The sequence below is a fragment of the Oncorhynchus clarkii genome, chromosome 31 (assembly GCF_045791955.1).
Source record: "Oncorhynchus clarkii lewisi isolate Uvic-CL-2024 chromosome 31, UVic_Ocla_1.0, whole genome shotgun sequence".
Classification (NCBI taxonomy): domain Eukaryota; kingdom Metazoa; phylum Chordata; class Actinopteri; order Salmoniformes; family Salmonidae; genus Oncorhynchus; species Oncorhynchus clarkii.
The window spans coordinates 22,493,918-22,598,917 of record NC_092177.1 but is presented as its reverse complement, the minus strand read 5'-3'; the positions used below and the strand labels follow the sequence as shown (position 1 = coordinate 22,598,917).

Sequence of the window (105,000 nt, the reverse complement as noted above, 5' to 3'; positions counted from 1 at the left end):
TAGACAGATATTTCCCTCAGATTACACAGACCCACAACTAATTAAAAAAATAAATTCAATTGTTTTAAACTCCCATATTTCCCTTTTGTACTTTAACTATTTGCACAGCGTTACAACACTGTATATATACTGTAGATGTATTATGACATTTGAAATATCTCTATCTTGACATTTGTGAGTGCAATATTTACTGTTCAAATTGTATTGTTTATTTCACTTCTGTTTATCAATTTCACTTGCTTTGGCAATGTAAACATGTGTTTTCCATGCCAATAAAGCCCCTTGAATTGAATTGAGAGAAAGAGAGAGAGAGATTGAGAGATTTGTTTTATATTTTTTTAAGAGACCTTGCAAGTGAAGCTAGTGAGCTAGCGATACAGAGCACCACCCTCTCCTGCTGTTGTGAGACCATAGACATGTTGTTCTGTGAGCCGGCTGACAACAGGGACCAGCCAGGGTCAACTGTAAACCTCCACAGAGACAGAGAAAGGTCAGGCCCCACCCCTCTGGGTCCACCTAGTTTTCTTCCAAAGTGTATGGTGTTTCCCGTCTCTAATTCCCTCATCATGGCATGGAGCGTGGCGCGTGGAGCGTGGAGCGTGGAGCGTGGAGCGTGGAGCGGTCCACACATCAACACCCACAACTACACCTGAATCTTGTGTTTAAACCGTTTGTGCTCTTGCGCTACTTACAGTATATGTCTGAATCTAGAAATATATTCTTATAGGTTTTGGGGTAGAAACACAATATTGTGTTTGTATTGGGGGAATATCCTTGCCTTGTAAACAGTTCAACAGGGCTAGTTTGTTTTTAGCTATTAATAAATACAAGAATAACCGGATAAAGATTATTCTGAGGATGCAGAATTGAATCCAGAGTATTCTGCTGTCTGATAATCCTTATATGGCAGCTTTATGGCAGGGGAAACGTTTCCCAGCACGATAGTCTAACATGGAATGCTCTCCGTTGAATAAATATCCTGTTTCTCTCTACCATTGGGTAACATTCATTATTTTGGATAAAATGTTATATATTTAGCCATGTTCAGAAGAACATAATTGGTTTAGAGTTAGTTTTTTGTTGGTGTATCTGAATAGTTTTTTTGCAGAACATTCTGCTCACTTATATACTAATGATGTGTGATATTTCACCAAGAAACAAATACTTCCCAATAGCTTGTTTTAAGGTGATGTGTTGACAAACTTCCATATCAGAAAGTTTGTAACGTCATAATTCAGCTTTTTTAAATGTAATTTTTACAGTTTACACAAGGACCTTCCAGCCTATTGAATCCTCCAAGGTGAGTTCAGGCTGAAGAGAGATGAAGGCAGGTTAACACTAAAGTCCCCAGCCTCTTCAGAGCAGATTACATCCCTTCATGATCCTATTTTACAGCTCAGGTAAGATCTACTCCATAGCATCACCAACCCCAAAAGCCTTTACAGACAAAGGTCTCCATAGAAACCACAACACAATAATACTGCTGGTTCAGGCTTCATTAAATACACCTTAAAACATTTTACTTTCCATTTTTTAAGCATGATTGTGTGATGAGAGCAAGAAGGAAAACAACAGGTCAAAAGCATTATCTATACAGAGTTTTACTTTCCCTTTTACATTGTCACTGTCGTTTATCGACGTTTCTTCAGCAGTCTTTGCGGCCGGACGGTCAGTGTTAAAAGTATTTCTGTAATGAGTTGGATGAGTTGTGCTTGAGGGGTTTTCACCACAGAGATCGATGGGGTTTCATTCTATTTGAAGCTCTGAGGACTCCAGTGCTCTTCAGAGATGACACAGGGCTGGAATGTTGCCCCCGGGTAATCAATACCATGACCTATTACTAATATAATTTTGAAGGGTGTTTGGGGGTAAGTATCCTTGCAGTGTACAATGTTATTGTAGATGTTAGCTAATCAAATTGATTTCTTCAATATCAGGGGAAATAAAAGCTCCCCACACGTCATGCACAATAAGAGAATACCATGTTCACCACAAACAGGGGTTCATGTTTTTGAATGCTTTCTAGACACATTTGTTTAAGGTTCACCCATTGTTATAGCCCAATATTGATTGTTTTTGCCAAGTATTACCCATCCGTGGCCTCCTGTATGAGAGGAAATCTCTCAGGATTTGTTATTGAAATAGGATGGTCCTACAAAATGTAGTTGTGTCCCCTGGGTCATGTACAGTACAGTGACTGAAGACTGGAGGTCTTGCGCATTTTGAATGATGCATGTTCGTCCAATCTTACTCTACACTTTGAGAGTATGTGGTGGAGTAGAAGCTGATACAAGCACTCCAGACAGGAGTGCACCTCTCCTGGTGCCCTCCAGACATCAGGGCTCTTAAAGGACTGTAACAACCTCTCCTGGTGCACTCCAGTCATGTCCTCAAGGCTCATAAATGACTGTCTCAACCTCTCCTGGTGCACTCCAGATATGTCCTCAAGGCTCATAAATGACTGTCTCAACCTCTCCTGGTGCCCTCCAGACATGTCAGGGGTCATAAACGACTGTAACAGCCTCTCCTGGTGCCCTCCAGACATGTCCTCAAGGCTCATAAATGACTGTGTCAACCTCTCCTGGTGCCCTCCAGACATGTCAGGGGTCATAAAGGTCTGTAACAGCCTCTCCTGGTGCCCTCCAGACATGTCAGGCGTCATAAAGGTCTGTAACAGCCTCTCCTGGTGCCCTCCAGACATGTCAGGGGTCATAAAGGACTGTCTCAACCTCTCCTGGTGCACTCCAGACATCAGGGCTCTTAAAGGACTGTAACAACCTCTCCTGGTGCACTCCAGTCATGTCCTCAGGGCTCATAAATGACTGTCTCAACCTCTCCTGGTGCACTCCAGATATGTCCTCAAGGCTCATAAATGACTGTCTCAACCTCTCCTGGTGCCCTCCAGACATGTCAGGGGTCATAAACGACTGTAACAGCCTCTCCTGGTGCCCTCCAGACATGTCCTCAAGGCTCATAAATGACTGTGTCAACCTCTCCTGGTGCCCTCCAGACATGTCAGGGGTCATAAAGGTCTGTAACAGCCTCTCCTGGTGCCCTCCAGACATGTCAGGCGTCATAAAGGTCTGTAACAGCCTCTCCTGGTGCCCTCCATACATGTCAGGGGTCATAAAGGACTGTAACAACCTCTCCTGGTGCCCTCCAGACATGTCAGGGGTCATAAAGGTCTGTAACAGCCTCTCCTGGTGCCCTCCAGACATGGCAGGGGTCATAAAGATCTGTAACAGCCTCTCCTGGTGCCCTCCAGACATGTCAGGGGTCATAAAGGTCTGTAACAGCCTCTCCTGGTGCCGTCCAGACATGTCAGGGGTCATAAAGGACTGTAACAACCTCGCCTGGTGCACTCCAGACATGTCAGGGGTCATAAAGGACTGTAACAGCCTCTCCTGGTGCCCTCCAGACATGTCAGGGGTCATAAAGGACTGTAACAACCTCTCCTGGTGCCCTCCAGACATGTCAGGGGTCATAAAGGACTGTAACAACCTCTCCTGGTGCCCTCCATACATGTCAGGGGTCATAAAGGACTGTAACAGCCTCTCCTGGTGCACTCCAGACATGTCAGGGGTCATAAAGGACTGTAACAGCCTCTCCTGGTGCCCTCCAGACATGTCAGGGGTCATAAAGGACTGTAACAACCTCTCCTGGTGCCCTCCAGACATGTCAGGCGTCATAAAGGTCTGTAACAGCCTCTCCTGGTGCCCTCCAGACATGTCAGGGGTCATAAAGGACTGTAACAACCTCTCCTGGTGCCCTCCAGACATGTCAGGGGTCATAAAGGACTGTAACAACCTCTCCTGGTGCCCTCCATACATGTCAGGGGTCATAAAGGACTGTAACAGCCTCTCCTGGTGCACTCCAGACATGTCAGGGGTCATAAAGGACTGTAACAGCCTCTCCTGGTGCCCTCCATACATGTCAGGGGTCATAAAGGACTGTCTCAACCTCTCCTGGTGCCCTCCATACATGTCAGGGGTCATAAAGGACTGTAACAGTCTCTCCTGGTGCCCTCCATACATGTCAGGGGTCATCAAGGACTGTAACAACCTCTCCTGGTGCTCTCCATACATGTCAGGGGTCATAAAGGACTGTAACAGCCTCTCCTGGTGCCCTCCAGACATGTCAGGGGTCATAAAGGACTGTAACAACCTCTCCTGGTGCCCTCCAGACATGTCAGGGGTCATAAAGGACTGTAACAACCTCTCCTGGTGCCCTCCATACATGTCAGGGGTCATAAAGGACTGTAACAGCCTCTCCTGGTGCCCTCCATACATGTCAGGGGTCATAAAGGACTGTAACAACCTCTCCTGGTGCCCTCCAGACATGTCAGGGGTCATAAAGGACTGTAACAGCCTCTCCTGGTGCCCTCCAGACATGTCAGGGGTCATAAAGGACTGTAACAGCCTCTCCTGGTACCCTCCAGACACAATACCAAGGGCTCACAAAGGACTGAGCTGAATAAACTGACATACTTCACGGCAGAGGCTTTTAACGATGCAGCCTGAGGCTTGACTCCAATGGGCTCTCATGCAGCCTGCTCTTCTTGTTGTAAATCATCACAGACATTACACAAGTTGTGTATAGTTAATAAAAACAAACAACAACATGTTTTTATGATATAGTAGATAGTGAATTCTATTTGGCTGACTTTCTCAAGTGCTTAAAGGTCCAGTGCAGCTGTTTTATCTAAATATCAAATCAGTTCTGGGTAACAGTTAAGTACCTTACTGTGATTGTTTTCAATTAAAATGGTAAACAATATGCCAGGCAGGCCAAAACTCCATCCCACCAAAGTATGTTGAAATTTCAGGCAGTCTTTTCAAACATTCAAACATTCCAACATAGTGTGAAAATATATATAAAACAAAGGAAAATCACATTTTGGACTGCATTGGGCCTTTAATAATGTTGTGGCATAAGGTTAATGACAGTGAACCCGTGTAATGTACATTAACCTGGTTTTACCACTCGTGATGCATGTGCAACCCATTGGTCCCCCCAGAAATAGTCTGTTTGTGCAACCCTCAGGAGTCACACACACACACACACACACACACACACACACACACACACACATACAAAAGCATGCGCACACATACGCCAGGCCAAACTCCTAGGAAGTAAATTAGCAGCTAGCCAGTCCGTGTGTGTGTTTCCCACAGCCACAGCTGTCCTACTGTGAGTAGAGGACTTTGCCTCTTGCCCCGGTGGACCACTTGCTGTGTGTGTTGTGGCAGGCAGGAAAAACCAAAGGTGCCTTCTCCCATATGCTGCCTGCCTGTCACCATTAGTCACTGAGCGGAAATCGGCTCATTTGCATCCGTTGAAGCAGACCAGTAGACCAGATATTATTTATTTGATACTGTCCACAGCCATAATGTACCTCATTCATTATCTCAATACATAGGAGAATAGTTTGAGAATGTTAAATCTGTATTTAATGTACTGATACTAATTGAATTAGTCAGATTGAGTAGCCCCTGAATGGTCTGATAGGGGGAATTTGGTATAAAAAGTTGAACTAGGTAGGAAATCGCACTGTGGTTTAATTAAAACTTTGTTGAGATTCCGGAAGCTAAGTCCATCTGACATTTTGAGCTGGTACAATGGATTACCTTTCAGTGAAAAGAATCAGACATTAGTGTGTGTGTTGATCTAGCACAAGCGCCACCCCCCACCTCCAGAACCCAGATCCACCCCCCAGTTCCCAGCACAACCCCCCAGCTTCAGCCCCATCCACCCAGCATCCCCTCTCCCCCGTATGGCTCAGCGGAAAAGGTTTGACTATATGACAGTCTTGCTGCTTTTGCAGGACCCTGATATCACCAGCTCCTTGGGCAAGGGAATGAGTCATACTCTAATGACTGAACTTTGTCAAATACCAGGGCTAGTTTCCCCCAGCCAAAGCCAATGGATGCCTTGTTCACGTCAAGATAATTCCCAGGGCAGTGGGTGTCAGGTGTACGTGATTGAAAGGCATATTTCCAAAAGGGGGAAGTTAATAGACCTGTTGCTTTCTCCAGATGAATTACAGACTTTCCTTTTAAAGAATGAGTCTTCTCGGTATGTCTCCTGAACACCTCAGAAAATCTTATCTTTCAGTTTAACATCAGTTTCTACTCCCTCCATGTTTTTTTGTTCTTAGTCAAGCTCTTGTAGTCATGGCAACAGCTCAAACCGTCACCGGTGAAAACAGTATGATGCAAAACCCTAATTTCTCAAATTCAGGGTTATCTCAGAGTGTGTTGTGTCGCGTAGAGCTGATAAACATGTACTTTTATAAAGTCAATGGGAGAGCAGAAAGAAAATACAAAAATAAACAAACCAATCTTGTAACCTGGTTCAGGAGAATTTCCTTGACAATAACCATTGAGGTGATTCATAGGCCCCTGATTGGTTGTGATTTTAGGACGCTTTTATTTCTACTCTATATAAATGTGATGTACTAAAATGCCCATGAGGCGAAGGGGTTAGTCATAATGCATGCACACAAACTACACTTTCATAATGTAACTTAGTCTCCCTTGGCCTACTTCTGAAACGCTACAACATGTTCCCATTGTGTTTCATTCAGGGGAGTAGGCCCATCGTATTTCATTCAGGGGGAGTAGGCCCATCGTGTTTCATTCAGGGGGAGTAGGCCCATCGTGTTTCATTCAGGGGGAGTAGGCCCATCGTATTTAATTCAGGGGGAGTAGGCCCATCGTGTTTCATTCAGGGGGAGTAGGCCCATCGTGTTTCATTCAGGGGGAGTAGGCCCATCGTGTTTCATTCAGGGGGAGTAGGCCCATCGTGTTTCATTCAGGGGGAGTAGGCCCATCGTGTTTCATTCAGGGGGAGTAGGCCCATCGTATTTCATTCAGGGGGAGTAGGCCCATCGTGTTTCATTCAGGGGGAGTAGGCCCATCGTATTTCATTCAGGGGAGTAGGCCCATCGTGTTTCATTCAGGGGGAGTAGGCCCATCGTGTTTCATTCAGGGGAGTAGGCCCATCGTGTTTCATTCAGGGGGAGTAGGCCCATCGTGTTTCATTCAGGGTGAGTAGGCCCATCATGTTTCATTCAGGGGGAGTAGGCCCATGGAACCAACCTAGACATATTTAGGGAGGTATAATGAAAGGCAGACGTGGTCGAAGGCGTGAAAAGTGACATAATCTTTACTACATTGATTGATTATACCCAAGTCATTAGCTGTTGCCCAATAACTTCCACTGAGGCGTGACAGAGGATAAAGTCTATCTCAGTCTAGGGATTGGGAGGAATGGAAACTGTTGGACGATTATTGGTCAGCAGGTCCGAACATCACCAAAAAAGGAGGTTGCTGTCCGGTCCAGTGTCAGGGAGTTAGCTGTGTTGTGCTGAACACCATGTTATGTGATTGGACCGATATGGGGAGAGTGAGTTTACAGAGTCTCTAAAGAATGTGAGGGATGAGCAGAAGAGGCGAGCTGAGGTCAGATGCCTCTGATGAAGTCAAGCAGTTGATTTCAATCACCTAAGAGAATTCAGTCAGTTTCTATATTTTTTCTTCCTGTAAACTGATGCGTATATAGAGCGGGGTACAAAATTATTGGCACCCTTGATAAAGATGAGCAATAATGACTGTATAAAATAAATAACACAAATACTGAGCTATATTGTATGCTGAAAGAAATGGGGAAATTATATTATTTTATACTAATACAATTGCATCAGAGAAAGAGATTTGGCCAGGTCGCAGTTGCAAATGAGAACTTGTTCTCAACTAGCCTACCTGGTTAAATAAAGGTGAAATAAAATAAATAAAAACAAGTAATATTGTTTTGCCTCAAAATGTTAAGGGTGAAAATGATTGACATCCCTAAAGATTCTTATCAATAAAGTAGTCAACAGTTTAGTATTTGGTCAGAAATTCCTAACACACATTGACTACATCAAGCTTGTGACCTGTTGGATGCATTTGGAGTTTGTTTTGGTTGTGTTTCAGATTATGTTGTGCCCAATAGAAATTCATGGTAAATAATGTATTGTGTCATTTTGGAGTCACTTTAATTGTAAGAATAGATTATGTTTCTAAATACTTCTACATGTATATGCTACCATTAATTGTGAATAATGATGAGTGACAACGTTACAGACACACAAAAATCATACCCCCAAGACATGCTAACCCTCTCTGTTATTGGTAATGGTGAAAGGTTAGCATGTCTTGGGGGCGTGACCTTGACCTTCCGAAACTTTCTCACTCAGAGAGAGAAAAAGAGAGAAAAAGTGAGAAACAGAGAAGGAAAACGTTCTGAAAAATAGGCTGATTTAACTTCTTGGTGACAGGGGGCAGTATTTTCACGTCTGGATGAAATGCATGTCCAAATTCAACTGCCTGCTACTCATCCCCAGAAGATAAGATATGCATATTATTAGATTTGGATCGAAAACACTCTGAAGTTTCTAAAACTGTTTGAATCATGTCTGTGAGTATAACAGAACTTATTTAGCAGGCGAAACCCCGAGGACAAACCATTCAGTTCTTGCAGTTCCTATCGCTTCCACTGGATGTCAGCAGTCTTTAGAAACTGGTTGAGGTTTTTCCTTTGTGTAATGAAGAAGTATGGCCATCTTGAACGAGGGTCACTTGATGTGTACTGTTAGATAGAGGCCCGAAAGCTAGCTACAGTTTGTTTTCCTCCTGTATTGAACACAGATCATCCCGTCTTCAATTTTATTGATTATTTATGTTAAAAATACCTAAAGTTGTATTACGAAAGTTGAAATGTTTTGCAAAGTTTACAGGTAACTTTTGAGATATTTTGTAGTCACTTTGCGCAAGACGCTAGCGTCCCACATATCCCAGAGAGGTTCTTAACTAAACAACAAAATAAAAAATAATTTTCTCAGTGACAGAAAGATGACTCACTTCGTGACCTTGGGACTATAAAATTATATCTGAAATCTGGGTAAAAAATGTGTTGCTCATTAGGTGGTCCTTCACATGTGAGAAACATTTTTAAAGTCAATTTACGAAAAATAAATGATACTTCTGAAAGTTTTAACTTGGTGCTATAAGGTTCTATCTGCAATCCAATCACAGAATGCTGGGTTGTCAATCCAAAATAATTGTGTGTAAGCGTACTTATTGTACTAAAAACGATACATTTTCCAGATAGAATCTTATAGGTTCTGGTCCTCCTTTTCATTTACTAGACTACCTCACCATGCTCCTGGTGAGATGAAAACAACTATGGCAACCTACGCAGCAATGACCTGGCTGAAATCAGATCCATTTACTCAAGACCCACGCTGACAAGTGAAATGACAATGACATCAAATGTGTTACCAAAGTTATTCACACCTTCTGTTAGTGCAGCACCGAATTAACAATACGTAGTTAGACACATAACTCTATCTTAAGTGTCTATTCTGTCTGAATTCAAACAAAATGAAACAAATATCAGAAATGTGAAATTTGAAGTAATTCTTATGCTTCATCTGACCATCCTTGGGATATAAAAGTGTCACTCTGTGTATGGCTTGTAGAATGATGATTCATGACCTTGAATGATGGGATCATTTAACTGAAAAGGAATTGCAGGTATGAAGGAGAAATAAATAGAGATCCCAGACCTGGACACTCATTATTAGCTGAGTGTTTTTGCATCGCTAAAGACCGTGCATTTCAGAGAATGCTTTTAAGGGTTTTTCCAGAGACCATTTGCTAATTAAGGGTTATGATGCTCCGCGTTAGAAACAATTAATGGTTTAATTTCCCCTGAAGCGGGTTGTCGATTCTGAGTCATACTCAATTCTGAGTCATACAACATCATATGAGGACAAATTGTGTCGATAAAACAACATTTTTGTGGGGGGTTTTGGATAATAGAGAGAGTAGCTGTATCGTGAAGTTCTCAGTGTTTGGTGAGTGTTTTGACAGATAAAGCCTGGTTCCTCTTGATCTAAATCAGACATACTATTGTGGTTGGAATGGGAGTTGTGTCATCCTTCTTTTAGGGTGCAAAAAGCATTCACCTGACGATACAAGAATGTTCCCAGAACACATTTTGTCTGTACTTTAAAAGGTTCCCAGAACATTTAATTAGATTGTGGGAACAGTGTGGATATATCAACAGCGATAGGTTCCCAAAACACTGAAACTGCCCGGTTGTGCTGACATTCAGATAATGTTTGAATAAGTGTGCACAAAACTTTCCTATAATGTTGTAAGAATGTTGACACAACACCTTGTGTCCTCGGCGTACACATCACGGACAAACTGAATTGGTCCACCCACACGCAGCAGCGCCTCTTCAACCTCAGGAGGCTGAAGAAATTCGGCTTTTCACCAAAAGAACTTCTACAGATGCACAATCGAGAGCATCCTGTCTGGCAGTATCACCGCCTGGTACGGCAGCTGCTCCGCCCACAACCGTAAGGCTCTCCAGAGGGTAGTGAGGTCTGCACAACGCATCACTGAGGGAAAACTACCTGTCCTCCAGGACACCTACACCACCCGATGTCACAGGAAGGCCATAAAGATCATCAAGGACAACAACCACCTGAGCCACTGCCTGTTCACCCCGCTATCATCCAGAAGGCGAGGTCAGTACAGGTGCATGAAAGCAGGGACCGAGAGAATGAAAAACAGCTTCTATCTCAAGGCCATCAGACTGTTAAACAGCCACCACTAACATTGAGCAGCTGCTGCCAACATACTGACTCAACTCCAGCCACTTTAATAATGGAAATTGATGTAAAAATGTATCACTGGCCACTTTAAACAATGCCACTTAATATAATGTTTACATACCCTACATTACTCATCTCATATGTATCTCATATGCAAAAATCGCTGAAGTTGGAGACTTTTATCTCCCTCACCAACTTCAAACATCTGCTATCTGAGCAACTAACCGATCGCTGCAGCTGTACATAGTCTATTGGTAAATAGCCCACCCATTTTCACCTACCTCATCCCCATACTGTTTTTATTTATTTATTTTTCTGCTCTTTTGCACACCAACATCTCTACCTGTACATAACCATCTGATCATTTATCACTCCAGTGTTAATCTGCATAATTGTAAGTATTCGCCTACCTTCTCATGCCTTTTGCACACAATGTATATATAGACTCCCCTTTTTTCTACTGTGTTATTGACTTGTTAATTGTTTACTCCATGTGTAACTCTGTGTTGTCTGTTCACACTGCTATGCCTTATCTTGGCCAGGTCGCAGTTGCAAATGAGAACTTGTTCTCAACTAGCCTACATGGTTAAATAAAGGTTAAATAAAAAAATAAAAATAAAATGTATATACTGTACTCTGCATCTTGCCATCTTTATGTAATACATGTATCACTAGCCACTTTAAACTATGCCACTTTATGTTTATATACCGTACATTACTCATCTCATATGTATGTACTGGTTAGATTACTCGTTGGTTATTACTGCGTTGTCGGAACTAGAAGCACAAACATTTCGCTACACTCTCATTAACATCTGCTAACCATGTGTATGTGACAAATAAAATTTGATTTGATTTGATTAACATGTAATACAGTTATGGTAGTTGTCTGGGATGTTGAAAGAATATTCTTATAATATTCACATAGGTTGCACAGAACATGTGCCACAATTTACAAATAAGTCAGTTTTGATGACTTTCATAGCATATTTATTTCATAATATTCCATTGATGTTCATGCAATATACATTTTACTTTGGCTCGGAGGTCCTCAAAACATTTAGAAAACGTTATATTTAAGTTTTACCGAATATTACCACAACATTAACAGCGTGCAAAATTGTAGCCCCTTAAAGCAGATTGGAAAACATTGCCATTAAATCTGGAGGGAAACATAATGGTAATTAACATTTGAAGGTGACATAGAGCAGTGTTTCCCAACCCTGGCCCTTCTTTTGTTGACTTATGTAACCGTAAAAGCCTTGGTTTCATGCATGTTAACATTAGAAGCCTCCTCCCTAAGTTTGTTTTATTCACTGCTTTAGCACACTCCGCCAACCCTGATGTCCTAGCCATGTCTGAATCCTGGCTTAGGAAGGCCACCAAAAATTCTGAAATGTCCAATCTACTGCAGAGATGCAGAGTTCTGTCATGCTATCCAGGTCTATGCCCAAACAGTTCGAGCTTCTACTTTAATGATATATCTCTTCAGAAATAAGTTCCTCACTGTTGCCACTTGTTATGGACTCCCCTCAGCTCACAGCTGTGCCCTGGACACCATATGTGAATTGATTGCCCCCTCCCCATCTATTGTCAGAGTTTGTACTGCTAGGTGACCTAAATTGGGATATGCTTAACACCCAGCCATCCTACAATCTAAACCAGATGCCCTCAATCTCACACAAATTATCAAAGAATCTACCAGGTACAACCTCAAATCTGTAAACATGGGCACCCTTATAGATATCATCCTGACCAACTTACCCTCTAAATACACCTCTGCTGTTTTCAACCAGGATCTCAGCGATCACTGACATGGTGGGGTTGGACACGTGCAGAAAATGGATCAGACAAGGCATCAATGGTTTCAGATAAACTAAATACTATACTGATAAAACAAGGAAACAGGAGGATCACAGTAATACTTAAAAAAAAACATTAGGCCTAGAACTTACTCAGGTCACACACACACACACACACACACACACACACACACACACACACACACACACACACACACACACACACACACACACACACACACACACACACACACACACACACACACACACACACACACACACACACACACACACACACACACACACACACACACACACACACAGAGAGAGAGAGAGAGAAACAAAGACAAGAACAGAAAGCACACCTCTTTTAAAAGGGAAATCATAATGAATTGATAAGCAACACCTGAGTAACAAAGAAAGTCTCTAGGGCGGTCTCCGTCGCCCTCTGGTGCCCGGAGGAACCATGACAGTGGGAGTCCCATACCAGAGTGGGAAGTTGTTTGCAGGGAATCTGTTGGTGCCATCAGCGGTCTTCCTTACTGGCGGCTCCCACTTCATATTTGTGGAAACATGTCACCTCCTCAGCCTGGTGTCCATGTCGTTGCTACAGTTCACAAACCAACACCGCATCTACATTGTGCCAGAGGTTAAGTTGCAGATTAAATACACACCAAAATATGTTACAGATACTATAAAAATGTCACATCACTCAGACAGTTAGTGAATACAAAGCATGCAGCACAGCCAACAATCAATCAATCAAATGCATTTTACAAAGCACTTTTTACATCAAAATAATAACCACAGTGGTTAAAGAGGGTGCATCAGTCCAACACCTCAAGAGCAATTGTCTATTGGCTTTTCATAGCTGAGCATTCATAGGTCGAGACAGGAGGTCCGGGAGAGAGGGAGAGAGTCGAAACACCTAGTCCGGGACAAGGTAGCATGTCCGTTGAAACCGGTAAAAATATCAGTGGAAATACAATTGAACGGAATTTGCTGTTAAATGGCCTGCTTCTTCTCCATTTCCATTAGACAGGCAGACCAATTCAGATATTCTTTTCACTAATTGGTCTTTTCACCAATCAGATAAGCTATGAAAAAGATATGATGTGAAAAGATCTGATGTGATTGGTCAAAAGATTTGTTAGTTGAAACACAGCCTTAGACTTAAGGTGTTTTCACACTTTGTCCCATTCAGACAATTTTTGTGAACTAAGTGCGGTTCTCTTAATTTCTTGTTCAGTGTGAACACGCCAAAGGAACTCAGACCCCTCAAAGCGCCCCGAATTGAACTGAGACCATGTCGAGAGGTGGTCTGAGTTCGGTTCGCTATAATTCCGCATCCGGTTCCCTTTTTAGGGAAATGTGAACACAAAGCTCCCCAGGTACACATGTCATTATTCCCGCACCACACACTAGAATACTGCAACACTGTTTCCCCTGACATAACCCCTCACATTGTTACCACCATAGAGAATATGAATGTGCAGGTTCATGGGGAAAAAAGTGCTGTTTTTTCTAATTTGATTTTGTCAAGAAAGCACAGAAATTCCAAAATATGTGACACACAATGTTAAGATTATTTATTTGCAATATTTGACTTATAGGTTAAGAGAGCTTCATAGGCTGTTTATTGGGTTGTGGAGTTTAAATAGTGTGAGAATCACAACATAGGGTACAAAATCAAGATCATTGCAACCCGGGATCCCTGGGACGTCCCAACTCTGACGTTACCCGATTGAAGTTGACATTTAAAATGGTTAAGGCTAAGGTTAGGTTAGGCTAAGGTTAGGTTAGGCTAAGGTTAGGGTTAAGGTTACAGTTAAGGTTAAGGTTAGGATATGGATGTCCCAAGGATCTCGAGTATGGCACTCACCACAAAGTCAATGCTAGCTCTTAAATGGGCAGTAGCATACATTGAGTGTACAATCTTCAATTACAGCATTATTTAATCTGCAGTATTCTTATGCTATTTATTCTATTAATGTAACGGTTTTCTTTAGGCAAAGTTTGTTTGTTTAATAAAGAAAAACTATACATGAATAAACTACAAAATAATGAAATGTGAAAACCTAAACAGTCCTATCTGGTGCAAACACAGAGACAGGAACAATCACCCACAAAACCCAACACCAAACAGGCTACCTAAATATGGTTCCCAATCAGAGACAATGACTAACACCTGCCTCAGATTGAGAACCATATCAGGCCAAACATAGAAATAGACAAACCAGACACACAACATAGAATGCCCACCCAGCTCACGTCCTGACCAACACTAAAACAAGGAAAACACACACGAACGATGGTCAGAACGTGACAATTACCAATCATATTTACATGTTAATATTATCTTCTATTATGGTCATTTTCTGAAAATCAAATGCAAAAATAATAATGAATCCTGTCTAGCACCTTTAACTAAATGCAGTCTATTAGCTTCCCAAATGTAAAGGTATAACTAGCTAATAACGCATTCTGGTGGAATGGCTTGTCCTACACTTTGTAAAACCCCAGAGTGCATTGAGTGAATGTTGGAAAAAGATCTTGGTTTCTTTCTAAAGATAGCAATATGAATGCAAAGAGGACTCAAACCAAAAGAATAGGTGAAGTGACAAAAGAGTTCAGTCCTCATTCAAATTCAAAGGAGAGGGCAGTTTAATACAAAGATAACTGAGTTCTTTACTTTTTTTGAGCCCAGAGTTGGTTATTTTAAAGAGGACTGAGATTGGTTATTTTAAAGAGGACTGAGATTGGTTATTTTAAAGAGGACTGAGATTGGTTATTCTAAAGAGGACTGAGATTCGTTATTTTAAAGAGGATTGAGATAGGTTATTCTAAATAGAACTGAGATTCGTTATTTTAAAGAGGACTGAGATTCGTTATTTTAAAGAGGACTGAGATTGGTTATTTTAAAGAGGATTGAGATTGGTTATTTTAAAGAGCACTGAGATTCGTTATTTTAAAGAGGACTGAGATTGGTTATTTTAAAGAGGATTGAGATTGGTTATTTTAAAGAGCACTGAGATTGGTTATTTTAAAGAGGGCTGAGATTGGTTATTTTAAAGAGGACTGAGATTGGTTATTTTAAAGAGGACTGAGATTGGTTATTTTAAAGAGGACTGAGATTGGTTATTTTAAAGAGGACTGAGATTGGTTATTTTAAAGAGGACTGAGATTGGTTATTTTAAAGAGGACTGAGATTGGTTATTTTAAAGAGGACTGAGATTGGTTATTTTAAAGAGGATTGAGATTGGTTATTTTAAAGAGGACTGAGATTGGATATTTTAAAGAGGACTGAGATTGGTTATTCTAAAGAGGACTGAGATTGGTTATTTTAAAGAGGACTGAGATTGGTTATTTTAAAGAGGATTGAGATTGGTTATTTTAAAGGGCACTGAGATTGGTTATTTTAAAGAGGACTGAGATTGGTTATTTTAAAGAGGACTGAGATTGGTTATTTTAAAGAGGACTGAGATTGGTTATTTTAAAGAGGACTGAGATTGGTTATTTTAAAGAGGACTGAGATTGGTTATTTTAAAGAGGACTGAGATTGGTTATTTTAAAGAGGATTGAGATTGGTTATTCTAAAGAGGACTGAGATTCGTTATTTTAAAGAGGACTGAGATTGGTTATTTTAAAGAGGATTGAGATTGGTTATTTTAAAGAGCACTGAGATTGGTTATTTTAAAGAGGACTGAGATTGGTTATTTTAAAGAGGACTGAGATTGGTTATTTTAAAGAGGACTGAGATTGGTTATTTTAAAGAGGAATGAGATTGTTTATTTTAAAGAGGACTGAGATTGGTTATTTTAAAGAGGATTGAGATTCATTATTCTAAAGAGGACTGAGATTCGTTATTTTAAAGAGGACTGAGATTGGTTATTTTAAAGAGGACTGAGATTCGTTATTTTAAAGAGGACTGAGATTTGTTATTTTAAAGAGGACTGAGATTCGTTATTTTAAAGAGGACTGTATGTGCATTCGGAAAGTATTCAGACGGCTTTACTTCTTCCACATTTTGTTATGTTACAGCCTTGTTCTAAAATAGATTTTTTTTTAATTCCTTATCAATCTGCACACAATACCCCACAATGACAAAGCATATTGTCAACATATTAAGTGTAAAAACCGAGGGTGATTGACCGTCATCTTGAACTTCTTCCATTTTCTAATAATTGCGCCAACAGTTGTTGCCTTCTCACCAAGCTGCTTTCCTATTGTCCTACAATTCTATCCCTGATGTCCTTACACAGCTCCCTGGTCTTGGCCATTGTGGAGAGGTTGGAGTCTGTTTGATTGAGGGTGTGGACAGGTGTCTTTTATACAGGTAACGAGTTCAAACAGGTGCAGTTAATACAGGTAATGAGTGGAGAACAGGAGGGCTTCTTAAAGAAAAACTAACCGGTCTGTGAGAGCCGGAATTCTTACTGGTTGGTAGGTGATCAAATAATTATGTCATGCAATAAAATGCAAATTAATTACTTAAAAATCATACAATGAGATTTTATGGATTTTTGTTTTAGATTCTGTCTCTCACAGTTGAAGTGTACCTATGATTAAAATGACAGACCTCTACATGCTTTGTAAGTAGGAAAACCTGCAAAATCGTCAGTGTATCAAATACTTGTTCTCCCCACTGTATATCCCTTTCCCCTGCTGCCTGCACCTAAGCGGTTTTGGAAAGATGTACTGACTGAATGTAGCTCACAGACATTATAACCAAATAAGGGCTTGACAAGTCAACAGAATGCCAGTTGGAGGGTATTTATCTTGGTTTATTTCTTGACCGTGTGTATTTTACTGTGTTATCTCCACGAGGAACACATGGGCACAAAGCTTGACTCCTCATTGATCCAGTCACAGTGATGTCAGTATACAGATTAAGACTCCTGCAGACTGATGGATCTACTTACAGTGCACTCACCGCTGATTACATTTGGCAGTAGTTCATTTGAAGCATCTGCGTCTCGGTTCACCCTCCTCTGCACCTTCCTCCACAGTGTTTGATAATGACTGAACTGAACAAATACACAAATAAATCCTGAACAGAATGTCCTTGTAAAACAGACTTATTGTATCGGCCACTTCGGCTACAAGAGTTGTCTTTTTTATTCCTGGATAGGTATAATATACGACCACAGATGCAGGATCTCAATTTGAGCCAGTTTGCTACAGCAGGAATATAATCCTGCACAAACAGGAAATGTGCATTATTATGTGAATTATAATTAATGGACATTTTTTGTAGGGGTTGATTCATTTTTTTTAGGGGAAATCAATCGTGACATTTTAAAGCGGAAATTACAAACTTTAGAAGCCTTTTTAAACCTTAACTACACTACAAGTTAGCATTACCTGCAGTGCAGGAACATTCTCAGCAACAAGAGAGCGATCAAATTAAGATCCTACATCTGTACCATTAAATACTTGACGACTGCAATTGTCACAGTGTTATTAATGGGCAAAAAAACTTTGAAAGCTCCTGAGACACTGACTATCTCACTACTGTAGACTTGCCTGTGTTGGATGAATGTAAATGACTTTTCCAGGAAGAAATGTGATGATACCTGGAAAGTCGGAACATGGGCGTGCTCATAAAATCAATTTTTAATTCTTATTCGAGAAGGGGGTGTCTGCTACTTGGCTTCTTCCACTTAATGGAGCTGACCAAGCAGAAGAGTTGTTCTCCATGCCTTATGGAGACAGGAGTTGATCTCCATGCCTTATGGAGAGAGGAGTTGATCTCCATGCCTTATGGAGAGAGGAGTTGATCTCCATGCTTTATCGAGAGTGAGGACATGACTGTAATAGAACCAGGAATGATCTGATCTGAGAAGCTTATCTGTAATGATAGGGAGGGACCCTCTATCCTTTTTACCACCACAAGGCTGTCATCTACTTCCCTCTCCTCTATCCTTCTGTCTCTCCCCTCCTCTGCAGCTTTCACATTCACACCCAGGCTAACAGCATGCCAGCTGAGCAGCCCTCTGGCCCTGAGAGACTGGCTGTCGGACATACTTCTCTTCTTGGAGGCTGAGGCGAGTATAGCTGGAAGGAGGTTTGGGCAGGATTGTGCCTCAGATGTGCCCTGTAGAAGAGTCTGGGGGGGCAGGGAGTGAAAACTGCCTCTCCCCAGAGGACGGTGGAGGACAGCAGGAGAGGGCAGCCACACAGTGGCCCCATACTGGCACAGGAACAGCATCAGAGGGCAGCCAGACAGTGACCCCACACTAGCACAGGAACAGCATGAGAAGGCAGCCAGACAGTGACCCCACACTGGCACAGGAATAGCATGAGAGGGCAACCAGACAGTGACCCCACACTGGCACAGGAACAGCATGAGAAGGCAGCCAGACAGTAACACCACACTGGCACAGGAACAGCATGAGAGGGCAGCCAGACAGTGACCCCACACTGGCACAGGAACAGCATGAGAGGGCAGCCAGACAGTGACCCCACACTGGCACTGGAACAGCATGAGAAGGCAGCCAGACAGTGACCCCACACTGGCACAGGAACAGCATGAGAGGGCAGCCACACAGTGGCCCCATACTGGCACAGGAACAGCATGAGAGGGCAGCCAGACAGTGACCCCACACTGGCACAGGAACAGCATGAGAGGGCAGCCAGACAGTGACCCCATACTGGCACAGGAACAGCATGAGAGGGCAGCCAGACAGTGACCCCACACTGGCACAGGAACAGCATGAGAGGGCAGCCAGACAGTGACCCCACACTGGCACAGGAACAGCATGAGAGGGCAGCCAGACAGTGGCCCCATCCTGGCACAGGAACAGCATGAGAGGGCAGCCAGACAGTGACCCCACACTGGCACAGGAACAGCATGAGAGGGCAGCTAGACAGTGACCCCACACTGGCACAGGTACAGCATGAGAGGGCAGCCAGACAGTGACCCCACACTGGCACAGGAACAGCATGAGAGGGCAGCCAGACAGTGACCGCACACTGGCACAGGAACAGGAACACTTGTTCATCTGCCGACTCATAATGAGGGGGATCAACAACCATCGGCAACAGCACAGGCATTGATCACAGATATCTACCAACCAATGAATCTGGTCAGAATACCCCTCAAAGAGACTCAACATGGTGTACAAGTAATGGAGCACAGAAAGATGTTAGCACACTCAGCCTATTGAGGCATCCGCATACATGTGTTTGGTTTGTTCTTAGCAGATTGAAGCGACCCTCTGTGCTCTCATACCCCCTAAAGACCTTGACAAACGAGAAAAAAGCGGCATTATTACTGTTGTTTGTCCCTCTTGAGCCACTGTAGAAACAACGTTGCCAGAAACACTTGCTCAAAATAGTCTGAATTAATCTACGACAAATCCAGAAATGTGTCATTCATTTTGACGTTTTTTGTGGAGGAGGTCTTAGTCATGCAATGCTCCATACAGCTAAGATGTCTGGTGTAGTATTTCTCTAGAGAAAACATTTGCATTAAAACTAGTCATCTCTCATAAACACTTCATGTTCTTTCTCCTATTAAGTGTGGTACTGTTGACCAATCACTGAAGAAGGGGCATAGACTTCGGCTATCCATCCTGGACTTCAAGAAACAATGGTGTGCACGAACAACCCAAAAGAAAACCTGCCGAAGACCAAATCGAACAAAAACACCATGATATGTTAATGTAAGCTTAATACTTCAGTGTTGACAGGGGTGGGTTTAGTTGATAATGAGGGTGTGTACTGCCAATGACAGCTCATGAAGCACAGTTGAATGCTGAGTAGACTACCTCCTTTGGTGAGATTATCACGCAGACAACAGGGAGGGTGACAGGACGACAGTGGGGCTCATTTGGTGCCTTGGTGGATGGTAGCTCTTCTAACCTCGGTAGACTCAACCTGTAGACAACTGAAATAATATCCATCTGTAAGTTATTATGGCAAATGTCTGCTCACTTAAAGATTGACTACCTTTTATAAAGCAATGAATCCCTTTGAAAACGGCTTATGTGGCATCGATACAAGTCAGAAACAGTTATTTTAGTGTCAAAATGAATTGACTACAAAGTGTAAATAGTATTATGTTGGTCATAAAGTCAGTCTGGTCTAAAACGAAGTTTGGAACATCTGTGAGTCACAACGGGTAAATGAAAGTTGGGTTTTGAATTTGACGACGAACATAGGGTGAACAGCTGCGGTGATTGGTCGCTATCCAATAGCAGACAGACCTGCCCAGCAGCTTTGTTTAGATAAGAAAACAAGTGGCACATTTTTTCACTTGAGAAATACCTGCACCAAACACCTCAAAATGAATGACAGATTTCTTGAGTTATCAAAATGAATGACAGATTTATTGAGTTATCAAAATGAATGACAGATTTATTGAGTTATCACATTTCTTGAGTGAAATAGGCTTCCGCGTCTACAGTGTCACATGGGGGACAAACATCATTAACCAAACGTGGAATCGGCCAGGAGACACACCTCCAAGACTGAAATAAAAAATGTGTAATAAGCAACGGAAAAATCATGCCAATCGGCGTGCTCAGTGTCTCTTTAATGTTTCCCCTGCTGTGAGAGAAATTAGTGAGAACACAGTGAAGGTGCTGCTAGGTGGTGGGCCCAGTGCAACATGTACTCAGACCATACATAGTATCCCTAAACCATATCTTATGGAAATACATTTCATTGTCACCCATGTCTATGATATTTGGCAAACTACAAAAAAAATAATTCCTTATCTTCTTACCTGAAAGTTTCTTGGAACCAGGGCTCACTACAAAATGGTGGTTCTGAGTGTCAGTGTGAATCACGGTGCTTTGATTTAAATTTTACAGTCTGGGCCATGCCCAATCACATGCTTTTGTTCCCTTAAACACCACAGAATAGCTGATTTCTCTTGTCCATCGATTCTGTAGTAGTAATAAGGGAAAAGGAACCAGCTGTTTTGTTGTCAGACTAAAGACTGAGTCTCACCTCAATCTCACCTCAGCTCATGTTACACAGCCCCGAACAGACCCAGGAGAGGGAGGGTCAGATCAGGGTCGTATTCATTACAGCACACCGTAGGTTAACTTTTCGCAATGGGAAACAAAAACGAGAGTTTCTTATTGGAAAAGGACAGTTAGTCACTTCCTGTTTAAGTGTATTTCTTCTGTTTGGTGCCTAATTAATATGATCCAGAACAGAGCTCTGTGGACAGAACAGCTCATGACCACTAATCAATTTAAATTACAATTACACTTCATTAAAGGGCTAAGCCCCACAGCACCTGTAGGGGAAAATCAATGGTGAATCCTCAGTCCTAGCCACTCTGCTGGCACAGACACATTAGTCCAGTCTCCCTAATCAGCACAAAGAACCTTCCTATGGGTCCTCCTTAAAGAGAAGAGGGGAGGAGAGGGGGTCCATTGTCGGCCAGGAGTCAGAAGAGACTGATGTCCAAAACACCACAACAATGAGGAGAGGAGAGGAGAGGAGAGGAGAAATAGCCTCACTGCTGCTGTTGCTGGTGTCATTGAGAAGTGAAATGCCTGGAAGACAGAAATAGGGGTATAGACAGACAGTGCCAAAAGATGAGAAGGATAAAATGCTCATTGACAGCAAACGTACAATCCTGGTTCCTCTATCTGAACTGACTTGATGAAATATAGAAATGATCCTACACGGAGAGTTAGGATCTTGAAAACCAATGCACTACTGGAAGATAATTGCTTTGCTTCATACATATATGTTCTCAATGGAAAATCAAGCATAAGGATGACTGTGAATTATAGAATTGTTGGGTTAAATTGTGTGTAAAATTTGGGTCTGGGTGTCCATGCAAACATCTGCTGGAAAGAATGGGATCTATCCATTTTGTGACAATGGGGAGACATTCATTCCTTCTAATGAACCAAGGTCCACTATCATTCTTCAGATAAGACAGTGTGATGAGACTGCCTCAATACCCTATTTATCTGAACTATATTATTTGCCCTAGGAAACCATTTCCCCCAACGTGTTTCAGACACAATACATAATTCCGTATGCCCACATCTTTGACCATGGCATTTGTCAGTTTCATCTATATTTCTCAATAGAATGCAATAGACCCTTCTGGAATACTGTCCTTGTTCATTTCAGGATTTTACCTTTAAAATTGTTTTTTATTTAATATTGTTGCATGGGGAAATTAAGTAAACAAATGCACTTAGACAATTATCTACTGCCTCTTGTATCTCTCTTTCCATTGTTTTTACCTACATCAGACTCCACATTTCAACATAGCCGACTCAATGATATTTACTCAAGATCCTCATGGCTATGCTGCTCTCCGGTGGTGAAAAGGGATAACTGCATAATAATGATTGTACATTCTACAGTATGTTTATTTATTTATTTTATTTAACCTTTATTTAACTAGGCAAGTCAGTTTAGAAAAAAATATTATTTTACAGTGACGGCCTACCCCGGCCAAACCCTCCACTAACCCAGACGACACTGGGCCAATTGTGCGCCGCCCTATGTGCAGTATGTTGGTAGAACTGTTTGAAGCACCTTTACACAATTTATATATTTGGCTGAAGGACATATAATGTAGTGGTGCTTATCTAGGCTCTTCTCTTTTTTCATATATCATTAAACTTGAATATGCGGTTATATAAAGGGACAAAAGTAAAGTGTCTTTAAAGCCACATTTTATTAGTAAAGCATATACAACATGTATAAAGCTTTAGAGGGTATACACAGATACAGCAAGGCTCTGATTGAACAAGGAGAGGATTTATTTAAATACTGTCATAAAGTGTTATCAGCATTGACGTTAATTGTGTTTCTTAAGTCAGTATAGCAATTAGTCAGAGGTGGAAAAAGTACTCAAATATCATACTGTAGTAAACGTATAGATACCTTAATATAAAACAACTCAAGTAAAAGTGAAAGTAACCCAGTAAAATACTACCTGAGTAAAAGTCTAAAAGTATCCGATTTTAAATGTACTTAAGTACAGTGGTGTGAAAAGTACTCAATTGTCATTCTTTAGTAAAAGTAAGTGCTATACATCAAATTCCTTATATTTGGCAAACCAGACGGCAACATTTCCTTTTTTATTACTGTTTTTGACAGCCAAGGGCACCCTCCAACACTCAGACATCATTTACAAAAGGAAGCATGTGTTTAGTGAGTCCACCAGATCAGAGACAGTAGGGATGACCAGGGACGTTCTCTTGATAAGTGTGTGATTTGGAACTTTTTCCTGTACTGCTAAGCATTCAAATTGTAGCTAGTACTTTTGGGTGTCAGGCAAAATGTTTGGAGTAAAAAGGATATAATTTTCTTTAGGAATGTAGTGAAGCAAAAATAAGAGTTGTCAAAAATATAAATAGCAAAGTAAAGTACAGATACCCCAAACAACTACTTAAGTAGTATTTTAAAGTATTTTTACTTAAGTACTTTACACCACTGCAATTAATAGACCTCATTAAAAACAATTAATCACTGGTAAACTAATACAGTCTATTAAAATACAATAATAACTAGTGATAAAAGCATGTGGCAGTTTAAAGGCCCAGTGCAGTCCAGTGGCGTAGCCATAAATTTGTTGATGGGTGGGCCTGCAGACATTTGGGTCCCCCCCAAATAATGTCTAGATATATAGCTGACCTCATGCTATTCTACACATTTTGCCATGAGGCTGAGATAAAATGTAGCATTTTTAAAGCTAATTAAATAAACAATATAGGTGTGTTGCCTGTGATAAAGGCACTGGATTATGAGCTGTCTTGTTTGCTAAATGAACACATGAGGTAGGCAGTGGCAGTGGCATTCAGACCCCTTCCCCATTTCAACATTTTTACGTTACAGCCATCTTCCAAAATTGATTATTTTTTTTATCTTCAGCAAACTCCACACAATACCTCATAATGACAAAGCGAAAACTGCTTTATTTTTTATTTTTGCAAATGTATTAAAAATTTAAAAAACAGAAATACCTTATTTATATAAGTATTCAGACCCTTTGCTATGAGAGTTGAAATTGAGCTCAGGTGCATCCTGTTTCCATTGATCATCCTTGACATGTTTCTACATTGGAGTCCACCTGTGGTAAATTCAATTGATTGGACATAATTTGGAAAGGCACACCTGTCTATATTAGGTTGACAGCTGACAGTGCATGTCAGAGAAAAAGCCAAGCCATGAGGTCGAAGGAATTGTCCCTATAGCTCTGAGACAGGATTGTGTCGAGGCACAAATCTGGTAACGGGTACCAAAAAAATCAGGCAGCATTGAATGTCCCCAAGAACACAGTGGCCTCCATAATTAATTCAATGGAAGAAGTTTGGAACCACCAAGACTCTTCCTAGAGCTGGCCACCCGCCCAAACTGAGCAATCGGGGGAGAAGGGCCTTGGTCAGGGAGGTGACTAAGAACCAGATGGACACTGACAGAGATCCAGAGTTCCTCTGTGGAGATGGAGCAGAACAATAAGTATCCTCAGAGAGAACAGAACACTAGGTTACATGATGTGGAAATACAGATTTGTCTTCCACTTGATTTGTTTCATGGTATTTTCCTATTGTCTATCTTCCATTCAACATTTATCTACACTGAACAAAGATATAAACACAACATGCAGCCGTTTTACTGAGTTACAGTTCATATAAGGAAAGCGTTGCATTGAAATGAATTCATTAGACCCTAATCTATGGATTTCACATGACTGGGAATACAGATAGGCATCTGTTGGTCACAGATACTGTAATGTTCAGGCACGACAGTGCAGGAAGACCAATCATTGTTTACGACAACACCAACCTAATACGACACCTCATGGTGGATAAATAGTACAACAGTCAATACAGTGCATCAGCAGCAACGCAACAAGCAGCCAGCTGCCAACAAGCACACGGAAAGGGCTAAATCAAACAACCAATGCAGGAATTGTGGAGGTAAATACCCACATTATGGAGACTGTAGCGTGAGAGAAAAGGATTGCAAAGCTTGTGGGAAACAAAATCCCTTTGCAAAGCAGTGCAGCTCAAAGCCAAAGCAGGAGCAACACACGGATACCAGAGCCAATGCTAAAGACAGATCACGCCAGAGAGTCAACCAAGTAGATGCAACACATAGTGGAGGTGGGAGGCCAAACTCATCAAGCAGTGATGATGCCTAGGTGTTTGTAGTTAAGTGACAGTGTTAAACAGCCACAGACACGTTCAGCTAAATGGTGTCAGAGTAGCAGTTCTGATAGACTACAGTAGAGTAGCAGTTCTGATAGACTACAGTAGAGTAGCAGTTCTGATAGACTACAGTAGAGTAGCAGTTCTGATAGACTACAGTAGAGTAGCAGTTCTGATAGACTACAGTAGAGTAGCAGTTCTGATAGACTACAGTAGAGTAGCAGCAATGATAGACTACAGTAGAGTAGCAGCAATGATAGACTACAGTAGAGTAGCAGCAATGATAGACTACAGTAGAAGTGCTGATAGACTAGAGTAGAACCTCTGATAGAGTAGAGTAGAAATTCTGATAGAGGGGAGTAGCAGATCTGATAGAGTAGAGTAGAGTGGAAGCTCTGACAGAGTAGAGAACTAGAGTAGCAGTTCTGATATAGTAGAGTAGAGTAGAAGTTCTGATACACTAGTGTCGAAGTTCTGATGGAGTGGAGTAGAAGTTCTGATAGAGTAGAGTGGCAGATCTGATAGACCAGAGTAGAGTAGAAGTTCTGATACACTAGTGTCGAAGTTCTGATACAGTAGAGTGGAAGATCTGATAGAGTAGCAGTTCTGATAGACTAGAGCGTAGTAGCAGTTCTGATAGACTAGAGTAGATTAGCAGCTATGATAGACTAGATTAGCAGTTCTGATAGAGTAGAGTAGAAGATCTGATAGAGTAGAGTAGAGTAGCAGTTCTGATAGACTGGAGTAGAGTAGAGGATCTGATAGACTAGAGCGTAGTAGCAGTTCTGATAGACTAGAGTAGAGTAGCAGTTCTGATAGACTAGATTAGCAGTTCTGATAGACTAGAGTAGAGTAGCAGCTCTGATAGACTAGAGCGTAGTAGCAGTTCTGATAGACTAGAGTAGAGTAGCAGTTCTGATAGACTAGATTAGCAGCTCAGATAGACTGGAGTAGAGTAGAGGATCTGATAGAAGAGAGTAGAGTAGCAGTTCTGATAAACTAGAGTAGCAGTTAGATAGACTAGAGTAGAGTAGCCATTCTGATAGACTAGAGTAGAGTAGCAGCTCTGATAGACTTGAGTAGAGTAGAGGTTCTGATAGACTAGACTAGAGTAGAAGTTCTGATAGACTAGACTAGCAGCTCTGATAAACTAGAGTAGCAGTTCTGATATGGTAGAGTAGAAGTTCTGATAGAGTAGAGTAGAAGATCTGATAGAGTATAGTAGAGTAGAAGCTATGATAGACTAGAGTAGAGAAGAAGTTCTGATACACTGCAGTAGCGTAACAGTTCTGATAGAGTAGAGTAGAAGTTCTGATAGAGTAGAGTAGCAGTTCTGATAGACTAGAGTAGAGTAACAGTTCTGATAGACTAGAGTAGAAGTTCTGATAGAGTAGCGTAACAGTTCTGATAGACTAGAGTAGAGTAACAGTTCTGATAGACTAGAGTAGAAGTTCTGATAGAGTAGAGTAGAAGATCTTATAGAGTAGAGTAGAAGCTATGATAGACTAGAGTAGAGTTGCAGTTCTGTTTGAGTACAGTAACAGTTCTGATAGACTAGAGTAGAAGTTCTGATAGAGTAGAGTAACAGTTCTGATAGACTAGAGTAGAAGTTCTGATAGAGTAGAGTAGAAGATCTTATAGAGTAGAGTAGAGTAACAGTTCTGATAGACTAGCGTAGAAGTTCCGATAGAGTAGAGTAACAGTTCTGATAGACTAGAGTAGAAGTTCTGATAGAGTAGAAGATCGTATAGAGTAGAGTAGAAGCTATGATAGACTAGAGTAGAGTAACAGTTCTGATAGACTAGAGTAGAATATCTTATAGAGTAGAGTAGAAGCTCTGATAGAGTAGAGTAGAGGAACAGTTCTGATAGACTAGAGTAGAATATCTTATAGAGTAGAGTAGAAGCTCTGATAGACTAGAGTAGAGGAACAGTTCTGATAGACTAGAGTAGAAGTTCTGATAGAGTAGAGTAGAATATCTTATAGAGTAGAGTAGAAGCTATGATAGACTAGAGTAGAGTAGCAGTTCTGATAGACTAGAGTAGAGTAGCAGTTCTGATAGACTAGAGTAGAGTAGCAGTTCTGATAGACTAGAGTGGAGTAGCAGATCTGATAGACTAGAGTTGAGTAACAGTTCTGATACTCTAGGCAAAACCATATGTGAGGCAGGAATACAAGTTGTTCCATGGAGACAGTACCTCAACACTTTCCTCCGTGAGTACCGTTCCAAACCACACAGAGCCACAGAAACATCAACCGCTGAACTGATGTTTCAATCCGACAGAGAGACAAAGGCAAAGATGAAGGCTCACTCAGACACGCCACGCCCAATAGTCTCACTCCAGGTGATATCATGCTACAATGCCAACTCAAGCACAACAAACTCACACCACCCTGCAACACAGAGCAAGCACTACACTGTGTCAAAGGTCAAAGGCTCAAAGGAACCGGCCATGAGGAATGGACACTGCATCACAAGTAACTCCTCATTCTTCCAGAAGCTCAACCCAGAGATACACGACTCCTCATCTAAGTATGATGATGATGATGACACTGTTGGTGTCACACCACCACTACAAACGTACCCCACTAGGTGTAACAGACAGCCTCCATCATACCTCTGTGAGTAATCTCACAGACTACAAAAAAAGACTTCCAAACAAGAGACGGTTGTCTTTAAGACGACTGTATACTCACCTGAGACAAAACAATGCTTAATGCTTGCGTTAGAGTGAATTGTTCATTTACTGTGATTACATGCAAAGAGTAAAAGTCGAGTTGAATACTCGGAAATGTTAACAGTTGAAATGCATTGACGGTGATTGAAGTACAACCATAGAGTAGAGTAAGGATTTCACATTGTTTAGGTATTCCGGATCATAGACACATAGAAAGATGATAGAACCGCCGTCTGCACGTACATCTGACTCACTGTGGACACAACAGAAAATACATTTAAAGTGACATTTTACAAATGGCAGTGAGCAAACTAAGTTAGTTTAACTTTTGGTTATCCATTTTGGTAACACTTTTCAATTATGTTGTAGTTAACATGAACTAAATCATTCACAAAGCAGTATCCTTGTTTATTAAAGGCAATAATACATTGTTTATTAGAGCAGTTATTCATGTTAGTAAAGTGGCAATTCTTGAATGGCGCTGGTATTTGAGCATGGCATTTTGGGAAAAATGTATTTCATTTTTGTAACGGATTTCCTCCTCTTCGTCTGAGGAGGAGTAAGGATCGGACCAAAGAGTAGCGTGGTTAGTGTTCATGATGATTTTTAATAAAACTCAGAACACTAAACAGAAAATAACAACGTGAATATGCAAAACCGCACCGTGTGGCCAAAACACTCACACTGAAACAAACACGCACAAACCAAAAGTGAAACCCAGGCTACCTACGTATGATTCTCAATCAGAGACAACTAACGACACCTGCCTCTGATTGAGAACCATACTAGGCCGAACACAAAAACCAACATAGAAAAACAAACATAGACTGCCCACCCCAACTCACGCCCTGACCATACTAAAACAAAGAATAAAATAACAGAACTATTGTCAATTTTTCTAGATCGTTTTTTAATCTAAATCAACAAACCTGTCCTGAGTCAGAGTAGTGTTGAACGGTAATGCAAAAATGACTTGCATCAAATGTTGAAGGAGGCAAGGAGTAAATCAGTTGCATATCAGACCACCTAACAATCAGAAATAACGAGCAGAGACTGGCTTACTTAAATACATTTACTGACAGAGTATATAAATATAGGGACATTCAGAAAGGCACTTCATTAAACATGATATTATATCATTTCAGAGGCACTTGAAAGTACAGGAGAACATTTACAATTTCCAGTAATAAATATTTCCCATCTGATGATCTCGTATGATCTCGACATTCATCGTCTCTATATTCTACATGCAAATATAACAGTTTTACAACTACAATAAACTAAAGCAGACGGTAACACTCTTCCCCAGCACTGATTACTGAATCTAGCATAACTTTAGTCAAATGTAGCCATAAATATATACTGCTATGGCTAAAGGACCATAAGAACATAAATACAAAAGAAACATACAGCATTAAGGTATCAAAACCCCTGAAAGCACAAAGGAGGTTTGATTAAAAATGTTAATACAATTTTGCGTTTAGACTGATATGACCAAATCTTTCTGATATAAACTGAAACTTTCTCATTTACTGAAAACTTCTTGCATTGCCTAAACTGTCTGGAGTGAAGGATTCTGGGAGTGTCTCTGAGCAGCAGTCTGGAAGGCTGTAAGTGTAATAGATCAATAGAGGTGTTTTTCTACCTAAAAATGTACTTTCTACTGTTAATAAACTCCTTACATTCCAGAAAGCTAAGACAACACATTTATCAATCATTACTTCACCACAAGTTGCAAATGAAAAACAATCATGTATAATTTATAACTGACACATTCTCATACCGCATTCAAAACAGATAACACCCTCTTACTCTATAACCATTCATCTTGTTGACACCAGCTCTACTTTTGCTGTGGCAACAAAGGATCGAAAATGTCAACAAAAGTAACATTCCCTCTGTTTAAACAAGAAACAAACATGGAGGGAAAAATGGGTGCTAAATCATGGTGCCACAGCCAGAGGACTGAACATTGCTTAAAAAAAGAGTCCTAAAACTTGACAATGCATTCTGTCTTAGATGAGATTGTAACAGAAAGTTCATTTTGGTTCACAGTCTGACAAGATCAAGATTAAGATTACCTACAGTGGGGAGAACAAGTATTTGAAACACTGCCAATTTTGCAGGTTTTCCTACTTACAAAGCATGTAGAGGTCTGTCATTTTTATCATAGGTACACTTCAGCTGTGAGAGACAGAATCTAAAACAAAAATCCAGAAAATCTCATTGTATGATTTTTAAGTAATTAATTTGCATTTTATTGCATGACATAAGTGTTTGATCACCTACCAACCAGTAAGAATTCCGGCTCTCACAGACCTGTTAGTTTTTCTTTAAGAAGCCCTCCTGTTCTCCACTCATTACCTGTATTAAGTGCACCTGTTTGAACTCGTTACCTGTATAAAAGACACCTGTCAAGAAACTCAATCAAACAGACTCCAACCTCTCCACAATGGCCAAGACCAGAGAGCTGTGTAAGGACATCAGGGATAAAATTGTAGACCTGCACAAGGCTGGGATGGGCTATAGGACAATAGGCAAGCAGCTTGGTGAGAAGGCAACAACTGTTGGCGCAATTATTAGAAAATGGAAGAGTTCAAGATGACGGTCAATCACCCTCGGTCTGGGGCTCCATAGAAGATCTCACCTCGTGGGGCATCAATGATCATGAGGAAGGTGAGGGATCAGCCCAGAACTACACGGCAGGACCTGGTCAATGACCTGAAGAGAGCTGGGACCACAGTCTCAAAGAAAACCATTAGTAACACACTACGCCGTCATGGATTAAAATCCTGCAGCGCACGCAAGGTCCCCCTGCTCAAGCCAGCGCATGTCCAGGCCCGTCTGAAGTTTGCCAATGACCATCTGGATGATCCAGAGGAGGAATGGGAGAAGGTCGTATGGTATGATGAGACAAAAATAGAGATTTTTGGTCTAAACTCTACTCGCCGTGTTTGGAGGAAGAAGAAGGATGACTACAACCCCAAGAACACCATCCCAACCGTGAAGCATGGAGGTGGAAACATCATTCTTTGGGGATGCTTTTCTGCAAAGGGGACAGGACGACTGCACCGTATTGAGGGGAGGATGGATGGGGCCATGTATCGCAAGATCTTGGCCAACAACCTCCTTCCCTCAGTAAGAGCATTGAAGATGGGTCTTGGCTGGGTCTTCCAGCATGACAACGACCCGAAACACACAGCCAGGGCAACTAAGGAGTGGCTCCGTCAGAAGCATCTCAAGGTCCTGGAGTGGCCTAGCCAGTCTCCAGACCTGAACCCAATAGAAAATCTTTGGAGGGAGCTGAAAGTCCTTATTGCCCAGCGACAGCCCCGAAACCTGAAGGATCTGGAGAAGGTCTGTATGGAGGACTGGGCCAAAATCCCTGCTGCAGTGTGTGCAAACCTGGTCAAGAACTACAGGAAACGTGAGATCTCTGTAATTGCAAACAAAGGATTCTGTACCAAATATATAGTTCTGCTTTTCTGATGTATCAAATACGTATGTCATGCAATAAAATGCTAATTAATTACTTAAAAATCATACAATGTGATTTTCTGAATGTTTGTTTTAGATTCCATCTCTCACAGTTGAAGTGTACCTATGATAAAAATTACAGACCTCTACATGCTTTGTAAGTAGGAAAACCTGCAAAATCGTCAGTGTATCAAATACTTGTTCTCCCCACTGTAGCGATACTGTAAACATGACATTCAACTTTCAGATCAAAGAATTCTAATCGTGCAATATGCACAGCTTTTTGGATACATTTACATATGTTTCCGTTAGGCACAATAACAATATTGGTTGTGATTTGTCTGAGATAGATATTGTATATATGTTTATGTTGTGTATAAAGATATGTTTCTGTAGTGCCTTCGGAAAGAATTCAGATCCCTTGACTTTGTCCACATTTTCTTACGTTACGGCCTCATTCTAAAATGTATTATATCGTTTTTTAATGACCCCAAAAAATGATTTTTTGAAATGTTTGCAAATTTATGACAAATAAAACATTAAAAAATCACATTTACCTAAGTATTCAGACCCTTTACTCAGAACTTTGTTGAAGCACCTTTGGCAGCGATTACAGCAGTCTTTTGGGGTATGACGCCACAAGCTTGGCACACCTATATAAAAATTTAACCAGGATTCTTCTCTGCAGGTCCTCTCAAGCTCTGTCAGGTTGGATTGGGAGAGTTGCTGCACAGCTATTTTCAGGTCTCTCCAGAGATGTTAGATCGGGTTCAAGTCCGGGCACAGCCTGGGCAACTCAAGGACATTCAGAGACTCCATTCCTGCATTGTCTTGGCTGTGTGCTTAGGGTTGTTGTCTTGTTGGAAGATTAACCTTTGCCCCAGTCTGAGGTCCTGAATGCTCTGGAGCAGGTTTTCATCAAGGATATCTCTGTACATAGCTCCATTCATCTTTGCCTCGGTCCTGACTAGTCTCCCAGTCCCTGCCGCTGAGAAACATCCCCACAGCATGATGCTACCACCACCATGCTTCACCTTAGGGATGGATGGTGCCAGGTTTCCTCCAGATGTGACACTTGGCATTCAGGCCAAAGTGTTCAATCGTGGTTTCATCAGACCAGAGAATATTTTTAGGTGCCTTTTGGCAAACTCCAAGCGGGCTGTCATGTGCCATTTTCCTGAGGAGTGGCTTCCGTCTGGCCACTCTACCATAAAGGCCTGATTGGTGGAGGGCTGCCGAGATGGTTGTCCTTCTGGAAGTTTCTCCCATCTCCACAGAGGAACTCTAGAGCTCTGTCAGAGTGACCATCAGGTTCTTGATCACCTCCCTGACCAAGGCCCTTCTCCCCCAATTGCTCAGTTTGGCCAGGTGGCCAGCTCTAGGAAGAGTTTTGGTGGTTCTAAACTTCTTCCATTTAAGAATGATGGAGGCCACTGTGTTCTTGGGGACATTCAATGCTGCAGAAATGTTTTGGTACCCTTCACCAGCTCTGTGCATCAACACAATCCTGTATCGGAGCTCTACGGACAATTCCTCTACGGACCTCTTGGCTTGGTTTTTGCTCTGACATACACTGTCAACTGTGGGACCTTATATAGACAGGTGTGCGTGCGCCTTTCCAAATCAATGGATCAATATATGGAAGCAGGATGCACCTGAGTTCAATTTCGAGTCTCATAGCAAAGGGTCTGAATACTTATGTAAATAAGGTATATCTGTTTAATAATTTTAATACATTTGCTAGAATTTCTAAAAAACAGTTTTTGCTTTGTCATTATGGTGTATTGTGTGTAGATTGCTGAGGATTTGTATTTATGTAATCCATTTTAGAATAAGGCTGTAATGTAACAAAATGTGGTTAAAGTTAAGGGGTCTGAATACGTTCCGAAGGCACTGTACAATCTTTAAAGCTCTTGTTAACAGGACGTGTCACAGTCACCATTCTGAGATGAGAGGCTCTGTGCATAGAGGACGGCATCGCTGATGGTGAAAAACACTCTTTCCTTTTCTCCCATACCCTTCTCTGGGTAGTAACCACCTCTGTTCAGTGAGTCCAGTACTGAGGTATTACACTGGGCCAGGAACACCTGTACCCCATTCTCCTTATAATCCTTATACACCTCCTTCAACGCATTGACCCCTGCTGTGTCCAGGAACAGCACCGGGCTGCAGTCTATCACCACAGAGTGGAAGTTGACTTGATTTGGTAGGAAGACTTTGGTGGTCAACTCTTTCTCTTTACCCTTAGTCCCGCCCTCCCCTCCTGTCATCATGGCTACTTCTTCTTGCTTTCTCCTATGTTTCTCCAGCTTCCTGCGCCGGGCCTTCTCCTTGACGGGATCCAGGCCCAGGCAGCGGTACAGGGCCTTCTTGAACAGGCTCTGGTTGGCGTAGTAGATGGGCGCCTCGTAGCGGAAGATGGCCACTCCAGGCTGGGACTGCAGGCCATTGTAGGAGGCCAGGTCCTGATAAAGCTCCCGATGGCCAGCCCGGCCCAGCTCCAAGGCCTGGGCTCTCTGGGTGCGCCCCAACACACAGAAGGCTGAGACCATAACCCCCACCAGCAGGCCTAGCTCGGTGTTTATCAACGCTGAGGTTGCCATGGTCACCAGCCAGATGGCGGTGTCCAAGCGGTTCACACGCCACATCCGCGGAACGTCTGTGAACTTAAGCAATGCTCCCCGGAGATTCACCAAGATGATCACTGCTAGCACACACCTGGAGAAGATATGGAAACACAGCAAGTCAATAAAGTCATCATCAAATCAGGTGGAACATTATTTTCTGGCAAACATTTTCAATACAAGCAAACTATGTGTGGTGGAGGTTTAGATCTCATGAGATGAACATATATAGTAAAGCTAAGTGTTACACAGAGAATAGCATGATCTTACCTCTGCAGAGAGTAGAAGAGGGGGGAAATGACCAGCAGCACCAGCAGCAGCACCAGGGCTGTGACCAGGCCAGACATCTGAGTCTGGCAGCCTGTAGACTCCTTCACCAGGGTCTTGGTCAGGGCAGCGCTGGTGGTGAAGCAGCGAAAGAAGGAGGGCAGGATGTTACAGAAGCCTATGGCGTACATCTCCTGGTTGGGATCCACCACGTAGCCGTGCTTCTTGGCAAACATCTCAGACAGGGAGACGGTGATGGCAAAGCCCACAATGGCTATGGAGAAGGCATCTACCGCCACGTTGGGGATCAGCGACCAGGACGGGAGCTGGGGGGGCAGGAAACCCGTGGGGATGGCGCCGGCCACTTTCGAGCCGTACTCCTGCTCGAAGTGGCCGAAGTGGGAGGCCAGAGTGGCAGCGATGACAACAAACAGCTCGAAGGGGATGGGGGCTTTGAGCTTGGCCTTGAAGCGGTCGTTGAGTTCTTTGGTGGGGACCAGCACCGCCAGGCACACCATGCTGGTGACCAGGTCACAGAGGTTGGTCTGGCCCAGGTTCTGGAAAAGGCTGACCCAGGTCTTGACGAGGGAACCCCAGCCCTGGGCGCGGGGCAGCTCCAGTCCCAGGAGGTACTTGACCTGGGAGGTCAAGATGGTGAGAGAGGCCCCCGTGGCGAAGCCGCTCAGGAGGGAGTCTGACAGGTACACAGATACAAAGCCCACCTGCAGGAGGCCCATCAACACCTAAAACCACAGAGTGAAAACAGAGAGGGAGTAACGGCTCTAGAAAAACAGAGAGGGAGTAACGGCTCTAGAAAAACAGAGAGGGAGTAACGGCTCTAGAAAAACAGAGAGGGAGTAACGGCTCTAGAAAAACAGAGAAGGAGTAATGGCTCTAGAAAAACAGAGGGGGAGTAACGGCTATAGAGAAACAGAGCGGGAGTAACGGCTCTAGAAAATCTGAGTGGGAGTAACGGCTCTAGAAAAACTGAGAGGGAGTAACGGCTCTAGAAAAACTGAGAGGGAGTAACGGCTCTAGAAAAACAGTAAAAGTCATACTTGTCAGGGCCAATGACAATCAACCTGTTATAACATGAATTAATTATTTTTGTAATTGATTTTCAACACGAGACATTACACCATTCCCTCTCTACACACATTTACCTGGTAGACCCCTGCTGTAAATGTGACTGTGGTCCCCACCATGATGGCATAGCAGCTCCTATCACAGACCGGCCCTCCTGTGCTGTTCCCCATGCCCAGTCCCAGGGTAGCGTTGTTCCTGATACTCTCTGTGATGTACCCTGCCAGTGCCAACTCCCTGTCCACCACCTGGCCCACCAGCAGGCACAGCACCCCAAAGATGCCCACAGATATGTGGCGTGAGGTGCCCAGCAGGGTGTAGATGATGCTGGAGAAGAAGGAGGTGTAGAGGCCATAGATAGGGTCCTGGCCTGCCAGCAGAGAATAGGCAATGGACTGGGGCACCAGCAGAATGCCCACTATCAACCCTGACATGACGTCACCCAGGATCCAGTCTTTGAGCTGGTAGCGTGGCAGCCATTTTAGGATGGGGACGAACCCTAGAACCTGGGCTTTGGCTCGCTCTGAGCTGCATGTGCACTGCTTTTTCAGTTGGTGAGAAACGGCTGTCCTCCAGTTTTCCTCCTCCTTCTCCCTTCTCTCCAGCACGAATGGGACGTGTGGGCCGCTCTCTGCTCCCTCATCTGCTGAGGCACAGCAGTACTCTTGAGCCATCATAGCAGGCCCCTTCACTTTACACTGAAAAAAAGAGAGTTAAAAAAGTCAGTCATTGGGAGCGGCGGTACTAATCTAACATATGGAGAAAAAAATTAGGTGTTCATATCATAAATGTTTTATTTATTTTTTGGCACAAAACTACCTCCATACTTCTATTTGTTTGTATGAGTTACCTCCAGACCAATCCCGTGACACTTGTGGGGGTCGTAGAGCAAAACGTTAAACACCATCGTTTTCGTGACATTCTAACCTTTCCATAGTGGGGTTAGTTTGTAGCTCAAATAGGTTGGACCCTACAGACAGAAGTTGGCACATCAGCATCACCGACTTCAGATGAGTCCCATGACACTTGTAGGGGTCATAGAGCAAACAGTGAATACCTTCGTATTCGAGAGTCTCCCCTTTCATAATAGTTTTGTAGGCCAAACTGTTCAGAAACTACAAATATTTTGAGAGAAGACCGATTTTTGGATGTCTCATGGTCAGACAAATACCGCTGTAGCTCCGCCACCTTCCACCGCAGATGCGGAAGGCCGACATAGGCGGATGTGGTGGACTGAGACACAGCCTAGTTTAAGGTGATATCTCTAGCTTAAACTGACAGATTTTGATCTTTTTTTTGTGTTACTTAGATTAGACTCTTAAGATTAAAGATGGCAACTGTTAACCAAACTGTTATTTAATCCTAATGTAAAATAGTGGGTGCTTTGTTTGCCCTGTTTCACACATATACAAGTGCGTAACATGTAAAAGTGTGTGGTGTGAAATGAAAATGTGTTTTTTGCATATCCCACTGCCCCTGACACACCTTCAGAGAGTGGGGTCATGGCATGGACCAGCCATTATTGACGGCAACCCTGGAGCAATTAGGGTTAAGTGCCTTGCTCAAGGGCAGATCGACAGATTTTTCACCTAGTAGGCTCTGTGATTTGAACTAGCAACCTTTTGATTACTGGCCCAACGTTCTAACCCAGGGATCATCACTAGATTCAGCCACGGACCGATTATTTGTTGAGTGGATGGTCGAGGGGCCAGAACATAATCACAAACCAAATAAAACAACCAGCCCGCCGGTTGGGGAACCCTGCTATAACCGCTAGGCTATCGACCGCCCACCGCTAGGCTACCTGACGATATGATTCAGTTGGGGAACCCTGCTCTAACCGCTAGGCTATCGGCCGCCCACCGCTAGGCTACCTGACGATATGATTCAGTTGGGGAATCCTGCTCTAACCGCTAGGCTATCGGCCGCCCACCGCTAGGCTACCTGACGATATGATTCAGTTGGGGAACCCTGCTCTAACCGCTAGGCTATCGGCCGCCAACTTCTAGGCTACCTGACGATATGATTCAGTTGGGGAATCCTGCTCTAACCGCTAGGCTATCGGCCGCCCACCGCTAGGCTACCTGACGATATGATTCAGTTGGGGAACCCTGCTCTAACCGCTAGGCTATCGGCCGCCCACCGCTAGGCTACCTGACGATATGATTCAGTTGGGGAACCCTGCTCTAACCGCTAGGCTATCGGCCGCCCACCGCTAGGCTACCTGACGATATGATTCAGTTGGGGAATCCTGCTCTAACCGCTAGGCTATCGGCCGCCCACCGCTAGGCTACCTGACGATATGATTCAGTTGGGGAACCCTGCTCTAACCGCTAGGCTATCGGCCGCCCACCGCTAGGCTACCTGACGATATGATTCAGTTGGGGAACCCTGCTCTAACCGCTAGGCTATCGGCCGCCCACCGCTAGGCTACCTGCCGATATGATTCAGTTGGGGAACCCTGCTCTAACCGCTAGGCTATCGGCCGCCCACCGCTAGGCTACCTGCCGATATGATTCAGTTGGGGAACCCTGCTCTAACCGCTAGGCTATCGGCCGCCAACTTCTAGGCTACCTAATCAGTCGCTGACATCATGTCACCAAGCTTGACAGTTATAATCAACTGACTCCAACAATCAATAACTACAGAGAAAACAGAAAGGGCCAATATGTTTGGCGAAACAGGGTTATTGACAACTCATTTACTTACCAGTGTTCTCAATATACTCTTGACATGTCATATCCAGAAAATGGAACAAGTTACTTGTGTAATAACTCTGTAAGTACAATACAGTGTAACAAGTATTCTAAGTATTCATTGTTACCCTACTATACTTTGAGTGTTAATGATGTAGGTTTAGTTGCATTACATTGCACAGTAACAGGAACGTTATAACATAAGTTATAATTTGTCTTTCACAACCTAAAATCTCTCTGGTGTGTGCCTTTTTGTGTCAAAGGCAATGGTTGGGTGTGGGAGTGTTTGCCATAACAATTTGGAAAATGATTGACTGTGCAAATATTGGAGTTCCACTTCCTGGAGATGAAATAGCAACGAGGATGTTAGGCTGTAGCCATAAAGACATACTAGCGGTGCTCGGGTTAGCTGTTTGTTGACCCGCACCTGCCCGCAAATGCTAATAACCCATCCACAACCGCCTAACTGTGTTTAAGTGAAAATCTGAGGTCCTCACCGAAATATAGAAAATTAGCATGTAGGTTACAGCGGAACGCTTTTTTGACAGGGGGTGCAGGATTTTTTGACAGGGGGTGCAGGATTTTTTGACAGGGGGTGCAGGATTTTTTTAGTGCCTGATTTAGATATGTTCCTGCTTATAATTTTCAACATTTTAGTGGGCTATTTGTTAGTCAATTTATCTATAATTAGATACATGCAGCTTCTCTTCTCTTTTCTCTATGTTGCCCTAGGAGACTAAATAAACCCTTGCTAACAGAATGTCATAAATCGATATAATGAATGCTTCGATCTAGTTGACATGGGTACCGTTTCTCTGTCATCTCTGCTTCTTTCGAGGGGAGAGATGTTTATCGCTATTTTTTATATATATATATATATATATATATATATATATATATATATTTTTTTTTTTTCCTGTGCAAAATATCCAAATGACATCAGTTTGTAAGGAAATAGAAAGCTGTGAAAATGACCCAACACGTTTCTGATAAGATTTCAGTTCGGCTTGGATGCATATTTAATGTGGTTGAAATTCACTATCAGGTTTAATGATGCTGATAAAGATAGCGTCTGTAGAGGTGCATTCATATTCTCTCAAGATGCTGAAAGAAATAAATTATATTTCTCCACCCTTGTTCCCAAGTTCAGATTTATCCCACATTTAGTGCATCATTTTACTGCAAGAAATGCTTCATCCTTCAGGAGTTAATATTAAGGCTCTGTGAGAGGTTATAGACCTACAGTCAGTGTGCACATTTCAGTTTCCATTTAACCCATCTGAACAGTTGGCTACAGTTCCCTTGACCTGTTATTCAACTGAAATGTGTCTTCCGCATGTATCCCAACCACTCTGAATCAGAGAGGTGTGGGGGGCTCACTTAATCGACATCCACGTCATCGGCACCCAGGAAGCAGTTGTTGTTGGGGCCTATTTGAAGTCTCTGTCTTGTGACTGTCGACAGGGGCGGACTTCGTGATTTGGAGGCCCCAGGCAGAGACCAGTCTGAGCCTCTTATCAGCACCTGTATCCCCCCGCCTAGAGTCTAAAGATCTGGGCTGGGTTTCTACTAAGCTAGCCTCGTTGAGAACCAGGCTTCCCTAATACGGGTAAGCCTAGGGAAGTTCATAAAAATAGCTAAATAGGGGTGGAAACCATGTGTAAATCAGCGACGCCTCACTCCACGTCAAACCCATCAAATGCCTTACTTTGGCGGTCCAATAGCGCCATTAGTGTAGTAGGTGCAACAGTGTATGATGATTATTTTTACAGTCTATGGTGAGGATGGCCAGGAAATTGCAGATTAAAACCCCATCAAAATATGTTGATGTACCACAGGAGGTTGGTGGCATCTTAATTGGGGAGAACAGGCTTGTGGTAAAGACTAGGTGAAATGGTATCAAATACATGGCTTCAATGTGTTTGATGCCATTCCATTTGCTGCGTTCCGGCAATTATTATGAGTCGTCCTCCCCTTAGCAGCCTCCTGTGTGATGTACAATATGTCGATTTTGTGTATAGAGTACATTTCTGACAAAACAGAATTACGTTTTACCTCCAGGTTTTCTTCCATTTTCTGCAATGTTGCAAAACTAAAATGCAGAACAACTCTGCAAAATGTGTCCTTCCCGGTCTGAAAACAGTGATGAACTTAACACGTAGCACCAACGGGCATGTGGGAGAGGGTTCTTGAAATGTAACATCCAATCAAAATCTTGCCATTGGGAGCCAGCGGACCATTCAAACCATTTATGCAATATAAAATTCTCCCAACATGACAGCAACGTGATTTTGGAGGTATGATAACTACTACTAAGCTTACATATGGATTTGTTTTAAGAAGTTCATACCAAGGATACGTTAGCTATTTATTTTGAATTTTAGAACCCCTGCAGGTATAAAAATATATATATACAGTATCAGTCAAAAGTTTGGACACCTCAAGGGTTTTTCTTTATTTTTACTATTTTCTACATTGTAGAATAATAGTGAAGACTTCAAATCTATTAAATAACACATATTGACTCATTTAGCAACCAAAAAAAGTGTTAAACATATGAAAATAGATTTTATATTTGAGATTCTTCACAGTAGCTACAATTTGCCTTGATGACAGCTTTGCACACTCTTGGCATTCTCTCAACCACCTCCATGAGGTAAACACTTGGAATGCATTTCAATTAACAGGTGTGCCTTGTTAAAAGTTAATTTGTGGAATTTCTTTCCTTCTTAATGCGTTTGAGCCAATCAGTTGTGTTGGGACAAGGTAGGGTGGTACACAGAAGATAGCCGTATTTTGTTCAAAGACCAAGTCAATATTATGGCAAGAAGCTCAAATAAGCCGGAACGACAGTCCAGAGAAACGACAGTCCATCATTACTTTAAGACATGAAGGTCAGTCAATCCGGAAAATTTCAAGAACTTTAAAAGTTTCTTCAAGTGCAGTCGCAAAAACCATCAAGCGCTATGATGAAACCGTCACAGGAAAGAAAGACCCAGAGTTACCTCTGCTGCAGAGGATAAGTTCATTAGAGTTAACTGCACCTCAGATTTCAGCCCAAATAAATGCTTCATAGAGTTCAAGTAACAGACACATCTCAACATCAACTCTTCAGATGAGACTATGAATCAGGCCTTCATGGTCAAATTTCTGCAAGGACACTAAGGACACTAATAAGAAGAAGAGACTTGCTTGGGCCAAGAAACACGAGCAACGGACATTAGACCGGTGGAAATCTGTCCTTTGGTCTGATGAGTCCAAATTTTAGATTTTTGGTTCCAACCGACGTTTCTTTGTGAGATGCAGAGTAGGTGAACAGATGATCTCCGCATGTGTGGTTCCCACCGTCAAGCCTGGAGGAGGTGTGATGGTGTGATTTTTTGGTCCAACCACCGTGCCTTTGTGAGACGCAGAGTAGGTGAATGGTTGATCTTCGTATGTGTGGTTCCCACTGTGAAGTATGGAGGAGGAGGTGTGATTGTGTGGGGGTGCTTTGCTGGTAACACTGTCTGTGATTTACTTAGAATTCATGGCACACTTAATCAGCATGGCTACCACAGCATTCTGCAGCGATACGCCATCCCATCTGGTTTGCGCTGAGTGGGACTATCATTCATTTTTCAACAGGACTATGACCCAAAACACACCTCTAGGCTGTGTAAGGGCAATTTGACCAAGAAGGAGAGTGATTGAGTGCTGCATCAGATGACCTGGCCTCCACAATCACCTGACCTCAACCCATTTGGGATGGTTCGGGATGAGTTGGACCACAGAGTGAAGGAAAAACAGCAAACAAGTGCTCAGCATATGTGGGAACTCCTTCAAGACTGTTGGAAAAGCATTCCAGGTGAAGCTGGTTGAGAGAATGCCAAGAGTGTGCAAAGCTGGCATCAAGGAAAAGGATGGCTACTTTGAAGAATCTAAAATCTAAAATGTTTTCATTTGTTTAACACATTTTTGGTTACAACATGTTTCCATACAGTGTGTGTTATTTAATAGTTTTATGTCTTCACTATTACTCTACAATGTAGAAAATAGTGCCAATAAAGTGAGTAGGTGTGTACACAGTACCAGTCAAAGTTTGGACACACCTACTCATTCAAGGGTTTTTCTTTATTTGTACTATATATTGATGAAACATTGAATTTGGCTTTACTGCTATTAGCCCATAGAAACACAATGAATAACAGATTCATACATGGAAAAACTGAAATGTAATCAAAAGGAAGAATGTTTTGAAGTGTCTGTCCCTATACTTGAGAGATATTAAGAAAGCTCAGGAATTACCCGTATATCTTGACGTGGAAATGTCCTATTCACTTCCATACATTTTTCGGCCCCATTACCAGGTTACCTTCAGACGCGTGACACGTGGGGATCCTAAAATAGAAAAATGGAGAACACGTGAGTTTCATATTTCCGTAGAGGGGTCATATAGCGCCTCATAATCATCACACATAACATGCTATCATCCTATTTTACTACTTCATCTAAATCTTTTCCAAACATTACTTTTCTGGCCCTCCCTTCTCTTATTTTCAACTCTCCATTTCGCAGCTTTTATCTTATTGAATTAAACTCCGACATTGTCCTTTTAGCCTTCGTGGTTCGATGTTAACTTTCTGCCACTTCCTAAAAGCATTTGGTGGTGGCCGTGTAGGCTATTTGGGGCGTGTACAGTTTAGGCCGTGAAGTTTAGCCTTACATGCTGACCAGACCGGACACGACGCGTGCGCGAGATTCGCAAAATAAATTTAGAAATCCATGTTAATCAATTATTGCACCCATGTGCGCACCAACGAGCGTCTGTGATGCCAAGGGCTAAAATAGAACTCCTTCCTATTTCTGACCCGGATCGCGTTGAAAGTCCTACCTCTCCCATCTCCTCATTGGTTTATAGAAGCAGGTACCCACGTGCATCTCCTCATTGGTTATACCCACGTGGGTGATTGAAAGACTAACTGTTTTGCCGGGAGTCGTGATAATACAATGAAAGTTTAGATGGATCTCCATATAAATTAAACAATGAAAAAGCCTGGAAGGAGGAGAGATGACTAGAAACGATTCGGTTGGCTGTTTTATGTGTGGATTAATTGTCGGAGTAGAGGTCCTTGTTCATTTCAGGTAAAATAACAACTCAATGTTTATATCCCAGGACAAATTAGCTAGAAACAGAAAGCTAGCTAAATAGTACAAATTAACGTTAGCTAGCAAGAGCAAGCTAACTAGCTAAATTGCCATACATGTTTGATGCTTTTCGACCTGTCCCCAAATTAATGTAATTGGTTCAGTCTGTTTTGATATTTTAACCTGCCTGTCGTGATCGCGTTTGTTGTGGGGAGGCAAAATAAATTTGCGCACGATAGCTCACGCGCGCAGCCACTTTGGGTTCCGTGTTACATGCTGACTACACCGCTTGCATCATGTGCACGAGCGTTGCAAGATAAATTTACACATACATGTTATTCAATCATTGCACCCACACTGCTCATGCACGTCAACGAGCGTCTGATTTGCCAGTTGCTAAAATAGAAATTGGTTCTGCTTGTGATGCTTGACACGCTGCAAGTCCCGCCTCTCCCATCTCCTCATTGGTTTTTAGGAGCACATACCCATGTGGGTGATTGAAAGATGAACTGAGGTCCACACTCCAGTTGGTTGACAACCGCCATATAACGTCCAAAGAAGATGAAGAAGCCTGAATGAGGAGAGATTACTAGAAACTAACTCTGTTTAACGTTACCCTTTTATCTGTGGCTTAATTGTCAGAGTAGAGGACCATGTGCATTTCAGGTAAAATAACAACTCAATGTTTATGTCCCAGGATAAATTAGCTAGCAACAGCAAGCTAGCCAGCTATTGCCATAAATGTTTAATAGTTTTCGACCTATCCGCAAATTAATAGAGTTGGTTCAGAGTTTATTTTGATACTTCATTCTGCATGTCCTGATCGCGTCTGATGTGAGTGGACAAAATCAACATGAGCGCGATGGCGCACGTAGACGATATAGATATAAATTGCACAAGAATTATAATTGTTATGGATTTTTTTACTTATTATTTTATCTTCATTCAACCAGCCCACTACCCACCTGCCCTTCATCCACACAATAGACTATTTCATGACCCTAAACCCGCTCACCCCCCGGTTATGAGTCAACCCACTCATCACTTATGCATACAGTAACGGTAATGCCTGTCACTGTGCATATAGGGCATACATAAAGCACCGATCTATAGGATTAATGCGTCATGCAACAGACCGACTGAGAGAAAGTAATATGTGGTATTGCCTATAGTAGCTAGTCTACATAGCTATAGCAAGGCAAAAGTGCATGTCATGCATATGCAGTGGTGTAAAATACATAAGTAAAAAATACTTTAAGTCGTCTACTTAAGTCGTTTTTTATGGTGTCTGTACTTCACTTTACTATTTATGTTTGACTACTTTTACCTCACTACATTCCTGAAGAAAATATTGTACTTTTACTCCATACATTTTCCCTGACAACCAATAGTACTCGTTACATTTTGAATGCTTAGCAGGACAGGAAAACTGTCAAATTCATGCACTTACCAAGCGAACACGTGGTCACCCCTACTGCCTCTGGCCTGGCAGACTAACTAAACACAAATTAATCTTTTGTAAATAATCTCTGAGTGTTCCCCTGGCTATCGTACATTTTAAAAACAAGAAAATGGTTCAATTTGCTTTGATTAATATAAGGAATTTTAAGTGATTTTATACTTTTACTTTTAATTTTGATACTTAAGTATATTTGAGCAATTACATGTACTTTTGAAACTTAAGTTAATTTCAAACCTTTTAGACTTTTACTCAAGTAGTATTTTACTGGCTGACTTTCACTTTTACTTACTACCTTTCTATTAAGGTATCTATACTTTTACACAAGTATAACAACTTGGCACTTTTTCCACTACTGTGCATATGACATCTTTTTTGATAGTCCTACTGTCTTCAGATATAATTAGACCTAACGTTACTCTTTTTAACCCTGTACATAATGGTTTAAACGACATTAACCTCATAAAACAAATATATGTAGGCCTAATCGATGAAGTCAAGAAAGTATTTGTTATAAAGTTGTTATAGCTAAATATGAAATAGCCTAAAATATTTGTCATTAACTTATACAACGGCAAATTTAGGTTGCATTAGGTTATGAATGAGGACCATTGTGAACAGGTTGTCAACGTGTACATCACCAGGTTGCCTACTGTACAGTACTTTGTTGACAACAGTTTAGACAACATGCACGCACATATCTAACAAATCATTCTCTTCGGTTACTATTAATTCGATCTATTCAATTGCAGAACATTACTCACCTGAGACTGTTACTGCTCTCCATTTATCAAGTTATTAGTAACAAAATCATTGGATACTTTTTGTATAGTTCAGCCGGAGATATGTAGCGCTCGGCGCGTGTACGTAATGACGTTTGAAGCACAACCCGAACGCCCCAATCACATGATATGCTACAGGAAACCCCTTTCACGTGACAGCACACGCACACAAGTTCTCAAATTCTCTAAAAAGAGTAGCATTCTCTTCTGAATCTAGGAAGAAAACAGTCAGAAAACATCACACCATATATCACACCGTATATCACTGATGATGTGTCGAGTTGAGAAACTATATAGTGATGCAACGACTTCTCTTTAGTGCAAACAAATGGCATGAAGCGTAACTTTGACATGCCACAGTTGGGAGCAACCTGGTATCAGAGCATTTCGGATTATTCTGTACGTAAATACCCATGATCACCATTTAGTATTACCGGATAATGCCATAAGGAAGAAATTGGCTATGTCAGTTTAAGGTTTAATCTTTCTTCCACACCATTAAATAGTATGATTATTTATGAGGTTATGTTAAATTGTGTTATATTACATTAGAATCCCAATGGAATAGTTGTACAAATAGTAGGATGTATAGTATCCTACGTCTTGATTGCACCAGTATGCCTTTACAGGTTTGGTATGATATCTTACTTTCAGATACTGGTATAATGGTTGGACAATATCATACATTTTCAACAACAGATTGGTAGTACAGTATCCAATGTTTTGAATGCACCCGTAAATGCTTTGAGCGAATCAATATTGCTTCACCTGCTCATCTGTGACGAATTTAATATAGCAATGCATGGTGAGATTTACACAACAATCCAAATAACTTTGTTCAGGGTTTACATTTCACCCACTAATGAGTTAGATTGTGGGCCAATATGTAATGTATGTTATTTTTTATTCTAGGTTTTTATGGAGGAATAAAGATTAGACCTTAAACTGAAATAGCCTGTCTTTATATCCTATATACAACAGCTTTTCAAGACACCTGCCTGCCTGCCCTTCCTCCTTACATCCGTTTTGTCTTGATAATGATAATGATGAGTGATGATAGTAAATATTATTATGGCACTGTCAGCTGAAGGGTGGGACTATAAACAACAAAAAAACAAGATAACTAATGTAAAATATACTATGTCCGTAAAATGTATATAGGTTCAGAACTTTTGTGAAACATCACAGCGCTTTTGAGAAATATATGACAAAGAAATAAAAACCTGAATGGTCTTCATAGATAGATGGGAGGGATTGAGGGTAGCTGAGGGATGGGACTAAAAACAAACAAAAGATAACACATGTAAATATACTGTGTCCGTAAAATGTATATAGTATACATAAGCTGGAAGTAGAACTGTTGTTGTCCATTAGTTTACTCCAATTATTGGAGGGATTGTACGGTTAGGTGAAAATAAGAAAGGAAAACATATCAAAATAATATAAATATATATATATTTAAAAAAATAGTAAAAATAAAGAAAAAACCTGGAATGAGTAGGTGTTTGGACACACCTACTCATTCCAGGGTTTTTCTTTATTTTTACTATTTTCTATATTGTAGAATAATAGTGAAGACATCAAAACTATGAAATAACACATATGGAATCATGTAGTAACCAAAAAAGTGTTAAACAAATCAAAACAGATGATATTTTGGTCACACCCTGATCTGTTTCACCTGTCCTTGTGCTTGTCTCCTCCCCCCTCCATGTGTCGCCATCTTCCCAATTATGCCCTTTGGTATTTATACCTGTGTTCTCTGTCTGTTTGTTGCCAGTTCGTCTTGTTCGTTCAAGCTTACCAGCAGTTTTCCTGTCAGCGCCTATCGTTTCCCAGCCTCTCTTTGCTAGTCCTCCCAGTATTGACCTCTCTGCCTGACCCTGAGTCCGCCTGCCGTCCTGTACCTTTGCCTTTCCCTGGATTTTCGACCCCTGCCTGCCTTGACCTGTCTTTGTCTGTCCCTGTTGCTACAGTAAACAGTGTTACTTCGACAGTCTGCATCTGAGTCTTACCTTGATTCCTGAAAATATTCCTGATAATATCTTCAAAGTAGCCACCATTTTCCTTGATGACAGCTTTGCAAACTCTTGACACTCTCTCAACCAGCTTCACATGGAATGCTTTTCCAACAGTCTTGAAGGAGTTCTCACATATGCTGAGCACTTGTTGGCTGTTTTTCCACCACTCTGTGGTCCAACTCATCCCGAACCATCCCAAATGGGTTGAGGTCAGGTGATTGTGGAGGCCAGGTCATATGATGCAGCACTGCATCACTCTCTTTCTTGGTCAAATAGCCCTTACACAGACTTAGGTGTGTTGGGTCATTGTCCTGTTGAAAAACAAATTATTCTCCCACTAAGCCCAAACCAGATGGGATGGCGTATCACTGCATAATGCTGTGGTAGCCATGCTGGTTAAGTGTGCCTTGCATTCTAAATAAATCACCTACAGTGTCACCAGCGAAGCACCCCCACACCATCACGCCTCATCCTCCAGGCTTCACGGTGGGAACCACACATGCAGAGATTCCCGTTCACTTACTCTGCGTCTCACAAAGAAACGGCGGTTGGGAACAAAATCCTAAAATTTGGACTCATCAGACCAAAGGACAGATTTCCACCGGTCTAATGTCCAATGCTTGTGTTTCCTGGACCAAGCAAGCCTCTTCTTATTATTTGTTCCCTTTAGTAGTGGTTTCTTTGCAGCAATTTGACCATGAAGTCCTGATTCACACAGTCTCCTCTGAACAGTTCATGTTGAGATGTGTCTGTTACTTGAACTCTGTGAAGAATTGATTTGGGCTGCAATTTCTGAGGATGGTAACTCTAATGAACTAATCCTCTGCAGCAGAGGTAACTCTGTGTCTTCCATTCCTGTGGCGGTCCTCATGAGAGCCAGTTTCAACATAGCGCTTGATGGTTTTTGCGACTGCACTTTTCCGGATTGACTGACCTTCATGTCTTAAAGTATTGATGGACTGTAATTTATCTTTACTTATTTGAGCTGTTCTAGCCATAATATGGACTTGGTCTTTTACCAAATAAGGCTATCTTCTGTATACCATCCCTACCTTGTCCCAACAAAACTGATTGTCTCAAATGCATTAAGAAGGAAAGAAATTCCACAAATTAACTTAAAACAAGGCACACCTGTTAATTGAAATGCATTCCAGGTGACTACCTCATGAAGCTGGTTGAGAGAATGCCAAGAGTGTGCAAAGCTGTCATCAAGGCAAATGGTGGCTACTTTGAAGAATCTCAAATGTAAAATCTATTTTGATATGTTTAACACTTTTTTGGTTACTACATGATTCCCTTGATTGAGTAGTTGTGTCCAAACTTTGGACTGGTACTGTATATATACAGTATTTAGGGGAATTTCTCCCATTCTTCTCTGCAGATCCTCATAAGCTCTGTCAGGTTGGATGAGGAGAGTCGCTGCACAGCTATTTCCAGGCCTCTCCAGAGTTGTTAGATAGGGTTCAAGGCCAAGCTCTGGCTTGGCCACTCAAGGACATTCAGAGACTTGTCCCGAAGCCCCTCCTGCTTTGTTTTGGCTGTGTTCTCAGGGTTGTTGTCTTGTTGGAAAGTGAACCTTTGCCCCAGTATGAGTCCTGAGTGCTCTGGAGAAGGTTTTCATCAAGGCTCTCTCTGTACCTTGCTCCATTCATCTTCCTTTCGATCCTCATTAGTCTCTCAGTTATCCATTTTCATAACACTTTTTAATTATGTTGTAGTTAACATGACCTAAAGCATTCACAAAGCAGTATCCTTGTTTATTAAAGGCAATAATACATTGTTTATTAGAGCAGCTATTCATGTTAGTGAAGTGGCAATTCTTGAATGGCGCTGGTATTTGAGCATGGCATTTTGGGAAAAATGTATTTCATTTTTCTAGATCGTTTTTTCATCTAAATCAACTAACCTGTCCTGAGTCAGAGTAGTGTTGAAGGGTAATGCAAAAATGACTTGCATCAAATGTTGAAGGAGGCAAGGAGTAAATCAGTTGCATATCAGACCACCTAACAATCAGAAATAACGAGCAGAGACTGGCTTACTTAAATACATTTACTGACAGAGTATATAAATATAGGGACATTCAGAAAGGCACTTCATTAAACATGATATTATATCATTTCAGAGGCACTTGAAAGTACAGGAGAACATTTACAATTTCCAGTAATAAATATTTCCCATCTGATGATCTCGACATTGATTGTCTCTATATTCTACATGCAAATATAACAGTTTTACAACTACAATAAACTAAAGCAGACGGTAACACTCTTCCCCAGCACTGATTACTGACTCTAGCATAACTTTAGTCAAATGTAGCCATAAATATATACTGCTATGGCTAAAGGACCATAAGAACATAAATACAAAAGAAACATACAGCATTAAGGTATCAAAACCCCTGAAAGCACAAAGGAGGTTTGATTAAAAATGTTAATACAATTTTGCAATTTTGGACTGATTTGACCAAATCTTTCTGATATAAACTGAAACTTTGAGTTATTGAAAACTTCTGCCATGGCCTAAACTGTCTGGAGTGAAGGATTCTGGGAGTGTCTCTGAGCAGCAGTCTGGAAGGCTGTACGTGTAATAGATCAATAGAGGTGTTTTTCTACCTAAAAATGTACTTTCTACTGTTAATAAACTCCTTACATTCCAGAAAGCTAAGACAACACATTTATCAATCATTACTTCACCACAAGTTGCAAATGAAAAACAATCATGTATCATTTATAACTGACACATTCTCATACCGCATTCAAAACAGATAACACCCTCTTACTCTATAACCATTCATCTTGTTGACACCAGCTCTACTTTTGCTGTGGTAACAAAGGATTGAAAATGTCAACAAAAGTAACATTCCCTCTGTTTAAACAAGAAACAAACATGGAGGGAAAAATGGGTGCTAAATCATGGTGCCACAGCCAGAGGACCGAACATTGCTTAAAAAAAGAGTCCTAAAACTTGACAATGCATTCTGTCTTAGATGAGATTGTAACAGAAAGTTCATTTTGGTTCACAGTCTGACAAGATCAAGATTAAGATTACATAGATATACTGTAAACATGACATTCAACTTTCAGATCAAAGAATTGTAATCGTGCAATATGCACAGCTTTTTGGATACATTTACATATGTTTCCGTTAGGCACAATAACAATATTGGTTGCGATTTATGCTGTTTGAGATATTTTATATATATTTATGTTGTGTATAAAAGATATGTTTCTGTAGATATACTGTACAGTGACTTGGAAAAGAATTCAGACACCTTGACATTTTCCACATTTGTTACGTTACAGACTTATTCTAAAATTGATTACATTGACCATTTCGAATCTCACCATACCTTCTCTGCTATGCAATCTGGTTTCAGAGCTGGTCATGGGTGCACCTCACCATGGCCTTTTTGCCTTTACCTCCCTTATCTCACCTCATTTGCTCACATTGTATATAGACTTGTTTATACTGTATTATTGACTGTATGTTTGTTTTACTCCATGTGTAACTCTGTGTCGTTGTGTCGAACTGCTTTGCTTTATCTTGGCCAGGTCGCAATTGTAAATGAGAACTTGTTCTCAACTTGCCTACCTGGTTAAATAAAGGTGAAATAAAAAAGAAATAAAAACATCAATCTACACCCATAATGACAAAGGGAAAAAAGGTTTTTAGAAATATTTGCAAATTTATGACAAATAAAAACCTGAAATATCAGACCCTTTACTTTGTTGAAGCACCTTTGGCAGCGATTACAGCATTGAGTCTTCTTGGGTATGACGCTACAAGCTTGGCACACCTGTATTTGGGGAGTTTTTCCCATTCTTTTTATACTTTATATTTTGAATTTAACCTTTATTTAACCAGGCAATTTAACTAGGTTTCTTCTCTGCAGATCCTCTCAAGTTCTGTCAGGTTGGATGTGGAGCATTGCTGCACAGCTATTTTCAGGTCTCTCCAGAGATGTTTGATCGGGTTCAAGTCCAGGCACAGGCTGGGCCACTCAAGGACATTCAGAGACTTGTCCCAAAGCCACTCATGCATTGTCTTGTCTGTGTGCTTAGGGTCGTTGTCTTGTTGGAAGGTGAACCTTTGCCCCAGTCTGAGGTCCGGAGCGCTCTGGAGCAAGTTTTTATCAAGGATCTCTCTGTATATAGCTCCGTTCATCTTTTCCTCGATCCTGACTAGTCTCCCAGTCCCTACCACTGAAAAACATTCCCACTGCATGATGCTGCCATCACCATGCTTCACCATAGGGATGTTATTGGCCAGGTGATGAGTGGTGCCTGGTTTCCTCCAGATGTGATACTTAGCATTCAGGCCGAAGAGTTCAATTTTGGTTTCATCAGACCAGAGAATGTTGTTTCTCATGATCTGAGAGTCCTTTAGGTGCCTTTAACAAACTCCAAGTGGCCTGTCATGTACCTTTTTCTGAGGAGTGGTTTCCATCTGGCCACTCTACTATAAAGTCCTGATTGGTGGAGTGCTGCAGAAATGGTTGTCCTTCTGGAAGATTCTCCTATCTCCACAGAGGATCTCTGGAGCTCTGTCAGAGTGACCATGGGGATCTTAATCACCTCCCTGATCAAGGCCCTTCTCCCCTATTTGCTCAGTTTGACGGGCGGCTAGGAAGAGTCTTGGTGGTTCTAAGCTTCTTTCATTTAAGAATGATGTAGGCCACTGTGTTCTTTGGGACCTTCAATACAGAAATATTTTAGTAGCCTTCCCCAGATCTGTGCCTCGACACAATCCTGTCTCGGTGCTCTATGGACAATTACTACGACCTCATGGCTTCATTTTTGCTCTGGCATGCACTGTCAACTGTGGGACCTTATATAGACTGATGTGTGCCTTTCCAAATCATGTCCAATCAATTTACCACAAGTGGACTACAATCAAGTTGTAGAAACATCTCAAGGATGATCAATGGAAACAGGATGCACCTGAGCTCAATTTCGAGTCTCATAGCAAAGGGTCTGAATACTTATGTAAATAAGGTATTTCTGTTAAAAATATATATACATTTGCTAAAGAAATGTAAAACCTTTTTTCGCTTTGTCATTATGGGGTATTGTGTGTAGATTGGTGAGGAAAACATTTTATTTAATCCATTTTAGAATAAGGCTGCAACGTAACAACATTTGAAAGAAGGGAATGGGTCTGAATACTTTCCCAATGCACTGTAGTTTGGAGGACGACAAACGTTAGGCTACTAATGTGCATAACAATCACAAGAAAACATGTTAGAAATCATAATACTTTAATTACAAACAAATAATCCAAATGAAACATATTCATATTTAATATAAACAAATTGGTAAACTAATTTACAAACAAATTAAAATAATCATAATCATTTTTTATAAGACACACCCACAGACAGATGTCTGATCGTTCGACCATTTTCCGACAGCTGGAAATGTGCAGCAACAGGAAATGTGAATATTATGTGGATTATAATTCATGGACATTGTTGTAGGGGTTGATACATTTTTCATTAGGGGAAATCAAGTATGACATTTTAATGTGGAAATTACAATCTTTAGAAGCCTTTTTAACCCTCAAATACATTAAATGTTGGCATTTTCTGCAGTGCAGGAACATTTCTCCTGAAACAGTGTGATCAAATTAAGATGGACATCTGTACCCACACACAACTTATTTTAAAATAACTTTTAAACAAAAAATATACTGTAAATTAACAAGTCATTCATCGGAGTAGAGACACGTGATTTTGTATGACTCCTGGTCAAAACCTACAGCTAACACAAGGACCATATGCATTTCAGGGAAAATAAGATCCCAATCAGCAATGTTAATTTCCCAGGACAAATGAGTGGGTAACAGCTATCTAACTAACTGTCCATGAATAGACACGTTCATACTGCACCTTAGCCCAGGGCTAAGACCCTCCTTGGGCTAAGGGAGATTTTAGCTCAGGGCTAAGCGTCTGTTCACACTTGCACATACTGAAGTGGACTAGCCTAGCACCACTCTTAGCCCCGGGCTAGCTAGTGCTGCTCCAGAGCAGGGTTAGCACCGAATTTACGGGGTTAGCCCCAGAAACTCTGTGCCAAAATAGCTAGTGTGAAATTATGTTTGTTACAAACGCTACATTTTCCTCCGTTTTCATAGGTTTTCTATTGACAGTTAATTGCATATATCCATGATAATAATATTGTTGCATGATTTTGCCTGGATCAGGCAAAATGCCTGGAAAATATTTTAGTTCACAGCATCTGTAAAGGGGCGATTTCGACTTTTAAAACTGAAACCACAGATAAAACTCTTTGGTGAAACATTATTTCCTGAGGTATTTTGGGATCCTGAGTGGCACAGCGGTCTAAGGCACTGCATCGCAGCTGCATCGCAACTCCATTTCTACCCGCCATGCCCTTGGGATAACTCGGCTCTTTTCCAGGACCTTAGTGTGGCAGGGGGAACATGCTATTAGAGCCTCACTGGTGTCAAGTCCAGGAGGAAGGGTCCCTCAGGGTGGTAGTTAGGGCAGTGTAGTCCATCAGGGGGGTAGTTAGGTCAGTGTAGTCCCTCACGATGGTATTTACTGTAGGGCGGTGTATTCCCTCAAGGTGGTAGTTAGGGAAGTGTAGTCCCTCGGGGTAGTAGTTACTGTAGGGCAGTGTATTCCCTCAAGGTGGTAGTTAGGGAAGTATAGTCCCTCAGGGAAGTTGTTACTATAGGGCAGTGTATTCCCTCAAGGTGGTAGTTAGGGAAGTGTAGTCCCTTAAGGTGGTAGTTAAGGAAGTGTAGTCCCTCAAGGTGGTAGTTAGGGCAGTGTAGTCCCTCAGGGTGGTTGTCACGGCCCCTCCTCTGCAGTGCAGGGGCGGTTCCTCCTGCAGGCAGAGTGATTGGAGTCACCTGGGCTCAGGGTATTTGAACGGCTTCACTAATCACTCTTGTCTCTCTCTCTCTGCTCCTCCAGATATGATCCTGTTTTGTTTGTTCCTTTGTAGTTTTGCATAGTTTTCACTCAGTCATTCACACACACCGATTCATGCATCCCTGCACTTTACCTACACTTTACATTATGATACTTTCACACCTCATTCCTTTTTCATTGTTTAAAGTTAATAGTTTTGGTTTACAATAAAGAACATTTTTGATTCTTCTGTTGTTCGCGTCCCCTCATTTTAGCCACAGACTATGAGCTGGCCTGTGACAGGTAGTTAGGGAAGTGTAGTCCCTCCCCTGGTCAGAGCTAAGATCTAATAGGGCCTGTAAGTCCCTCCCCTGGTCAGAGCTAAGATCTAATAGGGCCTGTAAGTCACTCCCCTCCAGGTCCAGTTCAGCCATATCCTCTTCAGTCCATCTATTTTGCCACGCAGCTAGCTGAAACTGGGCTAGGTAGGGTTCCCAGAGCTCCACTCCTCTGTAGCGGGCAACCTTCATTGTCTGGGTAGGTACCTCATTCCTTTGACCACTACCATCTGGTCCACATCTGTCTCCATGCCGCTGTGTAGGACGACAAGGCACCGCACCTTCCTCCAGGTTGCACTGTGTGGTCTGGTGAAGAGAGAACCCTCCACTGGCTAGGAGCAAGCTATCCTAGTATGGGCCCTCCAGGATCAACGGCCAACTTGCCTGTTCCTCCCAGGTGACGTTCATCCTACTTCCCCCACGTCCAGCTGCTTCACAGTGTTATCCATCTCATCTAGGCTTGGGTTTATAGCCATCCCAATTCTGAAACCAATAACAAAATAATGACTGTCTTTAACAATGGGACTTTAGCAGGCTCTTTGGTACCACTTGCACTTACAGTACCAGTCAAAAGATTGGAAACACATATTCCTTCAAGAGTTTTTCTTTATTTTTACTATTTTCTACATTGTAGACATCAAAACGATGAAATAACACATATGGAATCATGTTGGAACCAAACAAGTGTTAAACAAATCAAAATATATGATATATTTGAGATTCTTTAAAGTAGCCAACCTTTGCCATGATGACAGCTTTGCAAACTCTTGGCATTCTCTCATACTAAACAGGTCAAAGCATACTGCTGCCACCACTATAGGCTGGTACATGGACTAGTTCATCCTGACAGGCTGGTACATGGACTAGTTCCGCCTGATAGGCTGGTACATGGACTAGTTCCTCCTGACAAGCTGGTACGTGGACTAGTTCCTCCTGATAGGCTGGTACATGGACTAGTTCCTCCTGATAGGCTGGTATATGGACCAGTTCCTCCTGATAGGCTGGTATATGGACCAGTTCCTCCGGATAGGCTGGTACATTGATACACAGCACACAACAAGCACTATTGGAGATTATGGGTTAGGAGTATTTGATACAAATATTGTCAAAACTTAAGGCTTACTGTAAGCTTTTCATCAGGCAAGCACGTCACACAATGTAAGCTCACACTCTGGGAAATAGTTGAATATAAGAGCTTGGTAAGTCACACTTCATCTCATTAATAACCCTATTTATTAGCTCAACTGCAGGAGTCTGATACACTAAACCAGTTCACATCATATTACTGTACACCTCCTCTGTTTATTTATTAGCTCAACTGCAGGAGTCTGATACACTAAACCAGTTCACATCATATTACTGTACACCTCCTCTGTTTATTTATTAGCTCAACTGCAGGAGGCTGATACACTAAACCAGTTCACATCATATTACTGTACACCTCCTCTGTTTATTTATTAGCTCAACTGCAGGAGGCTGATACACTAAACCAGTTCACATCATATTACTGTACACCTCCTCTGTTTATTTATTAGCTCAACTGCAGGAGGCTGATACACTAAATCAGTTCACATCATATTACTGTACACCTCCTCTGTTTATTTATTAGCTCAACTGCAGGAGGCTGATACACTAAACCAGTTCACATCATATTACTGTACACCTCCTCTGTTTATTTATTAGCTCAACTGCAGGAGGCTGATACACTAAATCAGTTCACATCATATTACTGTACACCTCCTCTGTTTATTTATTAGCTCAACTGCAGGAGGCTGATACACTAAATCAGTTCACATCATATTACTGTACACCTCCTCTGTTTATTTATTAGCTCAACTGCCGGAGGCTGATACACTAAATCAGTTCACATTATATTACTGTACACCTCCTCTGTTTATTTATTAGCTCAACTGCAGGAGGCTGATACACTAAATCAGTTCACATCATATTACTGTACACCTCCTCTGTTTATTTATTAGCTCAACTGCAGGAGGCTGATACACTAAACCAGTTCACATCATATTACCCACACTCTGTTATTGTTTTAATACCATGACAATTTTTTAAAATAAAATATTTATCAGAAAGAACAATAGGTTATTCTCGTGATACTTTAAGGTTACTGTAAGGTTTTTTGTATTTCATTTTGATTTGATTTGGAAATTTGAAATAAATAAAATGTTACACTAGGCAACAGATACGTTTACCAAAATGTTCAATACACAAAAAAGTCAAAATACTTATTTCTGTTGTAGTCCACAAGTACTGTAGGCCTACAAAAGGTTGTTGAGTGAGGAGACACTCCAGGTAGGTCTATAATTCATTACAACGTGTGAGAATAACTTATCGTAATCTGTGTGTAATTGGATTCAGGCTTATCAACACACATGACCATTTAAAACAATCCTGCTAATCCCTATTCTTCTCAGCCACCTGCAGACAGTGTAGCCACACAGCACAGGGCAAACCAGCACAGTGAGCTGAGGAGAGACACTTCCAGCTCTTTGAGGAGCTATACCATATAGACACACATCAGCTGAAAAATGGCAGCCGTGGACAAAGACGTGGCTGAGAAGTTTCTGGACAGCAACCCTGACTTTGCCAAGCAGTACTATGATACCAAGTTCCGCCCGAAGGTCATCTCGGACCTTTTCAAAGACAACAAGACTTCCCAGGTGAACACCAGCAGCTTCCACGAGCTGAGCACAGTGGAGGAGAGTGAGATCATATTTGACATGGTCAGAGACCTGCAGGACAACATCCAGATGGAGAAGGCTATCTTCAACTTCATGAAACATCTCAGCTTCATGATACGGTCAGAGAAGATGAGCCTGTTCATGTACCGGATGCGTAACGGCACGGCCGAGCTGGCCACCAGACTCTTCAACGTGCACAAGGACGCCACCTTGGAGGAGTGCCTGGTCCAGCCAGACAGTGAGATAGTCTTTCCCATGGACATCGGCATTGTGGGCCATGTGGCCACCACCAAGAAGACTGTCAACATCCCAGATGTCTCAGAGGTAAACATACAAAGCTATAGATCATTGTGGAGAAATCTTGCACTTAAAGGTTCACATTCCCAATAGCGGTATGGCAACTACAGTTTACCTGCCCGTTTGTGTTACCTTATCAAGTGGTCATGTTTATTCCAAGAAATTCCTTTCTAGTGAAGAAATGAGAACTGACTGTAGCGATCCAGTCAGATTCAGACACATGGGCCTAGTGTCCTACTGCCTCTAGAGGGCAGCATAAGACCATCCTATTTGTGACACTACTGCCAGGTCAATCTTACTAGAGCCAATTCATTTGACATTTGGAAGTGATTGCCAAGCTTATTTTCATACTTAAATGTTTGTCACTCTACTCCGTATCCTCACTGTTGGGTAGAGCTTGCAAGGTAAGCATTTCACTGTACTTGGCAATGTGACAAATTAGACTTGAACTTGAACACAGTGGATGGCCATCACTGTCAATACCTGTATTAAATGATTTGACCTAAAACGAATACATTTATTCTGCTTTCATATAAAACCATTTACATATTTGTATTATAGTCACATTCCTATTATCCAGTAGACTTTCTTGTGATACAGACACATCTTTAATCTTGTTATTCATTTCACCAAATACTACAAACGTTCACTGATAAAATATCCTTTACCAAATACCATAAATGCTCACTGATAAAATATCCTTTACCAAATACCATAAATGATCACTGATAAAATATCCTTTACCAAATACCACAAATGCTCACTGATAGAATATCTTTATACCAAATACCACAAACTCTCACTGATAAAATATACTTATACCAAATACCACAAACTCTCACTGATACAATATCCTTTACCAAAATAATACAGAGTAGTACAGCCAAAGTATCATCATGATTAGAAAATGTTTCCTATCATAGTCCTGCTCATAGTCCTGCTCATAGTTATGCTCATATGTAGCAGTGTGTGGTAGAGGGAGACATATGACTCATATCAAGGATTACAGAGTCCAACCACTGACGGAGACTGTCAGATCACTCTAGTTGCCTGGATTTTTTTAAATGGTAATTAGGGAGAGGATGGATCGAGCTCTGGGTCTTTCTTTTCCCTAGTGAAAGGCAGAGCCACCATTACTGTGATATGTAAGTGTGGTGTGGGATTACGGCAAGGCAGTCCCCTCCCCCGCCGGTCGGTCATACAGGCAGGCGGGGCTGCTGGGTGTTACTCGGCCTGCAAGGGATAAGGCCTTTAATCTCAGCTGAATTAGAGCGATCCTGGATTATTTCTAAAGGTCATAGCACAAAGCCATTTTCCTCAAGTCAGCGGAATAACAAGAGAACTCACCTTTATTCTATTTAGTGTTGACCTGTAATGTCCTTTCTCTTTTAATCCACATGTTTTAATCATGATATATATTCCCCAGTCAAGAATAGCCCACAATGACACAGAGATCAAACCATTCTTAGCGTTAGATGATATGTTAGGCAGTGAATTCATCTATTCCTGGATTAATAGAACATATCAAAAGCATATTCTGTTTTTAACATTGAGCAAGTTCCCCTCCCCTTAGTAGTGTTCTGAAAGAGAGTTTTTACATAATCAAATGATAATTGACCTTTTATTACCTTTGGTACTACACTTCTGCTGTCCCCTATAGGATAATCATTTTTGGTTCCAGGTACAACCCTCTCAGGAAAGGGTTCTTACATGGAACCCAAAAGGGTTCTACATGGAACCAAAAGGGGTTATTCAAAGGGTTCTCCTATGGGGAGAACCGAAGAACCCTTTTTGGTTCCATATAGCACCTTTTGTTGTGTAGGGTTTCACTGTGATGTGCAAGTTGGATGATCTCATCAATGTATTTATGGTCAAAAGTGTCAATTGAATGTATCAAGCTACAGCACATTGATAGATGTTTGTTTATTCTAAATACTTTCCTTTGGTTCTTCCTCCAGAGCAGCCACTACAGTGACTTTGTGGACCAGATCCAAGAATACCAGACCAAGAGTGTCTTGGCTACCCCCATCATGAACGGCAAGGACATGGTGGCTGTTATGATGGCTGTGAACAAGATTGGAGCTCCACACTTCACTAAGCAGGATGAGGAGGTAACCTATCCCTAACCTCTAACCTCTAATCTCCAACCCTAACCTCTCCCTTCAGTTATACTGAACGTAGATGTTTCTGCAACAGACTCTGTTGAAGTATCTCAACTTTGCCAACCTGATCCTAAGAGTGTTCCATTTGAGCTACCTTCACAACTGTGAGACCAGAAGAGGACAGGTAAGACCTCTCTTGATTTTATTGACACGTTTATTTACGATGAGGCCTGCTTATATTTCAGAAATTACATATTTTTCCCTGCTACGACTGTGCTGTCTCTGACATCTCCCACCCTCTAGGTCCTGCTCTGGTCTGCCAGTAAAGTGTTTGAGGAGATGACAGATATTGAGAGACAGTTCCACAAGGCCCTCTATACCATCAGGGAGTTCCTTAACTGTGAGCGTTACTCTGTTGGCCTCCTGGACATGACCAAGACTAAGGTGAGGTCGGACATGAATCTCAACCTGCTAAAAACATCAGCATGCTAATGCTCAGGAACCACTCACCATTATCTAGTCATGTTCAGTTGACCTTTTGTTATGTTTAATTCAACATGTTGAATTGATGTGGGTTAATATGTTCCCCTTGTATTTGAGAAGGATTCAATGAAATAACCCTGTGTGTTGCAGGAATTCTATGACCTTTGGCCTGTGCTAATGGGAGAAGTGCCTCAATACGATGGACCCAAGACACCTGATGGCAGAGTGAGTGACTGGTGACTTAACGGGCAACAGTCAAATGACCTGGAAAGATCTGAGCCAACTCAAACATGAATAATGGTAATATATGTCATTTGATACGTTATCAGTATTCAATCTCATTCCAATTACATGTAACACATTTTTCTCCAGGAAATAAACTTCTACAAAGTGATTGACTACATTTTACATGGAAAAGAGGAGATCAAAGTTTTACCGTGAGTCATTTCATCAATGATGTGGAAAATGGAATTATATATATCACCTTATCATGTATGTGCTGCTTTTACACCCTTTTAGGTGCATATATTACTGCATTTGATTTGGTACTTTTTGAAATAGTAATAGTATAAAATCTCCATCTCCCCCTGTCCTTGTCAGCAACCCTGCTCCGGACCACTGGGCTCTGGTCAGTGGCCTGCCCACCTACGTGGCTAAGGAGGGACTGGTGAGCTGGGAATCCTTCCCTTCCTAAATGAAGAATGAATGCGTCCGAAATTGCACCCTTTTCACTATATAGCACACTACTTTTGACCAGGGCCCATATGGACTATAGGGTGCCATTTTGTATGCAGCCCATATCTTCCCTTCCCTGTACGCGGTATTCATGGGCATCACACAACCAGAAAGCCATTACAGTTTATTATGCAGCTGTCAAACACACACAGCCTGGAAATGAAATGTGCTCTTGTACTGAAATGATGGATAATTGCAATTTTGTGGACATTGTAACTAATCATGCAGTGCTTTTCCATCTGAGCGAGCGTGATCATCCTCTCCTCTCTTCCCTCTTTCCTCTTCTCCCCTCCAGATCTGTAACATTATGAACGCGGCACAAGATGACTTCTTCAGCTTCCAAGTAAGATCCGTTCTCCATGATTAGCTCAGTGCTGTTGAACGCACAAATTAAACAAATCTCATCTCTGCTACTGAAGGGGTTAGTGTCCTGTGGCCAAGTGGACTTCCATTATAGTATACAGGCCTAGACACAATTCAAATAGATTAATCCTGCTATTTCCAACACTAAGGCAAAGACTTACCCATACAAAGTACTGTAAATATTAGTAGTCAAGTCATGCACTGCTGTGAATTAACACACTCAAAGGCATGTATGGCAGGTTTAAGTCAACAAATATTGTTTTTGTAATGCTATGAACCTATTGCGAAGTCATTGACGTCAGGTGGTTCCTGTTTCCTTGTCCTGTTCAGAAAGGGCCCGTGGATAGCTCCGGCTGGATGATTAAGAACGTCCTGTCCCTCCCCATCGTGAATAAGAAAGAGGAAATTGTCGCAGTAGCCACCTTCTACAACAGGAAAGATGGGAAACCCTTTGACGAGCAGGATGAAACTCTGATGGAGGTATGCTACTGTAAAGTCCAGAGCTGCTGCTACTGAGGGGGAGGTAGAGAGAGAGAGCATTGAGTTCAGAGATGCTGCTACTGGGGGGGGGCGGTAGAGAGAGAGAACACTGAGTTCAGAGATGCTGCTACTGAGGGGGAGGTAGAGAGAGAGAGCACTGAGTTCAGAGATGCTGCTACTGGGGGGGAGGTAGAGAGAGAGAGCACTGAGTTCAGAGATGCTGCTACTGAGGGGGTGGTAGAGAGAGAGAGCACTGAGTTCAGAGATGCTGCTACTGAGGGGGAGGTAGAGAGAGGACAGCACTGAGTTCAGTGATGCTGCTGCTGAGGGGGAGGTAGAGAGAGAGAGCACTGCATTCAGAGATGCTGCTGCTGAGGGGGAGGTAGAGAGAGGACAGCACTGAGTCCAGTGATGCTGCTGCTGAGGGGGAGGTAGAGAGAGGACAGCACTGAGTCCAAAGATGCTGCTACTGAGGGGGAGGTAGAGAGAGGACAGCACTGAGTCCAGAGATGCTGCTGCTGAGGGGTAGGTAGAGAGAGGACATCACTGAGTTCAGAGATGCTGCTACTGAGGGGGAGGTAGAGAGAGGACAACACTGAGTCCAGTGATGCTGCTGCTGAGGGGGAGGTAGAGAGAGGACATCACTGAGTCCAGAGATGCTGCTGCTGAGGGGGATGTAGAGAGAGGACAGCACTGAGTTCAGTGATGCTGCTGCTGAGGGGGAGGTAGAGAGAGACAGCACTGAGTCCAGAGATGCTGCTGCTGAGGGGGAGGTAGAGAGAGACAGTACTGAGTTCAGAGATGCTGCTGCTGAGGGGGAGGTAGAGAGAGGACAGCACTGAGTTCAGTGATGCTGCTGCTGAGGGGGAGGTAGAGAGAGACAGCACTGAATTCAGAGATGCTGCGACTGAGGGGGAGGTAGAGAGAGACAGCACTGAGTCCAGAGCTGCTGCTACTGAGGGGGAGGTAGAGAGAGGACAGCAGAGATGCTGCTACTGAGGGGGGGGGGGGGGGGGGGGGGGTAGAGAGAGACAGCACTGAGTCCAGAGCTGCTGCTACTGAGGGGGAGGTAGAGAGAGACAACACTGAATTCAGAGCTGCTGCTACTGAGGGGGAGATAGAGAGCGACAGCACTGTGTAACTGCTGTATAAATAAACACAGGCCATTGGCAGTATCTGCATTGTTTATTGGTTAGAGTTAAAGCTCCTTTTGGATGAGGGCTGAGAGTTAAAGCTCCCTTTGGATGATGTCTGAGAGTTAAAGCTCCTTTTGGATGAGGGCTGAAAGTTAAAGCTCCTTTGGATGAGGGCTGAAAGTTAAAGCTCCTTCTGGATGAGAGCTGAGAGTTAAAGCTCCTTCTGCATGAGGGCTGAGTGTTAAAGCTCCTTCTGGATGAGGGCTGAGTGTTAAAGCTCCTTCTGGATGAGGGCTGAGTGTTAAAGCGCCTTCTGGATGAGGGCTGAGTGTTAAAGCTCATTTTGGATGAGGGCTGAGTGTTAAAGTTCCTTCTGGATGAGTGCTGAGTGTTAAAGCTCATTTTGGATGAGGGCTGAGTGTTAAAGCTCCTTCTGGATGAGGGCTGAGTGTTAAAGCTCCTTCTGGATGAGGGCTGAGTGTTAAAGCTCCTTCTGGATGAGGGCTGAGAGTTAAAGCTTATTCTGGATGAGGGCTGAGTGTTAAAGCTCCTTCTGGATGAGGGCTGAGAGTTAAAGCTCCTTCTGGATGAGGGCTGAGTGTTAAAGCTCCTTCTGGATGAGGGCTGAGTGTTAAAGCTCCTTCTGGATGAGGGCTGAGTGTTAAAGCTCCTTCTGGATGAGGGCTGAGAGTTAAAGCTTATTCTGGATGAGGGCTGAGTGTTAAAGCTCCTTCTGGATGAGGGCTGAGAGTTAAAGCTCCTTCTGGATGAGGGCTGAGTGTTAAAGCTCCTTCTGGATGAGGGCTGAGTGTTAAAGCGCCTTCTGGATGAGGGCTGAGAGTTAAAGCTCCTTTTGGATGAGGGCTGAGTGTTAAAGCTCATTTTGGATGCAGACTGAGAGTTAAGGCTCCTTCTAGATGAGGGCTGGGAGAAAGCTCCTTCTGGATGAAGGCTGAGAGTTAAAGCTACTTCTATGTGAGAGCTGAGAGTTTAAGCTTCTTCTGGATGCAGACTGAGAGTTAAGGCTCCTTCTAGATGAGGGCTGGGAGAAAGCTCCTTCTGGATGAAGGCTGAGAGTTAAAGCTACTTCTATGTGAGAGCTGAGAGTTTAAGCTTCTTCTGGATGCAGACTGAGAGTTAAGGCCCCTTCTTGCTGCAGCAACAGGAAGTGTGAATTGTTATGTGGATTATAATTAATGGACATTTTGTAAGGGTTTGTCAACTTTTTGAAAATTACAAACATTAGAAGCCTTTTTAAAACTCAAATATAGTCCAAGTTTTCATTTCTCAGCAACAAAATAGAACATCTCAGCAACAAAATAGTGATCAAATTAAGATCCTACATCTGTACGCTCATCCACTCTTGCATTTGAGATAGTCCCAGTTAACACATAATACTACTTCATAGGGCCATTTCAGATACTTATCAATAACATTGTCAGTTACAGTAATCCATTCTAAATGATAGCTTGTACCACATCCACCTCTCAATTCCATTTGATTGTGTCTGTGTGTACTGAGTGTATACTGAGTGTATACTTATTATGTTGACCAAGGACTGAAATTCAATAGTCTAACTCTTTCACTGGTCATGGCAGTCTCTCACCCAGTTCCTTGGCTGGTCGGTGCTCAACACAGACACCTATGACAAGTGGAACAAGCTGGAGAACAGGAAGGACATCTTCCAGGACATGGTGCTGTACCACATCAAGTGCAGGACGGATGAGACCCAGAATGTATTGGTGGGTAAAGTAACATTATTCATAGACACCAGATGAAAAGTGCATTTATATAACATGGAAAAAAGCCTGTCATACTGGATATTAGGTAGTCAGTCAATAGTGGAACGCTAGTTACCATCTGTGAGATTTAGACTGAGAGCTATTTACTGAGAAATAACCAAGGTTTTCCAGGAAATTCAGAAATTGATTGATATAGTGCTGTTTCTTCCAAGGTGAACACTGATGGTGTGCTTTGCTTTTAGAATACCAGGGAGAGGTATGGAAAGGAACCACATGAGTGTGAGGAGGTGGAACTGGAAGCAATCCTGGTAAACAACTATTCTAACTAACATCTATTTTCTACTTGCTTCTTGTGTCGGCTGACTGGCTGACTGGCTGGCTGGTTGCGTGACTGGCTGACTGGCTGGCTGGCTGGCTGGTGGAGTGACTGGCTGACTGGCTGACTGATTGGCTGGCTGGCTGGCTGGTTGCGTGACTGGCTGACAGCCTGGCTGGCTGGTTGCGTGACTGGCTGACTGGCTGGCTGGCTGGTTGCGTGACTGGCTGACTGATTGGCTGGCTAGCTGCCTTGGTAGAACCCGTAATGCATTTTGTTTCCCTGTCTCCATACAGTCGGAAGTTCTACCACCCTCTTCCCAGTCGGAGCTCTTTGAGTTTCACTTCTGTGACTTTGAGCACAGTCATCTAGACCTGGTCAAGTTAGGCATTAAGATGTACTATGAGTTGGGAGTGGTGGACAAGTTCCACGTCCCCCGTGAGGTGAGACATCACTGATGAAGAAGCATCTTGGCAAGAGACATATGGCCCACACTATTGCCACGTCATGTGTTCCATTTAGAGAACACATACAGCAGTGGGTTATAAAGCAAGGCTACACAATTAAAGGCTTAACAATTGCATGAGTAACATTTAATAACTACATCATGACAGTTTATGTTAATATAGATAATGATTATATACTCTCCTAATGTACAACATGTATTAACATAGTGTGCCAAAAACCATCTAGCTGTTGAGAGCTATCTGGTCTGTAACAATGCCTGTCCTATATGTGTCTCTCAGACCCTCACCAGGTTCTGTTACTCCCTCAGTAAGGGCTACAGGCAGATCACCTACCACAACTGGAGTCATGGCTTCAACGTGGGCCAGACCATGTTCACTCTGCTCATGGTGAGTACTTCAAATGGCACCCTATTCCCTATATAGTGCATTACTTTTGACCAGAGCTCTATGAGCCCCGATCAAAATTAGTACACTATATAGGGAATAGGGTGCCCTTTGGGATGCATACATACTTATATTACACAAACCCTCAGGAATAAACACTTCACCTACAATACCTTGCACTGACACCATGGATGATACCATGACAGTTGATACATGTAATGTAAAGCTGTGGTGGCCAGGTGATCTATCTTTACTGAACCCCTTACACTGATACCCTCCTCCAGTGTCATGTAATGAGTCCTCCAAGTGTGACCCTTTCTTTCTGCATTGTTCTTTCCTACAGTGGTGTAAAGTACTGAAGTAAAAATACATTAAAATACTACTTAAGTCATTTTTCGGGGTATCTGTATTTTTGACTAGTTTTATCTTTACTCCACTACATTCCTAAAGAAAATAATGTACTTTTTACTCCATACATTTTCCCTGACACCCAAAAGTACATTTTGAATGCTTAGCAGGACAGGAAAATGGTCCAATTCATGCACTTATCCCTGGTTATCCCGAATAGCTCTGATCTGGCAGACTCACCAAACATACATGCTTCGTTTGTAAATGATGTCTGAGTGTTGGAGTGTGCCCCTGGCTATACGGAAATAAATAAACAAGAAAATGGTTTGCTTAATAATGAATTCGAAATCATTAATACTTTTAATTTTGATACTTAAGTATATGTTAGCAATTACATTTACTTTTGATGCGTATGTGTATTTAAAACCAAATACTTTTAAGACTTTTTCTCAAGTAGTATTTTACTGGGTGACTTTCACTTTTACTTGAGTCATTTTCTATTAAGGTATCTTTACTTTTACAAAAGTATGACAATTGCGTACTTTTTCCACCGCTGCTTTCCTATAACCACAGTGAACTCTTCAGACGTACAGTAACTTAACTCACAGTGGAAGGAGGATAAAGGAGGGGGGTCAGGCTCATTATCAGCAGTCCTCTTCTGCCAGGCTTTATTGCTTCTAATGAGGCCTCCAGAGCCAGCCATCTCCATAGGAGCAGGAGGGGAGAGGGGACTTAGTAAGAGGCCCATGTGTGGCTCCATATAGCCCCTGGTGGTAGCCCCATGAATCCTGGACCCTAACCTAATTTCCTGTATCATTAGACATGTGGCCAAACCTAACTTCCTGTATCATTAGACATGTGGCCAAACCTAACTTCCTGTATCATTAGACATGTGACCAAACCTAACTTCCTGTATTATTGCATTAGACAGGTGACCTGAAGCGTTATTACACAGAGCTAGAGACCATGGCCATGGTAACAGCCGGCTTATGCCACGATGTCGACCACAGAGGCACCAACAACCTCTACCAGATGAAGTAAGGGAATGACTGGGTTTACATTTTTTTGGTTTTCTTTCAAATAGTTTGACTGTTTGATTTGAGCCTGTCTAAAGTACCAAAAGGGCGGGGTATATGCCAGGTAAGCTCAATCAATCATAGCTTATGTGTTTGAAGGTAAACAAAGACTATTATAACCCAGATATGCTGCCAACAGTGATACCTGGAAAGTTGTAGAAACATCAACAGAGAAAGCAATGACTCATTACTTACCAATGGCTAATCACGTTTTTTTCCTCTCCCTCCTTCTGTGTTTGTCAGGTCTGGAAACCCTCTCGCAAAGCTCCACGGCTCCTCCATCCTGGAGAGACACCATCTGGAGACTGGGAAGACCCTGCTGAGAGACCCTGTGAGTGAGGTTGCTTCCCAAATGGCACCCTAATCCCTACATAGTCACCATGGGCTGAAATTGGCCAGTGGGTGATTTTATTTAGCCCCCCCAAAAAAGGTTTCTGAGCAATAAATACAATTAAAATAATAACAATTTTGGAAAAACACCAGGACATCAGCTCCAAGTGATTTTAATTTTGGAAATCTGTTCCCAAGTATTACAACACATAATGTAAAGATCTACACTGAGTATATAAAACATTAAGAACACCCGCTCTTTCCATGACATAGACTGACCAGGTGAATCCAGGTGAAAGCTATGATCCTTTATTGATGTCATTTGTTAAATCCACTTCAATCCGTGTAGATGAAGGGGAGGAGACAGGTTAAAGAAGGATTTTTAAGCCTTGAGTGAACTGAAACATGGATTGTGTATGTGTGCCATTCAGAGGGTGATTGGGAAAGAAGAAAATGTAAGTGTCTTTGAACGGGGTATGGTAGTAGGCGCACCGGTTTGTGTCAAGAACTGCAATGCTGCAGGGTTTTTCACACTCAACAGTTTCCCGTGTGTATCAATAATGGTTCACCACCCAAAGGACATCCAGCCAACTTGACACAACTGTGGGAAGCATTGAAGTCAACATGGGCCACCATCCCTGTTGAATGCGTTTGACACCTTGTAGAGTCCATGCGCCAATAATTTGAGACTGTTCTGTGGGCAAAAGGGGGTGCAATTCAATATTAGGAAGATGTTCCTAATGTTTGATGTACTCAGTGTATGTGATCGTATATAAATGTAAGCAAGGTTTGACATTGTTATATTTTAGTCAAATATGACATCGGTTTGGGCTTCTTGCAGTCAATTTTCAGTCTACAATTATTTGTAATTATGTTCCGGCCCCCGGACCATGCCCTCGGCCAAATGTAGTTGATGATCCCTGTTCTAGAAGTTCTGACCTGAGAGGGGTTGGTTTCTCTCTTTTGGAGAAGTCATACTGTGAATGATGCAGTTCTGATGGCACAGAAAATGCCTGAGAGAATCTGCCCACCGGCAATCCCATAATTAGGCAACCTTTCAATGTTCACATTATTACTAACCATGAACTGTGGCAGGCAGCAGCTTCACATGTTTGTTATATGTTAATCATGTATTTGATTTACTATACATCTTTGTTGGTATTTGCTGATTCAACAGTACATGTTAAATATGAATATGTTATCACATTCAAATATATCTATGTTGATATCTGTTAATCTGTTTCAGGCCTTAAATATTTATCAGAATCTCAGTCGTGCTCAGCACGAGCATGTCATTCATCTGATGGACATCGCCATCATCGCCACTGACCTCGCTCTCTACTTTAAGTGAGTAGCTACTGTCCAACTGTTGTACAGTACCTTCAGAAAGTATTCACACCCCTTGACATTTTACACATTTCGTTGTTACAGCCTGAATTTAAAATGGAGGAAGCCTGTACAGAATAAAATATATTCCAAAATATGCATCCTGTTTGCAAAAAGGCACAAAATCAATACTGCAGAAAATGTGGCAAAGGAATTAACTTTTTGTCCTTGTGGCAAAGAAATTAACTTAATGTTTGGGTTCAATCTAACTCAACACATCACTGAGCACCACTCTCCATATTTTCAAGCATGGTGGTGGCTGCATCATGTTATGGGTATGCTTGTTATTGGCAGGTACTGGGAAGTTTTTCAGGGTAAAAAAAAACATTTATGGAGCTGAGCACTGGCAAAATCCTTGAGGAAAAATACAGTGCCTTGCAAAAGTATCCATCCCCCTTGGCGTTTTTCCTATTTTATTGCATTACAACCTGTAATTTAAATGGATTTTTATTTGGATTTCATGTTAAAAAAATATCAGAAACTTTGAACATCCCACGGAGCACCATTTTATCTATTATTATTATTATTTTTTTAAATATGGCACCACAACAAACCTGCCAAGAGAGGGCTGCCCACCAAAACTCACGGACCAGGCAAGGAGGGCATTAATCAGAGAGGCATCAAAGAGACCAAAGATAACCCTGAAAAAGCTGTAAAGCTCCACAGCGGAGATTAGAATATTTGTCCATAGGACTACTTTAAGCCGTACACTCCACAGAGCTGGGCTTTACAGAAGAGTGGCCAGAAAAAAAGCCATTGCTTAAAGAAAAAATAAAGCAAACACGTTTGGTGTTCGACAAAAGGCATGAGGGAGACTCCCCAAACACAAGGAAGAAGGTATTCTGGTCAGATGAGACTAAAATTGAGCTTTTTGGCCACCAAGGAAAATACTATGTCTGGCGCAAACCCAACACCTCCCATCACCCCGAGAACACCATCCCCATGCTGTGGGGATGTTTTTCATCAGCAGGGACTGGGAAACTGGTCAGAATTGAAAGAATGATGGATGGCGCTAAACACAGGGAAATTCTTGAGGAAAACCTGTTTCAGTCTTCCAGAGATTTGAGACTGGGACAGAGGTTCACCTTCCAGTGGCTAGATGTGTCAAGCTTATAGAGACATACACCAAGAGACTTGAAGCTGTAATTGCTGCAAAAGGTATCTCTACAAAGTATTGACTTTGGGGGGTGAATAGTTATGCACGCTGAAGTTTTCTGTTTTTTTGTCTTATTTCTTGTTTGTTTCACAATCAAAAATATTTTGCATCTTCAAAGTGGTAGGCATGTTGTGTAAATCAAATGATACAACCCCCCCCAAAAAAAATCCATTTTAATTTCAGGTTGTAAAGCAACACAATAGGAAAAATGCCAAGGGGTGAATAATTTCGCAAGCCACTGTACCTATGGCAAGGCTTGAAAATGGCTGTCTAGCAATGATCAACAACCAGCTTGACAGAGCTAGAACATTTTTAAAAAGAATAATGAGGAAATATTGCACAATCCAGGTGTGTAAAGGTCTTAGAGACTTACCCAGAAATGAATCACTGCCAAAGGTGTTACAAACATGTTTTGACTCAGCGGGATTAATACTTATCTAATTAAGATACAGTAGTGTTTTATTTTTCATACATGAAGACAAATATATGTATCTTCTACTTTGACAGAGTATTTTAAATGTTAATCCCACTTTGTAACACAATAAAAAGTGAAGAAATCCAGAGGTGTTAATACTTATGAAAAGGCACATGAGTACATGAGAGCATAGAGATTGTGAAGTGATTGTTTTAAATGTATGTAGTTCTGGGTTTGAGCTGTTCTTAACTATTAATGTTCTGTATTACAGTTGAAGTCGAAGTTTACATTCACCTTAGCCAAATACGTTGAAACTCAGTTTTTCACAATTCCTGACATTATCTGTCTTAGGTCAGTTAGGATCACCACTTTATTTTAAGAATGTGAAATGTCAGAATAATAGTAGAGAGAATAATTTACTTTGATTTCTTTCATCACATTCCCAGTGTGTCTTTAGTTTACATACACTCAATTAGTCGTTGGTAGCATTGGCTTTAAATTGTTTAACTTGGGTCAAACGTTCTGGGTAGCCTTACAAGCGTCCCACAATAAGTTGGGTGAATTTTGACTCATTCCTCCTGACAGAGCTGGTGTAACTGAGTCTGGTTTGTAGGCCTCCTTGCTCACAAACGCTTTTTCAGTTCTGTAGACACATTTTTGGTAGAATTGAGGTCAGGGCTTTGTGATGGCCACTCCAATACCTTGACTTTGTTGTCCTTAAGCCATTTTGCCACAACTTTGGAAGTATGCTTGGGGTCATTGTTCATTTGGAAGACCCATTTGCGACCAAGCTTTAACTTAACTGATGTCTTGAGATATTGCTTCAATATATCCACATAATTTTCTATTTTGTGAAGTGCACCAGTCCCTCCTGCAGCAAAGCACCCCCACAACATGATGCTGCCACCCCCGTGCTTCACAGTTGGGATGGTGTTCTTCGGCTTGCAAGCCTCCCCCTTTTTCCTCCAAACACAATGATGGTTATTATGACCAAACAGTTCTATTTTTTTTTCATCAGACCAGAGGACGTTTCTCCAAAAAGTACGATCTATGTCCCCATGTGCAGTTGCAAACCGTAGTCTGGCTTTTTTATGGCGGTTTTGGAGTTGTGGCTTCTTCCTTGCTGAGCGGCCTTTCAGGTTATGTTGATATAGGACTCGTTTTACTGTGGATATAGATACTTTGGTATCCGTTTCCTCCAGCATCTTCACAAGGTCCTTTGCTGTTTTTCTGGGATTGATTTGCACTTTTCGCACTAAAGTGCTTTCATCTCTAAGAGACAGAACGCATCTCCTTCCTGAGCAGTATGATGGCTGCGTGGTTCCACGGTGTTAATACTTGCGTACTATTGTTTGTACAGATAAACGTGGTACCTTCAGGCGTTTGGAAATTGCTCCCAAGGATGAACCAGACTTGTGGAGGTCTACAATTTTTTTCTGAGGTCTTGGCTGATTTATTTTCCTTTTCCCATGATGTCAAGCAAAGAGGCACTGAGTTTGAAGGTAGGCCTTGAAATACATCCACAGGTACACCTCCAACTGACTCAAATGATGTCAATTAGACTATCAGAAGCTTCTAAAGCCATGACATAATTTTCTGGAATTTTCCAAGCTGTTTTAAGGCACAGTCAACTTAGTGTATGTAAACTTCTGACCCTCTGGAATTGTGATACAGTGAATTATAAGTGAAATAATCTGTCTGTAAACAATTGTTGGGAACATTACTTGTGTCATGCACAAAGTAGATGTCCTAACTGACTTGCCAAAACTAAAGTTTGTTAACAAGACATTTGTGGAGTGGTTGAAAAACAAGGTTATAAGAACTCCAACCTAATTGTATGTAAACTTCTGACTTCAACTGTATGTAATGTTTCATGTTTTGCGTAGACCCCAGGAAAAGTAGCTGCTGCTTTCGCAACAGCTAATGGGGATCCTAATAAAATACCAATCCCAAATACCAATGGCACCCTATTTCCTACATTGTGCACTACTTGTGATCAGCCTGGTCAAAAGTAGTGCCCTATATAGGGAATAGTGTGCCATATGGGAAGCATACTGTGTCACGGTAACTGAGGATGATTTCCTCCTGTCTGTAGGAAAAGAACCATGTTCCAGAAGATCGTGGACCAATCGAAGACCTACGAGACCTGGGATGAGTGGACCAAGTACATGACGCAGCAGACCACTCGCAAGGAGATAGTCATGTAGGTGAATTCCATAGGAGAGTTGTAGGTCTAGGCATATGAGGGTAGTAATTGCCCTGTGGAGGAAACTATGGAGGTCTTTGTAAGATTTCACTTTTCAAACGTAACAGGGCAGAAACGAAGACAAAACTAAGACAAGACAGGACAGACAATAAGACAAATATAATCTATGGAGGTCTTTACAGACTATATTAGACCTCAACACAATCCGTAAAAAAATAAGGGTTCACTAAGGTGTGGAGAAAATAATTATACTCCTGTCACAACTGATTTTCTCGCTGACCTTCGAACGATCTGGCCTTAATGGCCATGTACTCTTATAATCTCCACCAGGCACAGCCAGAAGAGGACTGGCCACCCCTCAGAGCCTGGTTCCTCTCAAGGATTCTTCCTAAGTTCATGCCTTTCTAAGGAGTTTTTCCTATCCACCGTGCTTCTACATCTGCGTTGCTTGCTCTTTGGGGTTTTTGTCACTTTGTGACATCTGCTGATGTAAAAAGGGTTTTATAAATAAATGTGATTGATTTGATTTATACTCACACTCTATCTGTCCTCTACATACACAGGGCTATGATGATGACGGCCTGCGATCTGTCTGCTATTGCCAAACCATGGGACATCCAGAGCAAGGTAACACAGATGTTTGAAGGATTAAGTTGTGCTGCTTTTCTCATAACGACACAGCATTTTAGAACATGTGGCTTTCAGCAGTCCACATTGAAAACAGAAGAGAATGTGATAGGACTAGCAATTAGTATGGAATAACATTTCTGTAATGCCATTTTTCTTGTAAACTCTGGATTGCATCAGAAGCAGACCTTTCATACTACAGTATCTATTAAATCGTAACAGAATATTTCCGTTGAGGCAAGTGAGCACAAACTCACATCAGTGCAAATGTACTCTTGTTGCTATGGACATCATCATTCTGTAAGTTTCATAATGTTGAACTGTGAGTGTTGTGTGTGTGTGACCATTCCTGTGTGGGCCTGCAGGTGGCGCTGTCTGTGGCTGCAGAGTTCTGGGAGCAGGGTGACCTGGAGAGGACTGTACTGGAACAGCAGCCTATTGTAAGAACTGAATGGGAGACTTGAGGAGGAGGAGAAAGAGAAAGAGAGAGAGAGAGAGAGGAGAGGGGGTGAGAGGGAGAGGGTGAGAGAGGGAGAGAAAGAGAGTGCAAGAGAGATGGGGGAGAGAGCAAGAGAGAGAGGGGGGAGAGAGAGTGAAAGGGAGGGAGACGGAGAGAGATGGAGAGTGAGAGAGAGATGGAGAGAGATGGAGAGAGAGAAAGGGAGATAGAGAGAGAGAAAGGGAGAGAGAGAGAGTAAGGGAGAGTTTCCATAGGGCATGTGGTGATGTCTATTATGTAGCGTGGTGATTCCGATGTGGTCACTACAGCCGAGTCAACTGACACACCATTTTACCCAGCAAGATCCCTAGGAGTATAACAGCATTTGTGTCAGAACTGGAAAATGTAGTTTAGGTTCATTTGATTGCTTTAGCTGGAGTCAAGCAGTGCCAAGTTTTAGTACATTTGTTCTACTAATCCCATGAACCCCCCCCCACCCCCCTCCCCAGCCCATGATGGACAGGACTAAATCAGCTGATCTTCCCAAGATGCAGTGTGGTTTCATCGATTTTGTCTGTGCTTTTGTGTACAAGGTGAGTCTTTGTGTCTCCATCATAAATAAATAACTAGTAGTTGGCACTGGATACCAAGTAACTTAGATCTAGCTAGGATCTAAGTTACTTGGTATCCCACCTCCTCTAGGAGTTCTCCCGTTTCCATGTGGAGATCACTCCCATGCTGGACCGGCTGCTGAACAACAGGAAGGAGTGGAATGCTCTGAAGGAGATACACGAAGCTAAGCTGGCTGCTCTGGAGGAGGCCAAGACAGTCAAGGAGGAGGCAGCTGTTACAGCCACCGCAGCCAAGCAGGGTAACGCACATTAAGAGATACTCCACACTTCCTCTTTAGACATTTGATTTTTTATTTAACCTTTATTTAACTAGGCAAGTCAGTTAAGAACAAATTCTTATTTACAATGACGGCCTACCCTGGCCAAACCCGGACGATGCTGGGCCAATTGCGCGCAGCCCTATGGACTCCCAATCACGACCAGTTGTGATACAGCCTGGAAACAAACCAGGGTCTGTAGTGACACCTCTAGCACTGAGCTGCAGTCCCTTAGACCGATGCGCCACTCGGGATACATGGTGGAAACTACACTGAACTTAAATATAAATGTAGGCACTCTGTTCACAAAATTGACAGCAGCAAACCTTCTCTGTGTGCCAGTGGCCATCGAAGGTGAGCATTTGTCAAGTGAAGTTGGTTATGATGCTGAACTGCAGTCAGGTCAAGACCCTGGTGAGGACGACGAGCATGCAAATGAGCTTACCTGAGACAGTTTCTGACAGTTTGTGCAGAAATTCTTCAGTTGTGCAAACCCACACTCATCAGTTGGCCGGGTAGCTCGTCTCAGACGATCCTGCAGGTGAAGCAGTCGGAGGTGAAGCAGTCGGATGTGGAGGTCCTGGGCTGGCCTGGTTGGTTACAAGTGGTCTGCGGTTGTGAAGCTGGTTGTAGACGGCTTATGGTAGAGAAATTAACATTCAATTATCTGGCAACAGCTCTGGTGGACATTCCTGCAGTCAGCATGCCAATTGAAAGCTCCCTCAAAATATGAGACATCTGTGGCACATTGTGTTGTGTGACAAAACTGCACATTTTAGAGTGGCCTTTTATTGTGTACTGATCATGCTGTTTAATCAGCTTCTTGATATGCCACACCTGTCAGGTGGATGGATTATCTTGGAAACGGAGAAATGCTCACTAACAGGGATGCAAACAAATTTGAGCACAACATTTTAGAGAAATAAGCTTTTTGTGCCTATGGAACATTTCTGGGATCTTTACATGTTGCTTTTATATTTTTTCTTCAGTGTACTAAGAGCATGTCTCTATGGGGACAGGCAAAACCCTAGAGGAAAACACTGCAGACTGACATAAACTTGGACTGTCTCTCGTTGAAACAATGTATAGTTTAAGCTCTGGGGCTCATTCAACTTCATAAATGTGAGATCAGGATCTATATTCATAAAGTGTCTCAGAGTAGCAGTGCTGATCTAGGATCAGTTTTCCCTTTTAGATCATAATTAATACGATTATATAGACAGGGAGGACCTAATCCTACATCAGCACCTCTATTATGTGACGCTTTGTGAATATGGACCCTGTACTCTAACCCTGTGTTGTTCCCTCTCTCACACAGCGAGTGCAGCTGAAGCAGCGCCCCAGTCAAAGACCTGTGTTGTCAACTAGACTTGAGAGATACCAGTCCTGGACCAAAGTGACCGTACCAAGACAGGAGTTTTACGTTCCTGTACCAGATATCGGTCTACTAGAGCTGGTTAGCATTAGCCTAGCGTAGCCTTACAGTATGCTGAACTTGAGCCGGTTAGCATTAACTTAGTATACCCTTACAGTATACATAACTAGAGTGGGTTAGCATTAACTTAATATAGCCTTACAGTATACTGAACAAGAGCCAGTTAGCATTAGTTTAGCGTAGACTTACAGTATACATAACTAGTACCAATTAGCATTAGCTTAGCATTATAGTATACATAACTAGAGCCAGATAGCTTTAAGCTTAGCATAGCCTTACAGTATACTGCACTGTGCTGTACATTGACCTATATATGGTACCAAGCCAGAGGATACACAGGATGAAGCAGTTCATGGACAAATTCAAACACAGCCTATTCCTGTGCAATGAATGTAAATATTTAGGTATTTTACTGGAATTTACCATGTACTTACACACTCATTAATTTGGCAATGTGAAATTGACTTCCTTAGAAATACGGAATTCAGTTAGCAAAAAAAGGTTGGGTATCATTTCCATAGGCTAAACATACACTGTATTCTGAAAGTATTCAGACCCCTTAACTTTTGCCACATGTTGATATGTTACAGCCTTATTCTAAAATGTATAAAATTACATGTTTTCCTCATTAATCTACACACAATAATCTACAATGCAAAAACAGGCTTTTAGAAATAAAAAACAGAAATACTTGATTTACATAAGTATTCAGACCCTTTGCTATGAGACTCGAAATTGAGCTCAGGTGCATCCTGTTTCCATTGATCATCCTTGACATGTTTCTACAAATTGATTGGAGTCCAACTGTGGCAAATTCAATTGATTGGACATGATTTGGAAAGTCACACACCTGTCTATATAAGGTCCTACAGTTGACAGTGCATGTCAACTGTGGGACCAAAACCAAACCATAAGGTCGAAGGAATTGTCCATATAGCTCCGAGACAGGATTGTGTCGAGGCACAGATCTGTGGAAGGGTACCAAAAAATGTCTAGAGCATTGAAGGTCCCCAAGAACACAGTGGCCTCCGAAATTCTTAAATGGAAGAAGTTTGGAACCACCAAGACTCTTCCTAGAGGTGGCTGCCTGGCCAAACTGAGCAATTGGGGGAGAAGGGCCTTGGTCAGGGAGGTGACCAAGAACCCGATGGTCACTCTGACAGAGTTCCAGAGTTCCTCTGTGGAGATGGGAGAACCTTCCAAAAGGACAACCATCTCTGCAGCACTCCACAAATCAGGACTTTATGGTAGAGTGGCCAGACGGAAGCCACTCCTCAGTAAAAGGCACAAGACAACACGCTTGGAGTTTGCCAAAAGGCACATTAAGACTGTCAGACCACTCTATTTGGGACAAGTCTCTGAATGTCCTTGAGTGGCCCAGCCAGAGCCCGAACTTGAACCCGATCAAACATCTCTTGAGATACCTGAAAATAGCGACACTTCCCATCCAACCTGACAGAGCTTGAGAGGATCTGTAGAGAAGAATGGGAGAAACTCCCAAAATACAGGTGTGCCAAGCTTGTAGCGTCATACCAAAGAAGACACGAGGCTGTAATCACTGCCGAAGGTGCTTCAATAAAGTACTGAGGAAAGGTTCTAAAAACTTATGTAAATGTTATATTTCAGTTTTTAAATAGTAATACATTTGCAAAAATGTAAAAAAAAAAACAGTTTTTGCTTTGTCATTATGGGTTGTATGTAGATTGATGAGGGGAAAAAAACATTTTATCCATTTCAGAATAAGGATGTAACGTGATAAAATGTGGGAAAAGTCAAGGGGTCTGAATACTTTTTGAATGCACTGTATATGTACAGTGGTAGACTATCCTTGAATTCAGCAGTGTATCCCTATATTTAAATTGATATAGATGTGTATCCTATGCTACCCTATCCTATTGTTATTAATTATGTAAATAAACCGGTACTCTGCATTGCTCCCTCACTGCGGAATTAAGTCCACAGCATCAGCATCACCCTCATGAGTAGTGAGTGTTACAGTGTGTGTACAAGGTGTGTGTGTTAACTATCCCACTGGGGTCATACATAACAGTCTTAAAAAACACAGAAAGATGCCTGACCTAATTGAGCACGGAGAATGAGAACTGATTGGCAGATGGAATCAGAGGGGGCGGGTTTTCCTTTACTGTTGCGAAGAGCCGTGCGTCACCACTACACAACACAGTAGGTGACATAGGTAATCACTGTGCTGAGCACCGCACTGACCGGGCTGCCTCTCTGTTTAACCAATAGGGAAGTGCTGCAGTCAGGGTTGGCCCTATAGGGCTGTGGTGCTCAGTGAGGCTCCTACTGTCTCGTAGCCGCATAGAGGCTGAGGCTGCAGGGGGATGAGAGACAGCCAGTTAGAGAGGGTCACACTGACATGAATCACAGGCAGGCTGAGTGGAAAATTGGCCAGTGGCTCCTTAAGAGACACCATTAATGGGGAAGTCCTAATCAGTTAGTGCGTCCGTCCGCTAGGCTAGCTAGATACGTCCCCTTAGCAAGGATAACTGAGGACACAGACACTGTATCAAAACAACAAATTATAGAATCATACCAAATATGCTTGTGTCAGATGTGATGTTTCTCTTTGTAAAAAGCAGTGGGAAAAGGTTGATATTGCTTCGCTGTGTAAGCCTTTCAATAGAGAAATACAATTTTCTTGCTTTCATGTGTTGTCATTACTGACTACTGTAGGTCAGAATGTGCAGCCTAGTATGGAGCCCTGCTACAAAGTCAGGCACTGCATGTATACGTTCTGAATATGCGCCACAGAAAGAAAGATGAAGATATTAAACTAGTTGAACTACTGATGTTGTGTGTTGTCTCATTCTTGTGGTGTACTGTAACACCACATCATAGTGCCACAGCGAAAGTTGACCTGTTAAGACCTCCTTTGCTCCATGTACCACATGAACACCGTCTCAACCATTGACACATCAATGAATGCACAACTCCTGTAATGTCATGTCCAAACCTTGACGTTGTTCATTAGGATTTTATTTTTGGGAGGCAAATCAATGAATATGTACTTTTTACAGTTTATGAGTAACATTTCTACAGTTTAATAATGTAAACAATCTCTGAAGAGAAATGTATTCAGTTTAAAAGGAAGCCATAGTCTATTTACATGAATTAAAATATAATTTATAACATCAGATAATTTCCCCTATAGATAAATGTATCTATGAAACTAGATTTTAACAATTCAAAAATACTGAAATGCATTTTGTCTCTACATTCTCAACACATAGGAAATCACACAAAACAGAAAAAGACATCCAAACTAAGTGGCATATAAATACAAAAGAATAAACGCAAAGTACAACAAACATATGTAAAAATATAAAATCTTACTAGTATTTACCATATACCTAAAACTAAGTAAAAAAATGATTTTTATAGTCATTAGATGTAAATAGAACAAAAATAACTAGAAATAAAAAATAAAAACACAAAACAAACGATGTGTGCCCTTTTCTGTCTGTTTTTCGTCGACTAAAGACCCACACACAGCTAGCTAGATTGTGACAGTTTGCAGCACCCGAAGTAACCATTTACATCACGTTCCCATCTGTCTGCCTAAGATACAAAAAAACATCGATACACACGACTAGTAGTAGTGCAGACACAATCATTTACATCCAGAATACAGTGATCCGTGGTGATTCAATGGCCTATATAGGACCAGTATGTCAAGCACTTTCTGTCCATAGGGCGTTTTATTAACGTGGTGGGGAGTTTAAAGACACAATATTTTCCAATTAAATGAAATGTCAAAACTTAAATATGTACACTACATCACCAGAAGTATGTGGACACCCACTCATCGAACATCTCATTCCAAAATCATGGGTATTAATATGGAGTTGGTCCCCCTTTGCTGCTATAACAACCTTCACTATTCTGGGAATGCTTTCCACTAGATGTTGGAACTTGCTACCATTCAGCCACAAGAGCATTAGTGAGGTTGGGCACTGATGTTTGCCGATTAGGTCGGGCTCGCATACGGCGTTCCAAATCATCCCAAAGGTATTTGATGGGGTTGAGGTCAGGGCTCTGTACAAGCCAGTAAAGTTCCTCCACACTGATCTCAACAGTGGGGCATTGTCATGCTGAAACAGGAAAGGGTCTTCCCCAAACTGTTGCCACAAAGTTGGAAGCACAAAATCGTCTATAATATCATTGTATGCTGTAGCGTTAAGCTTTCCCTTCACTGGAACTAGGGGTTCTAGCTAGAACCATGAAAAACAGCCATAGACCATTATTCCTCCGCCACCAAACTTTACAGTTGGTACTATGCATTGGGGCAGGTAGCGTTCTCCTGGTATCCGCCAAACCCAGATTTGTCCGTCGTCGCTTAGCATTGCGTATCTTAGGCTTGTGTGCAGCTGCTCGGCCATGGAAACCCATTTCATGAAGCTCCCGACAAATAGTCAGCTATTATTGTGCTGACGTTGCTTCCAGAGAAGGTTTGGAACTTGGTAGTGAGTGTTGCAAACGAGGACAGACAATTTTTGCGCGCTACGCACTTCAGCACTCGGCTGTCACGTTCTGTGAGCTTGTGTGGCCTACCACTTAGCGGCTGAGCCGTTGTTGGTCCTAGACGTTTCCACTTCACAATAACAGCACTTACAGTTGACCAGGGCAGCTCTAGCAGGGCAGAAATATGACGAACTGACTGGTTGGAAAGATGGCATCCTATGATGGTGCCACATTGAAAGTAACTGAGCTCTTCTGTAAGGCCCTTCTACTGCCAATGTTTGTCTATGGAGATCGCATGGCTGTGTGCTTGATTTTATACACCTGTCAGCAACGGGTGCGGCTGAAATAGCCGAATCTACTAAATTGAAGGATTGTCCACATACTTTTGTATATATCGTGTATTTGTGTGGGCCATGTCGCTGGACATATGACACTTAGAAAATCAACCTGACGAGGTACTCCAAATTAAATTTCAAGCCAACATCAAATATAGTTTTTGGTCAATCAAATCAAATTTCAAATCAAATCAAATGTATTTATATAGCCCTCGTACATCAGCTGATATCTCAAAGTGCTGTACAGAAACCCAGCCTAAAACCTCAAACAGCAAGCAATGCAGGTGTTGAAGCACATTGGCTAGGAAAAACTCCCTAGAAAGGCCAAAACCTAGGAAGAGGTCAATTTGCCTCAAGTTTATTTCTTGCTATTTTCTGAAATGAAGATTGGGAAGAAAGTATTGCATTCTGTTCTGATGAGGGTTCCCTTTGGAAGGAGTTCAATTTGGATCATCTCTCAATCTAACAAATCCTAGACGGATAGCAGGCTAGTTGTTGAAATGTGTCGAAGTGCTCTGAAACACTGAGGAAAATGGTCAACATCAAAGTTTTCAATAAGAAAGTATATAATCATCTAAATATCTACACAAACACAAATATATATTAATATGTATATACAGTACATTCAGAAAGTATTCAGAACTTCCCTTTTTTCTACATTTTATGTTACAGCCTTATTCTAAAATGAATTAAATAATTTTCTTTCTCATCAATCTACTCACAATACCCCATAATGACAAAGCAAAAACAGTTGGACATTTTAGCACAATTTTAAAAATAAATAAATAATATTACATTTACCTAAGTATTCAGACCCTTTAATCAGCACTTTGTTGAAGCACCTTTGGCAGCGATTACAGCCTTGAGTCTTCTTGGGTATGACGCTACAAGCTTGGCACACCTGTATTTTGGGAGTTTCTCCCATTCTTCTCTGCAGATCCTCTCAAGCTCTGTCAGGTTGGATGGGGAGCGTTGCTGCACAGCTATCTTCAGGTCTCTCCAGAGATGTTCGATCGGGTTCAAGTCCGGGCTCTGGCTGGGCCACTCATGGACATTCAGAGACTTGTCCCGAAGCCACTGCTGCATTGTCTTGGCTGTGTGCTTAGTGTTGTTGTCCTGTTGGAAGGTGAACCTTTTCCCCAGCTCTGGAGCAGGTTTTCATCAAGGATCTCTCTGTACTTTGCTCTGTTCATATTTCCTTCAACTAGTCTCCCAGCCCATGCCGTTGAAAAACATCCCGACAGCATAATGCTGCCACCACCATGCTTCACCATAGGGATGGTGCCATGTTTCCTCCAGACGTGACGCTTGGCATTCAGGCCAAAGAGATCAATCTTGGTTTCATCAGACCAGACAATCTTGTTTCTCATGATCTGAGAGTCCTTTAGGTGCCTTTTGGTAAACTCCAAGCGGGCTGTCATGTGCCTTTTACTGAGGAGTGGCTTCCATCTGGCCACTCTACCATAAAGGCCTGATTGGTGGGGTGCTGCAGAGATGGTTGTCATTTTGGAAAGTTCTCCTATTTCCACAGAGGAACTCTGGAGCTCTGTCAGAGTAACCATCGGGCTCTTGATCACCTCCTTGAACAAGGCCCTTCTCCACCGATTGCTCAGTTTGGCCTAGCGGCCAGATGTAGGAAGAGTCTTGGGGGTTCCCAACTTCTTCCATTTAAGAATGACGTAGGCCACTGTGTTTTTGTGGACCTTCGATGCTGTAGACATTTTTTACTACCCTTTTCCAGATCTGTGCTTCAACACAATCCTGTCTCGGTGCTCTATGGACAATTCGTTCAACCTCATGGCATGGTTTTTTACTCTGACATGCACTGTCAACTGTGGGACCTTTTATATAGACAGGTGTGTGCCTTTCCAAATCATGTCCAATCAATTGAATTGACCACAGGTGGACTCCAGTCAAGTTGTAGGATCATCTCAAGGATGATCAATGGAAACAAGATGCACCTGAGCTCAATTTCGAGTCTCATAGCAAAGGGTTTGAATACTTAGGTTAATAAAATACAAATATTTCTGATTTTTTTTATTTTTTAAATACATTTGCAACATTTTCTAGAAATCTGTTTTTGCTTTAATTATGGGCTATTGTGTGTAGATTGGTGAGGATTTTTGATTTATTTAATCCATTTTGGAATAAGGCTGTAACGTAACAAAATGTGGAAAAGGGGAAGGGGCTGAATACCCTCCGAATGCACTGTATCTTTTATAATATGGCTGTATGTATTGAAAAAAGTTTGAATTACTTCAGTAAGGAATAAAACACATTGGATTTGAAAGGAGCTAGAGCAGTAATAACAGTGATAGATGTAGCTGTTCCCTATTGTTTAAGGCTCTCTTCTTGAGAATCGGCTGTTTTCTGTCATTTAGTTCTACTGATGGAAGCACACTGCTGGCATCAAGTATTCCGAAAATGCAAAAGGGGCTAAGCGCACATGGCCTGCTTTCTTTCCCCCTCTCCAAAATGAGTTGTACATGTTCACAAGTTACCAATTACTAAGTGTCCACTGAAATGCAACATGTTGAACAACCTGTGTCCCAACAACATGTGTAATAGATAGAGTTCCCTTCATGAGAAGTTGTGAACAGATATTTCACTATTTGGGGCTTTTTTCATGTTCTAATGTTTTGATTCATTACTTTTTGGATGTCAACAATTACTGACCACATTGTTATTATTTGTCAATTTACAGGATCTGTTTTCAAGGATTGCCCCTGTCATATTTTAACAACCAACCACTGAAATAACCCCTTCCAATCTCATAGATATATGTATTGCATCTCAATTGCGTTAAAAAAAAGAAAAATCATCAAAAATATTTTGTCATAAAAATAAAACAAATCAAACCTTAGCATATCTAAAGGGATAACATTATACAACAGTGTTTGCCTTGAGTCAAGTCATTTCAGCATAAATGACTCCCTGTATTGTTCAACCTTGCATCCTAAAACAGTTGATCCTTGCCAGTCTGATTTGCGATCGTGACCCACCACCTTTATAATGCACGCTGTATAGACACATTTCATGTTTACACTAGACATAGTGCTATATACACATATTATATATACACATATTCTATCATATATACACATATTATATCATATATATTGTATTGTGTAAACCTGCACATTCTCTCACTGTTTAGTAGTATACATACTAAGCACAAATACTCTTTCAGCTTTTTTTCTTTTCATTAGTAAGGGGTTTTTCAGATGACAACTCATTTCTCAATCAGTATGTATAGCACTAAATTGACATTTTTTAAAATTCAGTACACCTTCTAGGGTAAGCCAAGAAGGCATATCCTGATTGGATACTCTCTAATATAAGGCGTCTTTGTACTTAGTGTGCGCTCTAATAAAGTGGAAGGAGAATTCAGTGATGTAAACATTCAGCTTCATGTGGTAAAGAGGAGGAGATGAGATAAATGTGGGGTAGAGAGAGACAGGGATAAAACCTTAGAAAAAAAGGAAAGGGGGTTTGCCAAGGCTGGGGCAGCACAAGGCCCCATGCCCACACACAGAAAGGCTGCACAGTACTGAGGGACCAGAGGACAGGGGGACCTGGTCCTTTAAGAAAACAAGAAAAAGAGGGGGAGAGAAGAGGTCTTCAGTCTCCCAGCACACCAGAGGGCCATGGGTCCCCCTGGGATCCCCAGCGATGGCAGCGCTCACCCAAACACGAGACACAGACAGAAGACTCACTCAGGTACACATTGGATACACGGTCGAGACTTACTCTAAAAACTGACACACAATCTATTTTGAGTTTTTAGCCACGAGGCGAGAAGTGGGAGATTTAGCGTTGAAACCAAGCTGACCTCCTTCACCTATCAGAGAGCTTGGGAGAAGTAAACAAGTGTTTCAGAGTAGAAGGAAGATAGAGAGTAAAAAGTGTGAGAGAGAACCCGAGAAGAAGAGGGAAGGAAAGGGGAGAGGGAAGGAGAGGGAATAGGGAAAGAGAGGGAAGGAGAGGGAAGAGGGAAGTAGAGGGAAGAGGGAAAGAGAGGGAAGGAGAGGGAAAGAGACGGAAAGAGAGGGAAGGAGAGCGAAGGAGAGGGAAGAGGGAAGGAGAGGAAAGAGACGGAAAGAGAGAGAAGGAGAGAGAAGAGGGAAGGAGAGGGAAAGAGAGGGAAGGAGAGGGAAGAGGGAAGGAGAGGGAAGGAGAGGGAAGAGGGAAGGAGAGGGGAGGAGAGGGAAGGAAGGAAAGGTAAGAGGGAAGGAGAGGGAAGGAGAGGGAAGGGGGAAGGAGAGGGAAGGAGAGGGAAGGGGAAAGGAGAGCAAATGGGGTTGACGTGCTTGACTGATGTAGTACCATCCATACCTCTGGGAAATTTCAACAGACTTCAACAGGGTTGATATCCCACCACCCCTCTCTCTCAGGTGTTAATGGTAGTATTACCTCTACCATCATCAGATACAGAGGTAGTTCCCCTGTACGGTGAGCCTCGGACTCGCTCTCCCTCAGCTACACTGCTGGCTGCATCACAAAAGACACAGGCTGCATTAGAGCTCTATTAAAGAATACAGAGGCTTGGATTCATATAATAACAATAATCCTAATAATAATCATTTGGATTCAGGCAGGGGCTCTACATTCTGATCATTCAGGTGTACATTCCATTACTAAAGTTTAGGGTATATCTGGAACTTGTAGTACATCTCTGATTCTACTCTGTGCTTGAATAAGTTGACTTACTGACTGAGTCACATGTTCCAACAGTACAAAGATGGATTTTGTGATTTTCTTCAAAGAGTGAGTGAGTTTTCATAGGGTAAATATGCCTTGAACTTTACTTCATGACATAATAGCATTGGTTGTCATAACCCCATTTATGTGTTGGCAGGATAGGAAGTGACTGCCATCCTAGATTAGTGTTAGCACAGCGTTTCCCAAACTCGATCCTGGTCCCCCCTGGGTGCACGGTTTGGGTTTTGCCCTAGCACTACACAGATAATTCAAATAATCAAAGCTTGATGATGAGTTGGTTATTTGAATCAGCTGTGTAGTGCTAGGGCAAAAAACTAGATGTGTACCCAGGGGGGGCCCAGGACCGAGTTTGGAAAACGCTGTGTTGGCAGGTTGTCTATCTCTTCAGCAGTGGGAACCTTCAGAGTAAAGCAGGCAGAGTAGGGGGAACAAGTCGAGAGAGGAAACAGTATTACCTCGTTAAGAGTGCATAGATTCAATTAAGGAAGCACTAAAATGACATAAAACAAGATTTTTTTCTTTTCATTTTCGATTTGTAAACTCTTTTAAGTTATTAAAATGATTTTTCTGCTATTGTATTTTATGTCATAACACACATAGTTTTAACATCCACAAGTTTGCTAATATAGAGCAGGCTCGTTATATACTGTACGACGTAACATCCAATACAGCTGAGCTTGCAGTTGCACCAGTAGTGACCAAGGGGGTACAAAAAAACGACACACACGCAGACACACACACCACAATGACCAACGGAGGGAGAAACATTTGCTACAAAGGTCTCGCCCGCCTGCACGCCCACTCCCAATGGTGCGAGAACGAGTCACGAATAAGTCATGAACACAGACAGGAAGCAGCTTTTGTGTTCAGAGAGTTTCTATGTTGTTTGGTTGCTTTTCCCTCCATCCCTCCAACCCCCGCTAGCTTCCTCGGTAGTATCCTCAGTCAAAAGAGACAAGGTCCGTTTCTTATTCCAATGTTAAAAATGTAAACATGACGAGGTGCCTTGGTTGAGGTACTGAGGCAAGTCTGGGGGTTCTAAGGCGAGGCCAGCCGAGTCCCCGTCAGCGATGCAGGCTCTTCTGGGCCTCCTTCAGCAGGGTGTCAAAGTCCAGGGCGTCATACTTGCTCTTTACCGGCCCTGGTCCCGCTTCGTCTGGACAGAAAAAGCTCTGTTAGAACAGTCATCATGGCTACATCCAACTCCATTACATCAATGTTACAGAGAGAGAGAAATAGATACTACACATGAAGTATCTTAGCACTGTCAACAGTTCACACTCCTTAACATTTTACATTCATGTTGTGACTGTATCTCTGCATACCCAGATCAATGTATCTCTTCCTGCTGAGCCTGTGCATGCCACCCCCTCTGTTCTGGAAGAGCGGCTCTCGTCTGTGCTTCTGGTTCTGCTGGCCACTGGGCGCTTGACGAAATTTGATGACTCCACAACGCTCCCTATGGACACACACACACACACAAAGACAGAAAGATGCATTTCAGGCAGACAGGCCAGGCAGGCAGATAGGCAGACAGGCCAGGCAGACAGGGCAGGCAGGCAGACAGGCCAGGCAGGCAGATAAAAAGGACCTACTCGTTTTTGGTGATGACTTTGCAGTCCTCTGGGTCGCCAAAGGCCTCGAAGCGTTTGCGCAGCATAATTTGTGTGACGCTGCTCGGCAGGTTGTGAATGTAGAACACTTGGCAGTTGTCCTAGGCAACGACACCATGGTAACCGTCAGAACAAGACACTTTCTGCAGTGGCAAAGCACGCCTACTTCACACATACACTACTGTTCAAAAACTTGGGGTGCACATTTTAGAGTGGCCTTTTATTGTCCCCAAAATAAGGTAGACCTGTGCAATGATCATGCTATTTAATCAGCTTCTTGATATGCCACATATAGATTATCTTGGAAAAGGAGAAATGCTCACTAACAGTGATGTAAACACATGTGAGCACAACATTTTAGAGAAATAAGCTTTTTGTGTGTATGGGACATTTCTGAGATATTTTATTTCAGCTCATGTAAACATGGGACCAACACTTTACATGTTGCATTTACATGTTTATTCAGTGTACATAACAGGGTTGTATGACTTTGTCAAAACTCATAATGGAATAACTGATGTTACCTCGTCAATTTGAATCCCAGACTTGGAGATTTTGTTCCCCTGCTTGTCTCCGTGGCACGTCTCAGAGTTCTCGCAGCTGAGGAGAGAGAGACACAAGGCAGAGATATTAGACAGGAGCGAATGGAAGAACCTGAGTCACATAACAATGAGAAGAGCCACAGGACTCCTGGCTGACTGTTAATCAGAATGATCAGGGACTCTTTACACGACACTATTTTGATGACTCAAACTAGGTAAAGAGTCTGATCTAGATTCAAATCTCTCTTTAAAGGCCCAGTGTAGTCAAACACTTTATTTTCCTGTGTTTTATATATATTTCCACACTATGAGGTTGGAATAATACTGTAAAATTATGATAATGCCCTTTTAGAATAAGAGCTGTTTGAAAAGGCCGCCTGAAATTTCAGCCTGTTTTGATGGGATGGAGTTTTGGCCTGCCTGGTGACATCAACAGGCGGTAAAATAGTTTATAGACCAATAAGAAACAGAGTTCCAAACCTATCTGCCAATAACAGATCGCTTTCAGTTTTCCCCTCCCCACTACTAGTAATTATTGCTTGAGAAATTGCTCTTTGCTAAGAAGCTATTTTCGTTTATTTTTTACAATTTTAATTGAAAATAATCACAGTAAGGCTCTTAATTGTTACCCATAAATGATTTGATATTGAGGTAAAGCAGATGCATTGGACGTTTAAGAGATGTCTCCCACACTACCTCCGGAGGTAGACATCTACCACATGCATGTCCCACATGTCCCTGCAGGAATAACCTTAATACCAGTAGACAGCATTTTTACTGTTAGCCAAATAGAAAATTAAAGGCTTAAAATATCCTCACATTTGTGAATCATGGTTGATATGAGAAGCTCCTGTATAGTTTGAATTGCTATTCCTATTTGGTTTGTCTATATACTACGGTATTTACGGTATGCTAATAGATACACACACACACACACACACGAGGCAGGAATGTGGCTTGGGCCACACCACATCCAAGACTAGTGTAAACAGAAAAGTTGCAAATCTGATATTGAAGAGAGATAGATCTCACTAGACATATTTTACTAATGTAAATCCTTATATCTTTGGCTTATATTCTCACCTGATGTCAGGCTTACTGCTAGGGGAGTGGGGCTGGCAGAAGCTGGAGTGGAGGATGGGGGAGGGAGAGCGGGAGCAGAGGGACGAGTGCTCCCCCTCTTCATCTGACTTGTGGGGTGATATAACATGGGGCGATCCTGATTGGGGTGATTCCGCGGTCGCCCTCCGTCTGTCCCCCTTGCTGTCAGCCCTGGTACCGTTACTCAGGTACTCTGGTACCTTGGAGAAGAGTTTGTCTTCACGCTGATGTCCATGCCTCTCGCCCCCCAGCGCCTTTTCCCCCTTAGGCTCTGGCCCTTCAGAAGAAGAGTGTCCGAACAGAGAGTGGGACAGCATGGCGGCGGTTCTCTTCCGACGCTCCCCCAGGCTCAGCAGGCAGTAGTCGTGGTCTCCGAACGTCTGGTGGACTTTGGGATCTGCATCGCTGGCCTGGCCCATCTTGCGGAGCTGAGCGTAGAGTTCGGTCTGCTCGGGGAACTTGCGGGAGTTGGCCCGGGAGAGCCAAGAACCCTTCGGGGGGGACTCTCCTTTCCCCTCAGGCTTGAACAGCTCATCCTCCACAGGCTTGTGAGGGGGGGTGGTAGGAGGGGTGAGGCCTGAAAACACACGCCACTCTCATAAGTCATGTGGTTTCAAACAGCTCTGATGGGTTAACATCAGAGAAACATCAACGATTCACAGACAGTGAATGTTAATGATCAACTGTTACTGGTTGTACTTTCTGTTACTGAACTGAGTAACTGTCTGGTTATGACACCGACATTGCAGAATAGCTGTCTTTCAACGGCTTTCCTAATAGAACAAATTGCTTTGAGGCTGTTACATCGTAAACATTACAGTAGCACAGCATCTTTGTTATGGCACAAGGCAGGCACACAATGATTTTGACCGAATATTTGACTTTCAATTGTTAAATGTTATGGATTTTGAGGACGATATCAGTGGCAGTCACTGCATTGTAATATCTGTTTTCTCTGCTACCCAAGTAGCTATCGAAGCAAATGACATTTACCCAAGATGACATTTACCCAGGAATAGAGTGTAGTCATGCTCTTTCCAACACAATACAAATACATTTCCCCTCTCCTCTACCACTCTACTACTAAGCTGTTAGCCACACTATCTCTATAGTACATTATGTTACAGTACATATCTACAGTACATTATGTTACAGTACTATATATACAGTCTACAGTACATTATGTTACAGTACTATATCTACAGTCTACAGTACATGATGTTACAGTACTATATCTACAGTCTACAGTACATTATGTTACAGTACTATATCTACAGTCTACAGTACATTATGTTACAGTACTATATCTACAGTCTACAGTACATTATGTTACAGTACATATCTACAGTACATTATGTTACAGTACTATATCTATGACAGATACACTGGTCTATAGTACATTATGTAACTGTACTATATCTACAGTACATTGTTACAGCACTATATCTACAGTACATTGTTACAGTACTATATCTACAGTACATTGTTACAGTACTATATCTACAGTACATTGTGTTACAGTACTATATCTACAGTCTACAGTACATTATGTTACAGTACTATATCTATACCAGATACACTGGTCTATAGTACATTATGTAACTGTACTATATCTACAGTACATTATGTTACAGTACTATATCTACACTAGATACACTGGTCTACAGTGCATTATGTTACAGTACTATGCTACTTCTGACAGACACAATAAGATATACATCCAAACTCCTGCTCCCAACCAGTCTCGTGAAGTCAAGGTGTAAAAGACGTCACAATGATCAACACTGACTCAAAGCCCCAACATTACCTGCTGTGCCACACAGGTCCACGCTGAGAGTCTGCTCAAATGGCTTGTTGGCATACTGGGTATCTCTGATCATGGGGATGAGAGAGAGAGATTTACTTTAATTGAATTGAGAGAGGGAGACAGAGAGAGAGAGAGAGAGAGAGAGAGAGAGAGAGAGAGAGAGAGAGAGAGAGAGAGAGAAAGAGAGAAAGATTACAGAGTCATCATCAAGGCCAGGGGAAGGGGTGTGGGAGTTGGGGTAGAGGGGATGGGAGGGGGGACAAAGCATACTGCTGAGTGCTGAATTGATGTTTCTTCAGGATTTCTTAAGGTGCTATGCAGATTTAATAGGGTTCATGAGGGTTCAGTAGGGTTTATGAGGGTTTGGTAGGATTTATGATGGTTTGGTAGGGTTTAGTAGGGTTTGTTAGGGTTTATGATGGTTTGGTAGGGTTTATGATTTTTAGTAGGGTGTATGAGGGTTTAGTAGGATTTATGAGGTTTTAGTATAGTTTGAGGGTTTAGTATTGTTTATGAGGGTTTAGTAGGGTTTATGAGAGGTTAGTGGGGTTTATGAGGGTTTAGTAGGGTTTTTGAGGGTTTATGAGAGGTTAGTGGGATATATGAGGGTTTAGTAGGGTTTATGAGGGTTTAGTAGGGTTTATGAGGGTTTAGTATAGTTTATGAGGGTTTAGTAGGGTTTATGAGGGGTTAGTGGGGTTTATGAGGGTTTAGTAGGGTTTATGAGAGGTTAGTGGGGTTTATGAGGGGTTAGTAGGTTTTATGAGGGTTTAGTATGGTTTATGAGGGGTTAGTATGGTTTATGAGGGTTTAGTATAGTTTATGAGGGTTTAGTATGGTTTATGAAGGTTTAGTAGGGTTTATGATGGGTTAGTAGGGTTTATGAGTGTTTAGTAGGGTTTATGAGGGTTTAGTAGGGTTTATGAGGGGTTAGTAGGGTTTATGAGAGGTTAGTGGGGTTTATGAGGGTTTAGTATGGTTTATGAGGGTTTAGTATGGTTTATTAGGGTTTAGTAGGTTTTATGAGGGGTTAGTAGGGTTTATGAGGGTTTAGTATGGTTTATGAGGTTTTAGTATAGTTTGAGGGTTTAGTATTGTTTATGAGGGTTTAGTAGGGTTTATGAGAGGTTAGTGGGGTTTATGAGGGTTTATGATGGTTTAGTAGGGTTTATGAGGGGTTAGTAGGTTTTATGGGGGTTTAGTATGGTTTATCAGGGTTTAGTAGGGTTTATGAGGGTTTAGTATAGTTTATGAGGGTTTAGTATGGTTTATGAGGGTTTAGTATGGTTTATGAGGGTTTAGTAGGGTTTATGAGAGGTTAGTGGGGTTTAGTAGGGTTTATGAGAGGTTAGTATGGTTTATGAGGGTTTAGTAGGGTTTATGAGGGTTTAGTAGGGTTTATGAGGGGTTAGTAGGGTTTATGAGGGTTTAGTATAGTTTATGAGGGTTTAGTATGGTTTATGAGGGTTTAGTATGGTTTATGAGGGTTTAGTATGGTTTATGAGGGTTTAGTAGGGTTTATGAGAGGTTAGTGGGGTTTAGTAGGGTTTATGAGAGGTTAGTATGGTTTATGAGGGTTTAGTAGGATTTATGAGGGGTTAGAAGGGTTTATGAGGGTTTAGTAGGGTTTATGAGGGGTTTATGAGGGTTTAGTATGGTTTACGGGGTTTAGTATGGTTTATGAGGGTTTAGTAGGGTTTATGAGGGGTTAGTATGGTTTATGAGGGGTTTATGAGGGTTTAGTATGGTTTATGGGGTTTAGTATGGTTTATGAGGGTTTAGTAGGGTTTAGTATGGTTTATGAGGGTTTAGTATGGTTTATGAGGGTTTAGTAGGGTACTGTTTATGAGGGTTTAGTAGGGTTTATGAGGGTTTAGTAGGGTTTATGAGGGGTTTATGAGGGTTTAGTAGGGTTTATGAGGGTTTAGTAGGTTTTATGAAGGTTCATGTTTGAAGTTTGTATTATTCTGTGATTGGTATTACAGTACAAGCTACTGAGCTACTATTGAGGGCTATCTGCGATCTGTGTTACCATGAAAGGCTTCTGTGGAGTGCTTTGGGGATATTAGAGTCTACAAAGAAGCAACAAACTCTCTGAGAACCACATAACATCACAGTCATTTTACACATGGAAGAGTTCCAGAAGTGAACATTAAAAAGAGCTTTGTGATTGCTGACTCTGGACAGATGGGCTAGCAGTATGCAGTTGAAGTCAGAAGTTTACATACACTTAGGTTGGAGTCATTCAAACTCGTTTTTCACTCCACTCCACAATTTTCTTGTTAACAAACTATAGTTTTGGCAAGTCCGTTAGGACATCTACTTTGAGGATGACACAAGTCATTTTTCCAACAATTGTTTACAGACAGATTATTTCACTTATAATTCCCTGTATCACAATTCCAGTGGACAGAAGTTTACATACACTAAGTTGACTGTGCCTTTAAACAGCTTGGAATTTTTTTTGAAAATGATGTCATGGCTTTAGAAGCTTCTGATTGACATCATTTGAGTCAATTGGAGGCGAACCTGTGGATGTATTTCAAGGCCTAACTTGGGAAAATCAAAAGAAATAGTACGAAAGTATAAACACCATGGGACCACGCAGCCGTCATACTGCTCAGGAAGGAGACGCAGATGAAAGTACTTTGGTGTGAAAAGTGCAAATCAATCCCAGAACAACAGCAAAGGACCTTGTGAAAATGCTGGAAGAAACAGGTACAAAAGTATCTATATCCACAGTAAAACGAGTCCTATATCGACATAAGCTGAAACGCCGCTCAGCAAGGATGAAGCCACTGCTCCAAAACCGCCATAAAAAAGACAGACTATGGTTTACAACTGCACATGGGGACAAAGATTGTACTTTTTGGAGAAATGTCCTCCTGTCTGATGAAACAAAAATATAATTATTTGGCCATAATGACCATCATTATGTTTAGGAGGAAAAAGGGGGAGGCTTGCAAGCTAAGAACACCATCCCAACCATGAAGCACGGGGGTGGCAGCATCATGTTGTGGGGGTGCTTTGCTGCAGGAGGGACTGGTGCACTTCACAAAATAAATGGCATCATGAGGAAAGAAAAATGATGTGGATATATTGAAGCAACATCTCAAGACATCGGTCAGGAAGGTAAAGCTTGGTCGCAAATGGGTCTTCCAAATGGACAATGACCCCAAGCACACTTCCAAAGGACAACAAAGTCAAGGTATTGGAGTGGCCATCACAAAGCTCTGACCTCAATCCTATAGAAAATTTGTGGTCAGAACTGAAAAAGTGTGTGCGAGCAAGGAGGCCTACAAACCTGACTCAGTTACACTAGCACTGTCAGGAGGAATGGGACAAAATTCACCCAACCTATTGTGGGAAGCTTGTGGAAGGCTACCCGAAATGTTTGACCCAAGTTAAACAATTTAAAGGCAATGCTACCAAATACTAATTGAGTGCATGTAAACTTCTGAACCACTGGGAATGTGATGAAAGAAATAAAAGCTGAAATAAATCATTATCTCTACTATTATTCTGACATTTCACATCCTTAAAATACATTGCTGATCCTAACTGACCTAAAACAGGGAATATTAACTAGGATTAATTGTCAGGAATTGTGAAAAATTGAGTTTTAACGTATTTGGCTAAGGTGTATGTAATCTTCCGACTTCAACTGTATGTGTTGTAGTGTTTAGGAATGTAGTATCGAAAACAAACCCTGTAGATATGGGAGTCAACGGCAGACAGAGGCAGCTGCGTTTCACTGCAATAAGGAAAACAACAGAAAGAGTCAATGGTACCAGTGATTACATGCATGGTCAGAGAACACCACAGCAGATCTAGCAGGTGTAGAAACAGCCTTTTGCTTGGCACGCTGTGTAACAATGCTGGGGCTCTCCATTTTTCATTCACGTCAAATTGAACAAAGATGCTGCATGATGGAGTCATGTGGACTAACACAACAGGATTGTTGTAGAGAGCTTAGGACTTCATCTTCCTTACCGTTTTGACAGCAGATGTTATCGGGTTCAGCTGTGTCTGCCGTGGTTTGGGAAGAAGTACTGTTGTTAGGGGTGGTGGTGTCTTTCTCCAGGCCGTGTCCCATGGGGTGTTTGACCGCCATGTCCTCCTCGCCAAGGTGCCCGGCTCCCGACACAGGCTCCACCGTCATCCGGCCCGCACGCACCTTCTTGGCGAAGCGGCTGGGGAAAGAGGCGAGCCTGCGGGAGCGGCGGACAGAGAAAGACGAGTCCTCCAGATTGGGGCTCTTAGGGGCCTCTAGGGACCTGTCGCTCTCGGAGTCTTTTCTAAGCTCTGGTTTGGTCGAACGGGCAGCCGGACTGGGGGTCTCAGTCTTTCTGTCCTGCGCTGCTTTGGGGATAGCTCCTCTGTTATGGGTGTAGGGGGGGCTGTGGAGTCTGTAAGGCTTGCTCACATCAACGGATTTGACCGTTTCGAGCAGTTCGCGCAGAAGAGAGTTGGCTTTGAACTCCCGTCTGCGGGTGAAGGCGTGGCGCGGCCGAGGGGCGCAGATCTGGGCCTGGGTTGCAGCCTTGTGACAGTTTAGGGAGATACGAGCAGGAGGGTTCTCAGGCCTGGCCCTGCGTACCTGGCCTGGGTACTCGCGCTCCTTGCGCTCCCAGATGGCCTGCTTGCGCATGGGGAGGCAGTATGTGTGCATGTACTTGATGAGCTCCACCACAGAGCGCAGTTCTTTCTCCGAGGAGAACTGGGGCTTGGAGGGCTCAGGCGGGGTGGAGCTTTCACCCTCACTGCTCGAGGTCTCCTCTTCTTCTTCCTCCTCGGACTCACTGTCCTCCTCATCATCATCTTCCTCCTCCTCCCCGTCCTCCTCTGTGTCAGCTGAAAAAGTGTCCTCTGCCTCCTGTGTGGTGGTCAGGTGCCGGTGGAGCTCTGTGCACAGACGTCCAGCTGGTCGCACCGCTCGGGGCTTACGCTCATGATGTGTGCTTTCACGCTGCAGAAAGAAACAGAGAGAAAGAGATGGGTTACTACCTGCCAACATGACCTTGGTGAGTCTCTGTGCACCGCATGATCCAAGAGATTAAGGAACTTTAACTTCTACGTCTAGTGTTTGACTACATACCGTACAGAGTGAACAACTCATGACTATATACCGTACAGCGTGAACAAGTCATGACTACATACTAGGGCTGGGCGATATACCATATTTTACAATATACCGGTATTGATGTAGGGACCGGTTAGGGTTTTTACTTCACCTTCTATACCGGTATTTGAATGTTTAGTTTGCTAAATGTGATACGCCATGTGTAATGTCAATTTTTATAGTTTACTTCGCTACTTGAGTCATCTCTCTTCGCTCTTTCTCTCCATGCCACTTTCCACACAGACTTAGCCACGCCCCCTGTCACTCAGAGCACATTTGATGTTCCTCAACCACCAGACACTTGCATTCAGTCTGCATGGTCAATGCAGCACATGCAACAATGTTGATGACAACAATGCTGTTTTCACTTTGCTTCTGAATATAAATCCACTAGCGTTCTATAATGACACTATTAGTTTGTGTTTCTTACATCAGCAAACAGCTAGTTTGTCTTTTCTTAGCAAGTTGCAACATAGAAAGAAGAACTCATAACTACATACCATACAGAGTGAACAACTCATAACTACATACCATACAGAGTGAACAACTCATGACTAAATACCATACAGAGTGAACAACTCATGACTACATACCATACAGAGTGAACAACTCATGACTACATACCATACAGAGTGAACAACTCATGACTACATACCATACAGAGTGAACAACTCATGACTACATACCATACAGAGTGAACAACTCATGACTACATACCATACAGAGTGAACAACTCATGACTACATACCATACAGAGTGAACAACTCATGACTACATACCTTACAGAGTGAACAACTCATGACTACATACCGTACAGAGTGAACAACTCATGACTACATACCGTACAGAGTGAACAACTCATAACTACATACCATACAGTATGAACAACTCATAACTACATACCATACAGAGTGAACAACTCATAACTACATACCATACAGCGTGAACAACTCATAACTACATACCATACAGAGTGAACAACTCATGACTACATACCATACAGAGTGAACAACTCATGACTACATACCGTACAGAGTGAACAACTCATGACTACATACCGTACAGAGTTAACAACTCATGACTACATACCATACAGAGTGAACAACTCAAGACTACATACCATACAGCGTGAACAACTCATAACTACATACCGTACAGAGTGAACAACTCATGACTACATACCATACAGAGTGAACAACTCATGACTACATACCATACAGAGTGAACAACTCATAACTACATACCATACAGAGTGAACAACTCATGACTACATACCATACAGAGTGAACAACTCATGACTACATACCATACAGCGTGAACAACTCATAACTACATACCATACAGAGTGAACAACTCATGACTACATACCATACAGAGTGAACAACTCATGACTACATACCGTACAGAGTGAACAACTCATGACTACATACCGTACAGAGTTAACAACTCATGACTACATACCATACAGAGTGAACAACTCAAGACTACATACCATACAGAGTGAACAACTCATGACTACATACCATACAGCGTGAACAACTCATAACTACATACCGTACAGAGTGAACAACTCATGACTACATACCGTACAGAGTGAACAACTCATGACTACATACCGTACAGAGTGAACAACTAATGAGCAACCAAAACCAACAGAGACCCTTCTTTGTGATTGTGACAATTTGCCAAAGTTATACAAGCCGCCCCCCTCCCCCCCATATGAATTAAGATTATAATCACTTTATGCATATTAATTGTACAAAAGGTCCAACTGAAATTTGACTTCTTTATCCCAACCTCCAAAAGACACACATACAGGCTGGAGCAGGGGGCTGCCACACTGGGAGCAGCTGTTGTGTAGGGGTTGAATGTCTTGCTCAAGGGCACAATGGCATCTATGATTTGATACCAACAGCACTCTGGTTACCAGCTCACTTCAAGACAGATTTTTTCCCACCAGACCTGAGATTCGAAATGGCAAACCCTCCGGTTCCTGGCTCCCCTCTCTAATCACTACGCTACCTTCCGCATACGAAGGTTCCAAGTATCACGAGAGAGAGAGAGACAGAGAGAGAGAGAGAGAGACAGAGAGAGAGAGAGACAGAGAGAGAGAGAGACAGAGAGAGAGAGAGACAGAGAGAGATTAATATAGAACTAAGGGTCATAGTATAGAACTAAGGATATTAATATAGAACTAAGGATATTAATATAGAACTAAGGGTATTAATATAGAACTAAGGATATTAATATAGAACTAAGGGTCATAGTATAGAACTAAGGATATTAATATAGAACTAAGGATATTAATATAGAACTAAGGATATTGATATAAAACTAAGGGTCATAGTATAGAACTAAGGATATTAATATAGAAATAAAGGTCATAGTATAGAACTAAGGGTCATAATATAGAAAGCCTTTCCTGTCGAGTGGCCTACGCATCCGCTCTCTCTCTCTTTAAAGTAAAGATTCACCCATTTTGAATGTTGTATTGTTTTTGTGCATCTCCAAGCGACGTTCGATTCCTGGGGTCATTTCATGTTTTCATGTGTATCTGAACAATTGACGTTCAAGCAGGCAGAAATTCAGCTGGTATGACGCAGCATTGCGATGTAGTAGTAAACCCTCACTACACTGGAAGTTAATAGGAATATGAATTTTATATTGTGAAAACATTTACCATACAGGTCAGATTTCAATACATATGCCGATGTCATAACGCGAGAGGTTGTCTTCTCTCGAATGAGCCATTGATCATATTTTTTATCGATATTCCTACCTCGAGAAATGTGTAATTTAACAGAGGATCTAACACATTTCTCCTATTTGTCTGCCTCTTCAGTCCAGGCCGCATTGCATGGTGCTGTTGCGAATGTCAAACTCCACTCTGTGAGGCACATCGATCTGAAGGTTGAACATGGTGATATTGTAGAGCAGTTTGTTTAGGTGATTTTACAGCTAACTAGCTACTTCACATGCAGATATTGACTTTGGTATTATTGTGTGTAGCTACGTTTGCTACCTATCTAGCTAGCCAGCTCACAGAGAGAGCATTGCAATGTGGATTTTGTAGTCGACTTGAGCTACAATAGATTTCCACAACAATTTTCACATGTTGCTACCAACCTTATTACAACGACAAAATGAAGCATTTGTTCACAAAAAAATATTGTTCTCACATATTAGTGCTATATAACATTTATAGGAATGGGTGGTTCTGGGTGGATTTTTCCTTTAAGTGTCTCATGTACCCATTCTGAGCTGCTAAAGCTCTATTCTAGGCAGAGGTCTTTTCTACAAAACAGAGCTCTCTTCTAGAACACAGACCTCCAACTCACTCACCTTAACCAAAGGCCTGACAGGTTTCATATGCAGGCTCCGGCTGCTATGGCGATGCACACTGCTCCTGCTGCCCTCTTTGTGTGACTCCAGGCCCGTGGGCACGTTAGGGGGGGACAGCAGGAGCCTTTTCAGCTGTAGGAAGGGGGACATAGGTTGGGACAACTGTCATTTACACGTCTGCCAATCAATCCATCCATCAGCAGAACATACAGTATCATCACTCCTGACAGGGTTCATTCCACCGCAAAAAGCCTCCTCCCCTTTCTGCTCCTCCAACCAGCGTTCAAACCGAAGCTGACAGGAGGAAGCTGTGTGAAGATCAAACAGAAATGTGATTCTATAGCTCGCCTAGTCACTTTTCAACCAGGAGGTAATGCTCCATTGCAGTTCAGAAGGACATTTTATTCCCTCGCATTTCATTCATTACACATTGAGGCAGCGGCATCGCATGTGAAATCATCAGATGATATAAATCTGCTTACAACAACAATCCCCTAAGCTGCGCTGGTTTTGGAACACACTGAGGATGTCACGGGAGTGCTGACTGTAGATGTGAGGGAATGATGTGGCTGGTTCCAGGATGTATGGCTGCTAGTTAATACTGACCGGTCTTATATGTCATGTTGAAACAGATGATGAAATAGATGAGAAGAGCAGTGCTAATTGAGTTGCCCATCCCTGTCAGCATGTGCCAACCCGGCAGGGACTTCAATGGTGCCTCTCAGTGTTTCATTGAGGAAAGTGAAGGGGGGCTGAAGGTTTCCATCTCTATGTACAACACTGTTGGTGCGCCAGGCCCACACATGCCATGACAGACTACTCTACTCTGGACCAATTCCTGCACTGCCTGGCTCAATGTAGCCCTTGTTCTCTGCTGCTCACAACCTCTCGCTCGCTCGCACTTACGCACACACACGCACACGCACACACACACACACACTGAGGTCAGGTGCAGTTACAGATCCTGCCAGTAGAGGGAGTCCTGCTCCTCCACTCACTAACCAGTCATGACACCCCAGGGTAATCTCGTTCCCAGACACTTCCGCCCAAATGAGTCTAGCGGACCAACACGTCACACTTGGCATTTGTTAGCCAATGCAGAGAGCTGGGAGAAACTCAACCAACAAATCATCTCCCACAACACATTCTCACACCACAAGCACAGAGCCACACCTCACAGTTATGTGATTCGCTAATATTAAATTATGACAAATACTTTACTCAGTAAGGTCACTCCCATAGAATCCTATGGTCACTCCCACTAAGGCCAATTTTGAGTGGTTGATATATCAGGCTTATATGCGCTGTGCGACGAGGTTACCCCCAGGGTCACAACAATAAATCCTCTGGTCTGTCACTGGGATGGAGAGGGACTGACTGACAGGCAGGAAGGGAGGGAGGTGGAGTGTTATGTGTCACCATGTTAATCCACATTTCAAAATATAAAATGAGCCTTTTTTTGCCTAAAAACAGATGTTGAATATAATGACATCTTATTGGTCATCAATCCACTACTCTAGCCTATTATCTATGGGTCTGTATATTTGTCAGTAAAAACACCACAAATGTTTACCTCTGAATGACTAGCATGCACAACAAATGTTTACCTCTGAATGACTAGCATGCACAACAACGTTTACCTCTGAATGACTAGCATGCACAACAACGTTTACCTCTGAATGACTAGCATGCACAACAACGTTTACCTCTGAATGACTAGCATGCACAACAACGTTTACCTCTGAATGACTAGCATGCACAACAACGTTTACCTCTGAATGACTAGCATGCACAACAACGTTTACCTCTGAATGACTAGCATGCACAACAACATTTACCTCTGAATGACTAGCATGCACAACAATGTTTACCTCTGAATGACTAGCATGCACAACAACGTTTACCTCTGAATGACTAGCATGCACAACAACGTTTACCTCTGAATGACTAGCATGCACAACAACGTTTACCTCTGAGTGACTAGCATGCACAACAACGTTTACCTCTGAATGACTAACATGGACAACAACGTTTACCTCTGAATGACTAGCATGCACAACAGCGTTTACCTCTGAATGACTAGCATGCACAACAGCGTTTACCTCTGAATGACTAGCATGGACAACAACGTTTACCTCTGAATGACTAGCATGCACAACAGCGTTTACCTCTGAATGACTAGCATGCACAACAGCGTTTACCTCTGATTGACTAGCATGCATAACAACATAAACAGAAAACCAGTTTTGACTCATTTTGTCGTATTGCTGCTATCACTACCAACTGATACCAACTCCCATTAAGATTCTTAAGCTATCTAAGGACATCATGAGGGTAATTTTCATCAATTTGTTAAAAATGTCCCATCAGTGGGTATATATAGAGTCTGAATGTTCTCTTGTAATTGTAATTATCTCTGAGAGGCAGAGTGACTTGAGGTAGAGACCATGTAGGTATGTAGATAACTCATTTCCCTCAGCGCTGTAACCCAATAGGACCTTTGTAACCCTTGCCTTGATCATTTGGGATTTCTGTCTCTTTAACCCTGCTCCAAAGTTTACAAACTTAAGGAAAATGAAGGAAGTATTTTGGCTTCATTGTGGACAAGAGGAATAAGGACATATTACAGGAGGAAGGAAGCATGAGTAGATAGGGACAACAGTTGAAAATAAAAAGATGTTTTTCCTGAGAGGGGTGCAGGGGAGAGAGGGTAGAGGCATCCCAAAGGACAGTGTGAAAAGAGGAGAGGGGGTCACAGTGTAACTGCTGGCGCTATAGGATGCTGGGCAGGGTCCTAGGAGTCATGGGTATGACAGTAGTATATCACCCCTTTAAGATGGCAAAGGACTGAGAGAGAAATAGAACAATGGGAGAAAGGGAAAAAAGGAAGATTGAATGAGAGTTAGGGGAGGTACAGTCGACCCGGAAAGTACATTTTCAACATTTTGTTACGTTACAGCCTTATTATTTGAAAATTAATTAAATTAAATGTGTCATTATGGGGTACACACAATACCCAATAAGACAAAGTACTGACTAAGGGTCTGAATACTTATGTAAATGTTATTTTCAGATTGATGAGGGGGGCAAAATGATTTAATCCATTTTAGAATAAGGCTGTAACATAATAAAATGTGGAAAAAGTCCAGGGGTCTGAATACTTTCTGAATGCACTGTATGGGGGGGGGGGTCAAAAAGAGGTGAGAGCCACAGTTTCTTTAAGAGAACATGTTTGTGGTCCAGGTTGCCTGCCTGTGCCTGCCAGTAAAAAGCATTCTTATTAGAAGTAGTGGTTGCTAAAAAGAATGGAAAAGCCCAAAATGAGAAAAATTCAGACCTTTGTTGACTATCATACCCATGCTGTGGGGTAGTCAGAGCAGAGGCCCATCCAAATCCATCTTAAACAGTGAGGAAGGGTTCTTACTAGAGACGGATCTTCTGTCTCTGGGCTCAGGGAGCCTGAAGGGAAGGGGAGGTCCTCCTCGGACCCCTCCCTCAGCGAGGGAAACACAGACAGCCCCCCCTCCTCGTCCTCCACCATGCCGTCCAGGCTGTCTGTGAGAGCAGCCAGCAGCGCCGCATTCTCATCTTCTATCTGGAGGGGGCAGGAGAGAGAGAGAGGGCATCAGTGAACACACTACTACCCACTTGCAACACAGTCAGTTACAACACAGAGCACTCTGCATTTGAATTCTGAAATGGCTACTCTAGTCTGAGAGCACCATCCATCCATACACAGTGTTGTTCGTTTTAGCAGCTGCCATGTTACTAAGAGCATAGTGTCTGGTGGTGGGATGATAACAGAGCGGAGACAGCCTATGGGAAGTAAACAAGGTTTCATCTCCCCCCCCCCCCCCCCCCCCCCCCCCCCATCTGAAGGTTAAATGAACTAAGCTGGGAGATCAATGGCTTCCACACTGGCATCCAAAACAAGGCCCGGAGGCGTCCCAATCCAATCGCTACTCTATCCCGCTAAAATCTATCTGAAATAGGGATTATTATCAAGTGGATGGTAAATTAGACAACAGCGTTGGGTGGTGGGGCCCGGCTCACTCAATCACTACCATGGTGGGTGATGTTTATGAACACATTATATGACATCTGTGCATTAGTCTGATCAATAAAAATTGTAAAATGGGAGTCTACAACCTTATCATAGACTAAGACTGGAGCCTCTTCAGTTTACCAATAATCTGTGTAGTCTAGTCCAATGTAGGGTTGCAAAATTCTGTGAACTTTCAATAAATTCCCGGTTTTCCCAAAATCCCGGTTGGAGGATTCCTGGAGTCAGGAGGGAAATCCAGAATCATCCAAATAGGATTTCTGGAAAACCAGGGAATTTATTGAAAGTCCCAGGCATTTTTCAACCCTACAATTTTAGAAGGGTTCCAAAGGAGTTCTTTGGCTGTCCCCATAAGAGAACCCTTTTTGGTTCCAAGTAGAACCCTTTTTTGTGTTCCATATAGAATCCTCTGTGAACGGGTTCTTCTACGTGGAACCCAAAAGGGTTCTATCTGCAACCTTAAAGGGTTCTTCAAAGGGTTCTCATATGGGGACAGCCGAAGAACCATTTTAGGTTCTAGATAGCACCTTTTTTCTAAGAGTTCTAGTCCCTATGTTGTAGTTCTATTACATAGGGTAGGTGGTCCTGGTGGAATCCTATCCTGGTCCCAGATCAGTTTCCAAGACAGAACAAACAGATATGGGCCCGTATCTACAATGCATCTCAGAGTAGGAGTGATGATCTAGGATCTGTCCATCTAATCTTATTCATTATGATCTAAAAGGCAAAACTGATCTGAGATCAGCACTCCTACTCTGAAAAAAAAACGATTGATACGGGCCCAGGCTAGTGGAATCCTGAGCACGCAGGCCGAGCGTCTCACCTCAAAGAGCTCGGGGTCTCCTGTGCTGTACTGGATGGAGGCAGGGGAGATGTCGGCATTGTCGTTGCACCAGTGGAGCTCGCTGAGGCAGTTGACTGAGTCAAAGTCGCTGGCGTCCAGCTGAGAGAGGTCAATGTCAGGGAAGTCAGCGTCCAAGCGGTCCGAGCAGACCTCCTCCTCCCCATACTGTAGAGAGAGAGAGAGAGAGAGAGAGAGAGAGAGAGAGAGAGAGAGACAGAGACAGAGACAGAGCAAGAGAGAGAGAGAGCGAGAGAGAGAGAGAGAGAGAGAGAGAGAGAGAGAGAGAGAGAGAGAGCGATAGAGGGAAAGAGAGAGCGAGAGAGCGAGAGCAAGAGAGCGAGAGAGAGCGAGAGAGAGCGAGAGAGAGAGAGAGAGAGAGAGAGAGAGAGACCGAGGGATGGCGGGAGGGTGAAGAGGGAGGAAAGGTCAGGTTATACTCTTGTTTGATCAAAGTCCTTTTTAAGAAATACA

The 105,000-nt window shown here is 42.3% G+C and overlaps 3 protein-coding genes across 3 annotated transcripts in view; 1 reads left to right on the top strand and 2 right to left on the bottom strand.

The window, feature by feature from the left end:
* Positions 1 to 29,352: 29,352 nt before the first annotated feature.
* On the bottom strand, positions 29,353 to 45,892 carry LOC139391091 (solute carrier family 26 member 2). Its single transcript, XM_071138605.1, has 5 exons — positions 45,792 to 45,892; positions 42,729 to 42,821; positions 35,826 to 36,436; positions 34,666 to 35,405; positions 29,353 to 34,489 (listed from the first exon to the last, which is right to left on the bottom strand). The coding sequence occupies exons 3-5, from the start codon at positions 36,420 to 36,422 to the stop codon at positions 33,688 to 33,690; spliced, it is 2,139 nt and encodes a 712-aa protein (XP_070994706.1). The 5' UTR covers positions 36,423 to 36,436; positions 42,729 to 42,821; positions 45,792 to 45,892; the 3' UTR covers positions 29,353 to 33,687.
* An 11,608-nt stretch (positions 45,893 to 57,500) lies between these two features.
* Positions 57,501 to 79,364, top strand: LOC139390951 (phosphodiesterase 6A, cGMP-specific, rod, alpha). Its single transcript, XM_071138381.1, has 22 exons — positions 57,501 to 58,065; positions 59,997 to 60,149; positions 60,235 to 60,324; positions 60,444 to 60,584; positions 60,774 to 60,848; positions 60,996 to 61,060; positions 61,224 to 61,290; positions 61,654 to 61,701; positions 62,052 to 62,201; positions 64,936 to 65,079; positions 65,322 to 65,387; positions 65,692 to 65,838; positions 66,142 to 66,249; positions 67,522 to 67,631; positions 67,914 to 68,001; positions 69,247 to 69,347; positions 73,053 to 73,160; positions 73,727 to 73,790; positions 74,156 to 74,230; positions 74,739 to 74,822; positions 74,932 to 75,100; positions 76,437 to 79,364. Exons 1-22 carry the CDS (start codon positions 57,589 to 57,591, stop codon positions 76,484 to 76,486), a joined length of 2,580 nt encoding a protein of 859 aa, XP_070994482.1. The 5' UTR covers positions 57,501 to 57,588; the 3' UTR covers positions 76,487 to 79,364.
* Positions 79,365 to 86,673: 7,309 nt separating this feature from the next.
* LOC139390721 (peroxisome proliferator-activated receptor gamma coactivator 1-beta-like) overlaps positions 86,674 to 105,000 on the bottom strand; it is a 99,028-nt gene continuing 80,701 nt past the window's right edge. The window contains exons 2-12 of the mRNA XM_071138040.1: positions 104,509 to 104,694; positions 103,047 to 103,217; positions 99,623 to 99,754; positions 95,152 to 96,127; positions 94,867 to 94,912; positions 91,159 to 91,223; positions 89,334 to 89,928; positions 88,233 to 88,308; positions 87,691 to 87,809; positions 87,421 to 87,554; positions 86,674 to 87,251 (exon numbers count right to left, since the gene is read on the bottom strand). Of these exons, the coding sequence (XP_070994141.1) occupies positions 87,160 to 87,251; positions 87,421 to 87,554; positions 87,691 to 87,809; positions 88,233 to 88,308; positions 89,334 to 89,928; positions 91,159 to 91,223; positions 94,867 to 94,912; positions 95,152 to 96,127; positions 99,623 to 99,754; positions 103,047 to 103,217; positions 104,509 to 104,694 (2,592 nt within the window). The 3' untranslated portion in view covers positions 86,674 to 87,159. The remainder of the gene's footprint in view (positions 87,252 to 87,420; positions 87,555 to 87,690; positions 87,810 to 88,232; positions 88,309 to 89,333; positions 89,929 to 91,158; positions 91,224 to 94,866; positions 94,913 to 95,151; positions 96,128 to 99,622; positions 99,755 to 103,046; positions 103,218 to 104,508; positions 104,695 to 105,000) is intronic.

What these genes read in the sequence shown, in the direction of transcription:
- LOC139391091 (XM_071138605.1), bottom strand. Translation starts at nt 36,422, where the DNA reads ATGATGGCTCAAGAGTACTGCTGTGCCTCAGCAGATGAGGGAGCAGAG. An exon ending in TTACAGCAGGGGTCTACCAG is followed by an intron (nt 35,406 to 35,825) that starts GTAAATGTGTGT and finishes CTGTGGTTTTAG; the next exon opens with GTGTTGATGGGCCTCCTGCA. An exon ending in CTCTTCTACTCTCTGCAGAG is followed by an intron (nt 34,490 to 34,665) that starts GTAAGATCATGC and finishes TATCTTCTCCAG; the next exon opens with GTGTGTGCTAGCAGTGATCA.
- LOC139390951 (XM_071138381.1), top strand. Translation starts at nt 57,589, where the DNA reads ATGGCAGCCGTGGACAAAGACGTGGCTGAGAAGTTTCTGGACAGCAAC. An exon ending in TGGACATGACCAAGACTAAG is followed by an intron (nt 60,585 to 60,773) that starts GTGAGGTCGGAC and finishes TGTGTGTTGCAG; the next exon opens with GAATTCTATGACCTTTGGCC. An exon ending in ACTCGCAAGGAGATAGTCAT is followed by an intron (nt 73,161 to 73,726) that starts GTAGGTGAATTC and finishes CTACATACACAG; the next exon opens with GGCTATGATGATGACGGCCT.